Here is a 134,930-nt window from a genome sequence, read left to right on the forward strand (position 1 = left end):
GCTGCAGAGAAGCACAGGGGTGCTCCACAGTCCCTGGCAGGAGGCTGTCACCACAGGGAAGGGCCGCGTCCCTCCTGCCTTCCCACCATCCGCAATCAGGGGGCTTTTTTTTAGCCTTCCTGGGATGGCAGCGCCGCTCCTGATCTCGACTGAAACATCCCCGGGCAGGCGATCGTTCTTTCAGGGACAGATTCCTCCTGAGCCCCGTCACGGCAGCGAGAAAACCCCTCTGCGAAGGGGGGTGACACCCTGGATGCTCAGATCGGAGTACGCAGGGACCATCTAGGGCTGGAGGGGAGGAGGAGCAGGGGAAGAAACTGGCTAAACTCGTCACACTGGTGATATTTGAAAAGGGTGGTTAGCGTGTGGCATGTTAACATTATGTCCAGTCTTTAAGGAATGCATCCAGGATGCATTAGGGGAGCAGTAGTTAGGTGAGTCACGCTGCGGACATGCGGATTTAACCGGGATTTCAAGCCCAAGCGACCCGTAATTGCATATTATAGAGGGATGCTTAAAGTAATCAGCTGGCCCAGCCACGCCAGCCCAGTGGCTACCGGGGGAAGGGAGGAGGGCTGGAGGGGTGTCGTGCAGCCAGCCCCTCCTTGGATTACAAGGCAAAAATATAGGCCACGCAAACACCCTGGGGAACGTGCCGCGTGGTGGCTTCTCCTTTGAAGGCAGGGTGACACTGCTCTTGCTGAAACTGGGGTTTGATAGCGGCCAGATAAGCAGGGTAAATACGCTGCGGTGGCAGGAGAGGGCAACGATCAACCAGCCCGGTGCCGTCGGCTGAGCCCCCAACACCCGGCCCCGCGCAGAGCTACCCCGAAAAGAGCCGTCCTCCTCCATCACCAGAGAGGAGGCTCCCGGCCAGGAAGGTGAGGTGGGAACAGCCCTTCCACGCTCAACTCTGACACCCTGGAAAAACGACGTGAGCGCTTACGAGTGAAAATGCGTGTTCTCGCTTGTTCGGGGAGAGAGATAACACAGTCTGCATCGCCCTGCGCCTCCCCTGGCACCGCTCCAGCCCAGTGCCCGGCTCCAGAACCACCGGCCCACCTACAAGCCATCTCTTAGAAACGCCATCACGTCCCCTTGGCATCGCTGAAGGGACGTGCAGTGGGTTGGGGTATGGGTGGGGGGGTGCGAGGACGCCCCGTCCCTGGCCCATCTCACAGCTCGGTTGTGCAACAGCTCGAGGCTGCAGATAGACATTTTTTAATTCATTTCCTTAAGAAAACATGACTTCACAACAGCTGCCAGTCATTCTCCTTAATAACTTGGGATGCCAGCAGATGATTTCAACCAAAATTTGTCAGAGCCTTCAAGTCTCTACAAGCTGGCAGGGGTGGCTGGGCACGGGATCCACCCAGATGAGGGAGCAGCAAAGCCACTGCAGCTTCCACCCGGCAGCAGCTGGGCGCACGGGCAGCTCTCCCCAGCTACGGCCGATGCCACGGCTCGCTCCTCCAGAGCAGGAGCTGCTGGAAGAGCAGGAGCTGGGAAGAGCAGGCGCCCGGCGAGCCGGCGTCGGCTTTTGCAGAAGCGCGTGGGGCTTTTGGGGGGAGCTGGGCTGCGGTCCTAGGCAGAGCAGGGCGAGAGGCTCTGCACATGCTGATCTCTTCTTGTGATGACTCGGCGGGGAAGGGAACACCTGAGCTTCCCACCTGAGGCTGGACACAAGCAGCCAGAGGTGGGGGAAAGGGGCTGACCCAGGGGGTTCACGGAGCTTCCCACCACACCTCCTTCCTGCTAGCTGGAAGGTCGGCAGCAAACTGCCCCACGCACAGAGAAAAAAAAAGCGCCTTTTAAACGCTCTTCCACCTCCACACCAGCTCTAATACGAGCTGAAATCCCATTTGTAACCCAAAAGCCTGAACCACAACCTCCAGCAGCCGGGGCCAGGAGATAAGACAGGAGGGTTCAGTGATGGAGCGCAAGCCGCACATTTCTCACCGTCGACCTTCACCCCTCCAAGGCTCAGGACCGCGGCGAAGGGGACCGAGTTTGTGCCATCCTCCGGCAGCTCAGCTCCGTCCCAGCCCCGCCGCCACGGCCACGGGAGCAAACTGCCCTCCCGGTACGTACGTATCAATGAAGCATTTGTCTCGTGCTTGGCACCAGGCGTCAGAGCACAAGGGTCCGTGTGCTGGATCGCCTGAACACAGCTATAAATGGAAAGAGGAGCCGCACAGACAGACTGTTCTCTCATTCTGCATGATCTCAAATAGCAGAGCTAACACCCGCGCTGCCCGAGAGGCTACCGAGGAGGAGGGCAGCCGAGTAGAAACACTGGTGTACTACAAGAGAGGCTAATTAGAGAGATCGAGATACAATTTGAATGCCACGCTGGGTCCAGCTACCCGCCCGCATACGGACGGTGCCACCCTCGGCGTTGAGCCGACAGATTCAGGACAGCTGAAAGCAGCAAAGTTGGAGCCAGATGCTTCTTGCATTCTGGAGATTCAAGACAAATTCCTCCCGTTTCAGCGCTTTTTGGAGCCCGGCCAGGTGTCCTTCCAGGAGAAAAGCTGCCCTGGGCAGGTCTGCAGCTGGAAACCCCGGGAAATGAGCTAGCTGATACAGCGCTGGGTGGGTTTGGAGGCACCTCAAGGCATCCACTGCCCACCAGCCCTCCGCGGAGGGGCTGCAGGGCACATCCTGCGCTGCCGTGCTCCCACGCAGAGCGCAGCGTGGGCTTCTCCGCTCCCAGCTTCAGTCACCTGAGCTGGGCACTGCCAGCACAACCCAGACCAGTCTGCTGTGGGCAGAACACGGCTGGTATAACACAGGGATTGGCTAGGGCAGAGCTACGGCCCCCCAGCACGCATCTTCCCTCTGAGCAAAGCTCTAGAGCCGAGGCTGGGCACCCAGCACACACCAACACACCCATCACTAGAGTCCCCATCTCTTCTGCCAGATACTCAGGCACATCCCGACTTGTCCATCACCCTCTGCTCAAAGGGAAAAATAATGACAGGCTACAGGCTGTGAGAAAAATATACGGTGGGGTTTTTTTTTTATTTGACAATTAACAAAAGAGGGATCCAAATCTCAGTGGTAAACATTGATAGCTCCTTTCTGATCACAACTAGTGCTTTCCACCAACATCCTTTTGTATAGTCTGATCCGCTCCAACAATGACAAGCCGACCCAGTCAGGGCTTTTGCTGCTCTGCTCAGGGACACAAATCCCGAGGCAGCTTATTCACCAGAGCATCAACAGCCCTCGGCAGGACCGACCACTGGCACCGAGAAGACAGCTGACAAACTAAGCAGATATTTTCGAGCCACTCCCATAGGCGAGACGCACTCGGGGAAGGCAGGAGCTCGGTGCTGGCTTGTGCCAGCAAGAGGCAAGCACCCCATGAGGCTTCCAACATGTTCAGAGAGAAATCAACTCTGCAAGAGCAGCGTCCTAGTCGAGCAGGCGGCAGGGACACAGTCTTACACGGTGCCAGCCCAGCAAGAACAACCCAGACCTGTTGTCAGAGGGAAGCCTGGCCCCAGACCGTAAAAATTCAGAGATGCAGAGTCAGCAATTTTGTCCCGAAGAGGGACTGGCACGTCATCAGCTCAATTGTTGCAGTGGAACTAGACCTGCCTGTAGCTTGACATGGGAAGTGAAACTTCATCCTAGGCTGGAAGGCAGCCAGAGTCAGAGCAGCCTGCACCCAGCTACAGCCAGCTCCCTGCCACTGCACAGGAACCCAGCCTGAACATCAGCAGACCCACACTTTTTTGGGAGACAAACCCCAAGAGCTTCTCACCCTCCCCTTTCCAAGAGGAACCACTCCGCAGGTGGGTCAGCTACACAAAATAAGCAGGTCTTAATTACACAGGCAACCTTTTGCTGTCCACAACAGTCAGCAGACAAGAATGAAGTTATGGAAAGTCAGCAGCAGTGAGTGTCCCCATGACAAGGGACCTCAGATCACCAACACCAAGCAGGCTGCTGCACTGAGCACCCTCCCCATCACCCTCCCCCCCCCCCCCCCAGCAACTGGAGGAGCCACAGGGAAAAGGGAAGATGCACAACACTGAAGAACAGTGTTATAAATAGAAACCTCCCTCAGCTGTGGCAGTGTCCTGCCAACAGCCACACGCTTCCCAGGCTCTGTGGCTGCTTTGCTTTGAGGGACTGAGCAGCCCAACATACAAGTAGCCCTTGGCCAGGTCCAGAACCAGCAGCCCAGCTCACTCCTCTCGAGGTGACCAGTTGGTTCAGAGCCTGGTGGGAGCAGGGTCAGCCATCTCAACACCACCCTACCCCCCAGATGGATAAGCAAATAAGAAATCCAACAGATTTGAATACACTGTATTTATTTGTAACAGATTCTAAAGAATCTAGTGAGTCTATGTCAAGCCCATCGCATGACAAGTGATACAGGTGTAGGAAAAAAAGACATTTAAAACAAAATCAAGTGCCATTCAAGCTACTGGAATCTTCCACTTGCCCCCTCACAGGAGGCAGCACAGTATCACTGCAAGGTCTAGAAAAATTCAGATTCAACCCATTCACAAGAGTCCCACCACACACACTCCGTAAATCAAAAGTGCAATCTCAACATCAGTTGCCCTGTTGAGCTGTCGGCTGTAGGGAACCTTTTTGACATCTTAAACGGGAAGGAGGGGAATCTCAGTTTAGTGCGTCTACGTGTCTGTGGGTGGAGGGTAAGCAGGCTGTAAAAAGGCATGCTACACATCACCTATGTTCATCTGACATTTAAAATGCAAGAAAAAAAAAATGTATCTTCCCTTGAAGCCACGAAGGTGGCGTCCTTAGGATCTCAAAAGCAGCCCCGAAACCAGTTTTACCTTGCACTGGAAAATCTCAAGCTCCCACCACAGGGTTCAGGCTCTGGGCACCTGGGAGTCACCAGGCTGTGGCAGGGTCTACACGCAAGCCTTGTCCGTGAAGGCAAAGCTGCTCTACATGAAGGCAGTTAGACCTGTAGTAACTACATCATTAGTGACACTTCTTCGGCTCTGACTGGGTAGGAAGCAAAGCTGGACCAATTTCAAACTGGTTAGTTCATGTTAAATGCCAGAGCCCCCAGACTGCTCCCCCCCCAGCCCTTACGCCCACTCCGCATCACCCCTACCCCAAAAAAGGTAGCAATCTGGCTATGCACATTCCAAGGATCTAGTTTTTATTAGTGTTCAGTCTGCCCAGCTATTACAGTTTTGTCACAAAAACAAAACAAAAAAAACAAGTTAGTAAAGATACTCAAGTACGTCAGCCTCGGAGGAAGCACCATGAAGCCACGGCGTTCCCAGAGCAGCATCTCGAGGGAGCGCCCGCCCGCCCCTCCGTCCATGCATAGTTACATCTGAGATGTTTCACGAGAACGGGCACGGCAAGCCGGGCACCTCAGTGAAAAGACTTTGTGCTCTAGACACCCACCAACTCCACAGCCACGTTTGACCGAGAGCGCCAAACCCTCCAGGCACCAGAGGGTTTGTTTACAGCAGACATGCTTTTTCCTGAGGCCAACCGACTTGCACGCGACTCCCCCCGCCGCCCCAAGCTCCATCTCTAGCTAGAGAATGAATTTCAAACGCTATCGGTGGCTCACATGTGGAATCGTGTAGCTGGAAATAGGCTGCTTTTGAAGACAGGACCTGCCCCAAGGGCAGAGGGAAGATCTCCAGCCAGAGAGGCTGGAGTCTGGAAGAGGTCTGTGGATCTCCTAGAAGGACAGGGGCTCCAGCCCCCATTCACAGCAACAGCTGGAGATAACCGACTTGGGGACTAGTTGGGTTTGTGCTTCAAAGGACAAGCCTCATCTTCCCAGATAACCTAGCTGGCCTCTGGCTTTGTGCATTAAAACCACACTGCATGCCAAAAAGAAAAATTAGAAGTAGCATTTCAAATTCCCCTAGAAAATACACAATTAGGTACGGCAGCCTGGGGCAGGCTCCTGGACAGACCTTCTGCCTCATCATTTACGTACACGATTACGTTTTGGCACTGCAGACTCGGGAGCTCGAGTCGATCCATAGGTAGGTCCCTGCTGCCTTTTCTCCTCGAAGCTCTGCACAGCATTTTCCATCATGCACTCCTCCCCCCCCCCCAGTTTCCCCAGTTTCAGGCATTTACACTGAGTCATTCAAAGCCCACCCAGTTGTGCAGCCCCACTTTGACAGCTATTTGCTACAGCTGGTCCTTCGGAGGCAGCAAGCCATGCCAAAAAACCTCAGCAACAGGTAACCTGCCATCCCATCCTTGCTCCAGCCAGGTTACTAGAAATGATCTTACGACCCGACCCTCCCCAACAGAAACATTTCTCCTCTTCGGACATCCCCACTCAAGCTCTTGGGATGTCAGCCCCTGCGAAAAAAATAAGGTTTACAGTACAGTTGTGTTTGTATTGTTACAGGCACTTAAACAGGATTCTTTGGTCCTTCAAAGGAATTAGCCACTCTGGCTTCTGTCTTCAGAAACCACAAGTCTGCACACCCCTAACACCTCCCGCACTAAAAAACACACCCCCAGTTCAGAACCGTCTCAGGGCAGTGCAGCTCTACCTTAGCGTAATTCTACAATCTCCCCTCACACGCCCCCCACCCTCCCCCCTTGCCTCCAGAATTCAGTAAGTGATCGAGTCTTCCCAGAAACGTCCAAGCCATCTCGTTTCCACACCACCGCACTTCCCATCACAGTGTACAGCAGAAAGGCCTCGTTCCAACCACCCCAGGAACGAGACACTCGAGCGAGAGTCCGGGAAGTTTCCTTTCGTTGCAGTTCTAGGAAGGTCTCTTTTTTCATTTTGCCCCCCCACCCTCCCCACTCCCCAAGGCAAGGAAATACCTTGGAGGACAGACCCTGAAGTTCATCCCGGCTCAGTTACAGGGAAGCCACGTTGGGTAGGACTGATTGCAAGGCAGGAAGGGTTGCACGTGGGTGACATAGTAGTTGAAGTTTATCTCACTGACGTAAGGAGCTGGCTGGTAGTAGCAGGTAACGTTTGTGACCGTGGGGATGATGTTCTGCTCAGCCAGGACTCTCACCGCCAGCATGGCAATGAGGTTCAGGGTCTGCCTCCTTTCGTGTCCCATAAGGCAGACTGTGCTCTCATTGACCACCCTGTGGAGGGTCATCAAATAGTCATATCTTTTGCTCTCCATCCCAACAAAGTGGCTCTGAAGGTAGCACTCCAGCTTCCTCTGCTGCTCGCCGATGTCAGAGAAGTCTATGAAAAACCTGGAGCACATGTATCTCTGTAGCGCCTTCATATCCACTTCCGATTTGGGCTTAAACCCCCTCACCAAGAGGTTGCAGTATTTCAGAAGCCCCCCACCTCTGATCTCCTCTGGGTTCCTCGTGGCGATGACCCTGTTCCGGAGATGGTCCATGGCCTCCTCGAAGTCCCCATACATGCTCTCCCCAGTGACCGTGGGGTGGAAGTTCTCAGCCATGGGGGTCTCTGAACACTCCCCAAACAGCAGAAGCGAATCCAGGATGATCTGGAAGGAGTCCACGCTGAACTCGAACTGCCGCCTGAGGGAGTCCACGAATTTGAGCTCCACGTTCTTCCCGCTGTTGTTGGAGAGCGAGATGAGGCTCCAGCGGTCGGTCTCATTGCAGACCTTCACAAGCTTCTGCACGTATGCCTCCTTCAGAGTCATGGGGGTGATCTTGTCTTTGTTGACACCTTCTGGGAGGAAGTCGAGCAGGCAGTCCATCACCACATCTTTAACAAGCTGGAAGACATCTTCGGTCTTCAGATCTACACCGAAGATGAGATCTAGGTCTTTGTACCCCAAGCCACTGTCTTGGTGTAGAACATGACTAGCTGCTGAGCCATTCAACCTTACGTTATGGACCACAATTCCTTTCTTCTCCAGGCGACTACGGACAACCTGAGATATAAAGAGAGTCAGTGAGAAATAAGAAAGCGTTCTTGGAGCAGCCTGGCTACAGCAGCAGGATTCACTCCCTGCGCTTATATGGGCCACTCCAGTGCACGACAGTGAAATAAAAGGCTAATCCATTAGAAATAGGTCACTTTGGAGAGCATCCAGAGCCTTGCCAGCAGCAGGGGGTGGCTCTCCTTTGCTTCTTCCCCTGCATTAGAGGGCTCTTCGGGCACACAAACAGCTGTTCCTGCTTCCAGCACAGCTGTCTGCTCTTCCATTCCTTCACCCCCAAAAACCAAGAGGTTCTCCAAACCCATTCTTCGGGGTGGCCTCTGCCCCCTCCACCCCCCACAGCTGCAGCCAGCCTTTCCAGTCATCGAGCCAAGACCAAAAAGGACTCCAAATACAAGGAGGCAGCACAGTCTGCAGCCGTCCCCGCTGATTTAATCAGGGTGGCTCGCTCCTTTTAGCCATCCCCTTTGCCTGTCAAGATTCATTAAAGGCAAATCAAGATGCCAGAACTGCTCAAAAGCCCCAGCCAGGCGTATGCAAGTTCATGTCCTAACTAGTAAGTGTATCCTAACAATTTCCAGTGTGTCAGAGCTTCGTGCTGAACTTGGCATGCTATCAAGCACAAGAGGCAGCTTTCATCTGACGGGTGTTACTCCAGCGATTTTAATGCTGCCTGCTCAGTCCTGGCACACCCACCGGTACCTCCAAAGCTTTGTTCATTTAGAGCAAAGCTGAATCACTTGTGCTATTACTTAACATGCAGGAGGCTGAAATAACCCCAAGATCATAAAATAAACCATTTGGACACCAGCTTATAATTTGAGTTTAACTGAGCTCAAAGATCCCAGGAAGATTAAGTTCCTATCTTCCACCAGAAGCTCTTCCCATCGCTCACCCTGCTTTCATGTTTCTCTCCAGCAATGACCCGCCATCCCGGGAGTCCCAGCTAGCCAGCCTGCTCGCCCGGTGCTTGCAGCAAGGCTAGAGCTTGAAAGAGCCAAAGCCTGGGATACAAATGGACAAGTTCTATCACGAGAAGCCAGTCAGACCACGCTACTCAGCCCTGGGAGGTTGTCCTAATTTGAGAGTAAACTCAAAACCTTGTCAGAGGGGCTGAAGCCGCTGCTTGGTTGGCATAGCCCCGAGCAGACAGCTGCGGGGGACTCCTCAGCAGCCGTGGAACTGCTCCTCCACGGGTTTTGTTTAGAAGAAACAATACACAAAGGTGACAGACTGCAGCACGCAACCCTCTGCAGGCCACAGAGCGCTTGGTGACCAAGCTGAGACACCACGCCAGCGAGCTCCTGCTGCCCCGAGGTGCCCTTGCAAACAGGAGATAGCTTGGTACAAACAAACAAATGTTTTCTAACTCGTTAAATCTCACAATGCAGCTTCTCTGCTGGTGTTTCCCCTATCACCGCCCGACATGAGCCACTGCTGCTCAGGCTAGAAACACACCCGGGCTCCTTGCCAAGCGAATGGTGACAGTCGCATGTCAGGCAACAGCTAACCAGTGAGTTAGTCCCCATCGGAAGGCCCAAGTCCCCACCAGCACATTCAACCCTGCCACGAAGGCAGCTCTTCTCAGAGGGAGGCCACCTGAAAACTGAATTTACTCCTAAAAAATGCACTGTGTAGTTGCCCTGTATAGAACAACTATCAGGCAGGGGATCCAAGGGGGTGTGCAGTTGCTGCCAACAGATCAGTTACTGGGGTCAGCGCTGCTCACGGAGTTGCGAGTTGCATGCTATTTGGCTTAGAGAGACAAACTATAGGGCACAAAAGCATTAGATCCAGAGCTGGGACCAGCGCTTGGAGGAGATCTCCTTCCAGATTCACTCCCTAGCCCCACGGAACTGCTGCTTCAGCCCTTTCTGGGCACTGCTCAGGACCTGCAGTGCTTCAGACCCAAACACTCCAGGCTTACCAAGCCCCCCAGGTTCCCAGGTCCACCCACACAAGATGGATTCAGAAAAGGGGGAAAAAAATCCCAACTGCTCAAGCCAGCCTCGTCCCACCTCACCCACAAGAGCTCCAACCTGCAGAACACCGGGGACAGCGGGCTCCAGCCTCCACCCGCAGCGTACCTCCCCAGCTGCAGGCAGTGGGTTCAGGCACGCGTTTGTCCCCCAGGGTTGGATATTTCGAGGGTTAGGCAGCTGCTGACCTGCTTCCCCAAACAGCACCTCGCCTGCCGCGTGGTTCTGATAATTGGCTCGGCCGGCCAGGCAGGAGCAAACCCTGACCAGCCACTTCCCAGCTCCCACAACAGCAGCAGCAGGCAGTAAATAAACTGCCTTTTAGGTTACTTGTTGTGGATTAGTCAGCCCTAAACACAGGGTCTGCCAGCGCGGTTGGTCAGAATTACAGCCCTCAGTTACTTCGTGTTCAAAGTTGCTCGTGGCAACATCCCTCCCGGCAGCCCCAACACCAAACCGCCTGAGTTTTGTGGCACTACACAGTAATAACCGGCAGAACATCTGACACCGCGCCGGGCTTTGACCAGCGCCGAGCTCCACTGGCCTTGCCCAAGCCAGCGTCCGACAGGAGCTCTCCTCTGCCACTTGGTTAAAGCTCTCGCAGCCAAGATTTTGCACTCCTGCCTCCAGCAGATGCGGCAGGAACTCGAGGAATTCGACATCAGCTGAGGCTCTCACACAGCAGAGCCTTTCAAATGTCACCTTTCCATCTGCCAGGCTTGAGCCGAAATATTTCTCAAGCAGCTGAGGCTTCAAAATCCTGCTGATGAGTTTATTGTGAAAGCCCGTTTGGGTTTAGCTTGGTGAATAGGCTTTTTAATTAGAAGCTAACATGCCCGATTTTACATTTGATGAGTCATTACTGAGGAATGAAGTTGCCTCCCAAACATGAATATGCAGCAGCTTATTTGAACTACATTGTTAGTTTAATATTAAACGCAGTTATTAGTTTATAGTTAAACTAACAGACACTCTTTAACGAGACCAAGTCTTCGGCAGACTCTGGGGGATAAAGTCAGCGTGACGAGAACCAAAGGACGCAGACATCTGATCTAGCGTTTAAATTAATAACCGCACGAGCCCGACATGGCCCCCAGCACGGAGCCATTTCGTGGGATCCGCTCCTGGGGCACCCAGCCAGCCCCGGAGGAGGAGGAAGGCAGGATGGGATGAAGCAGAGCCGGGCTCAGGCGTGAATTTAAAGAGAAGAACAGCTGAAGAAAGGAAACCCACGAGGGTTTTCTCCAGACTTACACATTCCTGCTACAACCGCGGGCAGGGGAAGGGGGGAGCAGCAGAGGGGCCCACCGCGACCCCCAGACTGGGGAAGCGGGGCCAGCCGAGCGCTCAGCACCCTCGGGACCGGCTCCCACCTCCCCCCCCTGCGGGGGGGCTGCTCTGCCCCGAGCCCGACGGGGCTGGCTCCGTTCCCACCGCCTCAGCGGGCTGATCTTCTCCGTGACCCCCGGGGGAGTGGGGCAGAGTCCAACGGGGCGGCGGAGCGAGACACGTACACGCCCCCCCCGACCCCAAACCACACCCCGCCACCCCAAACCACCCTTAACCACCCTTACCCACCCCCGGGGGCCCCCCCCGGCCCCCCCCCGGGATCTCACCTGGACGATGGTGCGGGGCCGCACCGAGAGCGTGGGGAAGTTCCCGCGGCCGTGGATGGGCACGGCCTCGCCCAGGATCAGGTCCAGCCGCCGCAGCTGCTCCCAGCTCAGGACGCTGAAGCGGCCGCCGCGCTGCTCCGCGCCGCCCGGAGCGGGCCCCGCCGCCGGCACCAGCATCGCCCCCCTCCCCAACCCCCCTCCCCCCACTCCCTTCCTCCCCAGGCGGAGACGCCACCGGAAGAGGAGCTGGAGCCACCCGGAAGCGGCGCGGAAGCCAGCCGGAAGTGCCGGGTCGGGAGGGGGAAGCAGAGGGAAAATGGGGGGTTTTGTTCAAAAAGAAAAAAAAATAAAGAGGAGGGGGGGAAGCCAAACGCAGAAGGTGCTGCCGAGCGGGGGGGGAGGGGGCGGTGGGGCCCGGAGGGGACGCTGAGACGAATCGGCCCGCGCCGCTCCCCACCCGCCACCGGCTACGCCGAGCACTGCGCCCGCCCGCGCCCCGCCGCCGCTTTATATAGCCCCCCCGGCCGCGCCCCCATTGGCCCGGCCCCGCCGCCAATCGCTGACCGGCCTCGCCGACTCTCCCGCGGTCTCATAGGCCGAGGGTAAAGGTTGGGGCTGGGCTTGTCGCCAATCAGGGGAGAGAGTGGGGAAAGAGGCGGGGCGAAGGGAGGAGTGGGGCGGGACGGGCGCGACGCGCTGCGTGCGGGAATCCCGGCGGTGATTGGGCGGGGCGGGGCGCGGGTTAAAGGGACGCCCCATTGACGCCCCGTTGACGCCCCATTGATGCGTCGCTGATGCCCCATTGACGCCCCGTGTCGTGGTGCCCCATTGATGCCCAGCAGGCTGGTACCCCGGTGATACTCAATGATCTGATGCCCCACTGATCCCCATGGCCTGCTACCCCACTGAAACACCACGGCCTGGCACCCGCAGCCCCACGCCCCCCGGCCTGACACCCCAGGGCCCTCTCTCCCAGGCCAACAGCATCCCCAGGGACCCAGCGCACCCGCTGGCTGCAGGGAGCTCTGGCACCTGGGAGACACGGGGTGACACCCCGGGGTGACGGACCCCACCAGCCCGGGAGGCTGACGCCAGAGTTCAGCCCCAGCCCTTACAACCCAGCGCGTGGCCCTGCTGCCGGCCGAGCCACCGCCTCCTCCCCAGGCCAGCAGTATCCCCAGCCGCCAGCCGCCCATTTCCTTTCATCCCAACAATTCCCAGCACTTTAAAGAGCTCATTTCTCCACGGCGTTTAACCCTGCAGACATTTCCAGGAGGCGTCTCCCAGCCGAGCTAGTGCCCGATGCCCCGCGGTCCCAACTCCAGGCTCTGCATCTGCAGCCGCCGCTCCCATTTCTCCCATTCCTGCTTGGAGCTGGGATCCATCCCTACAAGCCACGAGCCCTGTCAGAGAGCGAGCCAGCAGGTTTATTTTTTATACCCTTGTAAGGGTCTTTTGCAAGAGCAACCCTGAAAAGGCCCAAACCCCCAGCCTTGGGCATTTTGTCTCAGGGAAGCCACTGCAGAGCTCTTCCAAGCTGCAAAGTCCACCTCCAAAGCAGGTTGTCCCCTCTGTATCCCAGGGATCCGCTGCTGGAAGCTGGAGCTGGCTGCAGAAAGAGCAACTGAGTGATGGGGGATTTGGGTTTGGGGGGAAATGGGGTGTTTAGGAGCACGCACAGCTGGGTTGGAGGGGAGAGGAGTTAATGGGGTGTCCCCAAGCCCTGGTCTCCTCTGAAATCCTCCCCAGCTTGTGATGCACCAACAGCCTGAGGGCTCCCCATGGGGGGCAGGAGTCCCCTCTGCCGGGGTCCCCACGTGGGGATGCTCCTCATGCCACAGTGTTTTGTTCTCTGGCTCCTGCCAGCATCATTGCGTGGCTCCATCAGACATCTCTGTCGGGATTAAATGCTGCTCCTGGTTGTGCCTTGCAATTGCTCCAAACCAGGGTGCGGGAGGAGGGGAGCCCTGCCAGAAAGTGATTTTCCAAGGAACTTGATAAAATATCAGGCAGCCTCCTCCCATTGCAAAACCCCTTTGATCCTGTCAGTGAAAGAGCCTGATCAGGAAGAGTTTCCCAAGAGGCTGAGAGAGGCCAAATATCTTTAGGGATTAGCTTCTGCCCTGCTCACCCATCCTGGGGGCCCAGCGGGGGGGACTCGGGTGCGGGAGGAAAGCCTGGCTGGGTGCTGAGCACCCCACGGGCAGGGCGCTTTGGGAGACCCCACCAGCCGCGACAGCCCTGGGCGTTGGGGCAGGATGCGGCTGCGGAGCCGATGGGATGAGCAAGGTGCTGCAGATCCTTGGGGGATGAGCCGGTGGCCCGGTGATGAGCCGGGAGATGCACGCCTGCGCTGCCCAGGCCGAGAGGGCCAGGCGTGCTGATGGCTCTGGAGAAAACATCGGCTCGTTAAAAAGAGCTGACGCGCTCCGGCTGGACAGGCTGAGCTGCTCGTTAACATCCATCACCAAACGATTATCCCAAAGAGCCGCCGGCAGCAAACCCAGGGCTGGGAATGGCACCAAGACTGTTTCCTTCTAGCTCAGCAAGTGCCAGCCTGGACTTTATTCGTTTGTTTTGCTGGCAATTATGGAATAATCACTGTCTTGGGGTGAAACACGGGCGGATCCTGCCTCCCGGGTGATGGCATGAGGGTTGTGAAGCCCCTTTGGGATTATGAGGGTGGGCCAGGGGCTGGGCAGGGGGCCAGGGGCTCAGGGATGCCGTGACCCCGCTCGCCCCATGGATCCGGGGTCGGCAGCATCATGGTTCTGCGCAGGGACACCGGCTTCACCCTGACGGGAAATCACCCCAGGAGGAGCTGGGACGTGTCCCTGCGTGTGCGCGGGGAGGAACAGGGCATCCCACGGCCAGGGGGGATGGAGAGGGGCAGGGGCTGCCAGGAGGGTGCCGGGGGGGGGGGCAGAGGTGGAACCCCCATCCGAGCAGAGCCCCCCGGGGCGTTGGGGACCTCATCCAGCCCTGAGCACCCATCGTGGACTTCTCAGTGGGGGCGTTGGGGGGAAAGGGCTGGAGGAGCTGGGCAAGCGGGGTGAGAGGTGAAAGCCCAACCTGGAGGTGAAAAAAGACCTCAGGGACTCCCTGACCCGCGTGGGACCGGCTCCGTCCCACCCGCCATTAAGCAGGGTGTGCGCCAACTCCCTGAGCAAGCAGGTGGGACCAAGCCCTTCTCCTGGAGCCACCAACGTCACCCAGCATCGCCCCGGGGAGCAGCAACGCTCCCCATCAGGGTGGGGGCACTACTCCCGCCCCGCTCCCATGGCAGCCGCCCCTGGCATTGCCACCATGCACATGCCAGCCGTGTCCCAGGCTGTCCCTGTGCCCGTGGCAGCTGTCCCCGTGCACGCAGCGACTGTTCCGTGCATGCCCCGGCCACCTCCACGCAGATGCCAGCCGTCCCCGTGCAGTTGCCTGCTGTCCCCATGCAAGAGTGCCACCGTCTCCATCCATACACCCTGCTGTCCCCGCACACATGTCACCGTCCCCATGCACATGCCTCTCCGTGCCCGCTGTGGGTGTAGGACGTGGAGCCCTTCTCCTCGGCCGTGTCCCAAACTTCCCTCGGCAAACTCCGCTCCCAGACATCTCCCGGTCAGCCCGTCCCAGAGGTGCCACCGCTGCTCGCTGCCCCCGGACCCTCACTGCCAAGGACACCCCTGTCCCCGCGGCTGTGCCACCGGCTGCCTCTGCTCCCTGAGCAGCCGCGGCAAGGCCAAATTTGGTGTTGCAGGCAGCAGGGCTGTGGGGTGAGCACGCACGTTCGCTGCCTGGCACGAGGGGTGTCGTGGCTCTGCTCTCCGCTCAGGGTCCTCATGTGACCGGCCAGGACCCCCAGACCCCTCCATGTTCCCAGCTGCCTCCTGGAATTAGTGAGAAGTGATGACGCCGGGACGCCCTCGCCCCGGAGAGGGCCACCTTGGAGGCCCTGAGATGAAAGGGAGCGCAGGGTGTTATTACCACGGGTGAAACAGAGCTGGGGAATGGCACCCGTCACCTCCCCTGGCTGCTGCAAAATGCTGCCTGGGGAGCACGGGGGCGGACGTGGCTCTGCTGGGGCACGGGGGGGGGACACGGCACTGACGTGCCCCCAGAGTGGGGCAGGGACCAAGCTGTTCCCTTGCAGCTGCTCGGGGTGTCACCAGCCAGGGAGATCCCCGTCCCCCAGTCCCCGCACGGCTACAAACAGTGACATGAGTGACATGCGTGTTCCGGGCTTGGTGGCTTCCTGGTGACACCCCATGCTGTTTTGCTTGGGATGACTTGTGCTTTTAAAGCCGTGGCAAGGGGTGACCCTTCTGAATGCCACCAGTTTGAGCCTGGTAGAGAACGCAGCCGGTCCCTGCGCTTTGGGTTTTTGGGCCGTGGGAGATGCCCGGGTATGGCTGCGGGTGGTGGCAGCTCCGGCACCCCCCGTCCCATCACCCGCCAGCTCCTCGGCATCGCCGTGCCGGCCGCCCTGCTATCGCCGCTCTTGGGAAAGCCGGGGAGCCGGCCGGGAGCCCCGCTTCGGGCAGCTGCTGAGCCTGGAGCCGGTGACGCCAGGGGTGGCTTCATGGCCCTTCCCGAGGGGTCTCTGCCCTCGGTGCTCAGCAGCGGTGGGGGGCTGCGACGCTGTTCGCTCTCCCCTGCCCCTCGCTTTGTGCCTTGCTTCATGCCGGACCATGCAGAGGGAAACTGAGGCACGGGAGAGCCCAGCCGTCGCGGCTGGGGCAGATTCCTGCAGCTACAGAGGCAGCAGCTCTGTAATCCCCGCGGATGGGGTCACGGGAAGGGGAACGAACGCCGCGGCAGGCGCTTGTGCAAGGACAAGGTCGTCCTGCTCAGGGTCCCTCCGTTCTCCCTGTCTCCCTGCCACCACCATGGCCCCGCCACACTCTGGGAGGGAGCTGGGGGGGTTACGGCGCACAGGGGGGCTGCAAACGGGGAAAATGCTTTGCTGCCAGGACCGTGGGGCCGGGGGCTGGCACCGGGGCCCGTCCACCTCCCGGCCTCGGCGCTGCATGTGCTTTGGCAGTTGCTCAGCGGTGACAGCCCATCCCTGGAGGGATCATTAGTCCTCCCTCATTAAAAAAAGTTACTCACCCTTTTAGACAGAACCAAGAATATCCTGGAAATGCCTCGGTTTGGTGAGTTCCCGCGTTAAAGGCATGACCGAAATCAAGCGGGCGGCCGCACGTGACGCTCCCTGGCACGTGGGGTGGGTGAGATGCTCGGGCAGCCCGCGGCTGCTGCTCGCTCCTGCTTTCCCCTCCGTGCCCGGGATGGGCGGCCATCACCCGGCTTCTGGGCTGCGGCCGGAGCCTCTCGGTGCTCCCACCCTTTGGGCTGGGATGGAAAAGCTGCTGCTCTCCTCCAGCGAGGCCGATCCAAGGCCCAGCTTTGCCTGTTCCTGCTTTTGGGGTCCCCCCGGCAGCCCCACTGCGCCGGCGACGAGGCACCCTGAGCCCCACCGCAGGGTGCAAGGATGGCACCCACCGAACCAACACCGCCATGGGCCCCACGGCATCGCCTGCCCCACATCCCCCGCCTGCCTCCTCTTGCCCAGGGACCCCTCGGCAAAGGGGGGGGGGGCCCAGGGGTGCAGTAGCTGCACCAGATCCCAGCCCGGGGCCACGGGGGACCCCAGGCTTCAGGTATTTTAAGCACATGAGCAACGCCAGCCATTCCGCGCTTGCTGGATGGCGAGGGCGTGAGTCACGGCCTCGCTGAATCAGAACTTTAATTTGCAGCGATGAAACACGCTCCCATTGCAACTGCCCCAAAGCGAGGAGCTCCGGCCGCCCTGGGGCACCCCCAAATGGGCCCCCTCCCCTGGGGAAGGAGCCATCACCCCCAAACGCCGCCACAGTGCAGGGACGTGGGAAGGGCAGGTGCTGCCCGCAGCGGGACGCCAACCCTTGCCTCCCCGGGGGCAAGGCGCTGGGCTCGGGGTGGGCAGAGCTGCCCGGGACGCCGGCCGGCACCTCGGGGCTGCCTCCAGGCCTGTCCAGTGCCGCGACGGGCGACCCACGCCCCGGCACCTGCCTTTCGCCTTCTTCCCTCTGCCGAGTGAGAAAAGCAGCCCTTCCCCTCCCAACGCGCCCTCACGCCGGCGCGGCCCCGGGGAGGGGTGCGGGAGCATGGGGTCTGCGGAACCTCTTTGCCAAAGGTGGGAATGGCTTTAGGAGTGACCCCCAGCCGGGGCTCCCCACCTCCCCGAGCCACGGTGGGAAGGCGAGGGACAAACTCTCCATCCTGACAGCGATGGGGACGAGGTGTCTTTTGCGTCTGAAGATGAGGAAGAACTTCTTCCCTCTGAGGGTGACGGAGCCCTGGCCCAGGCTGCCCAGAGGGGCTGTGGAGTCTCCTTCTCTGGAGATATTCCAGCCCCGCCTGGACGCGGTGCTGTGCAGCCTGCTCTGGGTGACCCTGCTTGGGCAGGGGGTTGGACTGGGTGACCCACAGAGGGCCCTTCCAACCCCGACCACTCTGTGATCCTGTGATTCTGTCTCACAGCCGCCTCGTTCGTCTGGGACAGCCAGGACCCTGTGGCAGGGGTAGGAGCCCAAACAGCCGGAAAAACCCCACTAAAAATTAACATTAATTTATTAGAATATTCATGATAAAAACCAAGATTCTCTTTACATGTGTTTTTTTTCCTTTTTATACAAGAGAATTCTCATTGCTTTTTTCCTCCTGGAGACAGAGCAGGGCAGGCAGGCAGGCGCGGGCAGCGACGCAGGCTCTCGCCCCGGCGTGACGAAGCTGCGCGGGCGCCGGTCCCCGGGGTCCCGGTCGGGATGCGGGGCGGGTGGGCGTGCGGGCCGGGTGCCCGCCAAGGCAGCGGGGCAGAGACGACGCGGGGCAAGGCACGGTGCGGGGAGGGGGAAGCAGCCTGGGCTCCCCAGGGAGGGGGTGATGAGCACCCCACAGCACGGGAGAGGCATCACCCACCGCGAAGGGCGGCACCGGGTGACATGTTGGGGACAAGGTGACACGCACGAGAATGATGCAGGACACCCCTGAGCCCGGGGAAGGGTGTAAGTCACCCAAACCCCAAGGCTTGGGGAAAGACGGGTCATTCCAAGCTCAGGACCCCCGACCCCCCCAGCTGTCCTCCTCCTGTCAACCTCCCGGCCCCAGCGTGTCCCCACAACAGGTGAGCCAGCCCCTGGCTCTCCCCCAGCTCCTCTCGATTGCAGGGAGAGAAAAATAATCTCCCCCATGTAGCAAACGCGACCCCCTGCACACCCCGTCCCCGTGCCCGGGGAGCCCGGACCCCGTCTTTGGTTAAGGAGCAGCCGGTGCCGCGCTGCCGGGCAGGCACGGGGCGAGGGGCCGAGGCTGGCAGAGGGTCCCCGCGGGGACGGGTGACAGGCAGCAGTTCCAGGAGGGACGGAGAGGCCCAGGCTTGCAGGGCCACTCGAAGCGAGGGGGGACCCGGCCTCCCCCCTGCATGGCTATAGGGTATTTATTTATCAAGACCTGGCGTGAAATGCAGGGCGGGAGGGGAAGCGGCCGAGGCAGGGAGCAGCAGCACGAGCCCGAGGTCCCTGGGAGGGTGCTGGGCAAGGTGGTGGCTGTGCCAGCCCCGGCGCAGAGCCTGGCTCCCATCTCCCCATCTCTCCGCTCCGGAGCAAGGCGAGGGGGTGGGTAAAACACAGGCTGGGGAGAGCCGAAGCCGTGCCGCAGGGCAGCCTCCGTGGACACCCCCAGGTCCCCGGCCAGAGCCCACCCTGCGCCGGCCACGGCCGCCCTGAGGAGCCGCTCACAGGTCCTGAGTGGGTGGGCAGCCTCCGGGAAAGCCCCGCCGGGGCTGTGAGGCACCCGCAGACCCCAGAGCCAGGCAGCAAATCGTCCGACAGCCCCAGGCCCCGGCGGCCGAGGAGCCCCCTGCACCCCGGGAGCTCCTTCCCCGCTCCTTGGGGCCAGCCCAGGGCTTGCTGGGCTGAGCTGTCCTGGCAATCCCAGTCCATCCAGGACGGGCTCCCCTTTCTGAACCCGGTGTGTAGTGACAGAGGAAACCAAAAAGGAGAGCAATGAAAGAACGAATGAAGAGAGAGAAACCGCGCGGAGGCGGGTGAGGCTTCGTGCGCCAGCCGCTACTGTCCCTTGGGGATGAAGGGCTCGCCCTCCTCCGGCTCCGGCCGAGGCCCCGGGTCGCTCAGGCATCGCAGCATCCGCTGGTTGCTGGGGCTGTCACCGGTCCCCGGGGTGAAGACATCGTCAGTACCTGGGGAGGAAGGCTCCTTCACCCGCATCACCAGCCCCTCCTCATCCTCCTCGGGCGAGGGCGGGAGGCCGCTGCAGCCCTTGGGCTCCTCGTTCATCAGGTCCACGGACTCCGGGGACTGCGGGGAGGCTGGGTCGATGGTGATGATGGGCAGGTTCTCCGAGTCCGCCTTGGGTTCATAGGCCAGCGGGTCTGGGGAGGCAGAGAGGGGTCAGGCAGGGCCCGTCTCGCGCTGTCGTGAACAAACTGGGTGGGGATAACCTGGGGAAGGGAAGGGGGGTCTCAGGGACCCCCAGCTAACGCATGCCAGATGTTTGGGGCTGGGGTGCCCGCGCTCACTCTTTCTCCAGTTTCCAAGTCTGCTGTTTAATTCCTTTTTTCTGATCTCCACATCCCATCTGGGCCGCCCCAGGCAGCCCAGCCCTGCTTCCAGGACCGCGGTGCCTGCAAGGGCCGAAGCTGCCCTCTGCTGATTAACCTCCGGCTCCGTGTGCGCCAGCGCCCCGTCACACCCCGTCACACCCCGTCACACCCTGTCACACCCCGCCACACCGTCCCCAGAGCAGGGCAGGACACACAGGACAGCAGGAACCAAAGATGGCAGAGCAAACGCGTGCTGGAGAAGCCAGGAGGCCGGGGGCAGGTCCTGTGGCTGAGCACTCCCGGTGCAGAGGGCAGGGAGAGGCATGGCCAGAACCGGGGCTGCGTGGACGGAGCGAGCTGAGCTCCGGATGGATCTGGACTGGCCAGGCTGACTTCCCAGCGGGAACCGTGCCGGGAAGCGAGCCGGCTGCTTCTGCTCAGGCACAGCCCACCACGTGCCCGGGGAGCATGTAGCAGAGCGCTGGCTCAAGAACCGCAAACCCCTGGGGCTCTGCCACATCGCACGCAGGGGAGCGGGACGGGGACGACCGGGGCTGGAGAGCCGCAGAGGAGCTGAGGGGGTGCAGGGGAATGCAACCTCCGAGTGCCTCAGCACCCAAGTGCCGGCAATGCCCAGCGAGGTGCCGGCAGCGGTGGTCCCCCCGCGGCTCCGTCCCACCTACCTGAGCCTATGCGAGCCCGGGACATGGTGGGCGAATCGAGCTTGTGAGCCGGCACCGTCAGGTAGTTGTTCATCTGGAATCGGAGCACAGGCACCATCTCCATCGGAGTGGCCGGGATAGACGGGGAAGGGGAGGCAGGGACTTGACCCCCGCCCACGGGGGTGGGCGAGAAGCAGCAGTGGGACGCAGAGGACACACGCACGCATCCTCCAAGCCGTGCTGCAAGGACTCGCTCAGAGCCTGGGGCAATCAGAGGACCCCCAAGGCTTGGGGTCACCCACTGCCATGTGAACCTCAGCCCCTTCCCCATGCAGGACACCGATGTCCTTCCCAGGCTGGAAAGCTCCTCCTGGCCCCCCGTCCCCCCCAGCCTGCGGCAGCCCCCCTGCTCTGCCGTCCCCTTGACACCTTCTGTTCCAGCTGCCGGGCCTTCTGCCTCCGCAGGAGCATCTGGTTCCAGGCTTCCTCGTAGGGGTCGGCCACAAGCGTGTGCCGGTTGTAGGATCGCAACTGGGAAAAGGCCCCAAGAAAAGGAGATGGGTTAAAGAAACCACAAAGAAAGGCAAAGGAAGGGCACGGCACCGTCTCCCTCGGAGATGGATGAAACGGCCACCAGTGGGCAGAGCATGTCCAGCCAAGCTGGTGGCTCGTCCCTTGTGTGCTACTATGGGACGCCTGATCTTGACCCATCTTGGCCCTGCAAGGGTTTAAATGCTGGGCTCAGCCACCGACTAAGCCAGCCTCCCCCCTCAGCACCATCTCAGGAGGAAAAGCCTCCTGGGGAGGGAGAGCCAGACCAGGAATACGAGGGGCAGCAGGGCAGGGACACCGGGGGTAAAGCACCCAGCTGGCCCTGAGGGCTTCTGGTTGGGAGTGGTCCTGGTCACCCCAAGGGAAGCAAAGGGGGTACGCGCGGTGCCGGGGGACACCTTACCCTCTGCCTGGTTTTCTGCAGGTTGTTGCGAAGGATTTTCCGGATCTCCTCCTCCTTGTCCTTGGACAGGGCTGGAAGGATGCGCTCCACGGGGAGGGTCTTGGGATTGATGTTCCTGCGTGGACAGACCAGATGTGGAGTGACGCTGCGATGGTCATGGCAGGACTGAACGGCCACTTGCCCTGTGGCCACTAGCAGGGAGCGCTCAGCCTATGCCAGGAGCCCATCGGAGGCACGGGGCGGCCAGGGCTGGGGAACTCACTGGATGGAGACGGTGGAGACAGCGGAGGGGATCTTGCCTATGCCCCCACTCTCCACCAGCTCGATTGCCTGCTTCATCTCCATCTTGTGATAGAAAGCGATGAGCTGGGGCTCCTTGGACCGCTCCCCCGCAATCAGGCACTTCTTCACGTACTTCTTGTTGAAGCGGTTCAGCCTTCCCGAGGACGTGGGGAAAGGAGGAGCAGTGACACATCAGACATGCCCCTGCCCCAGCACCCACTCCCCGCTCCCCAGCCCTGGCCCAGGCCAGCAGAAGATGGTTCAGTTCCCACCAGAGCAGGTCAGGCCAGGCTTCCCCGACTCCCTGCCGAGCCAGGCAGCCTCTGAAACACCCAGTAGCTGCTTGCCCGCGGAATGGAGGGTCCTGAGCTCCTGCAGGGACCGACCACCGGCAGCTCCCACGCTGCTGCGGGCAGATCGTAGGTGGCGTGGCCAAGCCGCATCTGCACCCAACCCAGGGCTGTAACTCATCGAGGGGAGTGTGTGTGTGGATGCTACAGCCTGGGGAAAAATCCAGCACAGGGCTGGAAAACCTGCCAGGAGGCGATTCAAACCCTTCCCCATCGTCCCAACGAGTCACCTGAGTCACCAAACCTCCGCACTCACTTGTCCTTCCAGTGGTGATGCCCGTAGTGACCACAGATATCCTCAATCCCCGTCAGAAGGTGATCCAAGAACTGGAAGAGAAGGTCCAAGGCGTTGGCAGCTCGCAGGGCTGCTGCCCACCCTCTCCCCACCCCGACACCCACGCTGACACAGGGGTGAGGGCACTCAGGGGGTGCAAAATCAGGGCTGTGGGTCCAGGATGGGCCTCAGGAGGGCAGCACGGTCCTACGCGACCGGGCCGCTGCTCTACCAGGCACAGGGGAGGTCTGGAGTGGAGCGGGCACTGGACGACACAGACGGGGGAGAGCCCTCGCTCCGTCCCCCCTTACCTTGGGCACCGATTTAGGGGCAGCTCCCACTCTGTAAACCCGCCTGGTTACAGCGGTGGAGGTGGCAGAAGCAGAGAGAGACGAGGGCTAAGGTGGCGAAGAGAAGCGCGCGGGCAGAGCCGGCCGGGCGCAGCGGGTTACCTGCGTGTGGATCTCTTCGTTGATGGAGCGCTTTGTCTCTTGCTTCTTCTTCACGGCCAGCAGGTCCACCAAGGGCCGGATGGTCATGCCCTAGGGAACAGGGAGGGTGAGTTAGACCTGGTGGGAGTAGGATGGGTTCAACACAGCTGAACCACAGGGCTCCGCACTGCCGGTGTCGCTTGGCAGCCTCAAGAGCTTCTGGAGAAGGGGGACAGTGATGGGGTCAGGAATGGAGGCTGGGGACATGCTCCTCACTCTCCACACTCACACATGGCTCACCGAACAATCTCCTTTCCCGTGACCACCTGTGTGCCACCAACCTGCACGAAAACTGTGAAGAAGATGACCGTGATGATGGCTGTGAGGAACATGTCCCTCATGCCAAAATGCTTATAGTCCAGGAGGTAACAGAGGGAGAAGGCGATGGCTCCCCGCAGGCCCCCGTAGGCGATGATGAACTGGTCCTTCGGCGTCAGCTTCACAATTCGGAACTTGTTGATGAACCAGGTGAGGACCAGGACGCCTGGGAGTGGGGCAGGGCCTCGTGTGAGCAGATGGTGAAGGATGCCCTCCAACCCCAAAGAGAACCCCCTGGGAGCCCAGCCTGCAGCCCAGCACAGTGTCACCTCCTTGGGGCCATGGGTGCAGGTGGGTGCTGTCCTGCTCGCTCATCCCAACACTCCTCACTAGCTTCAATCCCACGTCTAGCATAAACTTGGCCTCAACCCCATCTTCCCACAGAGCCAACCAACAGCAAGGCTGATGCCCACAATGGAGCAGTGCCACCCAGTCAACTCCAGTCTCCCCAGCACGACAAACTTGGGCCTCATGGCCCTGAGAGCTGCCCATCACCCAGGACCATCCCCACGACACTTCACCTAAAACTCTTGCGATGAGGCAGAAGAGCAGCGTGCTGATGACGAAGGTCCAGTTCCAGTAGTGGTGGCCAGCCACGGTGGAGACACCCAGGAAGATAAAGATGAGGGTCTCACTCACGCTGCTCCACATCTTAAGGAAATACTTGATGGTGGTGTGGGACTTGTGGGAGATGTTGGCTTCCACATAGGGCCGCATGACCACGCCAGAGGCAATGAGCCTAGGGGCAAGGTTGGGGCGCTCAGCAGCCATGGGGACATGGGGACAGCCCCAACCACTGGCCCTGCAGCAATGTTTTGTGCTCTTATACCAAACCCCAGAGCAGGACAGGGCTTCTCAGACAACAGCAATTACTCAAGACCTCCAGAGAAGACAACATGAGGTTTCTCCTTCCTCCTGGTAGGGCAGGAGTGAGCACTGGAGCCAGGCAGCACGAAACCATGTCATCTTGCCCAGAAAAACTGGCAATGGGCTGCCAGCTTCCCAGGACCTGTGGGACAACTTAAGCAAGTTGCTTCCCTCATCTGTCTCCCTGCATATCGCACCCCAAACACAAATCTGGCCCTCACTGGGCATGTACCGGCCATGCTGGGACAGCCAGACAGACGTGGGTACACCAGAGTAAATCCTCCAAATGGTCCTGGGGACAGGAGGACATCTTATCCCACCCGTGCCCAACTCACGCCATGATGCCAGAGAGGTGGAAGAGCTCGGCAGAGAGATACGCCATGTAGCTGTAGAGGAAGACGAAGAGGGGCTCGATTACTCGGATGTGGGAGGTGAAGCGGGACGTGAAGGCAGCAATCACCCCATAAATGACGCCCACGAAGACACCGCCCAGTGACACCACGAAGAAGCTGAGGAAGCCGAGGATGATATCGATAATGGTGATCTGCTCAAAGTTGGCAAACTCCTCAAAGAGGTGGTAGAGGACCTGGGAGGGAGAAGGGAGAGGGGGGTTCAAACTGCCCCGCTGGCAAGAGACAGCCTCACCTTGGAGGAGACCTGCTCGAGGACCTTCCTTGAGAGAGGAGCAGCAAAGGGGGCCAGGCAGGTACCCAGCACAGCACACATGAGATGAGGTGTGCCAGTGCTTGGTGACCATGAGCTGAGTCCTGTGCTTGCCCAAGCCTCAGGCCAAAGAAGCCAGTGATACGAGACACGGACCTGTAGGGACCAGCTCTCCATCCTCTGTGGCTTGCAGGTACATGGTGCCATCGGACATGTGTCTGGGACAGCTCTGCTCTCCAACACGAACCTGACCACTGTCCCAGGAGGGGCTTCGGTCAAGGTCTGAACCAGCTAGAGATTATTCCTGCTTCCCAACGAGTAGGTCAGGACAGATCCAGGCTGGAGGACACCCGACAGCCGCATGGAGAGAAAAGCCAACCTCTGCCCTGCTCAGCCCGGAGAACACCCCAAACCCTTCGTGCAGCTTTGTTGCTAAGAGGGCTCCCTCGCAGGAGGAGCCCACCCCGGGCTGCTTCGCCTTCTCCCACCCCCAGAGACATTTACTGCAGAGATTTTAAGGCAGAAGCTGACGCAGGCGTGTCAGGGTGGGAAACGGGCTTTAGGGCATCCTGCAGGGCTGGCAGCACTTGTGAGCAGTGAGAGGGCGAGGTGCCAGCTCCTGCCTGCCAGGGTCTGGGACGTGGGCAGGGACAGACGTGACAGCAGAAGGCAAACGCATTCCCCAGGGATGCGAGCGGGGACACAGACCCCGCAGGCAGCCCCCTTGGTCCAAAGCGGGGAGAAGTGCCTGAGAAAAGCCCTGTGGCACGACAGCGCATTCCTCATCAGCAGGAACCTCGTCAGCAGTGCGCTGAGCAGCCAGCTCCGAAGTGGACAGCTGGGATATGGGAGAAGAGCCAGGAAAAAGCATTGGGTTAGAAGTAAATGCAGAGGTCAGCTCTGCAGAGGAGGACACCGTGCTGACAGCCAAGCCAGCACCTGGACACAGACGTCCTTTGAGAACGGCATGGCCCCAGAGTGGGTGGCCTGGCCCCTGAACCTCCCAAAGGTCCCTGCAAAGCTGCTGCTCAAAGACTGGGGCTGAGGGGCGAGCTGGGGGGACGCCAGCATGGCCGCAGCCCTCACGGCTCTCCCCTTGCCCTGGCTGGCTGTGTCCTGTCCCCACAGCTCCTTGGTGCTCCAGCAAGGAAGACCACATGAGGAAGGAGACAGGAGGGAGCAGCAGCTACCTGGCAGTGCTGCCTGAGCCAGCGCCAGCCCCTCTGTGCTCCTGCTCGCTTTCCCTGGCAGGACAGGCACGAGCACGGCAGCAGGCAGCAATTCCACCCAGGAGAGCAGATTCCCAGGAGATCAAGGCACTGGGCACAGTCCTGCTCCACACCGAGAGGCGGCAGCTGGCTGAGCACGTGCTCTCGGTCTCCCCAAACCGCCAAGTAAAATGCTTCACCTTAACCCACCTCTGCGGTGTTTTAAGCTGCTATATTTAGCTTTGCACCTGCAAAAGGTTAGGAGCAAGCGGAGGTGCCGCAGCTCAGCTGGCAGGAGGCACCTGGCAGCTTGCAATGGCCCAGTCTACAGTTCTGCCCGCAGGGCTTGATTGATAGCTGCCAATCTCGGTGCCACCACCCAGAGATGCTCCACTAAAGCGAACCCCATCCATTCGGCCAATCCCCCTCATCCACTTACGACCGTGACGGCATCGTTCAGCAGGGACTCCCCGAAGACCAAGATGTGGAGCAGCTCATTGATGTGGATCTCCTCAAAAACAGCCAGCACGGCCACTGGGTCCACGGCTGAGATGATGCTGCCGAAGAGCAGGTTGGCCAGGAGGCTGATGTGGTTCAGGCCGGGGCCGCCGAGCTGGCACACGGCGTACATCAGGCCACCCAAGAAGAAGGCGTTCCAGAGCGTCCCCACCACAGCGAAGATGAGGATGGTGCCCAGGTTCTCGGTGAATTGGCGCAAAGGGAGGAAATAGCCGGCATCCAAGATGATGGGTGGGAGGAGGAAGAGGAAGAAGACATCCGAGTTGAGGATGGGGGGCTTTTCACCCACCCCTTTGATGAGCCCCCCAACCAGAAGGCCCACCACGATGAGCAGGCAGCTCTCGGGAACGATGTTGGAAACCGAAGGGATCACGTGGAAGCCTGGAAAGGAGGAGAAGAGAGCAAGACACACGTTGGCTACTCAACCGGAGGATGCTCTCTGCAGGAGGACACCCCTGCGGGAGCTGGGGACCAGCTCCCAGCCCTCCCTGCACTCTTCAGAATCATCTGCTCTTTGCATGCCTCAGTTTCCCCTCCTAACCCCATTCTTCACCATGCTCCCAAGCTATAATGCGGAAAGCACAGCTTCACCAGGCCCACATACTGGGCACTGCCTGATCTCAGGCCAGAAAATAACAGCAAGTCCCAGTTCCACAGGTGGCAGCTGCCCTCTGGGCACCCCGGGGTCTCTGAGGGGACCCCTGGCCCCCCATGACAGCCGGCTGCGGCACAGGCAGTTCTCACAACACAAGCTGTTGCTGGCTCCAGCTCTTCCCATCGCAGCCACTAATCCAGAGCGCACGTAGGCACTGGCATTTACCTCCCGTCAGACGGCAGCCTGCCCACCCGGGCGCCGTCACACCCAGCGTGCCAGGCGCTGGCAGGAGGCACCAGTGCCCGTCTCGGGGTGTCCCCGGTGCAGGGGACAGGCCGGGGAGCTGGTGCCCAGCGGGTTTGAGGGCGCAGCTGGAGTGGCTCCTCATTCCGCTTCCTGCAGCTTCAGGAGCAAGCTGGGAGGTTTTACACAGCCGGTTGCAGCAATGCCAGCCTTCCCTGCAGGCATGGCTGCTCCCGGGCACGGAGCAGGGCCAGGACACATCCTCACGGTGCAGGAGTACTCCTTGGGGTGCAAGCTAAGAGGGAACTTGTTTTCCCTTTTTAAATCACAGCATGATCCCAAATGCAGGTCTCTGAGCCAGCCCTGACCCGTTGGGATGGCATCCACCGAACACCCCAGAGCCCCGGCAACGTGGGCACCTGCCTGCGAGGTTGGGCAGGCAGCACGACGCCAACCGACGCAGCGCTTCAGCCAACGCACCGATACCCACAGAAGGATTTTGGGTTCCCTGGATCCTCTCCCAGGCTTTATAATTATTATTTTGAAGTGCGGCACATTTGTTCCCTGGCAAGGGAAGCGGTTTAAAATAAGGAACCCTGCCTTGGCATCCCGTGTTCCTCCGTTCCTTCCGGCCGGGCGGCTCTGCCATCTGCACATCATTTCACAACAGATTTAAAAAAAACCTCTCCCTAACGAGCCACCATCCCGCTGACGATCCGGAGCCGCTCTGCACCACGGAGCCAAGCCTGCGGGGATCACATCTGCGCCACGATGCCGGCTCATCCCTTCTCCACCTGCGCAGCCGAGCGGGGAAGGTGCCGCACGAATCCGGCTCCGATGGGAAAAGCAGCCTCTTCCACAATCCCTCCCTAAGGACAGGGAGTGACTCAGCTACTGGCCACGGCCACACATGGGGCCCAGAGGACAGGATTAGACCTCAGATTGCTACCTGAGCTGCAGGTGCTGCCTCCAGTGTGGGTGAGCCCAGCACCGCAGAGGCCAGCGGATTCATCACACCCAAGGCTTCACGCGGATCCGGCTGCGCCGTTTCGGCAGCAACCGGGTGGCTTTGACGGGTCTTGGGTGCCGGAGCAATGGGGGAAGGAATCTGGTTTCACTTTGGCTTTGCCGCAGCAGCACCGATGTCTGAGCAAACCGCCCCACGGCCCGCGGGTTCGGGCACGAGGGGAAGCCGGGAGGAGACGGGAAGCACCCAAGCTTTCTCCCAGCGCTCTCCCAGTGTCCAGCCACCCACGCTTGGGGACCTCCTGGGCTAGGTGAGGTTCCTGATTTACCCCCATGGGATTTTTCTTCTGTCTCTGATCCCCGCCAGAGCCCACACAAGCGCTGAGCACCCCAAGGCAGCCCTGGCAGGGAGCTCCCCAGGGAGGGGAGCCGATAACGCCTTTTCCTAGCACAGTTCATGCACACGCCAGGAAAACCCAGCCCTCCCAGCACACCGGGCAATTGCCTGTCTCGGCATACACCAGTCCTGGTCGGAATAAGGTTTACAGCCACACAAGCAGCGAGAAGCCTGCAGCAAATCAGTTTTTACTTGCTAAGTACGTTCAATCATGAATAAAACACAAACACTGACAATTAAGCATCTCTCACTTCTTCCCCACAGGCCCCAGGATCCCATTAAACTGGAACATTCGCGTGCTGATGCGAATTCAATGTTTTAGAGCTTTTCTGTGGGGCCCTAAAAATACGCTCACATGGGCTGCATGTTAATTATGCCTTTGATTTCACTGAATCTCAGCCATCTTTCGCTCCCCGCTTTCTCTGCTCAGTATTTTTAGAGCACTTGAAAGCTCACTGGTACCCATCTGTTGCTGGGATCCTGCTGGGATCCTGCACTGAGTGCCGGGCCGGCGTCCCGCTTTGGGGCGGGGGTGACTAACGGGAAGAAACGCTCTCACGGCAGGGGCGATGCCAGGCAGGGGTGAACCAACCCGATCCCAGCTCTGCGCCTGAATTCGACGGTTGGACTTGATCTCAGAGGTCGTTCCCAACCTACGATTCTGTGATTCCCTCAGAAGGAGGCTGCAGCGGGATGCTGGGGAGCGAGGATGCCGGGGGACGAGGATGCTCAGCCACGGGCACCTCCAGGGGCAGCAGGAAGGGGAAGAAGTCTTGATAATAGCCTTAATAATAATAATAATAAGCCTTAATAACCCCCAGGCTCCTGTTCCTGGCTGCTTTGGTAAAAGGCTATTTGCACAGCTGGTAGCTGTGCCACTCGCCTGCCCAGGTACCTACTGCTGCCACCCACCTGTCCCCAAACGTGGTGGCCCTGCTGCAAACTGGGATTCACCTGCCCGCTGTAAACACCTCCTCTGCCACCAGTGCAAACCCAGGACGAGCCGGGAGGCAGGGGGGGCACAGCAAGACCCCCAGTGCTCCTCCCTTTTCCTCTGCTAAGTAGCAAGTGCGTTTTGCCGCAGCAGAAGGGCAGGAGCCGGCATCCGAGAGGTCCCCCCGGCCAGGAGGGCTCTGCGTGCCTCGCGCCAGCTGCATGGGAAGCGCTTCCCTAAGGAGCGAGGAGCAGGAACGGCGAGGCAGCGTACGAGACTCCCGGCACGCTGCTGCCGGGACACCCTGAGTAAACAAGTGATGCAGGAGGGGAGGGGATGAGGAGGCAGCCTGGTCTCTGGTCTCCAGCACATCCGCATCCGGAGGATGAGCAGGGATGCACGGGAGTGGGCAGGCGAGCACACAGAGCTTCTTCCATTGAGAAGCACCCGCTGGGTTTCGGCTGGTTTTCCTGGAGGAAAGGAGGGAGGGAAGTCCCCCGAGACCCCATTTCCCTGCGAGCAACCCGCGACCCCCAGATCACCAGCATGGGGCATGCACAGTTACCCAAGCTTCTTCCTTTGGAAAACAAACTCCATGGGAGCAGCTCCCCTGTCAACAGCATCAAACACCACCGAAACTACGAAAAGCAAGAACAGTTGAGTAAACATCAACCCCGAGAGCTTGAGCAAACAAGGAAAAGGAAACCCAGAAGTTAATAGTTCCCATTAAAAGGGTTCCTTGCTCACATCACACACTCCGGCTTGCATGTGCCCAGCAAGGTGAACATGGGGATTGCTCTCTGCTGGTGGTCAGATCTTCCTCGGGTTAGGGCAGAAAGCAGCTGGGGACTGCCTTTCCAGCTTTAACCGCAGCCTAAGCACTTGAAGGACAAGAGGAAACCACCACCCTTCATTTAGAGAGATTTTGGGCAAGGAAACCTGTCGCAAGGCGACGCTCATGCTGCAAAAGTTTGCTCTGCAGCTTCTGAACACCATGTTGTCTTCATTTTGGTGTCAGCAGATTTGCATGGGGCAGTTTCCACCCAAGCGCAGGCAGTCGAGGGCAACATCAGGAATTTTCCTCCACTAACTTCGGCAGTGGCAAGAACCACCGGTGTCTGTTGGACTGTGCAGCAAGGCAGATTATTTTTCCCCTAGGTGCATAAAGAAGGCTTGTATTTGGAGGCTGTGGAAGCTGAACGAATACACCTGAACACAGCCCCAGCATGGAAAGCCGCCTTCGGTCTCCAGACTTTGCAAGGGCCGGTCCTCGCCCCAGCAAATGCGAGGGCTCCCATTTCAGCTGCTAAAAGGTTCATCCCTGTCCTACCAAGGGGGACCCGGGCTGCTTTTCCCAAGGCCCTGGCTGCTGGCAGACGCGGTGCCATGTAAATATTTACTCCCAGCCAAACAGCTTGGGAAAGACTCTGACCTACGTCTGGTTTTGAACTTCCTTGGTTGTATCTGGGTTATCGCAGCCCCGGTGCATGGGCTGGATGCTGTGCATGGCGTTGTATAAGCTCCACCCAGCAGCCCCTGCTCCTCGGCTGCCTAATGACTCAAAACCCACCATATCTGATCTGTCTCCATCCTCAGCCTGCGCAGGAAGAGCCTGGGTGCTGGGCACCCAAGCCAGACCCAGCATCCCCATCCCAGGGGGATCGCTGCTGTCAAAGTGAGCCAGGTCCCAGACGAGCATTTGCCTGAGGCGATGCTTCTCACACTGCGGCTAAAATACAGACTATGTCCATGCCCTGAGCTGCTCACAGCAACTTGGAAACCCTCACTCAAAGCCAGAAGGGGTTGATTTGCAGCTCTCAAATCAAAAGCAGCTCTCGAGGTGGCTCCAGTGCTGGGAACCTCTTGCAAAAGGGAGCTAGGAGCCTTTGCCTTTGCTCAGTTCAGTCTCAGCCCCCAGCAGAAAGCCCCAAGGACCACAGACACCATGTCCTACAGCATCTGCAAGGTCCCCTCTGTCCCCATCTGACAGCATTTCCCTGTCCCACCCATGCAGGACTTACCTCTCCCTTCCCATCACCCCAGCCACTGCCATACAGCTCCATATGGCATGGGACCCAAGGTCAGGTTTAGTCAGAGCTCTGGCAGCGCTCCCCTAATTTTAAAGACCTCTCTCAAAGCAGCGCAGAAAGAACATTTTAATAACATTTTAATCCAACACTTCAAAAGAACACTTCTGATGAAAGAAAGGAGGCACAGCCTTCATGCACTTCTCTGCTCTGTATGTCTGCATCTCCCACCCTGGCTCCCACTGTGGGGACATTGCTGGAGTCGGAACTACGAGAGCAATCCCCATGGTTCTAAAAAATACTGATGTTCAGAGGTGATAAATGAAAAATAAAATAAAATTTTAAAAATATTTACAGACAGATAGATACACGTATATAACGTCGATGCCAGGGGCAGCCCGCACCACGAGACAGCACGCCAGCCCTGGGGACCAGCACTATTGGGTCCCCCCAGCTCCCAGAGCCAACGTACGCTCGTCCCCATGAGCCAGTGCCTGCAGCTGGGATTGCCATCAGCCACCACATCCTCCTAGAGCTGGAGGTCGAATTTGGCTGGGATTAACATCCCCTCCTTTCACAGAGAAAAAAAAAAATGAAGGAGGAAGGAAGAAAAGCCACTTGGTTGGTGTTTGAGTTGGAGCTGGGTAAACAGGGGGAGGGAGGAGGGACGGGAGCACTCGGCACGGCTGGAAGGGCTCGGCACGTTCACGGTTAAGTGAGATGATCCTGCAGCTTCACCCCAGCTTCCCAAGCGCCCACGCACGGGGAGCGTTGCAGGAAAGCCAGGCTGCTTCCACGAAGATGCCTGTTAGCTAAGAGGAGGCACAAGCAATGAGAACGGTTACAAAAACACTCCATCCTCCCAGGCTTCAGAAGTTTATTGGAGCGGCTGCAGGCTCCAGCAGGCAGGCAGCAGCCCCGAGAGAGAAATTACACAATTATTAACCAGGGCTGAGGCAGCTCTTCCACCCCCGGATGATTTTTTCTGAAAGGAGGTAGATGAGGGGTTAGTCCGGGCAAGGGGGTGGTGAAGCCCCTCGGGCGATGCTTGCTGCAGCCCCGGGGGACCCATGGGCGCTTGTCTGGGCTGCAGGATGGGACCGAGCGGCCGCGTGGCTTGGGTGCGGAGCGTGCTGCGGCACTGGAAAAGCCCTGGGAAAAGGCACGGGGGCCGGGAAGGAGGCGGTGAGGGGGAGCAGGCATGCTCAGACGGGCTGCCCTTCTGAAGGACACTGCAGAGAGCACGGGCTGGAGGAGACACACGCGGCTCAGCAGCACCAAGGCCCCTCTAAGGCCACTTTAACCCCTTAGGACAGCAGGCTGGCAGGGTCCGGTGGACCACACCGAGACGCAGCAGCCCTGCATCGTCACCAAACCCATCACCCCAGCGGCAAGGGACGCAGGAAGGAGTGGACACCTTCCCACGCTCTCCTGGGACACTGGGACCACGTAGAGCCCTGACACATGGATACTTTGCTGGATGAGCTACAAAGTCACTGATGTGTCACCATCCACGGGGACTAGTCATCTGCAAAGCCGTTACCCAGCACCGTCCCCTTCTTTTTTCTCCACTTAGAGGAAACAGCAGGGCATGGAGCAGGGCTAGGGCCGGGCTCCAGGGTCTGCAAAGCACCGAGAGCACCCTGACCTGGTGGTCACGCTCTGTATTTTGGGGTGGTAGGGGGTTGAGGATGTGGGGCTAAGCCCTCGGCAGGGTTAAAGCCCTGCGAGGATGGCAATGCAGGAACAGAACGTTTTGCAACTGGCTCCCAGGGGAAAACCCATCTCAGGCTCCCAGCTTTTGGCCACAGCTTCTCTCCATTTATCCCCTTTCCTCCCAAAAAAGGCACTGAATTTCTCTCTTTCCCCTCCCGACCATCGGCCACTGCTGCAGTTGTCCAAAGATCAGCCAAGCTTCGCCGATCGCTGGTGGCCTCCAGCACAAGCCTCGTGGGATGTCTCGTAGCTGCCGGGAGCGCGTCTCAGCTCCGCTGTGCAGCCTCGCTTGTAAAATGGAGCTGGATCCATCAACCTGCCTGCAAAGACAGGGAACGAGGAGCCTGAGGAAGGGCACGGAGAGAGAGCTGCATGCGCCTGGCACCAGCGCGGGGACCAGACGTAATGGGGAAGTCTCGAGGGAAGGGGATGAAAATTGAACCTGCTGGAAAGGAATTAAAAAGCTGGTGATTTACACCTAAAAATAGATCGAAGCCACGGCTCGTGTCACCCTGCAAGGGGAGGTGGTAAAACCATGGTACTTAAATTACAGCCATTGCGTCTTGCAAGCTCCAGCGTCACCACCTCCCCTGAACCTCCAGCCCCGGACGGCACACACGGGGCCCTGCCACAGATCGGTGGGGAGCAACCCGCCCCTCGGCTTCGCCAAATCCTGTTCTGCTTCACCACGGAGCAGGGTTTTAATGCAGGGTCCAGGTCTCCCGAGGGCTCTCCTGCAGCTCTCTTTGGGCTGGTTTCAGGGATTTGGGTTGGTTGGGGCAACCTTTAAAAAAGCATCCAATGGCCTCAACGTCCGGAATGGAAAAGCTTGTATTTTCCACCCCAAAATGAAATTGTGTGGCTAGAAGTTGACTTTTTTCTTTTAAAGATACAGGTACAGAAAGAGCTCCTAAGCAAAACAATTTCCTCCAGATCAACCCAAATGTTTCAATCAAGTCTCATTATTTTCTTGTCACTAATTACAAAGAAAAGCCAAGAAAAAGGAAGATAATTAATTTATGCTGCTTTTTGTGACTCACTGAGCTAATGCAGATACCACACAGGGACCACACAGCCGGCACCCACCCAGACCTCGCCGCGGGCTTGGTGTGCAATGCAGGCACAGGGAGAGGAGAGAAAAGCGAGACACCCAGCCCTGATTTCGGGGATCACCTTTCTGCACCCCAGCCACCCGCTGTGACCAGCCCGATGCTCAGCACTCGGGTTAAAATCCATGAGCATCCAGCACTGCCTTGCAGCCTCCAGACACTTTCAGTCTGCACGAAGTGGGGATCCAGTACAACCGTTTTGCCTGCTTTAAGCAGGGCGCATCTGCACGGGATGCAGGCGGGGAGGGAGATGAAGCCCCGTGCTGCACCGCAGAGCTCTGCCGGCTCAGACCTGCTGCGGCTACACCGAGGCCATCGTCGCTCGCCCCTCTGCGCCCAGGCTGGGTCCCCGTAGGGTCCATCCAGCCCAACACAAGGTGCCTAGCAGAGCCCAGCTGTGATGGTGACCAGCTCCCAGCTCTCAGCTCTGAGCTGGATTGGACACAACTCCCCTACAAGTCGCGTCGTCGCAGTCAATAGCCATTAAGACCCGTTGCTAGTTGCCAAAGGTACGGCTTTTATTTTCTCTCGAAGTGACGTTACTGTCCCCCTTGCCTACAGACCTTGCTCAGACAGCTGGGTCCCACCTCGCAGCCACTGAATTGCCCCTTGTTTTCCCTCTCTCCCCCCGATACTGCAAACAAACCGTGGGCAAATAGAAATTTTCCTGCGATAGGAGACCAAGAGCCACCTGGTACAGCCTCCAGCTCACTCAATCTCATGTATTGAGCCCTAACGCCTACAGCGAGGCAAGCGTGCATGAGAAGGTGACCTGCCCAGACCCTGCCTGCTTTGTAGAAGATAAGAACAGCGTTGATAGCATCGGGCCAGCCCACGAAGGCGTCAAAATCTGAAAGCTACAGAACAGAAAACAGACACTGTCAGGTACCAGTGTGCAACAGCCTCGCTGCAGCTTAGCCAGTCAGCCACAGCGACCGATAACCTGCACTGGCCTGGCCCTTGCAGATCTCGCAAGGACTCGTGCAAACCGGCTTGGTCAAGCCCTTAAAGTACAGCCACGTTAGCAGAAGTGGTCGGTCCCGCTAGCGCGGCATCACAGCATCAGGGAGGAGCCCTACATCCCAGGCAAAGGGCAGACGGCTTCTCTGCATCTCCATTCCCAGGAGGGGCTGGCGGGGGGGGTTGCAGCAGGGCTGCGATGTCTGACAGTTCCCCAGTTGCACCATCCTCCTGCAGCAGCAGTTTGCGGCCAGTTCCCCCTGGTGGGCCCCAAACAAATCCTCCGATGGGAGGGGAGACCAGTCCAGCCACCCTGAACCCCCGAGGCAGCTTGAGAGAGCAGACACGCACTTGCCCTTCCCACATCTTGCTGTCCCCTGGGGACCTTCGGGGACCAAAGCCGACGCCCCAGAATAAGATGAACAGAGAACAAGCTACAGCCAGAGCCTTCCTCCTCAGGAGGATGCTGAGAGCTCCCCATGACCCATGCACACGGGGGATGGATGCCAGGGGCATCAGCAGGAGCGATGCCGGTCTGGCACTCTGCAAGGTCAAGGGGCCAAGGAGAAGACAGTTCAGAGCTGGTCTGGGACACGATGCTGTGCTGTTTCACGCCTGGAGCCCTTCAGAAGCAGTTATTTAGAACCAATTCATGCATTTTGCTGCTAGGATGAGCAACGGCCATGGGGACCAGTGATAATGGGCATGGGTCTCGTGTGCTGTTGAACCAGCTGTCAGGGCAGGGCCCGGAGGGGAGGGTGAGCGGGCGGGTACCGCTCCTCCTCGCTGGCACCGGCCGCTGGCATCGCATGGCTGGGAGCGCAGAGGGCGAGGGGCTGAGCTGTGCTGCCCGCAAGCCCCCGCGCAGGCAGCAGTAGCCACGGCAGGGCAACGAGTTCCGGGAAGGGGAAAGCCTCTTCTGGTAACGCAGCGCCTGCAGCGCTGTCATGTAGGAATGTGCCTCTAACCCCCACCACCGTGCCAGGGCCTTGCCTTCCCCTGGGAGCGCCTGCTCAGCCCCACCCCGGGGCTGCTCGCTCTGCCGAGGGCCGTACCAGCCGTGGCAGGCATCGCCTGGCTCCAAAGGGGTGCAGGGGTGCCAAGCTTCATACCCTGTTAACGCGTCCCCCTCCCAGGCACGGGCAACGTCAGCAGAGAAATACCGAAGGATGACGACGGCACTGCCAGAAAACCACAAGGTTGTTCCTTTAGTGTAGGGCTGGATTCAGAGATGCAGAAAGGTCCCAAAAAGATGAGCAGCCTGGGGAACACACCCAAAGGCATCACTACATCCTGCAGCAGCTAGAGCCACCAGCCGCATGCAGATGAGCCCAGCTCCCTACCTGCCCTGACAACCCCACCAGCAGCAGAACGCTCCCCTTGGCAAGGGAAAACTCATTTTCTCTGCCCAGAGCCCTGCTGGAAGGTCGCAGGGGAGGAGGACGCTGCTGCACTGCAGCCAACTGAAATGCGGGTGCCGCGGGACCTCGATGGCAGCGCAGCAGTGCTGCAAAGCCGGAGGAGGATGCAACGATCCCAGGCACGCAGGAGAGCTGTGAATCATCTGCAGGCACCCTGGATATCAGCCTGCCAGGATGGGCGGACCCCCCTTGCAGAAAGCCGCTGTATACACTTATAAACAAGCTGTTTACGCAGACCAAGAAAACATCAACGATCACAAGGAGAGATCTCTTCCTTGGGGCCCAGTCCAGGTCCAGCACGAACTCATCCCTCCAGCACAAATCTGGGGATGAGGGGATGCTCCTTGCTTTGCAGTTTGCTCACTCAGCTGTTCCCCCATCCGAAGGGGCTGTGTCCCTCTCTCTTCCCAAGCACCCGGCATGCGACAGCTCAGGGAAGCCCGCCCAGACCTTTGCACGGTCCAACACCCGGCGTTCCCTGCAGCTCTGCAAACCAGACAGCAGACGTTTCTGCCACTGAGCCTGCAACTTCACAAACGATGCCGGCAGCAATTCCTCCCAATTAAACCTTGCTTCCCTGACTCAGAAGGTCTGGTCAGCCAGGCGAGCCAACGACAGCCCGAGTTCTGCATAATCCTCCCCCTTCCAACTCTAAAAGATACACTAATTAATTAAGATCAACCCAAACTAAACAGTTGGCTCCGCTTTGATGCGTGGAGCAGCTTGCAGCAAACTCTAATTGCGGCGCTGGTGTCCATCAGTGGGACAGGGACTCATCCTGCTCCCCGCCTGCACTGCTCCGACTTGCGCTTTCACTTGCCTTAGGCTGAGGTTTAGGAACCAGCCTGCCAGCAACCCCCCCAGAGCTGGCCCTGACCTGGGGCACCCACTGCAAGAGCCACGTTTGGGGGAGACTCGTGTCAAGGAAAACCTCTCTGACACAGGCGGAGAAGTGCCAGGCTGCAGCTGCCCTCGCAGGCAGGGCAGGGCAGGGCAGGAGGATCGCTGCCTCCCTGACTCGCCCGCCTTTGATTCAGCCGGCGACTCACAGGCAAGCCCTAAAAAGCCCATGTTTTTCCCCCCACAAACTTGACACCAGGACGCCTGCACGGCCCCACGCGTAACAGAGAGCAGTGGCACAGCAGGCAGCCCGCAGGCAGGCTCCTGGCAGCTCGCAGGGAGCACCCGCGCTGGCAGATGGCCCCGAGGGCTCGCGTCGCGGGAGGTGATCATCACAACAGCTCTTTTGGGACCAGCGTCCCTCTCCGACCAGGCTGGGATGGGCCACAGCCTGCTGCTCGCCCAACGGCACCTTGGCTGGGTTGAGAGAGCGCTTTGGAACTCACTGGGGAGGACGGGGAGGACAGCGTCAGCCTCCCGGGAGGAGAAGGTGCCCAGGCACTGCTGTCAGACACCGTGACAGCAATCCACGGACAGAGGCGTTGAGTAGAAACACTTTTTTTGAGAGCAGGGAGAAGCGATGTAGCAAAGGCACCTACCCTCGTTTTATCTCTGAAGCACTCACAAGAAATTAACAGATCAATTGGGAGTCTTTTATAGAGCTGGTATTAATTTCCTCCCAGCTGTAAAAAGGAAATGAGAGACAAAAGATATTAAATGGACTTGCCCAAGTCCCCAAGCGGATGGTGTGAGAGCTGGCGTGAGAACCCAGCAGCTCCCAATTTCCAGTCCTATGTTTAGATAATGCTTCTCCTTCAAATCAGAAGAAAAGCCAAGGACACTCTGCAAGAAACGCAGTCATTAAGACAAACCTAATTGCTATTAGAGACTGAGAAACCCCTGGTGCTCTGGACTGTCACTCAACAGCTACAGCATTTCAAACAGGGGGCAAAGCATGGAGCCAACTGGAGATGCTGCTGGAGCAAGCAGCGATGGCTTGGGAAGCTTCAAGGCTTGGTTCCACTGCATCTTGAAGAAACCTCTTCCAGATCCAGCTGTGCACAGCTGTGAGCAGAGCAGCTCCCCACCTCTCTCCAGCTCCAGAGCTGCCCCACGACAAGGTGCTGCAAAACCCAACGTTCTCCTCTGGAGGAGCTTCGAGAAACCGGTTGAGGGTTTGGCGCTACGTGCCAAGCTGGCTATTCAAATCGCCGGTGACTTCAGGGCACCCCGGCAACCCCACTGCCCGCTGACTCGGTGACTGCATTCCTCTAACGGCACTTTACAAAGCCACTCCCAAACCACAGCCTGAGATTAGCAAACCTGTTTAAAGCCTTCAGGCATGCTCCACACACGGTTTATCTGAGGCGGGACCGTACAACTCTTTACCAGCTTGTGGCATTAACCCAGCAGGAGCCGGGCATGCAGGTACGGAGGCGCACAGGGACAAACTGCCACGCAAACTTCTGCTGCTGTTGCTCCAAGGCTCATTTTGACTCTTCTCCACCATCTCTGGATGGGTTCATCACGCAGCCAAGCCAGCAAGGCTGAGCTCTCCTTGGCATAGATTGTTTACCCTGGAAAACTGAGTTTTCTATAGGGCAACAGCATCCTCCTTCGGGTTTATATCCTTCAAAAGCATCAGAACAGCAACAGCAGCTGGACTTGAGCATTTTGAGGAGGCCTAATAAAAGCAAGTCCAGAAAAACTGCTCACGCTCCAGGGAAAGGGGCCAGGAGCTAAACATACCCGCTCACCAGCCACGCTCTTCCCAGATTGCTTCAGCTCTCACAGGACATGCTGGATGCCACAAATAGCAGGGCTAGGAGGGGTCAGCGCAGCACGGCTGCCTCAAGCTGGGGGATTTCTCCAATAAAACCCTCTGAGTTACTTTACGCATGGTGCAAAGCTAAACGTCACACTGTTCAATGCAGATATTGAGTTATTCTGGAGCAGAATGTACTCAAGGTGATTTGAAGAGACAGTACCTGGTTACACAAAATAAGGCTACAGTCGCTCTCCCTGTTCCTTGCCCTCAACCAGACGGCACAGCATTTAATACACGGTTCGTGCTGGCCCTCGAAGCCTCAGGAAGAGTTAAAGCTGAGCCAGCCCGAGGTGACCACAGACAAACTCCCCAGGCAGAGCAATGCCAACTGCCCTTCCCAGGAAGGGCAGATTTCCTACCGGGAACACGGGCAGGAAAGACAAACAAAAGCTTTTCAGGAAATAACCTGTTGGTCTTCACTCCAGCGGGAGGGAGGAGGTAATTGCAATTATCCCTGATTACTACCGGGCTTTGCAAACCCAGACAAAGCAACACCACTCGTAGCACACGCCAGCAGCAAGGCAAGAGCCAACGCGAGCACCCAGTTGCCTCTGCCTCTTGCTCCGCTTTCGGCAGGAGTTGCTGGCACGCGGAGATCCCCCCGGCTAACCTCAGCGCTAGCCAGACCTGGGGGCTGGAGAGCCGTCCCCGTCGGACGCCATTTCAGCCTCCCAGCATCCCCCCGAAGCTGGGCTGCAGGCGATGCTATTTCACACCCAGCCAAGCTGACTGAAATGCTCCTGGGAGCAGATGCTCGCTCCTCTACACAGCGCTTCACAGCCGGGAGAGCAGCCTGTACGTGGCAAAACGCACGCCCCAGGGAGGTTGAGGCTGCTCTCCAAGGGAAACTGAGGCACTAGCAGGGCTGGGTACACCAGCTCTTCTCTTTCAAGGCCTGTGCATGCTCAAGTCTGCGCCTGTGGCATTTATGCTGTTCAAATCTCCAGCACCGGGGTGGGAAGCTGCCATCTCTCCAAATACATCATTAAGATTTAGCATGTTGTGACTCCAAAATGCAGAGCAATTCCAGGCACTGAAAAAAAACCTGCTGCAAAAGGGAGGCTGCTTCTGCCAACGTGCGTCTTGCAGACTTGATAAATAGAGGGGAATTATTTCCCTACCAACACCCTCTATTAAGCGGAATTTAAGAGCTGTCCCTCCAGGCTGATTGTATTGCGACTTTCTGGAGACAAAGGCCGTGGATGCTACACTGTTTATGAGTTCTGGGCAATCCAAGGAAACGCGTTTGTTCTCTTCCGATTACAAGAAGTACTTTGCACTCTCCAACTTTCCGCTCAGCGATCTCAAAACATCAGCCCAACTTCAAACGAGCCTTTGGTCACTCCTGTCCCTATCAAACCCGTGACGCAGGTGGGTCCAGCTCTCCTGCAAAGAAACCCCAAGCCATGGGGTGACATACCACCAAAGGTCACACGCCAGCAAAGGTGACACACCACCAAATTTGTTCTCACTACCCGACTCCAAGAAATGATCAATGTTTGATCTTGCCTTTTCTGATAACCACGCAGCAGCGTGTGTGTGCATGCCCATCTGTGGAGCTTTTAATTTCACTTCTTCTTTCCCAGCACGTTCTTCTGCCCGAGGAAAGAGCAAAAGAACGAAACATGACAAGACAGCCATCCCTCAATTAACACACAACTGGAAGATGCTGGAAAATTAGAGAGATAAGCAAGATATGAAACGCCATGTAGAATAGATTGCAACTGTACAGCTTGCTTAAGGCAGCGTATTGGCCGGCACCATGAAGCCAGAGGACCAAGCACTGATACTCAGTCCAAGTCAAACCATCGCCACAACTTCCCCGCTCCTCTGCTGTTCTCTTCCAAGCCAGCCAGCCCAGGTTTCAAAACACCGAGGCTGTTATCAGCCCCACATCATCAGCTCTGAGCCCTGACGGGTGAGAAGAAACCGCTGACAACCCAGGCAGCTCAGCAAAGCCAGCGCAGGGGAGAGGTGGAACCCAGCTCCATCTCCGCTCGGCAAGGCCGGGTTTTCACAGAGTATTCCAGATGGATTTCAGCTTTTATTTGAACAAATTAAGCCTTGGGGAACCAAAAGAGAAAAAAAAAAAAAAGAAATCAAATGTTTACAAGGCAGCTGCAGTAATTTATTCTCATTATTGTTTACTTCTAAAGTTTCCTCTCTTGGTACCCACAGCTCCTGCCATGCTCTAGTAAAGGACCGGCTCCTGCCCGACCCAGTCCCTACAGCCCCCATCACCTCCGCAGTCTACAGCCAAAACCCAGGACTTGCAGGAGGGAAAAGGGAAAGGACATGTTAACGAAATACTCTTTTGCAAGCCTAACGAGCCTCTGGTTTATACAAGTGCTGCTGAGATGTCTGTCCCTTTTCTGGCGCCAGTCCTGCGGTGCCCCAGGTTTAGAAGCTCGTAACCCACAGAACGAACCCTCTCCCCTTCCCTCCACCACCACCCGGTTTCCCCTTCTCACACGTGGAATTCTCAAACCCCAAAGGACTCTATTTAGCCACGCTAATTGCAGGCAAAAGACTGGTTCTCCAGCCCACCAATTCCCAAGGGAACTCCAGCACCTTTGGGTGACGTGGATGAGCCGCGGCTGGGTGCCTGGGCTATTTGGGATGGGGGACATGAACCAAACAGGCCAAATATCAGCACGTTCTGCTCCTATCCCACAAACCACCCCAGCTCTGTTGGAGGGCTTGGGGGAGGGACAACTTCACAGCATGTCCCTGGAAGCTGGGCCAGCACCCAGCTGGGCTGTGGCCATTGCAGGACCCAGCTAGCCAACACCCACATCCCAAATTCCACCTGCAGACCGTGCGGGATGCCAGCCCTTCCCTGACCCCCGGCGCGAGGTGTCCAAGCCGTTGTTAATAAACGGGATGAAACAACAGCTTCGGTTCCTGAGCAGCCTCAAGGTCCAGAAAGCAGAGCACCGAACCGGGCACCGCTGCGGGTGACAGGGTCTCTGCGGGGGGCAAAGTCATGGCTGCAAACCCAGCGTAATTCTGCCTTAATGGACATGAGGGATCACCGGGGAGGGACGGGCTGTGATTACAGACAGGTTCAGCTTTTCTTTCTCCATCACCATCCTGTATTTCTCAGCGGGAACCTTTCACTGTTCCAGCTCCAATTAATCTAATGGTTTTCTCAGATCCATGCAGGGAACAGTTTGGATTTTTTTTGCTCATTCACCAGCAACAGGCAGAGCAGGCAGGGAAAAAAAATGCTGTGGCTGTTCTTTCTGAGACTGCAAAGCAGAGAGAAAGTGAAACCACAGCCTGTGTTTGGATCATTCCCCAACAAGGAAGCGGGAATGCAACAAGTCTGCATTTGAAGAGGCTGCTTAAATTTATTATCATGACAATTTACACTTCTGTGGCACCAGCTGCATCAGTATTTCCAAATCCTTCCCTGACAGTTATTCATCAAGCCTCATTTTCCCTGCAGAACAGCCATCAGCTCACCGACACAAACAGGGAAGCACTTGGGGTGATCTCAGACCACATGCCACCTCGGTACCTGCAGCCCGCACAGGAAACAAGCCAGGGCTGCCACTTGTGAACGGGCAGGTTTTAAGACAAACATTTCCCTCCGGCTCAGCATGGGAATCCACATCAACCAGTCCCACGGATCCAAGATGAAACAGCCCACAAAACCTCCGGCAGCCCTTCCTACCAGCCAAGCTTTGCCGATGGCCATCCCCAGCGAAGCCTGCCCAGCACAGCCCTGTCTGGCTCCCACGAGAAGCCAGCCCTGCGGCGACAGAAGGGGAACAGAGATAACCTCCGCCACGCTCATCTCGTACATCAGACACACGTATTTCCAACATGATGACAAAGGCTGGGGTGACGCATGTCTTCAAACATTCCTTTGCTGTCCCCTTTCCAAGTCACGCAGGTGGCACCGGCAGTGGTGTCTTCACGCTGGTGGCTTTGCTCTGGGGTGTTTCTGCTGTGTCTGGTCTCAAGATCCTGTTCCTGCATCCTGTGCCACCAACACAACAGGTTTCCTACCCTGCTTATCACCCCTTGCCCAAACAAATCCTCGAGTTCTTCGACTCACAGGTCTCTGTCAGACCTCTGGGGCGGCCCCTCCAAAAGCCCCAGGTTCAGGGGAGGGATGTGGGCTGCTAAAAGCATTTGAAAAGCACCCAAGTGTTTTAGCACCCAAATCTCGCTGCCAGCCTGTAAAAATGTTTCTCTGGCAATTCTGAAACCATCTCTGCTCCTTCGTGTGCAGGAGCCACCCCGCCGTGCCCAGAGCCTCCATGAGGCTCCACAACCCCATGTGCATCTGTCATGTTTTGCTTGTCTTTTCCTAGCTCCTATCACCAGCCCACAGGCACCGGGAACTTCCTTAATCTTGTTCCTCCCAAGACACCAGCAGCGATGGGGATGGCCGGCACCGGCCAAACGCAACCGCTGCCGCAGGAGCAGCACTGAACACGGAGCCTGATGCCGGGATGCCCCGTGCTGGGTAAACCGGACTGAAACGTGTCACCAAACAATCCCCAAAGCAGCAGCGTGTCCCCACACAACACACGGCTTCGGGCTGCCTCTCTGCTCGCTTGGCACAGACCCTCTCCCCCCGGCTCGCTTTACACCAGCCCAACAACCACACGGTGATAATTTTTCTGCAAGTACGGGGTTGGCGCTGGCTGTCGTCAGACGGGAGGGAGGGAGGGGGAACACCCCAGACAACAGCCCCGACCCAGACACACGAAAAAGCTGAGAGCTGAGAAGGGAGAAGGAGAGACAGAGCAATGACTCAGTGATTGCTACCAGGCTCCAACCCAGCCGGAGCAGCCAGCTAGCGTCTAGCGCGCATCAGTGAGCAAAAGCAGGGTACGAGAGCTCAGCCGTGAAATCATGCCTTGCAGGGACCCTCTGCAGCAGTCCCTGGCGTGGACATGTAGGAAATCAAGTCCCCACTATGCACTGGAGCTGCGAGGTGGAATGGCCAGGATGCTCCAAGGAGGCTGGGAAGCTCTCAGATGCTGAAGAGCCATTTGGTGCCAACAGACGGCCCCACAGACAGACAACAGGACATGCCTCAATCGAAGGCGGCTCCTAATATAGCATGGAAACATGACTACTGTTCTTGTCTGCTTTAGAAGATAGGGCCTGAGATGTGCTTTGGAGACACAGGTAACCACAATGCTTCTCCAAAGTGGGCAAGAGCTGGTGGTTTGCAACGAAGCTCTGACCACCGGGCCGAAGCCCATGTCCGCACAGCCAGCGAAGGGACTACTAACCACAATCTGTTATTTACATTTCTGACTCACTCCGTCCTTCTCCCGTGACACTGAAAAATATTTACAGTCGAACCTGAATTCCCCGGAACATCTCCTGCAGCTACGTGAGCTGAAAGGCCAGTCCTCAGAGTCAGGAAACAAGGTTCTTGTGCTGAGAGACCCCCTAAGCCCTTCCCTAGCCCTCCCTGGGCACAGCGTGAAGGAAACCCTTACAATACCCTTGCAAAACCTTGGAGACAGACACTGAGGGCTTCTGATTCAGATGTTTGACAAAGGTCTGACCTTCTGCAGCAATGCAACAGGTTGAGAAAAAGTCTGGCTGGAACCCTCAGCAGTGAAGACTTCTCCCCTTTTACCGGCAAAGTCAAGCCATCACCAAATGTGGTCTGCACGTAGCTGTCGGGGCTTATGAAAGGCAGGGTTGTAGCTATCCCTCACCCCCCCTCCTCCTACACAGTCTTAAAATACCGCATGAGTATTAAGTAAAGCAGCCAGCACCAGCCTTCCCCTTCTCTACTGGGATTAGGCAAACCAGAGACAGCCCACGCCTGCAGGACACGCTGGGGTGACAAGTTCCTCTGTCCCAGAAAGCCACCCCCTTACAGGTGACGAATCCTCCAGGAACCAACCTCCTTTGAGGCATTTTACAAAAACTGCTTCACGAGGGGAAGGGCTCAGCTCACACCTTGGATTCCCCAAACCAACTCACAGTTAGAGCTGCTGGAGCGAGGACAAATCACGTGGAAGGGACAACCCTGGGACTCATTTAAGCCTGAATAGCTGTGTGAAGCATCAAAAGCAATGAGGGGAAACTGAGCAACAGGACAAGGGTCAGGTTGCACCTCCTGGCCCAGGGCAGAGCCCTGTAAGCACTTCTGAGCTCCTCCACGTGGTCACCCTGCACTACGCCGGCGGATGACAGCCAGAAACCATTCATTGGGTTGAAGACTTTCAGTTTTGCAGCACCACGTGGCTCAGCCACCAGCCCTAACCCAGCAAAGGGGCATCCAGAGCTGGAGGAGAAGCTGGGGAAGGGAAGTCAGGAGGTGCCACGCTGTCATGCGCAGCCCACGCTGCACAAATTCCCCCTTTTGGAGAAAAGACGTTTGTTCCCCGCACCTCAGCGTTTCGCAGTTGCCCTGATGCATCAATAAACGCACACAAACAGGAGACGAGGGAGAGATGAAGCGCTGCAAATTCCTGCTCTGCTCATCGTCCCCCTTCCCCTCTACGTGGAAAATGGATGCTCCAAACCCTGCCTGGTTTAGGGAGCCTGGAGACGCGTGTGCCTCATCCTGCCCTCAGAGACTGTACTGCACAGGAGTGCAGCGGCGCCCGGTTGTGTAAGAGCTGTCCCTGGATGAAAAAAAGCCGATTTTACTGCTCCTGCACAACCTCCTTTGATCCAGGGCGGGATTGACAGGGCTGATATTTAGACACAGCGAGACATTTTTGCAGGTCGTGAGCGGAGGGAGCCTGAATATTGAGCTGTACCAGCAACTTGGGAACGACGTACCAAGACAGCAACATGAACAAGCAATGCTGTCGCCTTCAAAACCTGGGAGAGGAGGCCAAGGAAAAGGATGCCCCAGGACCGCTCTGCTGTTGCAGCCCGTTAGAGGTATAGGTAACCTAAGGTATGGATTTTGGCATCATCAGCATCCCTGGAGCTCTGCAGAGCACCTGCCTTCTCCACAGGACCCTTGCCAAACTCACAAGGCAGCTCCTCCCAGAATACACCCCTTAAACAAGCAGCCTTGCATAATACTTTTAACACGTAAGAACCAACGGGGCTCAGCCCACCGCCAGAAATAACTTTTCCTGCGGCACAAACGAGCCCTAACTTCAGGGAAAGGCAGCGGAAACAGCTTCACGCAGGGACCCAGCGCCGCGCCGATGACGGAGGGTGCCCGTGCGAGGGGGGTGGCCGGCAGGCAGCAATGTCCCCGTGTCCCCCACCATGTATGTCCCCAGGGAGCCGCTTTCTGCTGCCCATTCCAGCGCTTTCCAGCGGCGGTTTCTCAGAGCACACCTCGAGCAGGGACGCAGGCCAGCGCCGTTAGCCCCTCCTTTCTCCACCAGCTTCCGCACAGATACTTCTGATTTCATCACTCTTTGCTCTCCGAAGCAGGAGGACTGAAAACGCAGTGCAATAGCCCCGAATAGCTAGCAGAGGTCGCTTAACATGCGCAGGGGTGAGCCCTGGGAAAGGAGATTTCGCGGCTGCATCGCCTACGGCAAGGCACCTTCTAGCTAAAAGTGCCTTAAACCATTTTTGGGCACAGCCGGGAAGGGATAAACCCCACGGATCCTGCCTGGTTCCGCTCTGCCCCGACTGCTTGTCTCCCAGACAGGCAGGAAGCCTCCAGGTCTGCAGTGTTTGCACTCCCGCGCCTACATGTAAATAAAACACCCAGGAGGGACTGCGAAAATGGGGCTTCACCTGCCTACGCACGCTCACAGCAGGCTGGGAAGGGGACGAGGTATTTTTAGGAAAAGCTGGGCAGGGAGGAGCTGAGCTCCTGGGGGTCTCTCGGACCCCTCCAGGCCAGGCCAGGGCCCAGTTTCCAGCGGACACCAGTTCGAAAAAGCTCCCAAAGCAAGATTTCAATCAGCAAGCTGGCAGCGTTATTAAATCGCTGATGGTAACTGAGGAGCAAAATGAAGGCAACGCAGAGCTCCCTTCCCTCCCGTCACCCGCTCCAAGGCAGAACAGGCAAACATTTCACCTGCCCTCTCGGCTTTCGCACTACCGACGGGACCGGGGCCAGCTCGACCTCTGCACTGCCAGAGGCTGGGGCCGGCGCGCCGGTGCCAGTGAGCGCGGAGCAGTTACATCACCTCACACGCTTTGGGGTAATTTGGGCGGTATCGATCCAGCCGCAGAAGTTTGGAAAACACTTTGTCAACAACCCCCGCCCCGGCAGACTGATGCTTTCCCAGAGCGGGTCATCAGAGCGGGTGACTTTTCCCAGCCCTGCAGCCCGTGATGCTCGTTACCATTAACGCAGGAATACTCCGGACGCTTTGCAGCAGAGGCAGCTGCCCACCCCGGTCTGCTGCGGAGGGGGAGGAAGGGGAGGCTGAAGCACTGGGAGATTTTTAAGTGACTTCTCCAAGGTTACAAAAGGCATCTGTGGTTGAGCAAGGAGGCAAAGAAACAAACCGGACGCTTCCTCCCTGCTGCTACCTGAGTGCCAAAGGGAGGACGGCAAACCTGGTCCAAACAGGGGAGGGGCGGGGGCGGGGAGCATCTTCAGCCCCTCGCCCGGACAGCGAGACGAGCAAGCCGGTGCCGAGCACCGGGGCTGCTGGGGTGCTGCTGCCCTGCCTGCCAGGCCCACCGCAGAGACCCAAGGTTGTGGGGAGAGCGGTGCCCACCCCTGCCCCGGGCTGCCTGGGGGAGCTGCACAGGACGCACGGGGGATTTTGCCCTGGGATGCTTGGGGGGGTCCCACCCTGGGATGCTCCGGGGGGTCCCTCCTTGGGATGCTTGGGGGGGTCCCACCCTGGGATGCAATGATTGTTTGGGGGGTCCCTCCTCAGGATGTTTGGGGGGATCCCTACTTGGGATGCTTGGCGGGTGTTCCATCCTAGGATGCTCCAGGCGGTCCCTCCTTGGGATGTTCAGGGGGGTCCCACCCTGGGATGTGATGCTCGGGGGGGTCTCTCCTTGGGATGCTCCAGGCAGTCCCTCCTTGGGATGCTCAGGGCGGTGCCACCCTGGGATGCGATGCTTGGGGGGGGTCCCTCCTCAGGATGCTCGGGGGGATCCCTACTTGGGATGCTCAGGGGGGTCCCACCCTGGGATGTGATGCTTGGGGGGGTCCCTCCTTGGGATGCTCCAGGCGGTCCCTCCTTGGGATGCTTGGGGGGTCCCTACTTGGGATGCTGCGGCTGCCTGCCCCACGAAGCCGAGGGTCCCTCCCCGGGGTGCTGGAGGGGTCCCTCCCTGCTGCCCTTCCCCCGGCACCCCGCCGCGACCCCGCCGCCCTACCCAGCTTCATGAGACAGGCCAGCAGGATCCAGAGGGAGATCTCGAAGGGGACACGGACGTGCGTGTAGTCGATGCCCAGGACGGGGAAGGCTTTGCGGGGCTTGGCGTGCCCCTCTCCCGAGCCGTTGGCCGGCTGCTTGTTCACCGGCTGGATCTCCTGGGAGGAGGCGGGCGGCGCGGGGGTGAAGCCCCCGGTGTTCCCCGCGGGCGGCGGGGCCGGCTGCCGGTCGGCCTGCAAGCCCCGGCCGGGCAGCAGCGGGCCCAGCAGCAGCAGCAGCAGCAGGGCCCAGGGCAGGGCGGCCATGGCGGCGGGGAGCTGGGGTGCGGGAGGGGGGTCTCGGGCGGGCGGCGGGGCCCGCCGGGGCCGCTGGGCTGGAGCCGCCCCGCTGACAGCCGGAGCGCAGCTGGGGCGGCCGCGGCGCCGGGGCCCAGCCCAGCCAGCGGCGCGCGGCGGGGGCGGAGACGCGGGCGGGGCCAGGGGCGGGGCTGCGGCGGGGGGCGGGGCCCTGCGGAACGGGGAGGGGAGAGGGGGTGCGGGAGAAAGGGGGTGAGGAGGGGGGAGCACGGGGGCGGGGGTTGCGGGTGGAAGGTGGGGTGCGGGGCAAGGGGTGCACGGAGGGGGGTTGCAGGGGTCGGGGGTGCGGTGCAAAGGGGGGAGCGGGGGGTGCTGTGGAAGATGGGGGGCTCTGCAAAGCTGGGTGCTGCTGCGGAGCTTGGGGGGAGCAGAAGGGGGGGCGCGGGAGCTCATGCAAGAGGGGTGCAAGGAGAGGGGTGTGTGGAAGGTGGGGGTTGCTTGTTTGGGGGTGCAGTGCGGAGTGGGGAGCACGGGGGCAGGGGGTGCTGTGGAAGATGGGGGGCTCTGCAAAGCTGGGTGCTGCTGCGGAGCTTGGGGGGAGCAGAAGAGAGGGGAGCACGGCAGCTCACGCAAGAGGGGTGCAAGGAGAGGGGTGTGTGGAGGGGGGGGTTGTATGGGTTGGGGGTGCGGTGCAGAGTGGGGAGCACGGGGGTGGATGGTGCTCGTGGAAGATGGGGTGCAGGGCAAAGCAAGGTGCAGCTGCAAAGTGGGGGGGAGCACAAAACAGGGAGCACGGGAGCTGGAGGTGCTCATGCAAGAGGGGTGCAAGGAGAGGGGTGCGTGGAGGGGGGGTGCATGGAGGAGGAGGATGCGATGCAAAGAGGGGTGCAAAGAGGGGAGAAAGGAACAAGGCAAGGCGGGTGCTGCTGCAAAGGGGGCGCCTGGAGGTGAGGGGGTGCAGCACAAAGTGGGGTGCAGCACAAAGGGGGGGAGCAGAGAAGTGGAAGGGTGCTAAGGCAAGGGGGGGATCCAACTGAAAAGGGGGTGCACAGAGGAGCAGCAAGCAATGGGCGAGGATGCAAGACTCGGAGGTGCAGGGCAAGGCAGGGTGCAAGGAGACAAGGGGGTGCAATGCAAAGAGGACATCCGTGGAGGCAAGGGGTGCTAATGCAAGGTGGATGCAAAGAGGGACGGGGTGGGGAACGCAAGGAGGGGTGCAGGGAGGGGAAGGGGGTGCCAGGAGTCAAAGGGGCCCTAATGGAAGGGCATGGGGGTGCAAAGGAAAGGGAGGGAAACGGGATCTGTGGACTGGCCTGGGGGGTGCCTGCAGCTGGAGGGGTGCAGTGGGGTGACACAGCAGAGTGGGGGTGCCCTGAGGGGAGGCAGCCGGGGCTTGTGGGGATGGCAGAGCACCCCGGGCCCATCGGGGAGAGCGGAGCACCCCCTGCCTCCTCCGTGTCTGCTGCTTGGAGAGGGACAGCCACGGGGAGCTCTGGGGCGGTGGGCTTTCGGTGGGAGTTGCAGAGCGATGCCTTCTGGAGGGACAGGCCTGGTGGGCTGCTATTCTGGACCAACACAGTGCTGTAACCCCATCTGTGCTCGTTGGTACCGCGCTGCCCTTCACCCCGGTCACCAGCGTCGTCTGAGTCACCAGGAAATCTGATAAGGCTGTAATAAAACCACTGGAGTAGCGGGGGAGTTGCTCGGCACCGTGCGTCTGGGCTCAGCCACCCTGATTTCTTGGCTCTGCTACCGACTTCCTGGCCATCACGTGTGTGTGACTGGAAAGATCAAAACCAGCGGGAGTTTTGAACTGATTCATCAGCTGAACTTTAGGGGCAAATAAGCCTTTTGGTAAAGATGCAGCCCCTGATCCTCGGAGGCACTCGGTGTGGGGAAGGCACAGGCCCTCGACATGATGCACGGCTGCTAAAACTTGAGCTTTGATGGTGATGTTCTTGTTGGCATCAGCTACGTTCTTGTTTGAAGATGGCATCAGCAGTTGGATGCGCTCGGTGAAGGCTGCAGGGAACACAGCCCAGCAGACAGGAGGGGAGCACGGCAGCCTTGCTGCAGCTACTTGGTGGAAATCATCACCAACGAACGTGACCTGTCATTTAAAGTGAGTCACCAGCCCGAGCAGGAACCAGCTAGGTGTGTCAATTCCTCTCTTCCGCTTGGTTATGTGCTGGATAAGCAAATTAATCCGTTTCAGCAATTAAGCAAGAAATCCTGAGCGTTTTGAAAGGGCTTAGTCATGTCTGGGTGAGAAGCCTGATCCAAGACGACAGCAGTTCGTACGCGCTTTGGTTGAAGCAGGACCGTGCGCTGGCAGCACGCAGACAACTAGGGACTTGCTCAGGAGAAAACACTGGGGCTGGTTTTCTCTCAGGAACAGTTCGGAGAAGCTAAAACTGGTACAATGTTCCCGTGAAATAACTGGGTCAGATTTTTCCACCTCCTCACGCCTGGATCAGCCGGCAGCCGTGGTGGGTAGGTGTGAACCGGCTGATACCTGCCCGGCGTACGTTTGCCAGGGGGGGACGCAGCATCAAATTAACTTCTTGCTACTTCGGGGGCGTACGTTCCCAGCCTGCTTGGCTGAACGACACCGGCTGGACAAGGGCCTTTGAACCTATCGAACTCCGCGAAGGATTTCGGTTGGTGCAAATTCTTGACAAAGTGGAAGGATATTCCTGCTTCCTCCGGGTCGGGAGACCAAGACCTGGAGACATCCAATTAAATCTGTGATCCCGAGTTAGTCCATCAGCACTGCAGCGCTCTGACAGTGGCAAATCTCCCCATCAGGGCCCTGGGCTTGAGCTGCCTTGGGGCTGTTTTCAGTTATTGGTGCCTCCTGTGTTAGGGGAGTAGTCCAGTCACCTCCAGCTTTTCATGGTCCAGCCGAGATGCTCGCTGTGATTCTTGGAACTCGAACCGGGAGGGAGCGTAATTAGGATTAAGCTTCTTAGTCTGCAAAGGGAGAGCAATACAACTGCATGAACGGGCAGATGGAGCTTTAAAAATGTCCCATCAAGCAAACTACGTAAGTTATAACACACCAGAGCTTATCCTCTTGTATCTTGGAGAGCAAAATCCGACACTGTGTATGTACCTAAGTTCATAATTGTCTTCCTTGGCCTCTGGAAATACTTCGCACCTCCCGCCTTTGAGCAGTCGTGCAGCTGGGCACCTTCTCTGACCCAGGCACCGGCGTTCCCCCTGCTCTTCCATGCAAGTGCGCGGAGCTTCACAACCCAGCACACGCTAACACAGTACCCAGAAAATGCCCGGAGTCGTGTTCACATGTAAATCATGCAGAATTCAGCCTCGTATTGAGAGAATCCTCTGCAAAGCTTTGCTATTCTGTAGTAGCTTTGATCAGAGGGTCTAAATATTTTCCAGCACATGTTAATCAGCACAAGGTAAACATCATTTACATTGCACAGGGAGGGAAACCAGGCAGGCACCGAAAGGGAAGTGTTTTCTGAAGTCGTGCAAGGAATCGGCAGCAGATTTGCTCAAAGAACCCAGGAGCGCAGGCCTTGCCGTACGTACTGGCCGCAGCCCACGCTGGCGACAAGCACGTTTCTATACGTTTGGAGTCCATTTCTGTATTAGACCCAGCTCTTTTTTTCTCCTCTGTGCATTTGTTTGATAAAGATGAACTTGGCGGTGCTACCTCCCTTTCTGTTTACACTTTGCCCTTGTTCCTCCACCCCCACTTGCAACTCACAGTTACTTGAGCAAAGTGGGTGCAGATCAGGCTTTCTCAGTTGAATTATTTTCTTTTTCTCTGGTCTGCCCCAATAAACAGCACAGTGAAGTGGAAAGTAAAGGATGCACGACTCTCAATTTTATTTCAACAGCTGTAGCCTAATCATTTCAACCTGCAAACAAATGCTTGTCCAGCTCCAGCACTCGCTGGCCAGGGGTCTGCAGGACAAACCACGCTGCTTCTCTCTCAGAGAGTAAAATCTGTGTCTATGAACCTCTGTACACATGCACTGTGACTACCTAACTACGGCACGGGGTGTAAAACCTAACTTTTTTGTGCATGTCATGGGGCTTTTGCACTGAATTTTCTTTTTTTTTCTGTGTGTAGCATAGATTGAGGGCAGCATAGGGGATAGGTATTTAGTGAAAGCGTTAACAAATGCCTTCTGTACGACTTCAGTTGTTTTCCCTCAAACATTGTAAGACGGGGAAGTCCAACTCTCAGGCAGTTTTATTCCTTGCTCCCTGTACCCTTCCCTGGACTGAAAACCCCGCAGCCCTGTTTCGCGAGGATACTCCCCAAGGTGGTGCTTATCCCGCAGGAGGTCAGGCGCTGGGAGGAGAACGCCTTGTTTACATTCCCCAACATTCTCCGGTTCCCTTTGAGACTGCAGCAGGGAAACTTCAGCTCTGATGTGCAGAACCAGTGAGTACCCCCGGTCCTCCTTGGCTTCAGCCACTGTTATGTCTGTCACCAGCGCGGAAAAAAATCGAGCTCCTGTGCCCCAATTTCCTTTCTGTCAGCAAGTAAAACTTACATGTCAAGGGCATCTGAAGCCTGCCTGATTTTCCGAGTAGAGTTTGGATCCCCATAAGGACGGCATCTGAGAAAAGAAGATAAAGCCCTGTTGTAAGGATGATAGTGACGGACCCTAATGATTATTTGTTTAATTAAAAGAGTCTGGACAGATACAGAGGCAACAATTAACACCTATCTTCCATAAAGAATGTCAACAATAGCTGAAGAAGTTAACGGGCTGTGAGATGAAGACAGATCATTACAGCTAACGGCTGGTCTGGCGTTGGTAAGGCTGGAGGTGTGTGGCGGAGTCCTCATGCTTCCTATAACAGCGGATTTTAGGGGCTTTTTGCTCCTTCAGTTAACACAGAAAAGGCAAGTAGCAATTTTCTTCTGTTGTGCAGCTGGGATTATCTAGAAACGATGGAATTAAGTTCTAAATGAAAATTTAAACTATTCATTACACTTTTATTAATAGGCCTCAGAATGTTTAATTGTTGAAATAAATCACAGGGAGATGAATTCATAACTTTTATTTCACACACACGCACCCCCGTGGGGAGGGTGCATGAAGATAATTATGACTTAGCAGAGATGGCAGCCATGCCTTAGCCCCAAGGTCTGGCCAGCGGCGGGAAGGACGAGGCGAAGGCAAGGCTTTTGCAAACAGTGCCACCCCCTGGCTCTTTCCACGGAGTTATTTTTTTCCCAAAAAAAAAGATAAAACTTAACTTTGCGGTGCCCGGGCTGCGCGCTTCACTTGGACGAATGGCAGGTGGCAAGGCCAAGGCTCGGCGGGGAAGGGGGGGGTTCCCTGCGGGGGCAGCGGCCTGGCGCCTGCCCCTGCGGCGGGGCGAGCCGGGCGGGACGGCTCCCGGCCGCAGCGGGTCACGGAACGAGGGCCGGGAAGCCCAAGCTTCTCCCCCCATCGAGGCCGTGTTTGAGGGCCGGCACAGGCCGGGCGCCCGCCGGGGCGTGAGGCAGCTGAGGCCCAGGCCCCGCTGCGGCCTGCGCTCTGAGGGGATACAGGCCCAGCGAGGCCTGGCTTTAAGCAGCCCCCGGGTGTGGGGAAGGAGGAAGAGGAGCCGCGGGAGGGGCAGAAGGAGGCGGGCGGGCGGGCTCTGAAGCCTCAGCGCCGCGGGCGGTACCCCCCAAACCGGCGGCCATATCTCCCCCGCCGACTACAACTCCCAGTAGCCCCTTCGCGGCGTCGCACTCCCGCCCCCTGAAGAGCTCTCCTCTCTCCGTTGGCTCGGGGAGCTGTCAATCACGGGGTGACGGCGGCCGGGAGGGCCGGCCGAGGCGGTATTCTCGGAAGCGACTTACGCCGTTCGCGTGGAGTCGCGGTAGTTGCGGGTGTCGGGGGGGTGGTGGCGTAGTTGGCGTGGCGCATGCGCAGAGCTGCGCGGGCAGAGCGGCGGCGGGGGGTGCTGCTGAGCCCCGGACAGCTGGAGGGGGTAAACAGGGGAGGGGGCGCGGGGCCGCGGCCGGGGCCTGGGCCGGGCCGCGCCTGAGGGCCCTCCCCGCGCCCCGGGGACGGTGCCCGGCGCCTGCGGGGCCCTTCTGGGCTCCCCTCTCCGCTCGGTCCCGCTTCCCCCTCCCCCCCGCATGGATGGAGCGTCGCAACTTCCAGCGCCCGCACCCGGGAGGCCTGACAGGTAACGGTCCCGCGGGCCGGCCGGGCCCCGCCGGCGCTCCTCCCTGCAGCCCGTGCCCCCGTCCCTGTCAGCTCCCCCCCCCCCCCCCCCGCCCTTACCTCCCTGTCCGGACGGTTCTTCTCCCCGCACCCCGCTCTTTCCCGTCGGTTACCCCCACCCCAGGCCCGGTCAGGTGCCCCCCCGCCATCTCCCTGCCAGGCACCCCCCCTTCGCCTTTGCCAGAAGCCTGACGCCACCCCGCTTAAGAAGGCCTCCTGTATCCTCACCCCCCCTTTCCCCGTCCCTTCTGCCTGCCCTCGCCCTCTAAGCAAGCCCCTCTTCCCCCCAGCCCCTCGACACCTGCCCTCTACCAGGTTCAGCACCTGCTTTTGGACTTCTCGTTTCCCCCTCCCACAGCTGGCACTGCCCTGTCCTCACTTTCCTCTCTTCTTTCCTGAGGGCTGACTCTGCCCCTCTCCCTCCCTTGCTCACCTTTCCCTCGCTAAAGCCTTGGTGTGAAACTTGGTGGGTGTCCTGCAGCCCCTTTCCCTGGGAGGGGATCAGCCTTTCCTCCTCTGCCAGCTAAACGCCCTCCTGGAGCTGCTGGGCGTCAGGCTGGTGCTTCTGCTGGGTGGAGGTGCTGGCTTGCACCTTCGCTTGCTCCCTGTGGATGGAGGGAGGATGCCGGCTTAGGGGGCTGCTGCCTGAGCTATAACCACCGTGTGGGCCGGCGTCTCTGGGCAGATCGAAATTTCCCTGACGCTCTCGTGCTGGGTCCATCAGGTCTCAGGTCCTACTTCTGCTCCTGTCCACCTCTCTTGTGGACAGCAGCTCCTTCCTCTGTCGCTGGCTGGCTCCGTGTTCCCAGCCATCTGTCCAGGGGAGCGACTGCTGCTCCTGGCAACTCCTTCAGCTGTAGCAAAACCTTTTTCTGATGAGGTGTCTGCTGCTAACCGGGTCATTTCATCTTGTTTCTCTAGGCTTCATAAAGAAATTACCTATTTGTATCTATATATTTTAATTTGATCTGTGACCTCTTGGAAAGTCAAGGTAAAGAGGACAGGGGAAATAAGTTGTGAGGCTGAAGCAACCCGCTGAGTTGGGTCCTGGGTGGTATTTGGATGGGTGAAGTAATTTATAGATGCTTAAGGGAAGGGTCATAGGAATCTTCTTCTGGGATGAGTCGCGCATCCGCAAGGCTTGTAGCGTGCAGAGTGCTGTTTTTTTCAATGACCTTGAGTTTGGAGACTGAGAAACTTGGGCACATCCAAACAGTTAGGAATCGCATTGCTTATTTAAGATCGCTAATTTAAAATGAGTCCTGCTGCTTTGGGGAGTTTCTTAGTGTTGATGGAGCTTTTCTGAAGGGCAGCGGTCCCTGGGTTTGAATTTCGAAGCCACATCTGCAGGGCACTTCTCTGTGTCAGTGCGTTGCTGTGTGTGGGGGTGAGGTAGGGGGGTGTGTGCAGGTGATTCTGTGAGGGGAGAATACATTCAAGCAAAGGAACAACCCCCCAAATCCTAGCTGTGTTGGGACCGTTCAGTATTAAAGCAACTGAATTGTTTGCATTATCAGTGGTGAGGCTTTGTTTCCAGGCTTAGAGCGAGTGTTTCAGGAAAATCAGAAGAGCCGGCTGGGGAAAGCCAGAGAATTTTGTTACTCCCCTTCCTCCCCCTCCCCCGAAGCACCCTTTCACAGCGTACATTTCCAGGAGCTTAAGGGGCTCCTAAGTTACTGTCAGTGTAAATGCAGCCTAGCAGCTTTTGAGCCCACAGCCTGCAGAAATCCGTGGCTTGTTAATTTTTGACTGCGGATTTAAAGGCCAAGTGTTGCGAAAGTTCTTGTTCTGCCTTTGGAGCTTTGCACTGCAGGAGCAGAAGAGTCCACCAGTGAACTGCAGCTGACTGCAGGTGGGATGGTCCTCTTTGCGCTTCGGGGTGTAGCTTGAGAAGAGACTGTTACTGTGGATGAGGTGACAGCTTTAACTGGATCCCAGGTTTTTAGTCCTGTTTGGGGTGTTCCAGGCAGGTTTGGAAGAGCGAGGGATGAGGGACAGTTGTCCTTGCTTGGAATTGAATGCAGAGATTCTCTTGAAGGGTGATGGAGAAACATGCTCCAGTGCAATCTAATAAGTGACCAAAAAAGGTCATGATGGTCTCTTACGTGTGGCCAAAGCGAAGCTGCTTGTGGGATCATCGCTGGTAGCAGTCGTGCAGATTTATCCTAAGGTGTTCCTTGTCACTGGGACTTAACCAACTCATGATGAAATGAGATTATGCAGGTTTAGTTAAAAGCTAGAAAACTGCCTGAATGGTTTAGGAAAGAATGTGTCTAAAAGTGAACAGAATTTGCACAGTGGTTTTGCAGAAAGAGGAACATCCTATACTGATGTGCCTGCCTTTAGTGGTAACAAACGGACAGACTCTTCGAAGGGGTTTCGTGACTGGAAGCCTTTACCTGTCTGAGAAACCAGAGGTGCGGTTGATTCTTCTCTGATTATTTATGTATTTTTTTTTTCCCCAGGAGACCTACAGAGCTTAGAGGATTTTATGCTTTATGCCAGGGTCAGTTTCTAACGTAATTGGAGACTGTTGGTCTACAGGTACACCGGTGTGGTCAATATAATCTTCAGTGTTAAGGGCACTTAATGCCTGTTTCGTAGTAGCAGCTCTGCACGTATGAACTCGAGACCTAGGTAACTGTCGTATTCATGGTGAACGTGAGTCTGGGGTTGCAACCAGTTGTGGCTAATGGACAACGTCTGACCTGGGATGAGAATTTGGGACTTTGTAATTCTTTGTCTGTGATTCCACGATAACTTAAGGTTGCTAAAGCCTTTACAGCTGTGGAATACCTGTTGAGCAACAAAAAATAGCATCGTGAAAGCAAGAAAGGCTCTTAAGAATCTTCTTGGCCAAGCATATACACATATTCTGGGAGGCCTTTAAGCATTTTACAACATTCAGTCGCCAAACCAAGCCCTGTCTAGGCAAGAGAAGACACCTTAGGCCCCTGCATTCCCGTTCGACTGTTTGCTTTTTTTTCCAGGCATGTCTTTTTTTTTTTTTTTTTTTTTAATAGTCAAATGCTAAAAAGCATGCATCAGCATCTCGGATGTACTCGGCACTGAACACTTTGCTAGCATAGCCCTGGCTGCTGGTATTAGTATGTTTAAAGTCAGTTTTGTATCAGATGTTTTAAACTCTGCCTTATTCTGCTTTGCCAACCAAAGGGCCAATTTCATGGATGATTTTCCTGACCTGTATCTTTTAAGAAAGTTAAGAAATGTTGATCTCTTGTTGAGACCTGCTCTCTTGAGAACACCTCTGAGTTACCGCAGCTGACGATGACCTGTCCGGAGAGCTGGGAAGCTCCACAGCGCGTCTGTGATGCTAACACCACTCGCAGAGATAGCAAGCTCCTGTGTGTGGCTGCGCTCCCCCAGCCAGGGTGTGTTTTGGAGTCCCAGGAGGTGTAAAATGCTGTGGCAGAGGAGACTGTTGGAGAGCAAGAGAATTTGAGTCTCTCTTAAGGAGTGGTAGGTTTTGAGGGATTTGGGTGTTCGTTCCCTCTGAGCATCCTGTTCATACAGTCACAGAGTGGTTTTGTAGTGTATTGGTGGTTTTGCAATAACTTATTTAGCAGTAAATGGGCTTCTTGGTGTGGGCTATTTCTGTCTGTAGAGCATGGGGGATCTGTATATTTCCATAAACATGCATTTCTCAATGTGTGTCCTTCAGGTTATTTGGTGCCCTTTCTTGCTAGGTGGGAGCTGAATAAAAAGGAGCTGTTTAGCAGTTAGCCATGACTAGAAGTAGGAAACCTGACAAAAATACTTCCTGGGTTCTTAAGAGAGCAGTGAGACATTTGTCGGCTGGGAGGTGACTGCCTGCTTGGCTCTGGCATGGTATTAGTCCTCTTCAGGGTCTTAGGATCAAAAGAAAACGAAGCTGCTCTTAGAGGAAGACAGGCAGTCCCTGCCTGGCAGGGACGAAGACGACTTAGCTGGATGCTACTTGGAGAGGGGGGACTGTGGACAGTCTGGGAGCGTTGTAGGGAAGCACTAAGAGGAGTGGAAAGCTGCAGGCAAGACTGAGGCGCTGAGATCTGCTAGAATGTTGCCCCTCGTGCCTCTTGTCGGTGCACTTTGGGTTAACGGATCATTCACTTCCCTGGAAAAAGTTGTTTAACCGTCATCAGTCACTGGTCACAGGCTCCTGCAGAGAAGTGCTGTGTGAGGTCGGGTGGCTGGTGTGTTTAATAGGGCTACACAGAGGAGGAGGAGGAGGAGGAGGAGAAGGGGAGCCTTGGGATATCGTCTGAGAGGTAGGAAGATCCAGTGCCCCAGTACAGGCTCCCAATGCACCAGTACAGGCTGGGGCTGACCTGCTGGAGAGCAGCTCTGCGGAGGGGGACTGGGAGTGCTGGGGGATGGCAGGGTGACCATGAGCCAGCAGTGTGCCCTGGGTGCCAAGAAGGCCAATGGTCTCCTGGGGTGCATTCAGAGAAGTGTGGGTAGCAGGGCGAGGGAGGTTCTCCTCGCCCTCTGCTCTGCCCTGGTGAGGCCCTATCTGCAGTACTGGGTCCAGTTCTGGGCTCCCCAGTTCAAGAAAGATGAGGAGCTACTGGAGAGAGTCCAGCGGAGGGCTGCGAGGATGATGAGGGGACTGGAGCATCTCTGCTACGAGGAGAGGCTGAGGGAGCTGGGCTTGTTCAGCCTGGAGAAGAGAAGGCTGAGAGGGGACCTTAGAAATGCCTCTAAAGATCTGCAGGGTGGGGGTCAGGAGGACGGGGCCAGACTCTTTCCAGTGGTGCCCAGCGACAGGACAAGGGGCAACGGGCACAACCTGAAGCAGAGGAAGCTCCAGCTGAACCCGAGGAAGAACTTCTTCCCTCTGAGGGTGACGGAGCCCTGGCCCAGGCTGCCCAGAGGGGCTGTGGAGTCTCCTTCTCTGGAGATATTCCAGCCCCGCCTGGACACGGTGCTGTGCAGCCTGCTCTGGGTGACCCTGCTTGGGCAGGGGGTGGGACTGGATGATCCTCAGAGGTCCCTTCCAACCACCACTGCTCTGTGATTCCTTGATCCTGGGTTTTGTACAGTACGTACAAGTCCCTCGCCCGAGGGCTGAGCTGCTGAGGCATCGCAGAACGGTGCAGGGTCTCTCTACCCTGCTGCAGCAATGGATGGAGAAACCGCTTGCGTATCCTGGAGGGTTTGTTTAAGGAGGCCAGTCTGTGGGGATCAGCCCAGGAGAAGGGCGGGTGGAGGCTTGTCAGCTGGAAAGGGCGTCTGGAGAAACTGGAGGAGGGAGATCGCAGATACCATTCATCCCTGCACGTTTAGTCTATCCGAACTTGAAGCTGCTTTTTGAGTCAGCAGTCCTCTTCTCTCTTGCAGAACTTCACAGAAAGTGTGTCTGGAGACCACGTCCTCGTGGATGTCTCCAGCAGTGTAGCTTATTTAGCCCACCTGGCACATTTTTTCAGGGCTGGCCTTGGACACGAGTAGTGACGGGTCTGTCGTGGTTTCCCGTGTTTACCTCTGAGCTGCAGGGTCAGCAGGATCCACCGGCCCTTGTGTCGCCGCGCTTAGCTGCAGGTGCCTGCTTCCTCTCCTTCCCGCGCCTGTGAGCTGTTGGTGAGGGCAGTTGTTGTTGTCACCTTATAGATGCTGTCTCCATAAACAGGCAAAACAGTACCTGCGCTAAGCTCGTGGAAAGCCAGAGGATAGATATCGCAACCTGATAGTTTAATCATGCTATTACAAGAATTAGTGTGAGATACTGATGATCGAACGCACAGTGCTGCCTCTTGCTGTTAAGCCTGGGAGTGAAGCAGCTATTACTTAACAAGAGGTTAAAGAAGCTTAAAGCATGAGGTGTCTTCTTGGCCATGCATGCTAGCTTTCCTGGTGCTGCTTCTGGAGTAAAGGGAACGTGGATTAAATACACACATGATGAGCAAATACATACGTACTAGCTCAGTTTCAGGCTGGTGGATTCTAGGGGAGCCCCAATTTCTGCACTAAAACAGATGATGGGGTCCAGAAAACCTCAGCTGGCTGCTCCAGCATCTGGGGGGATGAGTTGAGCTGCTTCTGTCGTGGTGAGCTGGAGCCGTGTGGCAGAGGCCGCTGGCTTAGTGGACCCATCTGCTGCAGAAGTCAGCACTGGGCGGTTTGGCCTGCTGTGTGTACATCTGGGCTTTGAATCGGTCCTGGGGAAGGTCTGGTCTCGTTAGCCCTCGCTGGGCATGGCCTGGGAGCTGCCTGGCCGTGCAAAGTCCTCCCACCATCCTGACTTGCCTTGCGTTCAAGGCCTGCGCTCTCGCCGTGGGAATTTTACCGACTTTGTTCTCATCATACGTGTAACGTAGGACTGGGATACAACCGTGAGGGCTGCTTGTCTGCTGCTGCCTGCAGCAGGGATGGTCGTCTTCAGAGACCTATGCAGACCTGTGCCTTTTCTCTGTGTGTGGTATTGGAGGGATCCTACAGCTACCCTAAAAATCCTGCTTAGGAGCCCGCTGCATGAAAATCCAATCTCCAGTTTGTTTGTGTGGCTCTTCTTGCTGTCTGTAGGTCTCGTGGTGTTTCTGCGTTCACTGCGGAGCTGCACAGAGGAGCCAGCTGTGTTAGGAAAGCGATCCGAACTTTCACTTTGGACAAACTCTGCTTTCTGTGAGGAAAGAAGAATTCTTGGTGCTTCCTACCCACGGGGAAATGCCAGTGTACGCATGCTTATGGCTTTTTGAAAGCAGCTTGAACCTGAAGCCCAGGGCTTTGGGGATCCCAGGGTCAGGAGCAGTGGAAGCTGCTGTCTGGCTGCATGGCCCTGAAGTCGCTGACGGTGGAAGCCCTTGCTTTGCAGCAACCTGACAGATGATCCGGCAGAGCATCAGGCAGGGTTTGTCAAAACTTCGGCCTGAGCTCAGCAGAGTTGTTTGTTGCTGCGTTTCTATGAAATGTTCTTGTTTCAGTGAATCAGCGTTTCCTCATTCAAGAGAGGACTCATTTGAAAATTTTGGCTTGTTCTGCTTGTGAATGCTTTTAAAGAGAATTTGAAACTGTTGGGTTACGTGGGACAGAATGGATGTTTGAAGAGAGCTGTAGAAATGTCAAAATGGGACAGCACGGGGCCTGTGGTGTGTAAATGAGATGAATTACGTCATTTCGCAGAGACTGACTGGACCTTTGCTAGGCAGCCTGTCCAGAGCAGGGTTGTGACAATCCCTCTGCAATGTCAATGTTTTCTAGCAGGTGTGGCTGATTATATGGGGTTTAAATTATTTAAGTTGGTGCGTTAAATGTGGAACTCAATAAGAGTGTGGAAAATCCTAATTTCTCCTGGAAATACAGCTTTAAACGATCTCCCTTTTTCTACTGCTGATGTAATCAGGTGTTCAGATGGTAGTAACACCTGATGGTTGGCAGTTGTGATTTCTAAGGAACAGTTACGCTCTTTTGGTTATCTCATTTTGGCTGATAATCAAATGTAGTAAATCAGAGAGAAGAGGTGGCCAAAAATATCAATGCCGTGTTTGTTCACAATATAAGAAGTCTCGCTGGTTGTAGAGTTTTGGACAGGAGCAGGCATGTAATGGTGGGAGGCGAGCTGTGAAACAGGATTATACCCTGGACTTGCAGGATCTTTGCTGGCATAGAAACGTGGCCTTTTTAGACTGATGTAGTCCAGGAGTTCTTTTCACAGTGAATTTCTCCGCAAACTGGGGATGGCCTCTTAAGTCAGGTGTTCTTCAGTCTTACATTGTTCCTTGTCGTCCTTGAGTTTCTTCAAGAAGCCTTTATACAAAACTTTTCAGTTCTTAGCCACTGCTATTTTTATGAAAAAATGACTGAATATTGTATATGGCCTAATATGTTTGTATGCCTTCCTTTGTTCCCTCCCTGTTCTGTCCTTCAGGTAATTAAATGCCCTTAGTGTGGATCTTTGCTCTGTTGGCATGCTTGGATGCACAGCAGCTCTTCCAATAGCTTCTTTTCGTCTGCCCCATTGCAAGAAGATGGCAAAAGCAAACATTACCACAGACATCATCCACAGACAGATCAAGGTATGTGTTAGCCAAGCGTTTGCTTGTGTTGTGTGGCAAGCAGACGGAGAATCAGTGTTCACACTGGATTGGGAAATGCTCATGGTGTTGCCCTTACTTCTGAAAAGATCTCTGCTACTTACATATTGATAAGCCGTATAAGAAGCGTAAGAGAACAAACACTTAGGGCCTATCACTATGCTTAATGAGGAGCTGGGATAAAGTATGGCTTACAGGAATACAGTTGTTCTCCCTAGCAGGAGTGCACCATGCTAGTTGGACATCACCAGGTCTGTTCCTTTTGAGTACGACATTGAAGAGAGAAATCTGTCTGCCTGTGCTTGGGCACCATAAAGGACCCTTAGCTAGCTTCCCTCGTGAGTTTTCTATCTGCTTCTTTATGTGTTCTCTTTGTGTGATCTTGGCATCAAAGATATTTTCTGACTGTAGTAAAGCTAATGATCTCTGTCTCGGTCTCTTTCTGTCTCTTTTTCTTTAAAGAGTGGTGTGTTTGCTTCCTTTGTGCAGGGAAAAACTTCTGCGGTGGTCGGATCAGTCATCTGATGGCTGCATTTGTGAAATATCTCTTAACGTGAAAGGACTAGCTACAGCAGACACAATAGGCAATTATTCCTTGGACTCAGAGGCCTTAAATCATTTGCAGCTTTGCTGGTAATCAGCATTCATGAAAGTGGTCTGTTAGTGGCCAGAATTAGGAACTGGAAGCTTGCAAACCCCACTTCGCTTTGCAGTTTGGTACCAAACTTTATATTATAAGCTTGTAATTTAATCCATGTGCAAAGATTTATTTTGCTGCTCTAACAAGGAAGGGATGGATCTGTGGTTAGAGCGTTAGCCTGGGACTTTCTCACACTGTCTGCTCTGTTAGACTTTCATGTGTGACCTTGGGAAGGTTGCTAAGTCGTTGACAGTTCCTTGTAGGAAAAGCAATATCCTACTGCACAGACCTCACAAAGCCGCTGAGATTGCAATAGCAAGGCAATTATAACTGCAGCACCTTGCACTGGGCCCAGCAGCGTTTTGGGAATGCTACCCCTGGAAATATGTCACGGGGTTTGAAATTTGTAATGAAAGTTGCAACAAAAAGCCTGCTTTGTTTTGTTTTTCCTCCAGTCCCCTGGTATCTGTCTCCATGTTGTTTTCAAATAGCTTTTGTTGTGTGGAGTTCTTTACCTGACATTGGTCTGCAGAGCTGTGATGTCATACGCTAGTTCCTTGTGTCTGCTCTGTGACTGCTGACATGTCCCTAGTAGCCTAAGTGTCATTTTTGACATTAGCGATCTCATCTATAAATGGTGATAATGAAGGCATAAGTTGTCTTTGCCTAACTGTAGCAGGGCATGGGAAGGGATGGAGGCTGGATCAGGTCCTAGGAAGGAACCTCCGTGGACATTAGATGTTCCACCCAAAATATGACTTGGATTCCTTTTTCTTCACGCCTGCTTCTGCAGTTGGCCTTCTTTCATCGAAGCCATCTGCTAATGCATCTGTGAACCCCGTGAGATCACACGGGAAACAACTGTCCTGCTTTTCTTCACCTTCATTTGTACTGACGCAGTTCTGTGGAGCTGTTCCCTTCCCCGTAGACCAGGCTGTGCTGTGGTACTGCAGCTACACGCTCCTACTCCATTTCTGATGAAATAAGCTAGCTAAAGGATGCTGTCCAGTCATCTGCTCCAGTACTTTGCCCCTTGGTGGTGGTGCTTCAGGACAGATGCTGTGTAATGGCAGGCTTCTGGGCAGCTGTGGTCTGGTACTGCGGTGCTCAGGAGTGAGTTGCTGCTGAAATCCTTGCTGGGGGATAGCAACAGGCATTCCCAAGCTCTCTTTTATCTTCTGTTTCTGGCCAAAAGCAGGCAACGTGTTCTGTCTTGATGTGGGCCTCTCAAACCTTGTCTTGGCTACCCAGCTGGAGCCTGACAATTAGATAAACATAATTTTAAAGCAATTCGGGGGCAAGGATTGCAAACTGTTTACCTGGAGGTGATGCAAATGATGTCTCCCTACTACAGGAGAGGTACCCGATGCTATGGACAGCCCAATACTTGGCAAGGTCTCTGCTTGATTTTTAAAGATCTTGAATCTTCTAAAGGGAAAAGGGAGTGTGTTGTTTGCTGTAGTCAGTGTGGCGCTTGTTTGCTTCATGCAGGAGAGGGGTGCGCTGGGCTTCGAACGCCACTATCACGTCACTGATCCATTCATTCGACGCCTGGGCCTAGAAGCAGAATTGCAGGTAAGTGGGCAGTGTTTAAAGAGCAAACTGAGCTGCTGCTTGTACTGCGGAAAGGACAGCATGTGGGGGCGTGTGGCGTTCTCCCTTTTGTATGGGATAGTTATTGATTACTTAGTCCCCTAAACTGTGTTAGAGCCAGGAATAGCTGGGTGAGATCTTGTGTGAGGTTTCTGCGTTGCCTGGTGCACCTACAAGAGAGCCTTTTCACGGGTGTGTCGGCGAACCCGAACCGTGGCGCCTGAAGAAGGCAACTGTCAGCTGTTCAAGACGCTCAGCTCTAATGCTGAAGAGTGTAATGTATTGCCTAAAGAATAGGTGGTTGTATTGCAGTCTGACACAGCTTAAAAAGGTCGTAAGATTGTCTTGGTTTGGGGGAGGAAAGGATTCTTTTGTCCCCCTTTTCAGTCACGTCTCCTATATCAAATACTGCTCAATGCTCTCTGTCTTCCCTGATACAGTTGCTGGTTAATTTGGGTGAAGATGTACGATATAGTCACCCAGCAGCAAGGTGCTTCTAAAAGAGTTATCAAAAGTGCATTTTCTCTGCGTTGCCAGAGAACCTGTACATGTAATTTGTCAGCCTAGCCAAGGGCTTTTGAAGGAAAGTCACCTTTCCGTGTGTACAGCAGGATTTTGTCTGTAGCCTCTGAGACCAAACTGCCATTTTATTCAGTGCTACTTTTTTACTATTATTATTATTTGATTCATTTTGCCTTTTCTACCCCAAGTGCTATAGTATGTCTGTCTTCTCTGAAGGTGCTTATCTGCCATGTGGGTGGTTTTTTGCAGGGTTGGAATAAAAAAAACTTGCTTGTATTGGAACAAGTTGTTATGTGTGGGGAGCTCGCTGTGTCCTTGTCTTAGAACAGCTCTGTTTGGTAAGTCTGAAGTTTGTGTAATACTGTCTTCCCTTTTTTTTTTTTCCTCAGGGTCACTCTGGGTGTGTCAACTGTCTAGAATGGAATGAAAAAGGAGAGTAAGTATGTGGCTTGATTCAGGGGATCAGCAAGCTGATAACCCCAGGTTCACCCAAGGGTAGGATGTAGGTCAGCTTGTCGCAAACAGCTGCTTCCCATTCCCAGTAAAATGGAGCTCAAGCCCAAATTTTTGAACTGTAGTAGAGCTCCGCCTTCAAAAAGAAGCTTTATTTTGTTAAAGATGTCTGGATATTATTAGAAATGCCACTTTAGTGAGTTCAGAAGGGAAATGGTCAGACTAAGAAGTGGAGATTGAAGGCTGCTTCTCTCCTCTTAAGTGGTATTATGGATTATAATGGATCTTCAGGATTTGCCCAGCTGGGAGTGACATGTCCCCACCCCCTTCACCATGCTGTTAAAAGCTTCTGCTGAGGGACAAATGTATAAGGGAGGGAAGCAAAGTGTTTACCCCCTTTGCAATTTTAGAGGGAAACTAAATGTAAGAGCATTTCTGTTAACCAAGTAGAATAAAGGGTATATGCATGAGAAATTACTGGATGGAAGGAAGACCATATATTTCTTGACATGCCTCTTACAAGATCCGAAGTCTGCTGTCTGATACTTTGCAGAATTATTTACCAGTGAAAATTTCATGTACTTGAAAGAGATCTAGCTACAAGGAAATAAGTTTAAAACAGCTGATGGTTGCAGACGTCAAATTCTTTTGCTTCAGATGAAGATAGAAGTACAAGGCAAACAGTGCCTAGCAATGCCACTGCCACACCCTACACTTAAAGTCTGTGAAGCACTAAATGAGCCCTGGCTTGAGACTGCTTGGGCACATCCAAAGTCCAGGAAGGAATGCCTTGGCTTGGGTTCGAGGATGATGTGGAGCAGTTAATACAGCCAGGCCAATAAGGAAAATGGAGGCCCTGCATGTTGTTGTGCACCAAACGCTCCTATTGTTTTCCTCTATGCCATCCGAATCTGTGGTGAGCTGGTTCAATGAGCTAAACCAATGAAAAACACTCGCTTTATTTGCTATGGACTAGATATCTGGCTGGTTTAGCTCCTTGAAATGGCTGAATGGATTGGCTCATGGGTAGCAACAAGAACACATAGCTGACAAAAGAGAGAGGAAGTGGCCTTCTCAGAGCTGAATTAACTTCTTGGCTGTCTGTGGTCAAACTGCTCTAAGAAATTGGTCACAGCTTAGAACAGAAGAATACATGATGCATACTTCTCTTCTGTTTCTTTTAGCTTGTTGGCCTCTGGCTCTGATGACCAGCATACCATTGTCTGGGATCCTCTGCACCACAAGAAACTCCTTTCTATGCACACAGGACATACTGCAAACATCTTTTCTGTCAAGGTATATGGTTCGAAGGGATGAATGGCTAACAAAATCAGCAACCTAAGCAGCAAGAGAGTAGCTCCTTGCTGGGAACCATTTTCCTGCAAGCCATTTCCCCTCTCCAAATAATTTAATATTTCCAATGTTAGGAAAAAATTGCATTAAATCCAATACCTGCAATTCTTAGTTTATGCAGCTCCCAGGCTCATCTCATTCTCTCTGTAAATTCAAGGGAAATGCTTGTAGCAAATTGGGATGTGTGACGAAGAGACTATTTTGTGTGCTACTGTAGCTGGTGACTCTTGAGTGTGCTGGCATATGTGTAACATAGGTAATAACACAGATCATCCTGTGTTCCGAAAGCAGGCTGCTCTGTGACCTGCTAGGACAGCTCAGTGATGTGTACGTGAACAGCCCCAGCACTCCTCAAGTGTGAATGTCAAATCTGTCTCCCGCAGTTCTTGCCGCATTCAGGGGATCGGATCCTCATCACGGGAGCTGCAGATTCCAAGGTGCATGTGCATGACTTGACTGTCAAGGAGACCATCCACATGTTTGGAGATCACACCAACAGAGTGAAGCGGATTGCCACGGCTGCCATGTGGCCTAACACCTTCTGGAGTGCAGCAGAGGATGGGCTAATCAGGTACAGATTTCTAGTTTTTCTGCCCCCAAATTAATTGGATTAGGATCCATTGCAGTATGTACTATGCACAGATCTGAAGAGAGACTGTCTTTGTACGAAAGAGTTTAGGCTAATTTCCCCCTTTCCTGAAACTGGAAGGATTCCTCTTGAAATGTAGACTCCTTTGATAAACACTTTCCTCAGCTCCTCTGTTTTCCTCCACTGAAAAGGGGGGCCAAGACAGGAGCAGCCGTGTCAAATGGAAGGGAGATACAACACTGAGCAACGTTTCCCTCCACAGTCATTGGGATTCTTAAATGAGTAATGTTACTCTGAGAGTCTGTTCCACTTCTCGTACAAGCTACTCTTTGTGGGTTCATGACTTGGAGTTTAATTTGGAACTTGAATGAACCCATGCACATTATAGAGCTGGTTTTAATGGTTATCCTGATATTGAGGCCTAGTGTATATTGAACTGAGATGCTTCCAGTAATCTGGCACAAATGGACTGTTAATGTCATTAGTGTCATCTCTGCATGCACAAGTCAAGTAATTAAGCATAGATCACTACTGAGAAGTAGAAATGTGCTGCTTTGAGTGGTCTTCAGTTTGGTCACTTTGGTCACCGTGGAAAGCTAACCTCTCTCTCACTGCTGCTTCTGTCGCTCGGTGACACGGACTGCCTGGCTCTCTCTTCCCCTCGCAGACAGTACGACCTGCGAGAGAACAGCAAACGTTCAGAAGTGCTGATAGACCTGACAGAGTACTGCGGGCAGCTGGTGGAGGCCAAATGCCTGACGGTCAACCCTCAGGATAACAACTACTTAGCAGTAGGGGCAAGCGGCCCCTTTGTGCGGCTCTACGACATACGCATGATCCACAACCACAGGTAACGCTAACTGGCTTTTCTGGGCAGATGAGAGTGCTACAGAAATCTGTTCAAGGCTCTGGTGGGAAGGGGATCTTGCAATGATCTGGCACTCGCCTGTCTCACTGAAGTTTTACCCAGTCTTTTCTGTCTTTCTGTGTGAGTACGTTGGGGTGGTGTGAAGCAGGCTTGTGTCCGCACAGCTGTATGGGCATGAGGCCTTGCCCTTGTGTGTGAACAAGAAGTGTCAGTGTAGTTCAGGCTTGCAGCAGATGAACACTGTGATTATAAGTCTACTTTTCTTTCTGGCTAGAAAAAGCATGAAGCAGAGTCCTTCAGCTGGAGTACACACATTCTGCGACCGACAGAAACCCCTCCCGGACGGTGCAGCACAGTACTACGTGGCAGGTACTGGGACCTGTGCTGGGGGTGGCTGATGGGACTTTAAGTCAATGCCTGAAGACGTGGAGTTCTACCCTTCACACACGAAACCACTGCTTGGAAGAGTTCTTCTCTGATACAGGGGTGTTCCATGGAATTGCAGTTTATTTCACTTCTGTGCTGTGGATTCTTGCTTATGTTACCTGCCTGCTTTCTCTGATTTGGCAGTGGTGTGAGTGGTGAGCTGGCCTTACTTCTTGTTTAGCATAAATGTCTTTTTGTCACTTTTATTGAAAAGTCAAGGATTGGATAACCTGGCTTTCTCCTGGAACTGGTCCCAGCAAGGCTGCTGTTCAGAATCTTTTTGACACAGAAGTGGCTTGTCCTCATCCTGCGGATAAAGAATCAGTGATGCAGTATCTGGGCAATCGAGATGACATTCTTTTCCAGTGCTCATTATTTACTATCTCTTTTCCCCCAAATGTTTGACTTTTTTTAAAGTATCTCAGACCGGCATGTTTAGCAGAGCAGTTTTGACAGTCTTGCTTTTGATGAGTCCCACTAGAGGATTTCTTAAGTCCCCTGAATTGGTCATGCAACACATCTGCTGTCTGAAGCAAAATAACCTGTGTGTGAGCTGAATATTTAGGAGCCGTGGTTTGGTTGTGCTAAGGTCTTTATTAAGGAAACCTGATTAGAAGGTTGAAAATGGAGGTATTTGTTTGCAGATGACCGCAAATCACAGAAGCCAAATCCATAGTGAATACCTAAAACTGAGATTTGTGGGGTTGTACAAATTTCATTGTTAGCAACCTAGTGATAATTCGGTCTTCTCTTCATACAGAGGTGACCTTATGGAATTGATACCTAGAACTTGTGAAAAGGCAGCTGTGAATATCTGCGTGTGTTGGTGGCTGATGGAAGGATTCAATAAACAGCAGTAGGAAATTGAAAATCACTTAGGTGCACCCGCTTCATGACACGCTCTTAACAACCTCTTGTAAAAGCGAGCAGCTGGGGTAGGACAAAGACAATGGTTACTAGCTGCGCTAATACAGATGGACCTCTTCTCTCCGCAGGGCACCTTCCAGTGAAGCTTCCAGACTACAACAACCGGCTGAGAGTTCTGGTGGCCACGTACGTCACCTTCAGTCCTGATGGCACTGAGCTCTTGGTCAACATGGGAGGGGAGCAGGTAAGAAGACAGCTAAAGTTTGGGAGGAAAGTTTGCATTCAGTTGTATTTGTTGGGTCACCATACGTTGTGTGTTCTTAAAAACGGGTATAGTAACTTCTCTGTGGGTAATATGATTGATTTTAAACTGCTTTCCGATTCCTTCAGAGTAAATGCTTGGTATTAGGGATTGATTTGTTATGCTGCCACTGATCAAACTTGAACTACATTCTGTTCTTCTGTTCCAATTCACATTTCAGTCTCTGGAAGAGGAAAAGAAATCCAGTTCTGGAATTGACCTTTACTGACTTAGAAAAGATTTCATAACTTGTTTTTTAAACATCAAACTGCTTCTGTAGTAGAATCTAGTGACTAAGGAACTTAGAGAAGCAAAGGCCTTCACCTGGAATATTGATTGCTTTAGTTTGAAGTGCTGGGTGATATTCATGGATCTTTTGTAAAGCCTATCAGTGAAATGAGAAAATCCTTCTGACAGCATTAATTGGCATGGATTAAGCAGGAACTTGGCTTGTGGGCAGGTTACTCTGTGGTTGTCCTCTACAGATCTCTTTTTCACACGTGTGCTCATTCCCTTTAAGAGAAGGTGCTGAGTTAGATGAGTTGTAGGTCTGATCTGGGCTGTCCATTCCTGTGCCAGTACAGTCTTAAACTGGGGCTTTGCAGGGCTGCTTTCAAAGTTTATCAGGAGATGCTGGTTTCATCTTAGAGATTTTAGCCTTAGTTTAGTGTACCACCTCCTTTCTGTCAATAGATGTTTGATGTCTTCATGATCACTGTGTTAGTTAAATAGTTAAAATACCTTGTTGGAGTTGAAGCTTTTTGGGCAGGTTAGTTTGTGGTCAGGTCATCTTCTAAGTTCTGTAGGGCTGGAGACGGCTTTTCTTACCTCTTGTGGAAGACATGGCTCTTGTTTCTCAGCTTTATTCATTCTGAACCCAGTGCTGGAGTGGAACATGACACTGGTACTGCTGTCATCCTGTGTGTACCCATCTATAAACAAGATTCCCAGTTAGAAAATTGGAAATCACAAAACACAAATGTGGAACCATATGCCCGTCTAGCCCTGTTTTATTTCCGTGACTTGAGCATCTAAGTTTAAGTGACTTTTGTCTCATTCTTTCTTCATTCCTTAGGTCTATTTGTTTGATCTAACATACAAACAGCGACCATACACTTTTCTCCTCCCAAAGAAGTGCCATACTTCAGGGGGTAAGTATGATGCTGTCAGGAAAGTGAGTGGCAGGCAGAGTGAAATCCCGCACTGTACAATTCTCTCTCAGAGTGCAGCCCAAATCTGGGCTGGAACTAGGAAAATAAAGTAGGGCATGGCTGTTGCTGGGCTGTGTCTGCAGTGCAGCTCACACCCTGAGTTCTAAAGCCCTTCTACAGAGTGACAAAATGTGTGCCTTGAGGGGAGAAGTGAGCTGTTGAGAGGTGTATGCCTGTGAGCTAAGGCGAGTGCTTAAAGCTGTGCAAAAAGGATAAAGTAGACTTTGTAGAGTGGGTGAGGTCTTGGTGTCCTGCCTTCAACTAAGGGGGAAAACTGTGGGCAGGTGTGAAAATGGTATATTGTTTTTATTTTTTTTAACCTTATTAGTGTGTAGCATACACCTGTTATCCCTTATGCACTCATGAGGAAGGAGGCAGAACAATCTCTTCCCTAGTCTAAGAATCTGGCCTGGCACTAATATCCCTGCTGGTGGTGAGGTAGTTAAATCAAAAAGTCATTTATTTGAAGAGCAAGTGTATCCAAAAGCCATTTTATTCCTGGCCCTGTTTCTTACAGGGCCTGTTTGTACGCAGATGCTGCAGGCAGTGTGCGGGGAATGGCTACAGCGCTGCTCCCCAGGCAGAGGCTGACTCTTATCAGGGAGTGTTCCCTTCTCAGCCCCTTCCCTGTTCCCGGAGCACTCTGGCAGAGTTTGGTCTGTGTACTCAGCGTGCCTCAGGCCTTAATCTAACACTCACATCCTGGTAGCAAATATATGCCCTGCCTGTCTTTCTCTCCTGTCTTGAATGCATGTGGGTGATCTGTGCTGTGAGGTCACGCTTTAAATGGCAGGACAGCGCTTGAACAGGCTCGCGGTGGTGCGGTTGCAGCGAACGCTCCACCCTGTTGGGCACAGAAAGTTCAGGCAAAGGCTGTGAAGAGGCGGTATCGGTGCAAAGGCTGAACTTCATGTGTGTGCATGTCTCTGCACGCTGAAATCTCCGAGCAGTTCCGCAGACTGGTTGCGCAGTGTCCGTCGTTTCCCAGCCTGTGAAGTGTCCGCAGCAGCACTTCCAGCTGCAACATAAATGCAGTTCGTAAAAATTTAAGTTGAATGTTTTCTGTAGAAATGGCAGATGATGTGGCCGCATGACCTTCAGAGGATTCCTTCCTTGAGCAGTAGGGTGAGAAAAGAACAAAAGGAAGAAAGCATCTGGAATTCCTTTACTGGATTCCTCCAGTGGTTCTGCTCATCCTCCTTGTCCTATTAAATGTTCAACAACTTAGCTCTATGATTCTTTATCTGAGTGAACCTAAAATACAAAGTTACTAATGTTACTAAATACTTCCGCAGTTTTAAGTGTCAGGCTTCTTGTGATCTGTCAGATGCTCCGATTATAGCCTAGACTCAGTCTGAAGACAGTTCAGTTCGAGCCGCCCTCTCTTTGTGAGCGTATGGTTAGTTCTGTGTGTATCTGGTTTTCTGTTCTAGCGTTGTATTGCGAAGGCTACTGCAGAGATCTTGCAGTAAGAAGGCAAATCAAATCCAGGTGGCTGGAGGAGGTGGGCCGTGTGGAATCATGGAACGTTTATTTCTGCTCTGAGTGGGCCTGTGGTGTTGGCTTGGCTCTGCTGTAAGATAAAACCCTGAAGCTTCAGATATTAGTTTGTATAATCTACATTGATACTTAGCGTGGCTGTGTGTATTTTTTTTTTTTTCCTAACCTTCAGAAGTGCAGAATGGAAAAACTTCTACCAATGGAGTGTCGAATGGCATCCATCTCCACAGCAATGGCTTCCGCTTGTCCGAAGGAAGAGCGCATGTGAGGTAAGGGGACAGCTCCACCTACGTGAAATCCCTACAGCTTTGTTCTTGTTGCCTTCCTGTTGCCAAGGTTAGGTGCTGCTAAACAAGGTGTGAAGTGCAAATCTACTTTGTGTGTTGACTTGATTGCTAAGTGATCTCTGTCCTAGGAGCTATATTTGCTTCTGGTGTGTGGTCTATGAACAAGAGTCAGATCAGGCAAGAGCATCCTGCAAGAAATGTTGTCTGTGAGAATTTTTCCCTTGTTATGGTGAATTGCTGCGCACAAATCTGAGAAATTACTTTGCAGACCTGGAAGCAGCGTGTTCTTAGTTGTCCTGAGCGGTTGTTACTACCTGGCCTGCAGGAACTGTGTCTTGGTAAATGGGAGAGGATGTCAGGTCAGAAGAGCCTTGCTTCCCTTTGCCATTTTTTTGGTCACCTGCCCTGCTGCAAACTGAACTGAAGCAGCCGAAATTGCTTTACAACAGTGACACTGGAGTCATTACTCCTGCAGTCTGCAAGTGAGCTAGGAATGGGTGGAGAGCCCTCTCCTGTTGTTCCTTCTGCTTTCTTTCTTTAAAAGCAAAATACAGTTTGGGCAAAGCAGAAGCAGACTTGAAGCATGTCTTGCTGACTGGTTTTGCTCCAGCTGATGAGACGTGGTTAAAAGTGAAGACACAGTGGCTTAATACCATATATGGGTAGTCTAGGTTCCACCAAAATCTCTTTATTGAATGTTTTCAGCTTGTTTCCTCTAGATGGCCCCTCCACCACGGCAGCAGAGATGCGCCTGGAATTTTGGGTTGCTGAGCATGGGCCCTGTGAACTCGGATGCTTGGTTTCCTTCTGACTTTGCATTCTGTTGTACATTGCTAAAAGAGGGTTGGAAATGTTGTTTGCACAGTCAAAGAAAAGATGTATGGGGCAAGTCTGAGGGATTAGATGCTGAAAATACCCATTGTTCAATTTTGAGTGGATGTCTGTATATAAAGAAAAATATAGAAGCAACCAAATGATGGTCAAAAAGAAACCTTCCTCCTAAATACAGGTATTTAGGTACAGGGTCTCTTCTGCCTTTTTCTGAAACTTTTGGTATTAGCTAATGCTTGCTGGGACTTGCTAAGCTAGAACAAAACACTGCAGACATTTAACTGGAGTTATCAGAGCATTAGCATGTGAGACTTACCTGTTCTCCTTTCCCTGCAGTCCCCAGGTGGAGTTACCTCCATATCTGGAGAGAATCAAGCAGCAAGCCAACGAGGCCTTTGCTTGCCAGCTGTGGACTCAGGCCATCCAGCTCTACAGCAAAGCAGTCCAGAAAGCCCCCAACAACGCCATGCTGTACGGAAACAGAGCTGCTGCCTACATGAAGCGCAAGTGGTAAGGAAGCAGGGAACATCAGAGTTTAGTGTCACAGGCAGTGCTGGTGCCTGACTTCTGAGTACCACAGATACCACGTTGTTCACTGTGAAGCACCTGGGTTCCCTGTGTGTTGAGCAGGTTTGGGGTTGTTGGATCAAGCCGTAAGTGAGTCATCTCTGGTACAGAACAAGGGGATTGCACAGCAGCATGTTTTGGAGAAATTATGGCCACAGATACCACACAGGCACGCACAGCTGGTAGTAGCTCATCATTTTGCCTGCTGGCATGCTGAGTAATGTTCTGTTCCTTTCCTGTTTAAAAAGAAACCAAAAATCCATTTCTGAGTAACATCATTACGAGTGTCTCCAAAGGTGTTTGCTTTGGGTAGTTCTCATCTGCATTAGGGTAGGGCTCTAAATCTGCTGTCTACAGATGAGGTAATGGTTGCCTTGCTTTATAACTTTGTATCTCATGATGTAAGATTGTTGTAGGACTGCCTGGAGTTGCTTTGGTTGCTGCTTTATCCAATTAACTAGTACTGCAGACAGACGGGACCTGGTGGTTCCGACATTACCCCAGCTAACCCACGCTCCCCTTGAGTGGAAACAAACCTCTCTGAGGGATCTGGTGGCAACTGGTGCCTCAGAGTCCAGGGGAGGTTCTGTCTTGATTATTACAAAATATGCTGCTAGCCTCTGCAGTAGGTAACGTCTTCTCTGACCAATAGCCAGAGCTGCATCGGCAAGATACAGCTGAGTTATTTTAGTATCTGTCCCCTTGAGCAGAGTAAGACTGAGTAGCATGACTTGCCGTTAACATATTTAAAATAGCTGTGGTCCTTCATCTACATTTGCTTTGTGAGGATATCCTTGTCCTCTCCCTGCTGAAATCCCCAGTATGAATTCTCCCGTATTCTTGCCAAGATAAAGAGCAGCCAGCAGTTGTTGTGACTCTTGGTAACTGGCCTACTGGCTGTTTTGCAATAACAGAGATTCAGGAGCTGCCTCAAAAAGACCTCAGCGTTCAGAGGGGGAGAAGAACAATAGGTTGGGATTAAGGAATGGAAGACAGAAGCGGAGTGCTGATCTCATGAATGACATTTTTCTTATAGGAATCGTTTTTCCCAAAGGATGTTGGCAGATCTGAACCTTTCTGTGTGTCAGCTAGTGCTTTGCAGCAGTTTTTGGTAGCAGAAAGATGTGAAAATGTCTGCACAATGGGTTTCTGTGACATGCAATGATTAGAATTTGAATAATAGTGAGCTGATATCTTCTCTGGTCCAGAAAAGACAGGGCACTTTTCTGCTAGGAACGGCTGCTGGTGTATGGCAGAAGGTGGCTGGGATGTCACTGGGAAGGAGGGTGAAGGAGTGGGACAGTGACCCACGCACCATGTGTCTCTAAGGTGTCCTTCATCTTTGGAGCAGGAACAGCTAAAGGCCATGCTGCGGAACGCTGCAGGTCTTGCTTTGGCCTTGTTCTCTGAATAACAGAGAGATCTAGAAAAAAGGAAGGTCTGTAATTTCCTGACCTCCCCTTGTTCATCTCCCTTAAGATGCCGCTCGTACTCTGCAGCGCTTCTAAGGCTGTCCTTTTAAAATTTTCCCAGAAGAGCCAACTGCATCAGTCTCCAGACTGCTTTTAGCAGTCTGTCTTGACAGCACTTAGCTGATTTCCAGTTTGAGCGTTTTTGCACAACCTGAGTCAAACCTGTAACGGTGGGAGAAGTTGGTGCCTGCTTTACATCTCAGCGTGTACATTTTCACACCAGTCTCTTGGGCTGTCTGACACTGGTAGTTGAGGCTGAAGGATTTCTGAGGGTGGCAAAGCAGCTAATAGTCCAGTCAGCTCTGACAATGCGAGACACCCATCTGTCCTCATAACAGGTAACTTGCATTCCCTCTTTCTTTGAATCCAAGTGGCCTGATGCTGTGCATCCAGCCTCCTGGATTCACACAGATACAGTGCTGCAAAGACATCCATAAAGAGCCATGTTTCTTCTGCTCTGCTTCGGATATCATGGGCTCCACCTTCCGTACTGTGCTAGCAAGCTGTAATACGTGGGCAATATCTGCCTAGACAGGAGGGAGCAATGGGGTGAATGGTTTGCAGAACATGCTTGTGGCACTGAATAAGCGCGGCTTAGCGTGTAGCCCAAAGACGTGGAGCTCCCTTTAATGAGTAGAGACACAGGAGCACCTCTTCCTTGACAAAGGCTCCACGGGATCTAAAATTGTCGCCCTGTGGAAGGTACAGCGCAATTCTTCCCCTTCCCCTTGGGACTGTTTCGGACTTTAGTAGGTGCAGTGCACATAGGTTACGGGTGTGAAACATTATTATTACTATTAGCCATCATGTGGAGACTTGGCACTGTCCTAACACAAACTGGTGCCTCTGAACAGTTCTGGCTCGATGCTGGTATAGCCAGCGTGTCAGCCCTGGCGGACTTCTCGGCCTCTGTCAGTCTGAACTGAATACCAGCATGCAGGGCTCTTCAAGCCTCCCCTGCTTCTCGACTGTGAGCAGGGGCACTCTTATTCGCACAGCCATGGAGCTTAGGGAAATCAAATGTAATCTCCAGTAAAATAGGATATAAATATCCATTGTGGTCTGCTGTTTCTAAAACTGCAAGTTTTTTCCTATAAAGGTGAGAAAAGACTGCTGCTTTAGACATGTCTGTCAGGGCTATGAAGTGTGGTGGTTCTGTAGCTGCTTCTGGAGGGCTATGAGGGGCTGTGACTGTGGGCAGGGGGTTCTGTAGCTGTGTCTGGAGTGCTACAAGGGGCTGTGACTGTGGGCAGGGGGTTCTGTAGCTCCTTCTGGAGGGCTGCGAGTGGCTGTGACTGCGGGCAGGGGGTTCTGTAGCTGCTTCTGGAGGGCTACGAGTGGCTGTGACTGCAGACAGGGGGTTCTGTAGTTGCTTCTGGAGGGCCATGAGGGGCTGTGACTGTGGGCAGGGGGTTCTGTAGCTCCTTCTGGAGGGCTACGAGGGGCTGTGACTGCGGGCAGGGGGTTCTGTAGCTGCTTCTGGAGGGCCATGAGGAGCTGTGACTGTGGGCAGGGGGTTCTGTAGCTCCTTCTGGAGGGCTACGAGGGGCTGTGACTGCGGGCAGGGGGTTCTGTAGCTCCTTCTGGAGGGCCATGAGGGGCTGTGACTGTGGGCAGGGGGTTCTGTAGCTGCTTCTGGAGGGCTGCGAGTGGCTGTGACTGTGGGCAGGGGGTTCTGTAGCTGCTTCTGGAGGGCTGCGAGTGGCTGTGACTGCGGGCAGGGGGTTCTGTAGCTGCTTCTAGAGGGCTACGAGTGGCTGTGACTGTGGGCAGGGGGTTCTGTAGCTGTGTCTGGAGTGCTACGAGGGGCTGTGACTGTGGGCAGGGGGTTCTGTAGCTGCTTGTGAAGGGCTACGAGTGGCTGTGACTGTGGGCAGGGGGTTCTGTAGCTCCTTCTGGAGGGCTGCGAGGGGCTGTGACTGTGGGCAGGGGGTTCTGTAGCTGCTTCTGGAGGGCCATGAGGGGCTGTGACTGCGGGCAGGCAAACATGCTGCCACGCTGTGCGTCCACAGAGGGGCAAGCGTGAGCTGCCGTGCTCCGAGGAGGCCCCGCTCGCCTTGCAGGAGAGGCCTTGTGTCTGCTTGGCCAGAGGGCTGGTGCATCCTCCATCTTCAAAGGACTTCCCTAAATGTGTTCTATCAGTGAGCTCTGCTCTGTCAGATTTAAAATGGCAGGTCAAGGCTTGCCGGGCTTCCCTGCGCGGTCACGTTACAGGGCTGCCTGTGCACGTGTGGAGGTGCATTCAAGAAGCTGGGCTTGGTCAGATGGTGCCTCTGGGAAACAGCTAATGCTATTAGTATGTGAGCTTGTGGGGTGTCTGCTCACGGAGAGAGAGCTGGAAACAACCAGCTTTGGAGTGAAACGAGGGCAAGGAAATGGCAGCGGAAAATGTGTGCGGTTCCTGTTTGGGCTGTCTAACCCACCCCTGCCTTTTCTTCAGGGATGGGGACCATTATGATGCTTTGAGAGACTGCTTGAAGGCCATATCCTTGAATCCATGCCACCTGAAGGCCCATTTCCGTCTTGCCCGCTGTCTCTTTGAACTCAAGTACGTGGCAGAAGCACTGGAGTGTCTGGATGACTTTAAAGGGAAGTTCCCAGAACAAGCACATAGCAGTGCCTGCGATGCGCTAGACAGAGACATCAATGCAGCCCTCTTCTCCAAGAGTGATAACGGTGAGTGCCAGTTGTTCAGCGTGGCTCTTCAAGGTTATACTAAAATCTAATGATAAGACAAAGAATTTTCTCCTTAAACCGTCCCTCTGAAGTAAAGCTCCAACTTCTGAGAGATTGGTTGTTACTGTGCACAAAAACTGGCCTGAGCCTGTTGTTTCCTTGCGCCTGGTCCTGGCTTGCTCTTGAGTGAGAGTATGAGAAAAGGAGTCTGATGTGCCCAGGAGATCATCTGGAAGGAAGCTTGTCCTTCGAAGCCCTGCTCGCTGCTGGAATTGTCCTTTACTCTTGTCTAAAGCTGTTGGGGTCTCCTAGAGTGCTTTCTGTTTGCTGAGAACATGTTCCTCCCCAAATTGTAATGCAGGAAATCTGTTGTCTTTCCAGCTGAAGACAAGAAAGGGGGTGGCCCTATCCGGCTGCGAGCCACGGGCCGCAAGGATTCCATCTCAGAGGATGAGATGGTGCTGAGGGAGCGCAGCTATGACTACAAATTCCGATATTGTGGCCACTGTAACACTACTACAGACATCAAAGAGGCCAATTTCTTTGGCAGGTATGTTGGCAGAGCGTAATAGGGATGCAGGACAGGAGCGTGAGCAGCAGCAGAACGCGCTCTCCCATCGGATAAAGCCTCATGCGTAGCCCCGTGCGACTGTTCATAAAATGACGCTGACACTGGTTTGCGGGGTTGAAAAAGATGACAGAAACCCTCCTACTTGTGTGGCTGCGTGAATAGCTGGTTCAGTAGCAGATCCACAGAGGACCTGGTTGGGCTAGAGTTTCAGAAAAGCCATTTGGGATTGAGAACATGAACCCTGGGGATGGAGGGAACCACCACAGAAAGCTTTGTCTGGATCCATAAGCGTGAGGGGTGGCAGCCTGCTGATTATAAAAGCCAACTGAGATTCTGGTGTCTGCTAGAGACTAGCTTTGGCTCTGCGCTGTGATCTCCAGTCTCTGCTCCTCTCACCCTAGCAATGCACAGTACATAGTCAGTGGGTCAGATGACGGCTCCTTCTTCATCTGGGAGAAAGAAACCACCAACCTTGTTAGAGTGCTGCAGGGAGACGAGTCGATTGTGAATTGTCTCCAGCCTCATCCCAGTTACTGCTTCCTGGCCACCAGCGGCATTGACCCAGTTGTACGACTGTGGAACCCTAGGCCAGAGGTAAGAGCCGCAGGGAGAGGCTCTCTTGTCATGAGATGTAACACACATGGGTCTTTCCTGCTGGGATCTCTCGAGAGCTGCAGCAGCAGTAACAGCCTTTGGTCCCAGCACTGCCTTGCTGAGTGCTCTCCCTTCTTGTCTTGCAGAGTGAAACCCTTAATGGCCGCGTGGTAGTGGACATGGAAGGTGCTTCCCAAGCTAACCAGAGACGAATGAATGCAGACCCGCTGGAGGTGATGTTGCTGAACATGGGGTACCGGATTACAGGACTGACCAGCGGTGGGGCTGGAGGCTCAGATGATGAAGACAGCTCAGAGGGGCAAGTCCAGTGCCGGCCCAGCTAAAACAGAACTGCCTCTCCTTCCTCTAACTGTTTGGCTGAAAGGGAACCTAGTTTCCTTGGTCCTGAACTTTCTCTGATGAATGACTGCACTGTTTCGCACTATGCACAGAGTAGGACAAGCTGGCAGGGGCGGGAGCGGCTGTCTCTTTAAACCATCGCCACCACCTCCTCCTCCTCCCGTCGCGCTACTGAGCAGCATGGCAGTGCAGTCCGGGGTTTGCCTTTAGTGGAGTTTAGTCCCAACAGGGGTCTTTGAGTTGTCTGTGAGCAGTGTAAGCTGGTGAATTTGTTTCCAGAGCTGCTGTATGATCTGGTACAGGGGGGTGTTGCCTGCATTTGTGCATTTGGAGAGGGGATGTTAAATTCCTGAATAAAATACAAACCTAGGGCAGGGGTTATGGAATGAATTTACTGCAGTGATCTTGGTTTTGAAAGCTTGACTCTGCTTTTGTGCTGCCAGCCTGTCTAGAGGCCCCTGGTTTAGGGTTGTTGGCTGTGAAACACTTGTTTTGTCCCATAACATCTTTCCTCTGGCTTCCATCTCTAAGATGTTGTCACCAGATGCGGCTGTGTTGTGTTAAGGACTGGATGTTGCCTGTCTTGTCCCTGGGCATCTGTCTTGGTTGACGAATCTGTGAAGGCACTGAGTGGGTGCAGCTCAGCAGGGCAGGATGTGCTTGCCCAGCCCTGATACTTTCTTCTGTGGTCTGTGAACCCGTGGAGAAAGGTGACAGCGATGGGAGCAGGTTTGATCAGAGGCCTCGGACTTGCGTAGCTAAAGCTGCTGAGGAAAGGGGCTGGTAACAGCTCTCTCACAGACCTTCTCTCTCTGTTGGCCAACATGTGCGTGGCTGTATTCACCTTCTCTTCTCCACCTCACCTGTGCTGGAGCTGAGAACGTTGCCACCAACGTTGTACATGTTGCAACTCAAGTTTCGAGTTTTTAGCCAGCAGCGTTTTTGTGCAGTCGGCTGCTCTGTCTCGGCCCAGGGCGGGCCTGCTCCGCCTCGTCGTTGGTGTAACATCTGATGGATTAGTGGTCCTCTCAGGAACCCTCCTTCCTCTTTGCCCTTCTCCACACACTGGCTCTGGCTGCAAAGCTGGGAGCACGCCTAGAAATGCAGCTCTGTACTTCCATTCCTCCCCCTCTCATGTAACGTGCAGCCCCATTTTCCCCTCTTGCAGTTGCCAAACACTAAATATCAAGTAGATCTTACACAGCTGTGCTACAACTGAATCCGAAGAGGTTGTTTTTTCTAGGACTATCAACTAAGACCAAAGAGCCCCTGGAGATCTTAACTGCTCTGTGCTGTCTCGTATCTCTTACTGCTGAAGGTCTGAACATGCTAGCCTTGGTCCCAGGGGTGTGAGATGTGTGTCTGGGAGCGTGTGCGCATGTGTGTGTGCTGCATTAGGGCTGTTCATCCATGTGGTGCAATCCCTGGTCTTCCTGTTCCTGCTGTGGAAAGATGAGAGGCCTCCCTTTCCTTCTCTGGCTGCCAGGCGTTGATGAGAGAGGCTGCGCAGTGCTGGCTGATCAAGGTAACTGGCTTTCCTCTCCCTTCCAGAACAGTCTTTACGAGATGAGTGAGCCTTGTGCAGGAGGGAGAGAGGTCACAGAGGCTCGGAGCTGGCAGCGTCTCTCCAAGGACACTGTTCCCTGCGTAGAGAGATCCCCCACGCCCCCCTTGTCATGGCAGTGGAGCTAACTGGGACCTGATCTCTGCCCCTCGGACACAGACGTCCACCTACTCTTTGACGTGTGGGTGAAACTGAGCCTTGGCGGACCCCGCTGTTGTGGGAGCGTGCCCCCCGCCGCCCAGAAGCGCCTGGCTTACCTTGAGCCGTGCCGACAGACTCGCCCTCCGTCTCCTGCTGAGGCAGAGCTCTCCCGGGACGGGTGGGCGCTCGGCTGCTGAGGGCCTGTTCGCTTGTTTGCACGCGGTGCCGGCGCGGTGGGTGGGGCTGCTTGCTCGGTTTGCCTGTTTGGTTGCGTGCAAGCTGCCCCACGCAGGGTGTGCTGTGGCACTCGATGCTCTTCAAAACCCAGAGGCAACAGAAAATTCTTCTCACTCGGGTGGCTTTTTGACATGGTCTGGCCTTTTCTTTTTTTGCTTAAGGCTTTCCTACTAGACGCATCCTCTTTTTCTCCCCCCTTCTCCTCCCACTCAAACTTTTTTTTTTTTCCAGCTTTCAGTAGACAGTGTCTGCAGACTTTGATTTTTAAACTGAGAGACTGAGATGGAAAGCTCTGAAGAGAACAGACCTCTCCCTCCCCATTCACCTTTTGCTGTGGCAGCTATTTTTTGTTGTTTTTACCCTTGTGAGACAGTGGAGCTCCCTTACCTGCCAGTTGCAGTGTGAAAGCTACAAGATTCCCTGCCTCTGCAGTGGATTACTTTTTTTAATGGCGGCTTGGGTTAAAAAACGATAAATAATAATGGGAGAGAAGGGGAGAGGAAAATCTTTTTGCCTCTAGCCCCTTTTCCCCTTGTTGTGGGCAGATTACCTGCTTTGTCGCTTGTTAACAAGGAATTTGTATTTATTGGTAAAGGAAAAAAAAACATGCTGGGGAAGTAGGGAGAAAATGTTGCTTTATTGACCTCTGCTGTTTACTTCAACCCCTCTTTGGGAAAGCTTCTTCCTGCTCTTTCTGGTTAACTCTTTCTAGCCTGGGATACGCAGGGATGCCTCCTTTATTTTTGTATTCTAGCAATGGGCTCTCCGTTAGGAGACTCTAGGATTCTCTTAGTGTTGCAATGACCATTGCTTCTCGCTTTTTCAAGTACTAAAGATGATCATCTCGTAAACTTTGCCCCTGCAGTTGTAGAGGTAACACACAAGCCTTACTGCCCTCATTAGAAGGAGCAGAAAACTTGTTTCTCTGGTCCCTGGAAGAGAAAGGGTTAAGCAATTAAACAATTCTTTGTTCTAGTTCTTTCTTGGTGTCATTTTGTTTGGGGGGATCGTTCTGGCTTTGTTCTTCTCCCCTGTGGATGTGGACAGGGGTGGGCGGAGGGTGGCCTGGTTGGGCTGGATGTTGTCTGTTCACCAGTGCTGCTTTGTGGAGAGTAGCATCCCCAGTGAACTGGAGTGGGAAGGGGCCTGGGGAGCCCGAACCGTGGCTCGTCAGCCGTGGTGGCTGCTGAGTTGGTGCTGGTGTTAGTTTATCCCGGTGTGGGACCTCAGAGCTGTCGGTGCAGCGAGGGCCGGGGCTGTGTTTGGGGGCAGCGTCTGCCTCCGGCTTGCTTTAGAGCTAAAGCTGCAGATGCTGGGGTGAGGATGAGAACGGCTGCTTGGGGCTCGCCGGGGAAGAGAGAAGCCATGCACGTGTCTTACGGACAGATGAATGGTGCTGTAATGGAGTTAGTTTCTCTGAATCATGTTTTGTCAGGGTGTGGGGTAAAATTGGTAAAATCTTCCTCGAGTCCCTGCTGAATCCAAGAGTTAGAGGTGAGCGGGGCAGGGGGCAAAAATCTGGGTAAGGGAAATTCACTCATCCTTTTCCTTTTAGTTATTTAAGCCCCTTGCCCTGAGAAGACGAGCCCTGGTGGCTTAGCCTGTGGGGCAGACCCAAGGTCACCTGCCTGCGTCATCGTGTTACTGACTGATCTTCAGAGACGTTTCCGCTGTCAGAAACAACGCACTTATTGCCTTAAAGTGTCTCGCACTCAGCGTGGTGTGTTGGGACATCAGCATTTAGACCCAGAGATGATCCCTTGCTCAAGGATCTCACAAACTCACTTTCTCCTCTGGGCCTCTGCTGCAAAACCTCCCAGATACTTCCCTGCCCTCCAAGCTGCAGAATGCCAGGCCTTAAGTAAGAGTTAGGAACCCAGTCTGCTATTTTCAGAATCCATTTGAACTCTTAAAAATTCCTGTTGGACACCTTTCAGCCGAAGGCCTTCTGAGGCCTCTTCATTTCAAATCCTCCCTGATAGAAATTATTGCTTTAAAAGACTGCTCTAACAAAGCAGTGTGCATCCACAGCTGGAATTGGCAATCAGCTAATTAGGTCAGATCTTGGACTGAATGGTTGGACAAAGACGAAGCGTGGAAGGGGAAGCGGAGTGGTTGAATTGTGGGTGGAAAAGGCTGGAAGGACCCAGAAAATGAGTTTTATTTGTAATTTGGTAAAGGAATTGGACTGAGGAAGGAGAGGAGCGATATGCTCTAGGATGTGAGGAGAAGAACAGTCGCAGCCCAACTGATGAGTCTGCTGTTGATGTAACTGTTCGCAGTGCCAGGAAACAAGTCTGCAAAGGGCTCAAGATGGCTCCTGTCTCCCAGCAAAATGGGAGCAGGATGTCAGGAAGCTGCCTGCTGTTGCAGCGAGGAATTCAGTCCTCTGCGTGTTATGCTCCTTGTAGCTTGTTTAGGCCTTGCTGCTGCAGGAGGTGGGACTGATCTGGACCCCCTCTGGGGCTGGCAAGGAGAGACGGTGGGCCTGTTTGTGGATTTCATAGCTGAGAAATCATCGTGACCGGCATGCACTTGGCTCTTTGAGCTCCTCCACCTTGTGCCCCTTGTCCCTGAGAAACTGGTGGCGTTCCCTTTAAAGAGAAAAGTTGCCCTGTGGATTGACTCTGTCAATTGGAGAGGGGGAGAAAGAGACAGAAATGCGGCTTTCGAGTGACAGGGAAGCAGAAAAGACCTGAAGGTTAGAGCTGAGGGGCGAGATGTCTTAGGGGCATTGCTTTTGGGGTGGGTGGCTGAGCCTGCGTATGTTCTTGCGCTTGTGAGTAGCACCATCATCAGTACAGATGCGAGTGACGTTTCTGGTTCACGCTGAGCGATTAGAGGCTGTCAGATTGCAGCAGGCACAGACCACAGGAAAGGAACAACAAAAACGCAAAGCAACCCACCCCAGCATCACCTCCAGGGCGGGGGAAGGACGCCTCGGTGTCCTCCATCAGCCGGTGCCTCGGTGACATTTTAAATAGACTCCTGCACGCGGTGTTGCCTGCTGCTGCCTCGGTTGTCAATGTCAGAAGGGGGAGGGGATCTCTTCCTTGAGTGGTTTGGTTCTGGCAGTCGCTGTAATGTTTGAGCTGTCACAACAGGGAAGGTTCCCAAGGAAGCCACTTACTGAACAAGAGCTGGCTGGGTGCCTGCTCCTTTCAGGGTCAGAGATGAGCGGGGGTAGAAAGGGGAGGTAACCAAACCCCTTCCAGGCCGAGCTCCAGCTACAGCCATGGTGGCGTGCGCTTGGACAAACCCAAACCGGTGCGTGGCCTGGGCTGCTCCCTCGGACGGGCTCTGCTCTCGGCGGGGCTCGCGTCTCCGGGGCGTGTGATGCGCTGGCACCTGCAGTGAGCAGGCAACGGCTGTTGGCCTGAGGATGTTTTGGGCCCACGGGAGGTAGAGCTGCTTCCTTGCTGACAGGAGAGAGGGGCCGTCGGTGGCGAGGCGCTGGCAGAAGTGGGAGTGAAACCTTTTGTTTCTCGTCAAATGAGAGATTGCAAAAACAATGATGGCAGTACTCCTGCTCTGTACATCGATCTGGTGTTGTAGTCAGGCAAGATAGCTGCAATAAAAAGCCCAGCCGTTAATTTTATGCATGGAGAACTTTTTACCTGCTCTCCCCTCCCTGATTCCCCCCCCCGCAGTTTCTTTTCCAACTGCAGCTATTTTTCCCTGCTGACTTCAGGTGTTTTGTATTCCGCTTAGATCAATAGCAGTAGAACAGCAGCAGCTTTCCAGTTGTCACTAGGAAGACCCTGCTGTCAGCTACAGCTCACCTGTTTTCTGCCAGTGCGGTACTGGGGACAGAGAGCCCTTCTGCTTGCCTGACAAACACAAAAGAAAGCTGTGCAGTACAGGAGTGCTGTATTGATTTTTCTTTTTTCTTTTTTTTTTTTTTTTTTAAAATCCAGCCTGGGGAAAACAGTGTGTTTTCCTGTGCTCCAGCAGCTGGGTTTGCCTTCCTGCATTTGGCTAAATAGGGAATAAACTGGGCTGTCTGCAATGCCCCCTGCCCAGGCGGGAGGGGAGGCTGTGGGGCGGCGCTGCGGGGAGACGCGTCCTGCTGAGGCTGTCGGCATTGTCCGTGCTGCGTGGCTTTGCCAAGGGAGCTGGTCCCTCGTGCGACGCTGCTTAACAGCCTCCGAGACACACGCAGGGAGAGCAAATCCATTGCCTAATCCGGCGAGCGCGCCAGGACCACATGAGCTGATGTGAACATTGGCCCCTATTCATAGATGTTAACAATCTCTGATATTCGTGTTAGCCTGGAGCGAATCAATGCAAGCATTTTTCTTCATTGAACAAAAAGTGTTCGGTGAAACACATACAACCTTTGTGTGCATCTTCCATCCGAAGTGCCAAAATAGAAGTGTCTGTTAGAAACCAGAGCACCAGGCATGGCTTTGCCCTCGAGGGTGTCTGCATTTCCTCGGCTTTCTCTCCTTTGGAACTGGACTATTTTGTGAATTCCCTCACCATCAGATTCCGAGGAGCGTGATCTTGGGCTCTTGATCAGCTCTGATGCAGTGACAGGTCATGCTGAGACGATGGCCGTGCTGCAGCTCGACGTGAGCCGCTCTGCGTGAGTGCCTCGGCCGATGGCTCTGCTTCCATCCAGACGCCTCCGAAGCAGCCTTCCCTCTTGGAGGGGCTCTTCTAAAACATGGTCTAGACTAGGAAATAAGGGTGGGATGGTAGATGGTCTCTTGAGGCGAGAAAATGTAGTCTTCATGCATTACTAAGCTAGTTGAGTTGAAGCCTGACTACTCCTACGACAAGGTAGCGTGTATCGAGGGCGGGTAGGCCACCTCTGTGCTAGACTGTTGGCCAATGCTTTCTGCTGCCACACCGGCACCTCCGGCGTGCCGCTGCTGTGGGCGCAGGTTACCGAGCTCCAGGGCTTTCACACTGGAAGCTTCACTAGGGGAAAATTCAGTGAGCATGTTCTGTCCCCAGAAGAGAATACATTGATAAATGGGGAAGGTTGGACTCAGCTTAATTATTGAGCACAGTCGGGTAATGGAAAGCAGAACGCATAAAGTAGAGATAAATCTTTGATGAAGGAGAGAAATTTTGGTAAAAATTTGGGCTGTTATGTGGAAGCTCTGAGTTTGTGATTACCGTTGGGAACGTGGCTCTTGCTGTTAACAGGGTTTGCTAATAACTAAAGCCAGCACCTTCTGTGAGCGGAGGGCTTGGCTCTGCATTGCCTCCACTCCGTGTGCTGCAGCAAAAATCCCTTGGCATCGTGCTGTGTGACACCACAAACTGCGCTGGGGAGCTCCGGTCACTGCTGGCCTTGAAGGGAAATGCAGCTCAAGGTCTCTGTGCATGGAGGAAACAAGCGGCTTCCAAGGAAAGCACGGAAGGATGCGAAGAGGCGAGTGGGGTCTGGACGCTCGGCAGCTTTCCTGCACCTGCCAGGCAGAGCATCCCCGTCCCGGCTCTGCTGGGCTGGGGCAAGCGCCGTCCTCCCGGTTCTTCCCACTCCCTTCAGTGAGTTGTCACTCTGTATTTGGCCGAGTGTGTTGTGGTGGGTGGAAAAATCTGGAATAAACATATTTCTTCTTCAGCTTCCTCGTGTAGTTTGAATTAAACTTCCTAATAAAGCAATTGTTATTTTTCTAATCTCATTCTCCATTTGTAAATGCTGTTCCTCCCCTCGCAGTACCTGGACCACCTCCTCCTCCTCCTCTCTCAGGGGCGGCCGGGTGTGACGCTGGCTCCTGCCTTTGGGCTGCCTCTCCCAGCTCCCGAGCTGCGGAAGGGCGGCCAGGGAGAGCTCGGCTGCCGCGGTTCCTGTGGTGGAGCCGCACAAGGTAGGTGCGAGGGGCGCGGTACCTGCCTGGAGGCGCAGAGCCATAGCCGAAAGCCCCCGCTGCGACACAAACCCGGGGCCTTTCCCAGCCCCCCAAAGCCCTGGGGGAAAGCGCGGAGCTCGGCGGGCCGGGGCCGGGTTGAAGCAGCAGCCGCGGGGCTGCGGGCCCCTGCCCAGTGGGCGAGCCCCGGGGCCCTCCGCGGGGAGGCAGCGGGCGCTGGGCCCGCAGCCAGGCCCTGGGCCAGCCCGCCCGCTCCCGCTTCCTGGTTACCGGCCGTGCCCGGAAGCGAGCGCGGTCTCCAGGAAGTGACGCAAGCACGCACGGCCGGGGGGGCCGGACCCCGGTGATGGCGGAAGCGGAGGCCAAGATGAAGCAGTTCAATGGCGGCGGGGCCGGGCCGGACGCCGAGCGCGGCCGCTTCCCCTACTGCGTGGTGTGGACGCCCATCCCCGTCCTGACGTGAGTGTGGGCCCCGGGGGCGGGCGGCCCGGCCGAGGCCCGGCTCCGCGCCTCGCTACCGGGCCTCGGGCCCGGCCCGATCCGCCCGCCGCCTCTCCCGGGGCCGGCTGCCCGGCCTGCTCCGGGGTCCCTGCGAGCTCGGCCTGCTCCGGGGCTGGCGGGGACCCCGGCCCGCTCACGGGTAACCGGCTGCGGGCCCGCTTCGGGCGGGCGAGCTGGGGTAACCGGCTGCCGGGCCCGCCCCGGGGTGCCCGGCCCGGCTCGGGGTGCCCGGCTGCCCCGGGGCCCGGGGGGCGGGTTCCGTCCGCGGGGTACGGCTCTCGTCTGCGGGGGAAGCTCTGCGGTGCGCGGGCTTGTCCCTGCAGGAGCGGGACCGGAGGGCATGCGGGGCGGCGTGGGAAGGCTTCGGTGGGTTTGGAGCAGCGGTTTGGCTGCGGGGACCTTGGACCGCCCTGCGCCTGGAGGAGAGCCGCCGCGCTCCGCTTTGAAGGAGCTGCGAGTCCCCGGTTGCCTTCCCAGGCTCGTCAGCCAAGCGTAAGCAGGCCCCGAGGAGAACTTCTGAGCCCTCCTCTAGTCGTGGGAAAACGAAAAGCTGTAAAATGTGGCTTTGGGGGTAGTCTGGGAACACAAAGGCTGATTTTTATGCCTTCCTCTTCCCCTCCGGTGCAAATCAGGTGATAATGTTTACTGAGCCGGAGCTGGAAGCCAGGTAGAAGACGTGGCGTGGCCGTGCTGGGGTTGGGAATGGCACCGTGACTCTCCTCAGCCAGCAGAAGCTGCAGCTTCCCCGTTGCTGTCTCGCCTAGAGCTGCCAACCAGCTTTGCTTTTTACCTCTTTTCTTGTCTGATTGCTTAAAACTTCCACTTTAGTCTTTTCCTGGAGGATTTTCAAAAGCTTTTAACCTTCTTATCTCCCGCTGGGTCCGATGAAGAGAGCTGCCCTGCTGCCAGAGTCACTGGGCATCTATTTCTGTGGCTTCATTCCCCGATGAACAGTGGCACCTTCCTGCTGCTTTTGGTTTGCAGCAGAAATTTCGGTGGTGTTATTTGGCACAATCTCCTGTCAGGTTGTGTAATAGCTCCATTTTCTCCATCTGACGTTTTCCTGTCATTCTCGGATTTGGAGGCTTGAAAGCCTGTCGGTGCCGAGAGGAGAGCTTCAAAAAGGAAGAGGTGTCTGCACCTTTGAAGGCGGCAGCGCCGTGCCGGCGTTGTATCCGCCCGTACCTTCTGGCTGATAACACTTTGCGCAGCTAGCGGAACCGGCTGGCTGCATCGCATCGCGCCAGAGGGGAACGCGCGGAGGGGGAGCGATGCAGGCACGGGGCGTCGAACTTTGCAGCGTCCTTTCTCTGCATCGCGGGGTCACGTTATCACCAGGAGCTGTATGCTATTTATAACCTCAGCCACGCTTATCAGCGTGCGTGGCTCGTTTCTCCTCATAACGTCCAGCTGCCTCGGTCCCTTTTTGTTCTGGTAGTTTTAGGATCGCTCTGATTGAGCCACGGCTCGCGGATCTGTTGCTGTTTAGCGTTGCTGTGATCTCTTCTGAAATATCGGTTGCTGTGCGTGGTCCCCTGGGGAGAGAGGAGAGAGGTCAGCAAACCTGGGAATGCCAGAGGACGTGGGAGAGAGCTGTGGCTTGGCCTGAAGTGTTTACAGAATCACAGAGTGTTCGGGGTTGGCAGGGCCCTCTGTGGGTCACCCAGCCCAACCCCCTGCCCAAGCAGGGTCACCCAGAGCAGGCTGCACAGCACCGCGGCCAGGGGGGGCTGGAATATCTCCAGAGAAGGAGACTCCACAGCCCCTCTGGGCAGCCTGGGCCAGGGCTCCGTCACCCTCAGAGGGAAGAAGTTCTTCCTCGGGTTCAGCTGGAGCTTCCTCTGCTCCAGTTTGTGCCCGTTGCCCCTTGTCCTGTCGCTGGGCACCACTGGAAAGAGTCTGGCCCCGTCCTCCTGACCCCCACCCTGCAGATATTTAGAGGCATTTCTAAGGTCCCCTCTCAGCCTTCTCTTCTCCAGGCTGAACAAGCCCAGCTCCCTCAGCCTCTCCTCGTAGCAGAGATGCTCCAGTCCCCTCATCATCCTCGCAGCCCTCCACTGGACTCTCTCCCGTCGCTCCTCATCTTTCTTGAACTGGGGAGCCCAGAACTGGACCCAGTACTGCAGATAGGGCCTCACCAGGGCAGAGCAGAGGGGCAGGAGAACCTCCCTCGCCCTGCTACCCACACTCCTCTGAATGCACCCCAGGAGACCATTGGCCTTCTTGGCATCCAGGGCACGCTGCTGAGTTTACTGCTGAGTGGGGATGGTGGAAGGGGGGTCGGGTTATAGATCTGTTGCTCCCTGGGCTGTAAATATCCAGCGGGGAGGAGAAGGTCTTGGAAGCAATGGGATCGTTGAGGGGAAGGGAATGCTCTTCCCGGAGCCCCATTTTCTGTCTGGGGTGCTTAAATCTAGTTTGCCATGAAGAGCTGCAGTGTGGATAGGAAAACGGGCAGGATGAGCTTATTTTCGGTTGTTGAAGTGGAAAGTCCAATTTTATCTCAAGACAGCTTCTCCTGGATCTAACCTTTTCACTCAGAAACAGAAACGGGTTTGTCCTAGGAGACTGGGGCTCGCCCTTCCCTGGCCAGCGACCTGTGTAGCGCAGGCCTGCGGAGTCTTGCGCTGTGCGTGCGTAGCTGCCACCGCTCACAGTAAAATCCCGGCGCCTGACTGCCCCACAGACGAGCTGCTTGTCAGCACAGCTTTGGGGATTCCAAAGTGTTCTCTCTTTTGGGTGTTTTTTGCCTGTTTTTCTTTTGCTTGCACCTATTCCACCTCTTTACCGGTCTTTGGCTGCCTTTGGCTCGCCCGCTTTCGTCACCTGTAACACGTGGACTGTGCCTGTCTGTCCCACGCCCTGCAGCTGGTCGCACGGCCGCGCCGGCAGCACGCTGCGCGCTCGGTGCAGTTGGGGGGCAAGTGTCTCAGCCTGACGGTTCCCTTGTTGCCTCGGTAGATGGCTGTTCCCCATCATCGGCCACATGGGTATCTGCACGTCGACTGGAGTCATCCGGGACTTCGCGGGGCCTTACTTTGTCTCGGTAAGTAGATGACGGATCCGGGTGCTTAAGCAGAATCTGCGCTTGGTCTGCTTCTCGCCTGCACTGTGACTTTGGAGCCATCCCCTGTCTTTTGCAGCTCAAAGTTCTGCGAAATGATGGCTTTACATGTTTCGGAAGATCGTGGGGCTTTGCTGTTACTCTGTGGGCTGCTGTCCAGTGGAGATCGTTTGGGGGATATGATAAATAGTAGCTAGTTTGGTGAGCAGAAGGGAAGAAATTTTGCAGTCTAGGCTCTTAATTGGGAACTTTGGACGTAAATTCTCATAATTCCAAGTAACAGAAGCTGCTTTCCAACCTCCTCAGCAGGCCTGTTACTGTCATGCTGCTTAGCATCAGGTACGTGCCAGCCTTCTAAACTGCTTTATAGTCTGGTGGAGTTTGAAAGTAAGGGAGTTTGAAGTTGGGATATTTAGTACTCCTATCAGATGGGGGCATTTACAACTGTGAGTTAACGAGATATTAATACTTAAAAAAAATAAAAGGGAGGGGGAATGTGGTACTGATAGCGTGTAGCTAGATGGTGTCACCGTGTGTGGAGTATAAATATACTCATGCCCAGAAGAGGAGTATGAAAACAAATGAAATCTAAATTCAGACACACAAATATGGTTGGTGTCTTGAGACTGCGGAGGCAACGTGACAGTTTTATGGCTAAGCAATGGCGGGCTGAGGCCTCCCAGCAAGAGGCACGTCGTGAATATCGCGCGGGGTTGTCCTCTTGAGACGTTTTTCCTTTTTTGTAGGAAGACAACATGGCATTTGGGAAGCCAGTGAAGTAAGTGCTCATGTTAGTTTTTATTAAACTGACCAACTGACCTGCAGATGTCCTTTAATTCCTGGAGACGGACGTTTTATAATATTGCTTTTCTTGTTGTTGAGATGCCCTAATTCAAGTGGATGGCTACTGTGTCTCTGCTTTTCAAGAAACCACGTTAAATTAAATCTTTTTAGAAGTGTGACAGCAGTGTAATGGTAACTAGAGCTCTATGGAGCCTTTATTAAAAAAGGAGAAGAAAAGGTTAGAACATTTTAAGATAATGTTACCAACAAGTGCTCCAAGTAAGTACTGCCTGTGCTGTACTAATGAACTGTCATCGCTCACATCCTGTTAATGATTTTCTGGGGGGAGGAGGAGAGGTGCCCGGGTTTTGTGCGTCTGTCAGATCAGGTTTGCGTTTTGAATGGCCGGAAGGTTTCGCAGCACGGGACCTGAAAGCAGTTCAGAGTTTTGTCTGTGCCCCCGGGCTCTGCAGTTTCTCTCTCTGGGGTGCTGTCGGGCGGAGGGTGCTGAGCAGTAGTTTCTGCTGCGCTCTGCAGCATACGCTTGTCTAGAAGAGCTCGGCTCCATGGACTCCGGAGGTAGTGGATTTCTCCTAAGTCCTTTAAGCAGCTTCCAGCTGGGAAGAAGTTGCAAAGGTGCAGCAGTTACACAAAAGGATCTGTTCTCACCCTCCTAGGTACTGGAAGCTGGATCCCAGCAAAGTGTACTCCACCGGTCCCAATGCTTGGGACACAGCCGTACACGATGCCTCGGAGGAGTACAAGCACCGAATGGTACGGCTCCAGTGTGGAGGAGTGTCCCGCCGGCGCTTGCTGCGGGAGCGGGACCTGTGGGTCTGCCCCAGCGCAGGGTGCAGAACTGGGGAGCCTCAGGCACGGGGTTCCTAACGCCGTGCGCCTTTTTCTGTTCCAGCACAACCTTTGCTGTGACAACTGCCATTCGCACGTGGCTCTGGCCTTAAACTTGATGAGATACGATAACAGCACCTCCTGGAACATGGTGAAACTCTGCTTCTTCTCACTCCTCTATGGGAAGTACGTAAGGTGAGCTGAGGAGCAGTCCAGATTCAGCACGCAAAGAGGCTTTGTTTCTTGCGTCCTTTCTAGCCCTCTAAAGCTTCAGCCTGTCCTGTGGAAACAGGAGAAACATCTCTCCCCCACCACGCATGGGTGTATGTTGCTGGTAGGTGGTACTGTCACTGCCTGCTGCCTGTTGGCAGGAAAAGAACCGCGGGTGCTTGCTGGGTCGCGCTGGATGCTGCTCCCGGAGTGCTGTATCTGGCAGCTAATGTAGGGTGCCTGGAATATGGGAAATGCTAGCTAGAGCGAGTCTCACTGAGTTGTCTTCTGGCTGGGTTAGGTCGGAGCAGAAGGTGGCAGAATGGCTGGGCTCCAAGGATTACTGGTTTCTCTTCCCTCTCTTGAATCTTGTTTACCTGAAAACTGGTCAGATTTCCAACTGGCGGGGAGCTTCCAGCTTGAGTGGAGGGGGAAACCCCGAGCTTTTCTTACTCGAAAGGGCACTTAATCTCCATTTCAGCTCCTTGTGCCTGAAGAGGAGACTCTGCGATGACTGCCTTGCATAAAGCTTTTGAGTTGCTCCACTTCTGTTGGGTCTTCCCCATTCTGGAAGAGCTTCTCTACCAGCTTTTAGGCAAGTGTAGTCCCTGCTGCCTTGATTAAATATCACCAGCAGTCTGAATAATGAGGCCTGCAGTAATGGGGTTTCAGTTTTTGTGGTCTCCTGTCACTGCTCCTGTCTGTGCAGGTGTGAAACGTGCTAGCCTTCGACGTGAATTTAAGCTGGAAGGGGAGTCCAGCCATATTGTTCATGATAGTTATTTGTGGACCTGATTTAGTCCCGATTTTTAACACGGTCTGAACCCCCAGGATGTGATGTGTGGCAGTTCCGGCAGTGTAGAAGAAAGTCGGAAAGCTGTCTGCCTCCCTCTGACTTCTGTAGTCATTCTCACATCCTTCTCTCCCCTTTGTCTTTCTCTGCTGAGTTCTTCCATTGAAATACTTCCCTTTCTTCTGTTTTGCAGCATAGGGGGATTTGTGAAGACCTGGCTTCCCTTTGTCCTCTTCTTGGGGGTGATCGTGACCATTGTTCTGACGCTTCACTTGCGGTGATGGCAGCTGTGAACTCCCCGTTCCATGGGCGCACGAAGGAAGAAACTGTGACTGATCCAGCGAGACGGAGGCACGGGACTCTGGGAGGCATTTTCTGGGGAAGGTGGCAGCTCCACTCCATTGTAACAGCTCATCTTTGTTTCCTGGAACTGGCTTCTTTTCCTTCTCTTTTTGTTCTGTCGACGGTGTCTCCTGGTGTCGGGGGTCCTGAAGCCTCCTGCTCGCTCCCTGAATCCGCTCCCGTTCTGCGCTTTGGTAGGTAGGAACGCGACTGGGAGAGGCGTGGGCACCTTTGCTTTCAGCGCGAAGTAAAGCCGCAAGGCAAAGCCTGCCTCCCGGTTCAGGAGCACAGGCAGTTGCACCTTGTAAGGTTCTCTCTGATCACCTGGTTTCTTCCTCTGCCAGACTTCATCAGATGCTTCCTCAGATTTCCTGAGTCTCCAAGAAGGAGTTGTTGTTTCCCTGTCGCACGACTCTCCTGTAGTGCATGTTCCAAAGCGGAGGTTCTGGGGTTCCTCCTGAGGAACCCCCACAGCACTCGCTGACGGTCTCCCCAGTAGTGACAGCAAGGTGTTGATGGTGGGACGCTCCTCTGAGGTGACGTGCAGAGGAACGCTCTGTGGCAGGGCAAATTCACCTGGTCCTGCTGGTGAGCCCGGAAGGGCAGGAAAGTCGATTGACCGGCTTGGGTATGGCTGGTGGCAGTCTGCACGCTTTCAGCTCTACCTGTCGCAGAGTTGGGAGTCTACTGCTAAGTCCCTTTTAGCTTGTGCAAGAGAAAATACAGCTTCCCTGCTTCTCTGAGTGTCTAAAATTGTCGTTACACTGCTCACGAGCCGCTTACTTTCCTTTGCTCCCTAGTACTTCGTGTGTTGCAGCATACCTGAGCCTGCAGAGGTGGCAGCAGCAGCAGGTACATGTTGCTGGGACAGAAGGCTTACTCAAGGGTTTTGAAAGCATCCATGAGAGCGGCACCTAAAACCTGAGCTTAACCCTCAGAGTTGAACAGAAGAGGTGGAGGGACTGGGAGATACCCGCGTTCTGGCTGGGCTTTGCAGCAGCGAACTGGAGCGCTGGCTTTCTTGCGGCTGGTTCCGGGGTGGTGAACCAGAAGGTCTGTTTAGTGCCTCGGCTGCTTTGAAGAGCAACCTGGGGTAAAAGCGCTCTGCAGGACTGGCTGCGATGGGAGCAATGCCTGGCAGCGTTGGGGGGCGGGTGGCCCCTCTGAGCCCTGGCTCGGGCAGGGCGAGTGGTAGGGGCGTGGGTTGTTCTGGAGTGCAAGGCAAGAAGGGAGTTTGGCCGTGACCCAGGGTGAGAGGCCCAGGGCTGCGTTTGCCGAGGCTTTGGGCTGCACATGCTGCTTTCAGTGAGGCTCTGAGCCAGGTGGCTTTGGACAAAGAAGTGTGGCTGAAGGGCTGTGTGCAGCTGAGCAGATCCCCTCTGACTGCGGGGGGAGGAGAATAGCTTTTCCACTCATGCCTTGAAAGGCCAGCCCTTTACTCCACCACCTGATGATTTTCAACCTTGAGGAGTGCTTGTGCGCAGCAAGAAAGCTCTTCTCGACTGCCTGCCGCCTCTGTGGCTTCCTCTCACTGGGCAGCCCCTTCCCTGCCCCCCTGCTGCCTCCCAGACCTGTCCCCACGTGCCTTTCCATCTGCTTCCACCTCTCCAGCTCCTCCAGCCGTAGGGGGGGCTTGGGGACTCCTCCTGGGCTGCTCGATTTCTGCTGTTCCTCGGTCACTTTGAAGTAGCCCCTTAAACCTCTCCCTCCTCCCTAGCATCCAGTTGTCTCTCCGTCATCTGCGCTGGCCTTTCCGGGGCGGGCGGAGGAGGTGTGCAGACCTCGGCACCCTTCCCCGCCTGCCTGGAACTGCAGCAGTCGCCGGTGTCTGCTCTGTACAGGCATTTCACGCCTGCGTGGGGAGCGGGCTGGAGGGTGCTGGGCCTGCGGCTGCTTAGAAAGCCAAGATCTTGATCAAAGAGAACCGAAAGATGAAAGGATGGTGTCTTGCCAAGCTACCCTGTGTCGCTGCCATCTCCACCCAGCGAGCCTGCTGGCGAACGTGCCCCAGGACAAGCCAGCTGAACAGGATAGATTCGTCCTTTGCCTCTGTTTTTGATTTTAATTTAAGTATGATTTCTCAGAGTGGCCTGCCAAGGATGCGCTTGGAGTCCCTGGCCCCGGGGCTGAAGCCAACCTGTCTTACGCAGTAGCAATAATCTAGAGACTCTTAGGCCTGTCTCGCACATTGACCCAGTGTTTTATCGACAAACTATACAAGCGTTGCCAAAGCTGAGACTTCGAGTTGTTGGGGGGGCTGGGAGCGGGGCTGCTGGCCACAGCCCCCGCTCCTGGGACTTCTGAAAACACGTCGAGTGCCATTCCCCGCCGTGGCAGTCCTTGTCGTTTGCTCCCAACGCCTTTTACCAGCTCTGGGTTTCGAATGGAGACTCACCGGGAGCAGGGAACGCGCCTCGCCGTCGGCTGCAGTGCCGGCTGCCGCGGAAGCAGTCCTGAGTCCGGGCTGCGCAGCCGACCCGCTGCCGCCGACGGGCTCCGGGCTTCCGAAGGAAACGTGGCCGACGGGAGAGCCGGGGCTGAGGTACCGCAGAGCCGGCCCACACATCCGTGCTGGGTGTGCGGAGCTGTGCTCACGCGGCGAAGGGCGGTGGGACGCCGGGGTTTGCTGCTCTGCGCTGCGGGAGGGTGGAGGAGCCCCGGCGGCTCCGTGGGCAGCGGGAGGTGGCGGAAGGGTGAGGAATGACCTCTCCTTGCAGCTTCCTTCATCATCGCAGTCCCCGCTTCAACGAGCCACGCGAAAGGCTCGCCCTGTCCCTCGCCTTCCAGGCGCCAGGTTCCTGCTCCGCTCCTTTCCCCTCTGCATGTGCTTGTGCTGCAGAGCTCCGCGGCCGCGCCGTCGCTCTCTGGCGAGGGCGAGCCCTCCGTACCCTCACCCTTTGTTCTCTTCATCTCTGTGGGGCGCTGGATTACTTTGTAAATATTTAAACTCTGCTTCTGCGGTTTCATAATCCTGACGGTAGGGGAAATAAACTTATTTCTGTGGATGTCTCCAAGTGCTGCATCTCTTATTGTCGAGACTCTTCCCTCCCGTCAGCCGGGGCTGGGGTTTCCTCCGGCCGCTCTCCTGCCCCAAGGCAGCGCGTCTGGCTGCCCGCAGGAGCCCGACCCCGAAGCTCCAAGGCGGAACTCGCAGCCCTGTTTTCAGAGCTGCTGTTGGGAAGGGGTGGTTTGGGGGGCAGGTGAAACCCAATCGCTGCAGTGTGGGAAGCGTTTGCGGGGTTAACGCCGGGTCTCGAAGCCGGGGACCTGCCGAGGGTCTTTGTTTCTCTTGGGAGGAGAAGAGGCTCTGGGCAGGGGGGAGCCGAGCGCTCTGGGGAGGAGGAGGAGGATTTTCTAGAGGATAAGCTCCCTCTTGCAGGTTGATCCCTGGAGCGGGAATAGCTTCCCTTCCCCTGCAGTCCCTGACCTCTCTGTTTTCTTGGTGGCCGGGGGCTCTGGCCTCCCGGCTCCTTTCTCCCACCAGCGCAGAGCCCCCGTCTTCCATTTCCCTTCAGGCTGTGGGGAAGGGGCCGCGTGTGCCGGGGCTGCGGAGGAGCGGGGCGCAGAGTGGGATGCGAAGAGCCGCCTGCATTTTTTCCCCCTCTCCCAGCAGGGTACCGCTGCCTGAACTGGGAGCGAGGGAAGCTGGGCCTCCGAGTGCTGTAACGCTTGCTAATGCAGCAGCCGCTTTTCCGTCACGTCTGATACCCAGAGGCCAGAGCTGCGCGGTGGGGGAAGGAGATCAGCCTCAAAATTGGGTTGTGTGCGGGGCTCGGGGATTTAACGGTGCAGCCATCTTACGAAACACCACCTGGAGCCTCTCCTGCTCAGCCCCTGCCTCCAAACCGTGCCGCTCCTGCCGCCGCGCTAACCCCAGCCCCTGCTTCGGCTCCAGGGCTGCGGAATAAATTCAGGGAGGGATGGAGGGGTTTATCCTGCCCGTGCTGGTCACTGGAGCAGGAGGTGGGGATGCAGACCCCCCCCCCAGGACCACGGTCTGGCCACCCGCATGACTCTGTGCTGCTGTCACCGTCCCGCCGCGTCCCCGCTCGCCTCCCAAGCGCGGCGGGGTTTTTCCTAACCCGCTCCCGCTGCCCGGGGAGCTGCGGGGAATCCGGCTGGAGGCACGGGGAGCTGAGCTGCCCGGTTTGGGGCACGGTGTTTGGGGATGAGATGGAAGCCGCCAGTCTGGATGTGCCAAGGCAGTGGCACTCGGGCGGCCGCGGTGCCCGCAGCTCCGTGGCGGGAGGCTGCACCGCGCAAACCCTGCTCTTCTGATTTTTCTCTCCCGCTTCTCGGCGGGGTCAGCCCAGCCCCGGGAGGGACGAGGCTGCTGGAAGCCAGGGAGGCTGCCCAGCGCAGTGGCAGGATCTGTCCCAGCCAGATGGCCTGAACCCCATCATCGGGGGGGACCTGGCTGCCTCCCGCCCCTCTGCCCTCGCCCGGGATGGCCGAGCGTGACCCAGCCGCCCCGGCAACCCCGGCACGAGGGGAGTGGGGCTGGGGGTCCCCGATGGGGACGGGGACGTGGATGCCCCATCGCCGGCCGTGCCACCGCCTGTGAAGCTGGCTGGAGGGGAGGGGACCCCCGTTTCTCATCCCCTTGGTGGAGGGGGGGGGCAATAGCAATCTCAGATCGCAAATCGCGCTCGGGCGTTTGCACAGTGGGAGCTTTTGAAAATGCCAGCGGCGGTGGCCGGGCTGCCTGCGGCCCTGGTGCCTCTGAGGCTGCTGCGCCCTCCTCATCCTCGGCCACCCCATCATCCCTGCTGTTTCCAAGTCAGGGGAGGGGAAGGGGCTACAAGACCCAACATGGGGGCTCCTGCATCCTCCCGGGCAGGCCTGGCGCTTCGCTCCCAGTTAGAGACGAAGGTGGAAACACTGTGAGGTCTCTGCTCTATTGCAAGGATTGAAAATTAAAAATGAAAAGGGGGGGCTGCAAGCAAGCAGCCCCCCATCCCGTGGGAGCAGGGGTCCATCCCCGTGGGAGCTGGGGTCCATCCCCATGGGTGCTGGGGTCCCTCCCGAGCAGCACATCCAAGGCGCTGGGAGGGCAGAGGGTACGGGGACCCGAGTCCCTGAGGGGGGGATGGGGTCTGGTGGCCCCATCGCTTGGGGAGGGGGACGTGGCGGTGTAAAAGCGCTGGCAGACAGGGAATGGGGGGGTTTGGGGCTGGGGGAAGCTGCTGGGGGTCCGTGTCTGTGGGGGTGGCTTTGGGGTGTGAACCCCACCCTGGGTTGCAGAGCTGTTTGTGTCCCGAGCTGGTGCCTGGGGGGGGATTTGGCAGCCCCTGCGTCCGCCACCTGTGTGGGCTTCATCTATAGACCCAGGGGAGGGACCCCCACCCCTCCCAGCCTTCTCCCCCCCCACGCTCCCCGCAGCACTTCCAGGCTGGGGGGACGTGGGCTGGGGCCGCTCCAGAGCCCCCGTCCCCCTGGAGATGCCCCTGGCAGCTGGTGGCCATGGAGCTCAGCTCCTGCAGGAGCCAGGAAAGCCGCTGTTCCCCTCGATGCCCCCCAGCCCTGCAGCCCACCCTGGGTGCCCTCGGCCGGTGGTCTCGTGGGTGCTGCCCACCCAGCCAGGGTGCTGACACAGTGCTGCCCCACTCCCCCACCTTGCAAACCCACCGGCGGGCGCTGCCGATGCTCCGCACATCCCCCTGCCTCAGTTTCCCCGGGGAGAGCCCAGCTTGCCTGAAGAACGAGTCCCTGGGTGGGGGGGGAGCAGGGCTGGGGAGCAGGATGGGACTCGCTCCTCATCCCCGCTCCCTCCCCGCTGCCCGAACGCCCAGTGCAGAAATGAGGCAGAACCAGTTCTGTGCACCCACGGGGATGCTGCCAGCACCCAGAAAGGGGCTTTGGTGCCTCGGCTGCTTCCTCAGGAGGTGGCTGCGTCGTCCCCGTCGGGTTGTCTGACGCCGGCGGGAGCGGGGCTGCGGGCCACCATGGCTGCCTGCCCTGCTCCAGGGTCTCTGCACGGAAAAACCATCCCCGAGGGCTGACCCAGCACCTTGCTGGCTGGTGCCGGTGGCCAGGGTGCTCCTGGGTGTCACTGGGCTGAGGGGGGCACGGAGGGAGGCTCGGCTCCGTGGGCACTGCCTCGCGGCGCGGCTGAGACCCAGCAAACTCACTGCACCCCTGTGGGTCTCCAGGGATGGGGTAGGGACCCACTGCTCCCCCACACCTTTGGCTACGGGGTTTGGGTCGGTCGGTGCCTTCAGCCTGCGCCGAGGTGGGGCACTGCTCCCCCGAGAGAGCCCGTCACCAGGCTGTCGGGTACCATCTGTCCATCCATCCATCTCCAGAGATCCAGGAGCCGGGAACAGATCCTGCCAGAGATCCAGGAGCCGGGGACAGATTCTACCGTCCATCCATCCATCCATCCATCCATCCATCCATCCATCCATCCATCCATCCATCCATCCATCTCCAGAGATCCAGGAGCTGGGGACGGGTCCTGTCCCGTCCCTTTCTGTCCCAGCCTCAGCCAACAAACCTGTCTTGCTCTGGACACTGCGGATACGAAGGGTCCAGGATGCACTGAAAGCCCTCGGTGCCCACCCGGGGTGACCCAGACCAGAGCCACCAACCCCCGAGCAGCCCCATGGGGACACGACGGTCCCCGAGCCATCGTCCCCCCTGCCAAGACACGGCCGCGCTCGCTGCTTTTCCAGAGCGTCCATGGCAGGGACCTCATCCGTGTGGGGCCTCTCCCCAGCGGAGCTGAGCAGCGAGCACCCTGCGAGGGGAGGAAGGGGAGGGCGGCCGACAGACAGACAGACACAGCCGTTGCTAAAGTCTCATTTCCTTAGAAACCACGCTAAAAATAATCCCCTTTTCTTGCGGTCCTGTGCTCGAGGTGCGCTGCCAGGCTGTTGCCGCTGCACCCCACCGCGATTCCTCCCCCGGCAGCGCTGCCATCTCGCTGCGAAGCCGGCTGGGCGATGGCTGGAGCCTGGTGGGCAGCCTGACCCCCCCCCAGCCAGGCGTCCTCCCCCTGCGATCGAGGGAAACTGAGGCACAGCCCCTCGCTGTGCTGGGGATGGATGCTTCTGCCCTGGGTGCTGGGGTTTGCCACTGCCAGGCGTTGCTGGCCTGATCCTGTGTGGGGCTGAGCACCCGGGTTTTTCCTGGGAGCCCTGGCCCTTCGGAGCAAGATGGGATTGTGCTGGGCAGGATGGGAGCTGTGGGGCTGGGGGTACCCATGGGAGGGGGCTGGGGGTACCCATGGGATGGGGCTGGGAGCTGGGGTTGCCCCATGGGATGGGGGATGTGGGGCTGGGGGTACCCATGGGAGGGGGTATGTGGGGCTGGTGGTACCCATGGGATGGGGCAGGGGGCTGGGGCTGCCCCATGGGCTGGGATCCATGGGGCTGGGGACACCCTGTGGGATGGGGACCCTGCAAAGCCCCAGGGACCCCGCACTGCCCCACGCCAGGCTTTTGGGGGGCGGGGGGCTGCAGGGAGGGTCGATTTGCTGCCCTCTCCCTGCCATGCCCAGCAGAGACCAGTCTGCCCAGTCCACCCAGTGCATCCCGAGAGCTCTCCCAGAGCTGCTCTGGCTAAGGCCCCCCGGGGCCACATCCTGCCCCCAGCGCTCCCCAGAACCCCCTGGGTGGGGATAGGGGGGGTTCCCTTGGGGGGGGTGTTCCCCCCCCATCCCCGTGCCCACACCCTTGGCATCAAGCCTCATCCGAACTTGGGGCCCCCCCGTATCCCGGGGTGCTTCCCCTCCACTCCACCACCTCCCAGGCTGCCTGACGCCACCCAGTTCACCCCAGTTCAGCCCAGTTCAGTCCCGTCCGGCGGGTGCTGCTGGCTCCAGTCCCTGCTTTCGTGCCGCCGGGGCGAGGAGGTGCTTGCTCGCCTGCGGTTGACTCAGCTCCAGGCCGCCAGCACCCAGCCGCGGGTGGGGACCGGGGCACCCACCCACACGAGGGTCCCCGTGGAGTGCGGGGGGGGGGGGTGGGCACAGCCACCGTGACCCCCACACGCAGCCCTGGGCAGGTAAGGGCGGCCGTGGGGGCTGAGCCCAGCGCTTGCCCCATGGTGGGGCTGCACCGGCACCCTCGGGTGGGGGGATATGGGGGGGGGTCTGGGTCCTCTCGCTCTGCTTGGGGGGGCTGCAGCCCCCCCCCACACCCAGTCTACTCCCCACCAGGGAGGGATGGGGGCTCCGGGACCCGAATTCCAGGGGTGGGGCTGGCGGGGGGGTCTGAGGCCACGGTGATGGGCTGCAGGGCCCCTGGGGCTGGAGAGGGCTGTATGAGTTTTGGGGGAGGGACTCTGGGGGGTGCAGCCCTGGGCTCTGATGAGGGCAACTGGGATCTCCCAGTCCCCAGGGGGGTGCGGAGGGGGTCTCGGGGGGGGTGGGCTGACCCTGGGTGCATTGGGGGGGGTGGGGGGGGTGGTTTTGCGCCGTCCATTGCCCCCCTGCATCGCGGCGGGCTGCTTGCTAAGGAAAAAGGGGCGCTTGCACCCCCCCGCCCCCCAGTCCTGACTTACTGGAGAGGTTTAACTGGTTTGACTGGTCTCCCGGTGCAGGGTGGGGGGCCGGGTGCCCAGCACCCCTCTCACCCACGCGGGACGTGGGGGCTTTTTACAGCCCACCGGGGCTGGGGAACGGCGGCAGCGCCGGGACCAGACCCGGGTGGCTTTTTTGGGTGCCGGCTGTGTTCCGGGGTGGGGGGGACACCCCCGTGCACCGCCAGTAAACAGGATACGAGCGGGCTGTGGCGGGGAGGCAGCGGCAGCATCGTCCCAACCCCTGGTACGTGTCCCCCCCTGAGCCCCCCACCCAGCCCTGGGGCAGCCTGGCTGGGTGCAGGGTGCTGGGGGGTGTCACAGCCTCCCCCCCATGCCCACAGTGGGGTGCTGGGGGGGGCAAGTGGTGTGGGGGTTCACGGTGCATGATGTAGGGGGTCATCAGTGCTGGCTTGGGGGGGATCCATGGGGGGGGTTGGCACCCAGCCCACCCACCGGCACCAGTGTGCTCAGATCCTGCGCTGGGTGCTGGACTGGGGGATATCTGAGACACTACCCCCACCCCCCCACCCCCGGGCTGGGACAGTGTCGGTTGTGGGGCTGGGGACAGGGCTGAGACAGGGCCACCCATGGGGCAGGCACGGGGAGACCCGTGGGGCTGGGATGAGGGCACCCGTGGGGCTGGGGACAGGACCCTCCGTGGGACAGGGGACAGGACCCCCCACCGTGGGGCAGAGGCACCTTCAGGGCTGGGGACAGGCCCACTGGTGTCCAAGCCCCACGGCGGAGGTGGGACCCCCACAGCCGTGCCTGTGCTCACGTCTCGGGGGGGGAACAGGGGGCTGGGGTGGTGTGGGGGGGGCAGCACTGATCCTGCCCCGTTGCTGCTGCAATTTCCTGCCCGCAGCACCCCGCGCCGGGCAGCGCTTTCCCAACGCCGGGGCCAGGAAGGGCAGAGATGAGGCAACGCCAGGCAGTTGGGCAAAAGCCCCCGCCGTGCTGCCCCGGGAGCTGTGATGAGCTGAGTACGGTCTCAGCCCGGTTCGGTCTCAGCCCGTCGCGGGGGTGCCTGAGCCCACTTTCGCCGCTGGCCTCAGGGCCGTGGCACCCAGGAAACCCGTGGGAAAGCAGAGCCGGCCCCGTGCAAACACCCTGCGCAAACACGGGGTGCGGGCAGGGTGCTGGCGGCGGGCAGGGCTGGCCCTGGCACGGGGCCGGCAGCGGGAGGAGCGGCGAGGCTTCCCCGAGCCTGACGCGCCGTTGCCCGGGCTCCTTCCCCCAGCACCCTCGGCATCACCCCACCCCTCTGTTTGTCCTCGTTGGGGGTCCCAGGGGGGGTGTTTTGGGGTGCGCTGCAGGGAGGTGTGTGCATGGTGGGCTTCCACCCCCTCTCTTTGCAGAGGGTCAGGATGATTCCCACCCCAAAGCGGCCCCGAGGTCCCGCTCCAGATGCTGGCGTCGCTGGTGCATGCCCGGCACGCTGAGCCCCCCCGGCTGCAGCCCCCCGCTTCTCGGCCCCCGCCCCGGGGTGCCCCCGCCGTACCCGCCATGGCGCTGGGGGCCGAGGCGCTGCTGGACCTGAGCTTCCTGACCGAGGAGGAGCGGCACGCCATCGCCGAGGTGCTGCGGCGCGACTGGCAGCTGCGCCGGCGCGAGGAGGGGCGCGTCAGGTGAGGTGGGGGGGTCCCCTGCTCAGGGTCACCCTTGGGGACAGCGTGAACCCCCCCCCCCCCAAGAGCAGCCAGCCTGCGGTCCATCACCCGTGGGGACAGAGCAGCCAGGCTGGGGGTCCCCTTTCCCCTGGGGTGGGAGCACCCATTGAGCCTGGCCAAGGTGAAGTCCCGCCGTGGGTGACACTGACATTGGGGGGGGTCCCAGACCCCCTGGAGAAGGTGATTGGTGTCCCCAGGGCCAGCCGTGGTGGCTCCATCAATCGCTTGGGAAGGGTGATGGGGATGGTGGCACAGGGGTCGATGGCAGCGCAGGGGTCGATGGCAGCGCGGGGGGGGGAGTCGATGGCAGCACCAGGGTAGGGGGGGGACCCAACGCCACCCTCCCGCCGCCAGCAAGCTCCGCAAGTCGGTGTCGGACCCGGCGCGGCTGAGGACCCTCACCGGGGACTGGTTCTGCGACGCCCGCGCCCAGCGTCACCGGCACCACCTCGGCTCCGACCTGGTCCGTGCCTCCATCCGCCGCAGGAGACGGCCCCGGGGTACGCGAGGGATGGGGACAGGGACCGGCGGGGACACCGGGGGCCGGGGCTCAGCCTGCTGAGGTCCCCGATGTCCCCAGGAGCATGGGACCTGGAGTGTGGCCCCAACCTGGGCGAGCTGGAGGCCATCAGCGAGCCGTTGGCAGAGGAGAAGGAGGATGAGGATGGTGTGGCGACCCCGGAGGAGAGGTGAGGCTGGGGCAGGGGGGGTCTCTCGCCCCACCGGTGCCCCACAGGTGGTGGCATCTCTTACCCGTACCATGCCAGGGGTGGCACAGCCCTGGGATGCCCGGGGAGGGGGCTGGAGTGGGACAGTGGGAGCAGAGCCTGTGGTGGAAGGGGATGATGGCACAGCCAGAGCTGCACCGCCCCGGTGTCTGTCCACCGTCCTGGCGTCTGTTTGTCCGTCCACCACCCGGGGGGGTTTCTGTGGCCCTGCTGGACCCCGGCTCTGTAAATAGGGATGCAGGGATGCAGGGTGGGGGGAGAAAGCGTTCATTAGTCTGATACCTCGTCGAGAGGCTGAGGAGAGGCTGAGGGACCTGGGCTTGTTCAGCCTGGAGAAGAGAAGGCTGAGAGGGGACCTTAGAAATGCCTACAAATATCTGCAGGGTGGGGGGTCAGGATGGGGCCAGACTCTTTCCAGTGGTGCCCAGTGACTGGACAAGGGGCAACAGGCACAAACTGAAGCCGAGGAAGCTCCAGCTGAACCCGAGGAAGAACTTCTTCCCTCTGAGGGTGATGGAGCCCTGGCCCAGGCTGCCCAGAGGGGCTGTGGAGTCTCCTTCTCTGGAGATATTCCAGCCCTGGCTGGACGCGGTGCTGTGCAGCCTGCTCTGGGTGACCCTGCTTGGGCAGGGGACTGGGCTGGGTGACCCACAGAGGGCCCTGCCAACCCCGACCGTCCTGGGATTCTGTGACAGAAACTCATGACGGTCTCTTCTCGCAGCCCCCCGACGGAGCTGGTGCCGGCAGCGGTGGCAGAGCCCCAGGTCAGTGCCCGGAGCGGGGACGAGCCGGTGTGGCAGAGCCTGCGGCCGGTACCCGACGCCGCGGTGATGGGCTCGGTCGGAGGGGGAGCGCCCTGCAGCCTGGGTCACCCCAACGGCCGTGGCCCCCAAGCCGCAGCGTCGCCCCAGGAGGGTGCTGCCGTCGGGGCCAGCCTTGCGCCTGGGCTGAACCCCGTGGCGTGGGCAGCGATGGGGGCTGTCCCGCGGGACGTCCCCCCCACCCTGTCCCCAAGGACCCAGTGGGCCTGGGCCGAGGGGAGCAGGCGGGGGGGAGGAGGGTGCCCGCTCTCACCCCTACGTGCCACCTCGCAGCCCAGCCCCGCGGCCCCGGCTCCGGAGGGGACCCTGGTGTCACAGCCCCTGCGGCAGGGTGACGTCCCGGCCAGGGAGCAGGAGAGCCCAGCCCAGCCAGGTAACCGTGATGGGGGGGGGGACGGTGCCGTCGAGATTTGGGGGGTTGGAGCACCACTCACCAGCCTCCTACCACCTCCCAGCTCCCCATCATGGCCCCCCCATCCCTTGCTTTCCTGCTCACTCCCCTTGCCAAAAAAAAGGGGACCCCCCCCATCCATCCCTGCTGCATCGGGACCCCCTGCCCACACCCTTGCAGGTGACACGGTGGGGGGGAACCCCTTCGGCACATCCAGCTCCGAGGAAGATGAGGAGGAGCCCGACCCCGCACCCAACAGCCCCGATACTGGGCAGGTGGGATGGGGGACTGGGGGGACTGGAGGGACCTTTGAGGGGGGCCTATATAGAGCTGCTTGGGGCTGGAGGGGGCTGTATGGGCTTGGGGGGGCTGTGGAGGGGTGTGGGGGGCTGTAAGGGGTTGGAGGGGGCTATATAGAGCTGCTTGGGGCTGGAGGGGTTTGGGGGGGCTGTAGAGGTGTGTGGGGGTCTGTAAGGGGGGGGCTGGAGGGGCCTATGTAGAGCTGCATGAGGCTGGAGGGGTCTGTATGGGGTTGAGGGGGCTGTAGAGGGATGTGGGGGGCTGTATGGGGCTGTATGGGGTTGGGCGGGTTGGAGGGGGCTATGTAGAGCTGCTTGGGGCTGTATGGTGTTGGGGGGGCTGTATGGGGTTGGGGGGCTGGAGGGGGCTACGTAGAGCTGCATGGGGCTGGGGGAGTCTGTATGGGGTTGGGGGGGCTGTAGAGGGTTGGAGGGGGCTATGTAGAGCTGCATGGCGCTGGGGGGGGGGGCTGTCTGGGGTGTGCAAAGCCAGCACAGCACAGGCTGTGCCCAAGCACCCGGCACTTGCCGGGAGCTGGGTGCCCTCAGGAGCCCGCACTGGGGGTGGGGGTCCGGGGTGGGGTGCTGACTCCTCTTTTCTTTGCTTTTCCAGCGACCAGAGACCCCCAAGACGGGTCAGGTGTCCCCAGGCCGGGTGTCCCCGCAGAACGGCCACGTGCCCCCGAGCAGCCGGCTGACCACCAGCTCCTCCGTGTCCAGCCTCAGCTCCTCCACGGTACGGGGCCGGGGGCTCTGGGGGTTGGGGTGGGGGGGGTCACCTCCCCAGCCCCCCCTGACCCTGTCCCGCCGCCCCGCAGCTGAGCGGCAGCCTGATGAGCCTGTACAGCGAGGGCGAGCTGGGCAGCGTGGCCGTGCGGGGCTGCGTCCAGTTCTCCCTCCGCTACGACCCGGCCAAGAAGGAGCTGCAGGTCCACGTGCTGCGGTGCCGCGAGCTGGCCGAGGCCAAGAAGCAGCGGTCGGACCCGTGAGTGCCCCGGCCCCGCGCGGCGATGCCCGTGGTGGTACCCGTGGCACCCACCTCGTTTCTTGGCTCCAGGTACATCAAGACGTACCTGCTGCCGGATAAGTCCAACCGCAGCAAGCGCAAGACCACGGTGCGGAAAAGGAGCTTGGATCCCATCTTCAACGAGACCCTCAAGGTTTCTAACCCTGCTTTGGGGTGGATTTCGGGGGGTTTTCTTGGTTCAAGGGGGGAGGACAGATAACCTCACCCTGGCTGTGTCCCCTCCCCACCAGTACAAGCTGGAGAAGAGGGACTTGCAGGGCCGGACCCTGAACCTCTCGGTGTGGCACCACGACAGCCTGGGCAGGAACCTCTTCCTGGGGGAGGTGGAGATCGCGCTGGGCGCCTGGGACTGGGACAACACGCGCCCCGAGTGGTTCAGCCTCCAGCCCCGGGTGAGTCCCCAGCCCCCCAGCCCACCCCATCCCCATCCCCAGCCCCCCGTAACCCCCCCCATCCTCCCCAGACGCCCATCTCCTCGGATGGCCTCGCCAGCCGGGGCAACCTCAACTTGGCATTGAAGTTCATCCCTGCCGGCTCGGAAGGTGAGAGGTGCCCATGGGCACCCAGGGCGGGGGGTCTGGCGCAGCAGGGTGCCCCTGACCCCTCTCTCCCGCAGGCGGGGGGCTGCCACCCACGGGCGAGCTCCACATCTGGGTGAAGGATGCTCAGAGCCTCATCCCCCTGCATGGTGGCACCGTGGACGCCTTTGTGCAGTGGTAAGAGGGGGGAGGTGGCAACCTGGGGGGCACCCAGAGGGGCTGGGGGGAGGGGTGTGTGTGCGTGACCCCCTCACCCCACTGTCACCCCCAGCTACGTGCTGCCGGACGACAGCAAGGCGAGCCGGCAGAAGACGCGGGTGGTGAAGCGGAGCCTCAGCCCCCTCTTTAACCACACCATGGTGTACGACGGCTTCCAGGCCAAGGACCTGGCCGAGGCGTGCGCCGAATTCACCCTCTGGCACCACGAAGCCTTCTCCAAGCGCCTGCTGGGTGGGATCCGGCTCAGCCTGGGCACAGGTGAGGCGGGGACGGACCTGGGCACCCCAGGGCGGCGGCGTGGGCTGGGGTGACGGCGGTGGTCTCTCCGCAGGGAGCAGCTACGGGCTGCCGGTGGGCTGGATGGACTCGACGGCGGAGGAGCGGGGCGTGTGGGGACGTCTGCTCCGGCAGCCAGGGCAGTGGGTGGAAGCGCTGCTGCCCCTGAGAACCAACCTCGTCCCTCGGGCATAGCCCCTGGCCCCCACCCCCCTGGGACCACCCAGTGCCAGCGGGACTGCGGGACACGGGGGAGGGACGGAGCTGAGCCTGGAGCATCGCTGCATGGGGCTGGGGTCTGTGCCCCCCCAGCCCTTCCAGCAGCAATGAAGTGGCACCGGAGGGCACAGTTGGTGGCTTTTTATTGCTCTGGGTACCCCGACTTCTCCCTCCGGCGTGGGGCTGGAGCCGCTGCGTCTGCCTGTTCCCGGCATGGGGCTGTCCCCCCCGTCACCATCCAGCCGGCCCCCACTGTGGCAGCCCCGGGGTGCCGGTGGCTGGGTCCCCCGGGGCCACATCCCGGTGCCGGGGTCGGGCTCACTCCCCTTCTGGCTGGGTGAGGGTCCGGCGGTGCTCCAGGATGGCTGCCCAGAGGCGGCACGCCGGCCCGCGCCTGCCGGGACACGGGGGTCAAGCCGTGTCCCCCCCTCCTCCCCAGCGCTGTCACCCAGCTGTCCCCACACCGGCCAGGCCAGGGGGGGCAACACGGGCTGGGGGTACCTGATGCCCACGTAGAAGAGGTCGTTACGGGTGGCACCGTCCAGCAGGTCCCGCAGGGTGAAGTCATGGGAGACGAGCTGTGGGAGGTGGGGGGGGGGGGGGAGAGGGTTGGGGGGCAATTCTGGGGGGGGCTGCCCCACTCACGCCAGCGGGGTCCAGCCCCCAACCCCCACGTATCTCCGTGTGCCAGGGGACTCACCGTGGCCGTGGTGGCTGGGTCCGTGCCGTGCCGCCGCAGCCACTCGAGGAGGAGGGGGTCAGCCCATCCCTGGGGGGGCTCGGGGCTCGGGGACGAGTGACCCTGCCCCGGGGTGAAGCTGGGAACTGTGGTGTCACCGTCCCCAGAGCGAAGCACCCGCTGCATCAGCCACTGCCACTCCTGCTCCTTCTCAGCCAGCTCCTGGAGCAGCCTGGGGAGAGCAGAGCTCGGGCTGGCATCTGAGGGGGCACAGACTGGCATCTGGGGGGGCACAGACTGGCATCTGGCAGGGCACAGACTGGCATCCGGGGAGATGGAGGCACAAGGAGCAGCGAAGCCCCACCTGCCCGTCTCCGTGCGGAGGTGGCAGAGCTGTGCAACCAGCGCTGAAGGTGCCCGTGGGGAGGGCAGGGGGTCTGCCAGGGTGCTGGGGCCGGTGCTGAGCCCCGGATTGGTGCCGAGCCCCGAACTGGTGCTGTCCCGCTGGTGGTGGCTCCTGGGGGTGGACAGTCTCGGCAGCGCGGGGTCGTCCTCATCACTCGTGTCCTTGGTGCCATCCCTGGCCAGGCAGCTGGTCTGCAGTCCCAGGTCTGTGGGGGCAGAGGGGGTGGTGGGCACAGAGAGGTGCCCGATGGCCTCGGCCCCCAGCGCACCGGGGACAAAATGGGGAGCTGGGCCCTATCCCTTTCCCAGCACCCCAAAGGTTCCCCCAGCCCGCACCAGGCCAGACACCCTCTTCCTGCACCCACCCGGCCGTGGTGGTGGGACACAGCCCCGCATCCCGGCCGTCTCCCAGTGCCACCCACCTCTCACCAGCACAGTGAGAGCCGCCTGCACCGCCCGGCTCACGGCATCATCCAGTGCAAACATCCAGTGGGGTTTGATGTGATGCTGGCGCAGCACCCGTCTCACCTGGAAGGGACAGAGCCGTGCCAGGGCACTGCTGTGCCATGGCATCACCTGCACCAGGGCATCGCTCTGCCAGGATATCACCTGCACCAGGGCATCACCTGCACCTGGGCATCGCTGTGCCAGGGCATCGCTGTGCCAAGGCATCACCTGTATGTGCCCGGGCATCACCTGTATGTACCATGGCATCACTGTGCCAGGGCACTGCTGTGCCATGGCATCACCTGCACCAGGGCATCGCTCTGCCAGGATATCACCTGCACCAGGGTACCGCTGTGCCATGGCATTGGCTGCACCAGGGCATCCCTGTGCCAGGGCATCACGTGAACCAGGGCATCACTGTTCCAGTGCATCGCCTGTGCCAGGGCATCGCCCACCCAGCACCCTACCACTCCACCCCGGGCACTCACCGCTGCCTGGAAGCCGAAGAGGGGAGCCTGGAGGTGGGGGAGGCTCAGCCCCTCTGCCCGCAGCCGGGTCTGCAGTGCCAGGAGGTCTTGGCGCAGCTGGTGCTGGCTGGGGCACTGGATGTAGCCCCGCAGGCAGCTCAGCAGCTGGGCGAGATGCTCCGAGCCCAACCTGGCGCCCGCCGTGCTCTGGGTGGGCCAAGGAAACGCTCAGGGGCTGCCGCCATGCCCAGCTGCTGTGCAGACCCCCCCTCCCCGCCCCGGCACCCAGCACCCACCTGGCTCTCCTGCAAGGCAGCGACGATGCCCGCTGCCTCGGCGGTGAGGACGCGGCGCAGCGTGGCCCGGCGCTTGCTGTCCTTCCGCAGGAGGAACCCGTCCCCGCTCTCCTCGGTGGAGGACGAGCGCAGGCTGCGGTCGGAGCCAGCCGAGCCCAGGGCAGCGCTGGTGGGAAGCGGGCAAGGCTGGCACTGCCCGTCCCCGGCGTGTGACCCCGGGGTGGGCACAGCCATCGCGCTTGGCAGAGGGCATGGGGACCTCCTGCAAGCCCAAGGCTGGCACTGCCCGTCCCCGGAGTGTGACCCCGGGGTGGGCACAGCCATCGCACTTGGCAGAGGGCATGGAGGACCCCCTGCAAGCCCAAGGCTGGCACTGCCCGTCCCTGGAGTGTGACCCCGGGGTGGGCACAGCCATCGCGCTTGGCAGAGGGCATGGGGACCTCCTGCAAGCCCAAGGCTGGCACTGCCCGTCCCTGGAGTGTGACCCCGGGGTGGGCACAGCCATCGCGCTTGGCAGAGGGCATGGAGGACCCCCTGCAAGCCCAAGGCTGGCACTGCCCGTCCCCAGAGTGTGACCCCGGGGTGGGCACAGCCATCGCACTTGGCAGAGGGCATGGAGGACCCCCTGCAAGCCCAAGGCTGGCACTGCCTGTCCCCAGAGTGTGACCCCGGGGTGGGCACAGCCATCGCACTTGGCAGAGGGCATGGAGGACCCCCTGCAAGCCCAAGGCTGGCACTGCCCGTCCCCAGAGTGTGACCCCGGGGTGGGCACAGCCATCGCACTTGGCAGAGGGCATGGAGGACCCCCTGCAAGCCCAAGGCTGGCACTGCCTGTCCCCAGAGTGTGACCCCGGGGTGGGCACAGCCATTGCGCTTGGCGGAGGGCATGGGAGACCCCCTGCAAGCCCAAGGTTGGCACTGCCCATCCCCAGAGTGTGACCCCGGAGTGGGCACAGCCATCGCACTTGGCGGAGGGCATGGGAGACCCCCTGCAAGCCCCCCGAGCTGTAATGCTGTGGGATGTGATGCCCCGGCATGATGAGAGGGCATCGCAGGGTGCCATGCTGGAACATGGCAGGGGGAGTGGGTGCCATGGGAGGCAGAAAGCCAAACCCACCCCTCCCGGGGTCCCTCCATCCCCCCATGCCCGGGATGCCCTACCCCGAGTAGCTGCGGCTGGAGGCTGCCTCGCTGGGGTGGCACGGGAGCGGGGGGCTGCCTGCTGTGCCCCTCACCGGGGCGTCGTGCCTGGCTGAGGAGCATCCCCTGCTCCCGTCGCTGCCCTCCACATCCCCACCCCGCTGCCCGCAGCGCCCGCCTGCCAGGGAGATGATGGAGATGGAGATGGTTATTCAGAAGCTCATGCCAGCATCCCCCCCTGCCAATCCTGCCCCCCCCAAACTCACCCCCCGCCGGGGGCAGGGCCCGGCTCCGAGCCCTCCTGGCGTCGGCGAGGAAGGGGTCCTGCAGCAGCGCGGCGGCCGTCGCCCGCTCGGCCGGGTCGGCCTGGAAGCAGCGCAGGATGAACGTCTTGGCTTTATCCGACATGGACTCGGGCACCTCCGGGTGCATCTTGAACATGCCCACCTGGAGGGGAGGCACCCGCGGGGGCTGCAGAGGGACCAGCCACCCCGAAGAGGGGCAATTTCAGGGCTGGGGAACGCCCCCCCAGTCCCCTGCCCAACCCCATGGGTACCTTGAACATGGCAGCCTGGGGGCTGCCCAGCTCGTAGAAGGGGGGCTTGCCCGTGGCCATCTCGATGATGGTGCAGCCCAAGGACCAGATATCTGCTGGCTTCCCGTAGCCCCATGGCCCCTGGTCGATGATTTCGGGGGCCATGTACTGCAGGGTGCCTGGAGAGAGGATGAAGAGGGGTGAGAGGAGCCCAGAGCCATCACCCAACCCTGCCCTGGGGTGGGTTCTCCTTCTCCAGGTGCTGGGCACAAGGACGCAGAGCCCAGCATCGCCTGGTCCTCAGCGTCCCCCCGTCCCCAGCCGCGGGCTGCCCTCACCCGTGAAGGTCTCGGCGCTGGGGCTGATGCCCGCCAGCCGCTTGGAGGTACCGAAGTCGGAGATCTTCAGCACCCCGCTGTACGTGTTGATGAGGACGTTGTCTCCCTGGCGCGGGAAGGGCACCCCAAGATAAAACCAAGCCACAAAAGCTCCTGGAGCTCGAGCAGGGCATCGCTCCAGGGGCTTTGGGCACGGGGGGGCAGCTCCCTGGTGCCCCTCGAGATGAGGGGGTCAGGCCTCGTGCCCCCAGCATGGGTGCTGCCTTCCGCCCCCCTCACCTTGATGTCGCGGTGCACGATGTGGTTATCGTGGAGGTAGCCGAGCCCGTCCAGGATCTGGCGGGTGTAGAAGACGATGGTGGGTTCGTTGTCCTTCAGAGGTCCCCACTTGGAGCGCAGCAGGGACGAGAGGCTCCCTGGAAAGGGGGAGCACCCCTGTTTAGGCCACACGTATGTCCCCCTTTGGCCCCCAAAACCTCTCGCCAGCACTGCCCACCTCCCGGCACCTCCTCCATGAAGATCTTGATGAAGCCGTCCTGGCTGATGGAGCCCAGGTACTGCACGATGTTCCTGTGCCGCAGGCGCTTGTGCAAGGCGATCTCCTCGTGCAAGGGCTGCGAGTACCTGCGTGGTGGGACACCGGGGTGGGGGGCTGCCCAGGGTCCCCTGGGACCCTCCAGGACCCCCCGGCACGGCACCTACCAGCTGTCCCGCTCCGGGATCTCCTTGATAGCGATGCGCACTTGGTTGCTGAGGCAGCGCCCGGCGTAGACGACCCCGTACGTCCCCCTGCCCAGGACCACCCGCTCGCCCGCCTCCGAGTACTCGTAGCTGTACTGCGGGCAGAGACGTGGGGTGGCAGCCTCTGCCACCGGCTGCCCCATGTCACCCTGTGTCACCCCGTGTCACCCTGTGTCCCCACCTCACCTCCAGGATGGGCTGCCTGGGGCTGGGCACCTCCTCGCCACCCACCGCCTGCTCGGCCAGGAGGGTCTGGATCCGGTCGCAGAACCTGTCGGTGGGAGGATGATGGTCCTGAGCCCCAGTGAGGATGCTGGGCACCCACCGACCCCCCCGGCACAGAGGGGTTGGTGCTCCCCCTCCCAGTCTGTCCCCCACCAAGGGGTGGTCTGTGCCACCCTGCTTTGTGGGACCCAGCTGCAGGGGTTGGGTCCCTAGGACACCCTCACAAAATTAAGGTAGGGGAGAAGCAGCACGCTCCCACCCCTCCCCACTCACCAGGGCAGTGACTGGGGGTCCCCCATATCCCCACCAGCAATGTGGGGGTCCCCGTGCCCCCCCACCCTGCCGCTCACCACCGGCAGTGCTGCTGGGAGGGGAAATAGAGCTGGAAATCCTCCTCCGCGTGCACCACGTAGAGGAAGCAGCCGCGTTCGTCGCACTTGCAGATGCTGGAGGGAGAGGACCCCCTGCCCCTGTCAGTGCCGGGGCTGGTGCTGCCCACGGGGCGGGCAGAGGGGCTGCGGGCACACGGGGGGCATCCTCAGCCCGGCTGGCGAGGGGACCGGGGACACGCTCACCTGACGCCCCGGATGGCCGTGGCCGCGAAGGTCCAGCTCGATGCTGCTTTCTGCAGAAGAAGGGGCAGGCGAGGAGGGGGTTGTTGGGGACCCCCCAGCTCCCCCAGCCCCATCCCTACCTCCTCCGTGGGGCAGATGAGGGTGAGCGTCAGGGTGGGCTCCTCCGTGCCACCGCACAGTGTCAGCTGGGCTGGCCGCAGGACCTTGCTGAGCTCCAGGATCAGGACCTGTGGCAGTGGGGGGCTGCAGGGTGAGCCCCCCACCCATCTGGCCCCCAGCCCACACCCCTGCACACCCACCCTACCTCCCACCCACTGGGCTTGGCACCAGTGGGCTGCTCGGCACCTCCCCAAATCCCCAGTGACCCGGACCACCGGCTCGTCCCCAGGGACCTTCGGGGGTCCGGGCAGGAGGGGCTGGCTCCGCGGGCCCCCTCACCGGGCAGTGCGACGCGGTGGTGAAGGGCTGGCACGCCTCGAGGAGGAAGCCTAGCCAAAAATCAGCCAGCGCCTGCCGGGCGGAGGGGACCTGCGGGCTCCTCTGGAAGTGTTTGTAGAGCAGGAAGGTCTCCATGACCGACACCAGGTACCTGCGAGGGGAGAGGAGAGAGAGAGATGTCCCCAGCACCCCTAAAACCCCCTAAACCCCCTCCTGGGGCACAGCCACTGGGGACTGGAGACCCAGTCTGTCCCGGGTGGGCACATGCCATGCCGTGCCATACCAGCCCGGCGCGTTGAGCTTGTAGAGCTTCTCAGAGGCTTGGATGACTTTGCTGAGGTCGTTGGCCAAGATGCCGGCTCCGAGGCAAAACCCGACGTCCCAGTAGTAGTGCAGCTCGCCCAGGCTGCCCTTGCGACCCTGCAGGCAGCTCAGCTTCACCCCTGGATGGGGGAGCACGATCCCATCACCCCTCCGCCGGCAACCCCGCGCCCAGGCACGGCCGCTCCGGGGGTGCCCCGATGCCAGCGGACCCCAGCGCCCGGTCCCCATCCCCGATGGGTCCCTGTCCCCGACCCGCGGGGTGGGCACCCACCGATTTGCCGTAGCTGTGCGGAGGTTTCGAACTGGTGGCCGGCAGCCATGAGGAGGACGGCGGCGTTGATGCCGGCGTGGAGGCTCGGCTCCACCTCGAAGGCTTTGCTGTACCTGGGCAGAGATACCGGGTGTTGGGCACGGCCGCTGCCACCCCCTCCCCGATAGCCAAACCGCGGCTGCCTCTGGGTCCTGGAGCTGCCCCCTGACAGGGCAGCGCTCCCAAACCAGAAAAAAATCCCAAAAAATGAAAACCCAGTAGGAATTAAGGAATTATCATCACCCACCCCAGCGTTGCTGCTGGGGGGGGGGTTGAATGTGGGGCTGCGCTGCCCAGAAACCCCCCGCAAGCCCCCCAGATGGGGGCACGGGCAGGCAGGCGGCCCCCAGCCGCGTCCCCAGCCTCACCAGTAGAAAGCCCTGTCCCTCGTCTCGGTGTCGGAGAAGCCGGAGCCGATGAACATGTCCTTGTAGATGCGGCCGCACAAGCAGAGGAGGTCGGGCGCAGCCCCCTCCCCGCGCCCCACCGCGGGCAGCAGCACCGACAGGGCCTTCTCCCGGTCCCCGGCGCGGTTTCGCCTGCGCACACGCAACCGGTGCTCAGCAAACGGCACCGCCAGCACGGCCCCTTGGTCCCCGACCCCCCGGCTCCGGGCCATCAGGATGCCCGGGGTGGTGGTGGGGGGTTCTGCGTCCCCCACCGTCACCGCGCACCGGCTGAGGGCGAAGGCGTAGTGGAAGCGGACGTTGTGCTGCTCGGCCACGGCGCAGGTCGGCAGCGCCTGGAGGGTCTCCACCAGCGAGATGATGGCATCGTAATCCTGCGGGGATGGCAGCGGGGCTGAGCCGGTGGCCCCCGGGCTGCCTGTCCCTGGTTCCATGGGGCGATGCGCTCCCCGCACCGGCCAAACCCTGGGGGTTGTGAGATCAGGGCACCTCCAGCTGTGAGGATGATGAGGGGACGGGAGCATCTCTGCTACGAGGAGAGGCTGAGGGAGCTGGGCTTGTTCAGCCTGGAGAAGAGAAGGCTGAGAGGGGACCTTAGAAATGCCTCTAAATATCTGCAGGGTGGGTGTCAGGAGGACGGGGCCAGACTCTTTCCAGTGGTGCCCAGTGACAGGACAAGGGGCAACGGGCACAAACTGAAGCAGAGGAAGCTCCAGCTGAACCCAAGGAAGAACTTCTTCCCTCTGAGGGTGACGGAGCCCTGGCCCAGGCTGCCCAGGGAGGTTATGGAGTCTCCTTCTCTGGAGATATTCCAGCCCCGGCTGGACGCGGTGCTGTGCAGCCTGCTCTGGGTGACCCCGCTTGGGCAGGGGGTTGGACTGGGTGACCCACAGAGGTCCCTTCCAACCCCTGCCAGGCTGATGAGGGGTCTGGAGAACAAGAGGTTTAGAATGGATATTGGGAAAAATTTCTCTACTGAAAGAGTTGTGAAGCATTGGGACAGGCTGCCCAGGGAAGCGATGGAGTCCCCATTCCTGGAGGGGTTCAAAAAAACGTGTGGATGTGGCACTTCGGGACATGGTTTACCAGGCGTGGGGGTGTAGGGGTGACGGTTGGACTTGATGATCTTAGAGGTCCTTTCCAACCTATGATTCTATGATTCTTCTCTGAGCAAGGGAAGGCTGTGGAGCCCCCCCGCCCCGCCGAGGTCTGGGACCTCCCCAGGACCCCCCCCGCAGCCCTCACCTGCACGTCGCGGTAGGACAGGAGGAGGTTGACCACGATGTCCAGGCTGAGCAGCTCCACGCTGTCCAGGCGCTGCTGGATGCGGGCCAGCTCCCGGCTCAGCTGCTCGCCCCGGTACAGCTCCCGTGCCCTCCGGATATCCTGCCGGATCGTCTCCCGAAAATACCCGCTGGGGATGGGGGGGGCAGAGGCGTGGGGCTTTTTGGGGTGGTGGCAATGCTCGGCCAAGCCCTGGCAGCCCACGCGGGCGTGGGGGGTTGCCCGCAGCCGAGGGGTGGGCAGCAGTACCAGGAGTCGGTGGGGATCCCCTCCAGCAGCTGGACGAGCCGGGTCGCCAGCGGGGTGAAGGCAGCCTCCGCCTCGAAGCTGGGCTGGAAAAGCTCCGTCAGGCACTTCCCGGCCCCGGTGTCCCAGCAGACGACCTTGTTCTGGGGGGTGACTGCGTAGGGGATGAAGGTGTAGCTGCCGCAGAGGTCCTGAGGGAGGGGAGAAGGGGTGAGCGGCCGCACCAAGCGTCCCTGTGCTTGCATCACGGACCCAGCCTCCTCTCCCCACGCTGCCTGGGCCATACAGGCCACGCTAACACAGCCACCTCCCATAACTCATCAGCAGGGAAAGACAAACCACCTTTATCTCCTACTGCCATCATTACGCTCCAGAGTGAACACTCCTGGTTCCTTTCAAAACCAGGCAGCCCTCTCCATGCTGCTATTCCTGGTGCTTGCTCTGAGTGAGTGAGGACCCCACCCCCCCAACTCAGATCAATGCCCACCCTCCGAGGCTGGGGAGAGGCAGCTCTTGGGGGAGTGAGGGGCTCACATCCCCCCGGCACCACGGCAGTGAGCACGGCGACAAGAGACGTACCGAGTTCTTCTGGCAGATGTCCTCCTGGGGAGAGAGAGGGAAGGAGGAGGGATTTAATGAGCGTCTCCGGCAAAAGAAATCAGCTGATTCCAGGCTCAGGGATCGCAGTTGCCTGGAAAACAGCCAGGGACGGCGAGGGACGCCGGGGCCGAGCCGCGAGGGCGGCCGGTAACCCCATGGTCCGAGCGTTGCGTATGGACCCCCCCACCCCGGGCAAATGCAGCCGGGAGCACCCCCAAACCCGGCACAGGGAAGGGGTCTCCGAATGGGTGCTCCCCAACGTTGGGGTGACATTTAGGGACGATTTGGCCGTGCTCCCATCCCCGTTTTTCCCCGAGCGGTGAGAGTCCCTCCCGCCGGCCCCTTCTGCGCAGAAGCTTTCGCTTCCAAGGAATTGGCTTTTCCCAGGGAAAAGCGCCCGCTCCCGTATTCCCAGCCGGATGGGGCCAGGGCCCAGCACCCCGCACCCAGCTCCAGGCTCACCGGGGTCCCCAGCCACCCCCTCCTCACCCCACCCAGGCGCAGGGAAACCTCTGCCAGAGCAGGATGCGACCGTGGGAACTCGGCCGGGCTTGGGACGGAGCTCTCCCGCCCGCCGGCACGGATGCTCCAGGCGCTCGGGGCTGTTCCCACCCCGCAGAAGCAGCCCCCGGGGTGTCCCCATCCCCGTCCCCACTGACCTGCAGGGTCTGGAGGGGGGTGAGGTCGGCCTGGCAGCACAGCAGGACGTTGTGGGACATGTTGAAGCTCTCGCGGACGCCCAGGTGGTAGAAGAGGGAGGGCTGGCAGGCGGAGTCGCTCAGCTCCACCACGGCCACGTCTGCGGGCGGGATGGCGGCGACGCTCGCGGGACCGACGCCAGACCCCGACGTCAAGGGGTAGGGGAACCAACCACCCCCGTGAGTTTTGGGGGGTCCGCATCCCCTAAGAGACGGGATGGCCCCTGCCGTGAGGCCACTATGAGGGTCCCCCGCCCGCCACGGGGCTGAACCCCGAGCAAACCCTTCCCGAAATCCCACCCGCGTGCTCAGCGCCGGGGAGGAAGACGTCCCGGCAAACGTCCAACCGCGCTAGAAAGCGGACGGGAGGAAGGCAGCGAAGCCAACCCCGAACCACCCGAGCTCCGCCGGGAGCTGCTCAGGGGCTGGGGGAATTCTCGACCCCCGCTATTCCCGGAGAGCCGGGATAACGCGGCAGAGCCGGAAGGCGCTGGGAAGCGCGTGACGGAGCGGTCCGACGTCCTCACCTGCGTCGTAGAAGCGGTGCAGGGTGCCGGTGTCGCCCAGCGCCAGCGTGTCCAAGGGCAGGGCGTGCAGGCGCGCGCGCAGCTGGCCGCAGGCGTCGCGCAGGCTGCGCAGCGCGGGGCAGGCGCCCGGCTCCCGGCCCAGCACGCAGACGACGCTCAGCGCCCGTCGCCTGCTCGGCCGGCCCCGCGGCCCGCACACCGACCGGCCCGTCGTGCCCGCCATCGCCAACGGGTCCTGCCAGCAGCTCCCGGCAACTGGGGGGGGCCCCGGCACCTCCATGGCCGGGGCAGGCAGACCCAGCCGGGGGGGGCTCACACCGAGCACCGGGAGAGCCTGTACCCTGCACCGGGCTGCTCTGGTCCTTACCGGGAGAGCCTGTACCCTGCACTGAGCTCCCTTGGTCCTTACTGGGAGAGCCTGTACCTTGAACTGAGCTCCCTTAGTCCTTACTGGGAGGGCCTGTACCCTGCACTCAGCTGGGCTGGTCCCTACTGGGAGAGCCTGTACTGTGCACTGGGCTGCTCTGGTCCTTACTGGGAAAGCCCGTACCGTGCACGGGGCTGCTCCGGTCCTTACTGGGAGCGCCCGCACCCCGCACCGGGCTGCCCTAACACCCCCCCCGCAGAGCCTGTACCGGGCTGTCCCGCCCCGGGCAGCCCCGTTCCCCCCCGCAGAGCCCGCACCCCGCCCCGGGCAGCCCCCCCCCCCCCCCCCCGCAGAGCTCCCTACCGGGAGGGTCCGCCCCGCTCTCCGGGCTCCTTCCCGCACCGGGGCTGCCCCGCACCGGGCACCGGGCGCCGCTTCCGCCTGTCCCGCCCGCGAGTCAAGGCCGGTCCCGCCCCCCCCCCCCCCCCCCCGCCCCGGGACGGGACGGCTCCTGCCCCGCGACGGGCACCGGCTGCAAAGGGCGAGTTGCGAAACGGGAACCGGGGGGAAGGGGAAGTGGGGGTGGGGGAGGGCTGGGGGGGGCCCCGGGCCGGTTCCCCCTCCCTGCACGTGTTGCAGACGAGGTAACGGCCCCCCAGAGTCGCCTGGGTGGCGGGAGCGGCGGCAAAGCCGGGGTGGTCTGGGGGGCAAAGGGCCGGGCAGCCCCCCAGCCCGTATCCCCATCGCATCCCCCTGGCCGGGGCGAGGGGCCAAGGAGGGTCCCCAGGGGATGGAGACGGGGTGGAAGCGGCTGCTGGGCCTGGCCGGGGAGGCGGGAGCCGTGCCAGCCGTGGCTCGGAAGAGCGGCGTTCCCTGCCGGGAAAGCCTGGGTCGGTGGCGGGATGCAGGGGCTGGGCTGGCACAGCACCCCGGGCTGTGCAGGCGGGGGAGGCAGCGTGCGGGCAGAGAACCAGCACGCAAGGTGACAAGCCAGTTCCCTCTGAGGGTGACGGAGCCCTGGCCCAGGCTGCCCAGGGAGGCTGTGGAGTCTCCTTCTCTGGAGATATTCCAGCCCCGCCTGGACGCGGTGCTGTGCAGCCTGCGCTGGGTGACCCTGCTTGGGCAGGGGGCTGGGCTGGGTGACCCACAGAGGGCCCTGCCAGCCCCGAACAGTCTGTGATTCTGTGAAGCCACTGTACAGGCAGAGAAGCCACTGTGCAGTTAGACAACCACCACGCAAGGTGACAAGCCACTACACAGGCAGAGAAGTCACCACACAGGCAGAGCAGCTGCTGTACAGGTAGAGAAGCCACTGTAGAGGCAGACAACCACCACGCAAAGCGACAAGCCACCCTACAGGCAGAGAAGCCACTTTACAGGCGGACAACCACCACACAAGGTGACAAGCCACTATACAGGCAGACAAGTCACCGTGCAGTCAGAGAAGCCACCGTACAGGCAGAGAAGCCACTGTACAGGCAGAGCAGCTGCTGTACAGGCAGAGAAACCACCATGCAAGGTGACAAGCCACCATACAGGCAGAGCAGCTGCTGTACAGGCAGAGAAGCCACTGTACAGGCAGACAACCACCACACAAGGTGACAAACCACCATACAGGCAGACAAGCCACCGCACAGGCAGAGAAGTCACCATACAGGCAGAGCAGCTGCTGTACAGGCAGAGAAGCCACTGCAGAGTTAGTCAACCACCACGCAAGGTGACAAGCCACCGCACAGGCAGAGAAGCCACCGCACAGGCGGAGCAGCAGTCCCAGCGTCGTTCCCACGGCCGGGCCGGCCAGCCCGGGGCGGAGGGAGGAGCGGGGCTGCGGAGCGGGACACGGAGCCCTGCCTGCCCGGGCCTGCTGCCGCTCGGCCCCGCCGCCGCTTCGGGGCAGGCAGAGCCGGGGGTGCCGGGGCTGCGGCACCCACCCTGCCCGGGCCTGCTGCCGCCGCGGGGAGGAACGCGTCCCCCCTCCCCATCGCCACCCGTGGGGTGCCCAGCCTTAGCGGGGCCGGATGCGGCCGCAGAGGACCCGCCCCCCAGCCCTGAACCCCATCTCGGCTCGTCCGCAGCTGGGGAGCCCAGCCCAGCGCTCCCCCCAGTTCCTCCAGCCTCAGCCCCCCCCCCGCTGCAGCCCCCCGGGGCCAGGCAAAGGGATGTGCCCCACGGATGGGGACACCATGGGGTGACACCCCCGGGACGGAAGGGGACCTATGTCCTGTCGCTCCACCCTCCAGCATAGCATCACCCCTCTCCACACTGGTTTCCCTGCCCTGGTCACTGGGAGGACTGGGCTCACTGGGAACCACCCACCAGCACCAACCTGTGGGCAGGACACAGCCACGTCCCAGCTGCAGGTGTGGGGTTTGCAACCAAAATCTCCTGCAGCAGCACCCACCGCCCGGGCTCCGGGGTGACGGGTGAGCACAACACGGACACCAGAAATAAGAGGAAAATCCTTTATTGGGTCTCTGCCCCCCCCACGCCGGCCCAGACCCTGTGCAGCGTGGGGCTGGGGGCTTGGCTGCGGCCACGTGTCCCCTGACGCCCCGGAGTGCCCTGGGACCCCCAGACTCCTGGCAAGCATGGCGGGGGGAGCCCAAGGCTGGGATTCAGGGCAGGATGGGACCCCCACGTAGGTGCGACCGCGGCCACACTGGGTGCAAACCCCTCCCCCCAGCATCCCCAGACGTGCTGGGGACAGGGGTCGGGGTCGGGGGACGTGTCCCACCCTGGTCCCCCCCCAGGGGCAGAGAGGGCAGCCCGGGGCAGAGCCACCTTTGCATAGTTGTGATGTGGCCGGGGGGGGGGACACGGTCCGGCAGCGGGCAGGGACGCTGGCAGCACTGGCCTCTTCTCTGCCTTCCCTGGGGGGGGACGAGGGCAGCATCTCCCCAGCCTCAGATCCTGGTGCGGCGGACAGAGAAGAGCGTGTAGCAGAAAGGACCCCGGGCGGCTTCGCCCTGAGGGGGTCCAGCCCCCCCGCAACCCCAGGGAGCAGGGGACGGGGAGGGGGGGGTGCCCCAGTGCCCACCCCGCCCCGCCCATGCCGGTGGCAATGCCATGGGGAAGGGTCGGCCCCGCACCTGGGAACTGGGTGGGAGCTACCGCGGGGGAGGGATGGGGGGCACAGGCTTTCTGCAGCCGTTCCCCCCCCCTGGACCCCCCCCCAGCTACACGACCCCCCCCCCTCCCCGGACACGACACAGACACCACCTCGCAGAGTTTAATGGGGGCAGCCCGAGCTACAAGTCTCACCCCACGGCACACAGCACACACCCCCCTCCCCAAAACAGCACACAGAAGGGGGGGGGGGCTGGGGACCCCCCCCCAGCAACACAGAGGCACAGCAAAAGCACACAGCAAGGCCCTGGCTCTGCTCCAGCAGGGATGGAGGGGCTGGGGGGGCCGGGGTGGGCAGCAGCTGGGGGGGGGTCGGAGCGGGGGTGCTCCAGCCAAAATGCTGAAGGGAAAAGCACCTGAGAGCCCACCGGGGAAAGTGGGGGCCCCAAAGCCCCCCCTCACTGAGCCCCAAGGCTGTGGGGAGGCAATGGGGCAGGGGGTGCAGTGGGGGGAGCAGGGGGTGCCCAGGGTGGGGAAGCGGGCTGCCGGGCACTCTCTAACTGGGACCAAACTGGGCCCTGCAGCTCTCACCCTGCCCAGGGTGCTTAGGGGAGGGGGGGGCTGCCCCCTGCCACCGCCGGCTCGGGGGGGGCCGGGGACACCTCGCCCGGGTGGCAGAAGGGGCACGGACGCACCAAGGGGTCTTGCATCAGCTGCATCCCGCCAGCAGCTCCGTGCATGAACGGGGGGCGAGGGGGGACACCCCCTTCCCTGCCACCACTAAGGATTCCCAGGAAAACAGCAAACCAGCCGGGGGGACCCCCCCGATGCAAACCAGGAGAGAGGGACCACACCACCCCCACCCAAGCAGGGCCGAGGGCAGGGTGAAGGTCTGGGGGTGCAGAGGGGCAGCCCCCTCCCCATCGCCGCCGGCACCTACTGGTTGTCCTCTCTGGCAGCGTGCAAGGAAAGAGAGAAGGGGCACGGCCCCCCCCACGTTAGACACGGCGAGCCCCACGGCACCAGGCGAGAGGGGAGGAGAGCAATGGTCCCCCCCCCTTGGCTCAGCTCAGGGGGATGGATCTGGGGGTCCCACAGTCCCCAGAGCCAGGACCCGGCCAGGCAGCGACAGACAGAGGCGGTGGCAGGACAGCCGGACACTGGCGAGGGGCCAGGCGGGGGGGACGAGCCCCTCCATTCCCCCAAATCCTCCCCCCGCCGGGCGATGACGGACCGGCACAGCCAGCCATGGGAGACAACACTCAGCGGCGAGACAGGACACGGCCAGACGGGCCACGGACCCCCCCGCGCCGGGGCTGACCCCCAGTTTCGGCTTCAAGGGTGGGCTTGGCCCAGGCACGAGCCGGCACGGGTGCCCCCCCCTCCATCCCGGCCGGGGGCGCGGGAGCCTTACAGCGTTTGGTAGGTGCTGTCCTTCGACTTGATGAACTTGATGATGAAGAAGACCACGGCTTGGACGCTGAGCACCAGCACGATGCCGCCGATGAAGCTGGCTGTGTCAAAGCCGGGCGGGTGGGACTCGGGGCTGCCCGTCAACGGGGCGCTGGTGGTGGTGGTCCCTAATGGCAGGCGGAAAACGGGTTGGGGGGGGGTTATGGGTGCTGTCGGCATCCCTGGGGTACTGATGCCCCCACCAAGGAGAGGGGATTGGGGTCCGCAGCCTCTGCACGGGGCGGGGATGTCCCCATCAACACGCGGATGCAGGGATGGGCTCGGCCCCTTCCCACGCCAGAGCAGCCAGCACCGCACGGGAGAGGAGCCGGCGGTGAAAGGATCCCGGTGGGATCAATAATTCAGAGGGCTCCGGGCTCCAGTTACCCGCCGTAATTAGCCCAGTGCTCTCCAGTTCCCCCTTCCTGGAAAAGGCTCCTTCTCCGCTCCCAGCCCCTGCTCCCACCCGGCCATTCGGCACTTCCCGGCAGGGATGGCAGCAGGGCTGGTTCTGGGGGGGCCGCAGGGTGTTATGACCCCCCCAGCCCCATCCTGGCATCGCTGCAGCCCCTGGCAGCGTTGCTCGGGGCAGAGAGGGGGGACAGGGACCGAGCTGTGACCCCGGGGATGGCACCGGCCCCTCCTGGGCCACAGCCGAGGTTGAAGCTCCACAGGGGCAACCCCAAGGGTGGCTCTGCTCACCCCTCCCCAGGGATGCGAAACACGGAGGGAAGCAGCTTGTCCCATCCCTCTGGCCACTGTCCCCTGGGGCACCCGGACCCCCATCCCACCACCTCCCGCCCCCCCCAGACCCGCTCACCTGGGGACTGCGTCGCCGGCTCCTTGCTATGGGGCTCTGGAGGCTCTTCGGTGGGGGACGTCAGCGCTGCCGGAGGCGCAGACAGAGAGAAAGGGGGGGCAAAGGGTCGTCAAGGGACATCGCTGTGCACCCCCCACCCCGTGTCCCTGTTCCAGGAGTGGGATTTCATCCCCACAGCCCCAGCACCCACGGCAGCACCTCCGTCCCGAAGGCTGCTGGGTCCGGGGGGGCTGCTGGGGGACCCTGTGTCGTGGGGGGAGCGGGGTTACCTCGACACAGGGTGCTGGTGTTGTAGAGCGCACAGGTCTCCCGCGCCGCCGTCCCGCTCCGCACGCAGCTCCCCGTCCCTGCGGGAAGGGGGAGCAGGGTTTTCCCAAGGGACCCCCCCCCCCAGCAAACCAGCCCATGGGGGCACCCAGCGCAGCTGATGGCGTCTGGGCTTCCTCCCAGCTCCATCGCTCGGTGCTGCTCCACCCGCTCCTCCACGGAGGGCGAGCCAGGGGGTGCCCAGCGCTACCCCAAGCTTGGCATGGCCAGGAGTGGCACGTGCCCAAACCCCGTGCTGCTGCCCACCGGGCTGGCACGGATCCCCTGCCTCCCCCCCCACGGGATGGGTCGGGACAGATGGACCTTGACCACGGAAAGCAGCTGAGACCAGCACCCAAGGGTGTTGAGCCATCCCGGCACGGCCCCAGCCCAGTGGCGGGGACTGGGGAAGGCTGGTGGCAGGCGGGGCAAGCTTCGCCTGTGGGACCCCCTCGCTGTCCCCCCTCACCTGGCTCCTCGGGGGTCCCGCAGCCCACCCAGACGCAGGCGCTGGCGTTGTGCGAGGCCGTGCCGGCCGTGCATGTCTCGCAGGACCTCAGCTCGCCGCACTCTCCTGCCAAAGACGAGGGAAAGGGGTGAGGACAGGGGCCAGCACCCGTCCCCCCGTCAGCCAGGGTCGGGGCTGGACCCTCTGCTCCACGGAGGAGGATTTCTCGTGATGGATTTCTCGTGATGCAGCGGGAGGGATGAAGGCACCTCTCGCTGCACCAAACCCACCAACAGCCCCGTCCCGGCAGGCTGCGGGTGTGTTTGCAGCATCACCAGCTCTCCGGAGAGGGGATACCCTGCACCCCCCAGCTCCCAGCACCCACAGCCACCCAGGGTTCACCCCACGGCGGGTCGCAGCGCAGGGCAAGCCCACGCCAGCCCGGGATCTTTCGGTGGAGGTTCAAGAGACGAGGCAGCAGCACCAGCCCGGCCGCTCCCGGCAGCCCGGTGGGGGTTATTTAAGCAGCATCACCCCCCTGCCCCCCCCCCCGAGACCATCCTGCAGGACCCCCTGCTCCCCATCGCCCCAGCAATGGCAGTGAGTCACTCGGGCGTTCACAGAGCTGCTCTGCCACGAGATCTTCCCCCCCCCCACCCCCCCCCGCTCATCATTAATTTACAGCGATGACTGTCAGCGAGGGAGCCTGCAACGGGGAGCAGCCTGCACCTCGCTGCGCCCCACGCCTGCGTTTGCACCATCCCGGGAAAGAGCCGGGAGCCATTCCCCACCCTGGACGGGTTTCCGGGCTCTCAGGGGACAAACGAAACCCCCCGGGGCTCGCAAGAGGGGGTTGGGGGCTGGCACCCCCCCTGGCCCGGCTCCCCAGGGGTCTCGGCCACGCAGGGATCGACTCGGCCTCACGCTTGGCTGCGCCCCATCGCTGCCGGCAGTGCTTTGCTTCCACCCCACCACCCCCATTTGGGGTCCACAGCTCCACCCCCCCCCCCCCCAGCTTTTAGGGTCCTCCTGGCCACGCCTGCCTGAATCCAGAGCCCCTTTACTTCTCCCAGTGCCCCCCCAAAGCAAAAGGGGCGACCGGTGGCGTCAGGCAGGGAATGGGATGCTGCGGACCCGTTGCCATGGCTACGGCGTGGTGGGCACGCCGCCGGGGCCCCCCCTCCATCATTTAGAGACCTGCTGGGAACCAATGGGAAAGTGGGACTCTGTTCACAAGGGTTTCAGGCAGGTTGATAATTTCGGTTATTTTTATCGCGGCAGGCACAGGAACAGACGTTGGAGCCCAACGTTGTCAACTCCCGCTCCTGCCGTCAGGTGTGGGGAGGGGGAGGGAAATAAAGGGGGGCTGCGGGGCCGGCTGAGGGCAGCCCCCTCGCAGTGGGTGCTCTGGGAACACGCGGGGGTCCCGGTGGGACAAGCCAGGGTGGAAAGGTCTCCTGTGAGCGGCGGGGGGACGGGAGAAGGGGGGCAGAAGCGAGCCTGGGGTTTGCAGAATCGATGCCCGGAGTTGCAGGGAGCCCAGGCGGGAGGGTGACGGCTCCGCTCCCGGCTCCCCCCCCCCAGGAACCCCCCCGGACCACGAGATCCCCCCGCTCTTCGGGGAGGAGGCCGGACCCTGCGCCCCGCTTCTCCCACAACGGTCCAGGGCACCCCTCCCGGCCCTGGGGGTCCCAGCCCTGGGGGTCCCAGCCCCGAGGGGAGGAGCAGGAGGAGGGGGCCCTCTCCCCCCAAACCGGGGCCAGCCGGAGGATTTGGGGGTCTCCCGGCCCCACCGCGGGCGAGGGGGTCCCGCGGGGGCCGGGGCCGAGGGGAACCCGCGAAAACACAAGGACCCCCCCCTCCCCAAAATAAAGTTCTGCTGCCCCAAAGCTGCCAACTCCCCCCGTGTGTGTGTCCCCCCCCCGGACCCCCCCGCGCCCCCCGGCCGTACCTGCGCGGGCGGGAGCGGGGCCCTGCGCGCACAGGAGCGCGCAGAGGAGCGCGCAGCGCAGCGGGGCCATGGCCCGGCCCGGTCCCAGCGGGAGGTGCCGGCGCGGAGCTCCCGGGAGCGCGGAGCGGGGCCGCGGGCACGCGCGCGCCCGGGGGAGGCGGCCCCGGCGGGGGGGAGGAGGGGGGGGGCGGCCCCGCCTCGTCCCGCCCCCCCCGGGGGGGCCCGGCGCGTGGGGGGGCCCCGCGCAGGGGGTGAGTGTGTGGCCCCCCCCCCTCCCGCGCCGCCCGCGCAGGTACGGGCGTGGGAAAGGCGGGGGTGGGCCCGGGGGGGGGTGGGGCTGGGGGAGCGGGGTGCTGCACCCACGGCACCCACTGCACACACTGCAACCACTGCACACAGTGCAAGCACTGCAACCACTGCACATGCTGCGCCCACTGCAACCACTGCGCCCACTGCTCCCACTGGTCCCACTGCACGTGGTGCTGCGCTGCACCCACTGCAACCACTGCAACCACTGTGTCCACTGCACGCACTGCTACCAACTGCTCCCACTGCATGCGCTGTGCCCACTGCACTCACTGCATGCACTGCATCCACTGCTCCTCCCACTGCACCCACTGCTCCCACTGCACCCACTGCTCCCACTCAGGACTGTACGCTATAACCCCCAGAGCCAAACCAGTTTCTCCTGTCGCTCCCTCCAGTGAGCGTTGCTGGCACATCCGTGCGAGGGGTTTTTGCCGTCATTTGCCTTGGTTTTGACTCCGGTAAAACGACGTTCTGTGTTTGGTCTGCACTGTCCTCAATCTCCATTTACTGAGCAGAGCAAAGAGAATCCTCTTACCGCTCTCTGTGAAGAAATGCCTACCTCTGAGCTTTTCATGGGAAAAAGAGCTGGCCCAGGCTGCCCAGAGGGGCTGTGGAGTCTCCTTCTCTGGAGATATTCCAGCCCCGCCTGGCCGCGGTGCTGTGCAGCCTGCTCTGGGTGACCCTGCTTGGGCAGGGGCTTGGGTGGGTGACCCACAGAGGGCCCTGCCAACTCCTGCCAGTCTGTGATTCTGGGATACACGCACAGCTCCCACAGCTCCCACTGCTCCCATTGCTCCCACTGCTCCCGCCCTACTCACGGCGTCACTGCGCACGGTGCCCGCACTGCACCCCCGCACGCTGCCCCGGCCCCAGCCCCGGCCGCTGGCCCCGCGCCCCTCCCGGGGTGGTGGCGGGTCCCTCCCCCGGCTCCGCCGCCTTCAGCACCGCGAACAGCTCCCGCCGGGCCGGGCCGGGCCGGGCCGAGCCGAGCGGGCGGCGGGAACCGAGCCCGGAGGCACCGGGGGGTCCCGGCCCCCCCCGCACCCCCCGCCGGGACACGTTACCGGGGAAGGCCCGAAACGCAGCGGGCTTCGAGGAAGCGGGGCGGGGCGGCGTCCCGGCAGGGTCCCGGGGGTGCGCACGCCTCCTCCTCCTCCTCCTCCTCCTCCTCCTCCTCCTCCTCCTCGCTGCCGGGGGTGGGCTCCCCGCCAGCCGCCCTTCCCGCAGCCCCCCCGGGCCTTCCCGCTTCTCCCACCGATGAATTATTCAGCCCCGCGTGGGAAAGCGGGGCCGCGGGGACCCGCTGGGGAAGGGGGGGGGGTCCGTGCACCCCCGCCTGTGCGGGGGAGGACCCAGCTTCGCCCCCCCCACCACCCCGGGCCGCCGCCTCCACCCCCCCAGACCCTCTGCGATGGGGGGGGGGGCGGGAGCAGGCACCCCCTCCCCTGCAGCACGGCCCTGCGGGGGATGGGGGTGTCCCCGGGGGGTGAGCGGGCGGGGGAGGGGGTGGGGGGGGGGTGTCTGTTTTTTTATGAATGGGCTGCTCCATCCCCAGCGCGATTACTATGCGGCGCGCGCGCGCCCGCGCTGCCTCGCGGGGCGCTGATTGGCTCCGGCGCACCATTGACGTCACAGCGGGGCGAACGGGGCTTTGGGGGGGGGGGGCGGCGGTGAGTCACCCCCCCCATCCCCTCCGCACCCCCCCCGCGGGGCTCGGTCCCTATAACTCGGCAGCGCCCATGGCAGCGGGGCCCCAGCCCGGGCCGAGGGTCCCGGCAGGTGAGTGCCGGGCACGGGGAGGGGGGACGCGGGCTCCGGGGGGCTCCGGGGGGGGGAAGCCCTCTGGGAAGGAGGGCGAGGGGCAGCCGTGCCCCCCCCCACCCCCTGTGCTGCCTGCCTGGGTGGCCCCAGGAGGGGCAGACCCCCAGGGCAAGGGGAGGGGGGGGATCCCCTCGGTTGGGGGGCGCACGGCGGCGACGGGAGGGGGCCGGGGTGCCGATCAGGGGGGGAGCGGGGCCACCCCCTTCACCTGATGCTTGGGATCCCTTCAGTTTGGCCCCAAATCCCTTTGGGGGGGGGGAGCCAGGGCTGGTCCTGCTCCCCTGTATTTATCCACGAAACCCCTGCGATGCACAACCCTCCCCCCTAGCAGCTACCGCAGGCAGGAGGGGGCTGAGCGGGGTTCCCCCCCCCCCCCTTTATTCATATATTTATTTTTCTTTGCTTGCAAAAGAATTAAAACCAAACCGCCTCGTCCAGAAAAATCCCCTCGGAGCAAACAGCGAGCACCCCCTCACCACACACAGCTCTGCCCCCCCCCCCTCCCGGAGACAACTTTTGGGGGGGGGCAGGGCCGCCCCTGGCTGGGTGGCACCAGGAGGGCTCCGGTGGGTCCCCACCGCGGGCAGCGGGTGCTGAGGGGGCCGCTCTCACTTTCGGCAGGCCAGCCCCCGCCGGCGTGATGGCGGCAGGGCCCCCCAGCGCCAGCGAAGGCCGGCAAGGCTGGGTCGTGGCCAGGAACGGCACCGGCGGCTCCTTGGACCTGGAGTCCGTGGTCCAGCCCCTCGCCTTGAACCCGTGGGACGTCGCGCTCTGCGTCTCCGGGACCGTGATCTCCTGCGAGAACGCCGTCGTGGTGGTGGTCATCTTCTACACGCCAGCTTTCCGGGCTCCTATGTTCCTCCTCATCGGCAGCTTGGCCACGGCCGACCTCCTGGCCGGCTTGGGGTTGATCCTGCATTTTGCCTTCGTCTACTTCATCCCGTCGGAGGCGGTCAGCCTGCTGACGATGGGGCTCCTGGTCACCTCCTTCACCGCCAGCGTCAGCAGCTTGCTGACCATCACCATCGACCGCTACCTGTCCCTCTACAACGCCCTGACCTACTACTCGGAGAGGACGGTCACCAGGACTTACATCATGTTGATCCTCACCTGGGGAGCGGCCATCTGCTATGGGCTCCTGCCCATCATGGGCTGGAACTGCCTGAAGGAGCCTTCCACCTGCAGCGTCGTCAAGCCGCTGACGAAGAACCACCTCGTCATCCTCTCCGTCTCCTTCTTCATGGTCTTTGCGGTGATGCTCCAGCTCTATGTGCAGATCTGTAAGATCGTCTGCCGGCACGCCCACCAGATCGCCGTCCAGAGACATTTCCTGGCCAGTTCCCACTACGTCACCACCCGAAAAGGCGTCGCCACCTTGGCCGTCATCCTGGGCACCTTCGCTTCGTGCTGGCTGCCCTTCGCCGTTTACTGTCTCCTGGGGGATTACAGCTACCCGGCCCTCTACACCTACGCCACCCTGCTCCCCGCCACCTACAACTCCATGATCAACCCCGTCATTTACGCCTTCAGGAACCAGGAGATCCAGAAAGTGCTGTGGGCCGTCTGCTGCGGGTGCTTCTCCTCCACCCTGCCCTTCCGCTCCCGCTCCCCCAGTGACGTCTGACGCGGCCCCCCCTCCCCAGCCTCTCACCGATGGCAGTTGGGGAGTTCTTTCCCCCCCCCTTGTCATTCCCAGAGACGCATCGCAGGAGCTGTCAGAATCACGCAGCTCTTCCCGGCCCCGTCCTTTGGGGCACAGCCCCTTCTCTTCCTCTATTTTTTCCACTTTTTGAATTTACAGGAGAGAAAAACATATTTTTTATCCATGATATAATCTATATTTATGTGTGCGCACGCAAGGGGGGTGTGGGGGGGGAGATCCTCATATTTTCTTTAAAACTATTTATGATGCTTTATTTTTTTAAGGGGGGGCGATACCGGCAAAGTTCGCCCCCCTCTTGCTTTTTTTAAAGCCTCGTTGTTTACCTCAGAGAGTTAAAACATATTTTGTACGTTTGGGGAAGGGGGGGGGAAAGACTCACTTGACGCAGGAGGAGGGACCCAAACCCAACCCCTTCTCCCATTCATCTCATCCCTTCTCCATCCATTTATTTATTATTTTTAAATTAGTATTTAATGTGATTTTCCTGCCGGCCCAGCCCTGGGGCTTGCTGCCCTCTAGTGCTCGCTGCCTTCGGGCAGAGGGGGCTGCCAGAGCCTCCGCACCCCAAAACCCAGCGCTTTCGGGGTCCTCTGGGTGCTGCCCCCCTCCCGCTGCACCCAGGGCTCCCCCCCCACCAAAGCCTTTCTTTGCACTGGGGCTGGATTTGCACATTTGGGGGGGGGAGGGCTGTGAAGGGGCCCCGTGGGATGGGGACCCCTCGGTGGGGTGCTGCTGCTTCTTGTTTACAACTGGGGGGGGGGGAAATAAAAGTAATTTGTGATACGAGGTGCGGCTGTTTGATGCTGGGGAGGGGACGGGACGGCATCTCCCGGGGCAGGGGCAGCAGGTTGAGGTCCCCGACTCCAGGCAGGGCCTTCTCCCCGCTCCGTTCCCCCCCCCCCCAGCTAAAAAACCCCCAGCGACAGCACTGCTCCCACTCATCACGTCCCACCCATCACATCCCATTAGCGGGAGCAGCACCGAGGGTCCTGGCCATCCTCATCCTCGCAGCAGTCCAGCGCCCAGCACGCAGCGGGGCCACATCCAGCCCTGTGCTGTTATTGCCGCCCTGCTCAGAGCTTGGGGGGGTCTGCCTGCCCCCCGGCCCCTCTCCTGGCATGGGGGGCACCGGCTCTGCCCAGGACCCCTGCGCCGAGGAGCAGCAGCGAGAGCCACGGCTCAAAGAGGAGCTGGGACGCCCATCACCGCTCCCCACTGTCTGCACGTCGCAGGGAAGGCAGGGTTAATGACAGCAAAGCTAATTAGGGCAGCTCGTCCCCTCCGGTAGCAGGGCTCTGCGCCCCAAGAGCCCCCCCCCCGCCCCGTGCCCCTGCCCACCCCGGTCGGGGAGCAGCAGGTTTCTCACGGGCATTTGAGCATCCGCAGATGCGCCGGGATGTGGCAGAGCCCAGGGCTGAGGAGCTGCCGGAGCCCGGCTGGGTGCTGTGCGCCAGCCCCCGAGGCTCAGTGTCACCTTGGGCGCGGGGACCTGGTGGCAGCCCGGAGGGTGGGTGCTGTTTATCACCAAGGAAATAAAGATCTGCTTTGGCTTCTCGGCCGAGCAAGGGGTGATGGCACCAAGCGTGGAGGGCAGATGGGGCTGGGAGAGGCTGGAGGACCTGCAGACCACCATCTGCTGCCATCCAGGGGCTGGGCTCAGCGCTGGCAATGGGGCTGGGGAATTTGGGGGTTCCCTTGGCCCCGCCGAGGGGGAAAGGAGCAAAGCTCAGGGGCTGGAGACACCCGCTGTGCCCTGGGGTTGAGCTGAGGGCCCCCCACCCCTCAGCCAGGGGGT

The 134,930-nt window shown here is 58.7% G+C and overlaps 8 protein-coding genes across 11 annotated transcripts; 4 read left to right on the plus strand and 4 right to left on the minus strand.

Annotated features, from left to right (window-relative positions):
- Positions 1-4,308: 4,308 nt before the first annotated feature.
- On the minus strand, positions 4,309-11,678 carry TENT5B (terminal nucleotidyltransferase 5B). Its single transcript, XM_075438034.1, has 2 exons — positions 11,473-11,678; positions 4,309-7,868 (listed from the first exon to the last, which is right to left on the minus strand). Exons 1-2 carry the CDS (start codon positions 11,647-11,649, stop codon positions 6,849-6,851), a joined length of 1,197 nt encoding a protein of 398 aa, XP_075294149.1. The 5' UTR covers positions 11,650-11,678; the 3' UTR covers positions 4,309-6,848.
- Positions 11,679-18,060: 6,382 nt separating this feature from the next.
- SLC9A1 (solute carrier family 9 member A1) lies at positions 18,061-49,347 on the minus strand. The gene is made up of 12 exons (XM_075438018.1): positions 49,009-49,347; positions 26,578-27,038; positions 24,603-24,853; positions 23,922-24,139; positions 23,364-23,566; positions 23,044-23,133; positions 22,574-22,644; positions 21,948-22,121; positions 21,686-21,800; positions 21,160-21,261; positions 20,752-20,824; positions 18,061-19,897 (listed from the first exon to the last, which is right to left on the minus strand). Exons 1-12 carry the CDS (start codon positions 49,310-49,312, stop codon positions 19,575-19,577), a joined length of 2,385 nt encoding a protein of 794 aa, XP_075294133.1. The 5' UTR covers positions 49,313-49,347; the 3' UTR covers positions 18,061-19,574.
- A 5,954-nt stretch (positions 49,348-55,301) lies between these two features.
- Positions 55,302-84,143, plus strand: WDTC1 (WD and tetratricopeptide repeats 1). Of its 2 annotated transcripts, XM_075437752.1 has the most exons (17): positions 55,302-55,477; positions 63,380-63,527; positions 65,677-65,760; positions 66,690-66,736; positions 67,938-68,049; positions 68,490-68,677; positions 69,363-69,545; positions 69,838-69,932; positions 70,985-71,100; positions 72,233-72,308; positions 74,041-74,137; positions 75,323-75,496; positions 79,466-79,701; positions 80,083-80,251; positions 80,674-80,866; positions 81,013-81,185; positions 82,778-84,143. In XM_075437752.1, the coding sequence occupies exons 2-17, from the start codon at positions 63,420-63,422 to the stop codon at positions 82,794-82,796; spliced, it is 2,070 nt and encodes a 689-aa protein (XP_075293867.1). In that variant the 5' UTR covers positions 55,302-55,477; positions 63,380-63,419; the 3' UTR covers positions 82,797-84,143. The 2 variants fall into 2 exon arrangements, with proteins under 2 accessions (XP_075293867.1, XP_075293866.1); XM_075437751.1 differs by having other exon boundaries at positions 81,013-84,143.
- A 5,166-nt stretch (positions 84,144-89,309) lies between these two features.
- On the plus strand, positions 89,310-98,549 carry TMEM222 (transmembrane protein 222). The gene is made up of 6 exons (XM_075438081.1): positions 89,310-89,452; positions 92,456-92,540; positions 93,305-93,336; positions 94,019-94,115; positions 94,255-94,385; positions 95,387-98,549. The coding sequence occupies exons 1-6, from the start codon at positions 89,340-89,342 to the stop codon at positions 95,472-95,474; spliced, it is 546 nt and encodes a 181-aa protein (XP_075294196.1). The 5' UTR covers positions 89,310-89,339; the 3' UTR covers positions 95,475-98,549.
- A 4,910-nt stretch (positions 98,550-103,459) lies between these two features.
- SYTL1 (synaptotagmin like 1) lies at positions 103,460-110,374 on the plus strand. Of its 2 annotated transcripts, none has more exons than XM_075437938.1 (15): positions 103,460-103,542; positions 105,420-105,689; positions 106,086-106,231; positions 106,312-106,420; positions 107,181-107,223; positions 107,554-107,653; positions 107,852-107,946; positions 108,584-108,706; positions 108,789-108,955; positions 109,028-109,130; positions 109,228-109,389; positions 109,461-109,539; positions 109,614-109,713; positions 109,808-110,013; positions 110,087-110,374. In XM_075437938.1, exons 2-15 carry the CDS (start codon positions 105,469-105,471, stop codon positions 110,224-110,226), a joined length of 1,794 nt encoding a protein of 597 aa, XP_075294053.1. In that variant the 5' UTR covers positions 103,460-103,542; positions 105,420-105,468; the 3' UTR covers positions 110,227-110,374. The 2 variants fall into 2 exon arrangements, with proteins under 2 accessions (XP_075294053.1, XP_075294052.1); XM_075437937.1 differs by lacking the exon at positions 103,460-103,542 and adding an exon at positions 104,240-104,305.
- Positions 110,369-121,564, minus strand: MAP3K6 (mitogen-activated protein kinase kinase kinase 6). Of its 2 annotated transcripts, none has more exons than XM_075437936.1 (28): positions 120,933-121,564; positions 120,367-120,506; positions 119,687-119,710; positions 119,111-119,298; positions 118,823-118,991; positions 117,845-117,951; positions 117,539-117,709; positions 117,132-117,244; positions 116,820-116,979; positions 116,537-116,687; positions 116,218-116,325; positions 116,099-116,148; positions 115,874-115,969; positions 115,485-115,569; positions 115,260-115,388; positions 115,064-115,181; positions 114,837-114,973; positions 114,558-114,663; positions 114,241-114,398; positions 113,951-114,131; positions 113,706-113,862; positions 112,545-112,710; positions 112,270-112,455; positions 111,757-111,862; positions 111,294-111,540; positions 110,951-111,161; positions 110,752-110,828; positions 110,369-110,644 (listed from the first exon to the last, which is right to left on the minus strand). In XM_075437936.1, the coding sequence occupies exons 1-28, from the start codon at positions 121,210-121,212 to the stop codon at positions 110,569-110,571; spliced, it is 3,897 nt and encodes a 1,298-aa protein (XP_075294051.1). In that variant the 5' UTR covers positions 121,213-121,564; the 3' UTR covers positions 110,369-110,568. The 2 variants fall into 2 exon arrangements, with proteins under 2 accessions (XP_075294051.1, XP_075294049.1); XM_075437934.1 differs by having other exon boundaries at positions 115,054-115,181; positions 115,260-115,393; positions 120,933-121,563.
- Positions 121,565-124,215: 2,651 nt separating this feature from the next.
- CD164L2 (CD164 molecule like 2) lies at positions 124,216-129,471 on the minus strand. Its single transcript, XM_075438107.1, has 6 exons — positions 129,343-129,471; positions 127,413-127,517; positions 126,907-126,984; positions 126,638-126,703; positions 125,780-125,945; positions 124,216-125,317 (listed from the first exon to the last, which is right to left on the minus strand). The coding sequence occupies exons 1-6, from the start codon at positions 129,410-129,412 to the stop codon at positions 125,302-125,304; spliced, it is 501 nt and encodes a 166-aa protein (XP_075294222.1). The 5' UTR covers positions 129,413-129,471; the 3' UTR covers positions 124,216-125,301.
- A 1,884-nt stretch (positions 129,472-131,355) lies between these two features.
- On the plus strand, positions 131,356-133,889 carry GPR3 (G protein-coupled receptor 3). Its single transcript, XM_075438106.1, has 2 exons — positions 131,356-131,430; positions 132,094-133,889. The coding sequence occupies exon 2, from the start codon at positions 132,113-132,115 to the stop codon at positions 133,094-133,096; it is 984 nt and encodes a 327-aa protein (XP_075294221.1). The 5' UTR covers positions 131,356-131,430; positions 132,094-132,112; the 3' UTR covers positions 133,097-133,889.
- The last annotated feature ends 1,041 nt before the right edge of the window (positions 133,890-134,930 follow it).

This window comes from Opisthocomus hoazin, chromosome 17 (genome assembly GCF_030867145.1).
Source record: "Opisthocomus hoazin isolate bOpiHoa1 chromosome 17, bOpiHoa1.hap1, whole genome shotgun sequence".
Taxonomy (NCBI): domain Eukaryota; kingdom Metazoa; phylum Chordata; class Aves; order Opisthocomiformes; family Opisthocomidae; genus Opisthocomus; species Opisthocomus hoazin.

Excerpts from the sequence above, each read along its gene's own strand:
- TENT5B (XM_075438034.1), bottom strand. The coding sequence starts at position 11,649 with ATGCTGGTGCCGGCGGCGGGGCCCGCTCCGGGCGGCGCGGAGCAGCGC. Across the intron at positions 7,869-11,472 it reads GGCCCCGCACCATCGTCCAG|GTTGTCCGTAGTCGCCTGGA; the intron begins GTGAGATCCCGG and ends TTTATATCTCAG.
- SLC9A1 (XM_075438018.1), bottom strand. The coding sequence starts at position 49,312 with ATGGCCGCCCTGCCCTGGGCCCTGCTGCTGCTGCTGCTGCTGGGCCCG. Across the intron at positions 27,039-49,008 it reads GGCCTGTCTCATGAAGCTGG|GCTTCCACGTGATCCCTTCG; the intron begins GTAGGGCGGCGG and ends CCTCCTTTCCAG. Across the intron at positions 21,262-21,685 it reads TGCAGAAAACCAGGCAGAGG|TTGCGATCCTACAACCGGCA; the intron begins GTAAGGTGTCCC and ends GCCTTTTCCCAG.
- WDTC1 (XM_075437751.1), top strand. The coding sequence starts at position 63,420 with ATGCTTGGATGCACAGCAGCTCTTCCAATAGCTTCTTTTCGTCTGCCC. Across the intron at positions 75,497-79,465 it reads GCCTACATGAAGCGCAAGTG|GGATGGGGACCATTATGATG; the intron begins GTAAGGAAGCAG and ends CCTTTTCTTCAG. Across the intron at positions 80,252-80,673 it reads GAGGCCAATTTCTTTGGCAG|CAATGCACAGTACATAGTCA; the intron begins GTATGTTGGCAG and ends CTCTCACCCTAG.
- TMEM222 (XM_075438081.1), top strand. The coding sequence starts at position 89,340 with ATGGCGGAAGCGGAGGCCAAGATGAAGCAGTTCAATGGCGGCGGGGCC. Across the intron at positions 89,453-92,455 it reads ACGCCCATCCCCGTCCTGAC|ATGGCTGTTCCCCATCATCG; the intron begins GTGAGTGTGGGC and ends TTGCCTCGGTAG. Across the intron at positions 93,337-94,018 it reads GCATTTGGGAAGCCAGTGAA|GTACTGGAAGCTGGATCCCA; the intron begins GTAAGTGCTCAT and ends TCACCCTCCTAG.
- SYTL1 (XM_075437938.1), top strand. The coding sequence starts at position 105,469 with ATGCTGGCGTCGCTGGTGCATGCCCGGCACGCTGAGCCCCCCCGGCTG. Across the intron at positions 106,421-107,180 it reads GTGGCGACCCCGGAGGAGAG|CCCCCCGACGGAGCTGGTGC; the intron begins GTGAGGCTGGGG and ends CTCTTCTCGCAG. Across the intron at positions 109,131-109,227 it reads TCTTCAACGAGACCCTCAAG|TACAAGCTGGAGAAGAGGGA; the intron begins GTTTCTAACCCT and ends CCTCCCCACCAG.
- MAP3K6 (XM_075437934.1), bottom strand. The coding sequence starts at position 121,212 with ATGGAGGTGCCGGGGCCCCCCCCAGTTGCCGGGAGCTGCTGGCAGGAC. Across the intron at positions 116,149-116,217 it reads TCATCTGCCCCACGGAGGAG|AAAGCAGCATCGAGCTGGAC; the intron begins GTAGGGATGGGG and ends CTTCTTCTGCAG. Across the intron at positions 114,132-114,240 it reads CCCAGGCTGCCATGTTCAAG|GTGGGCATGTTCAAGATGCA; the intron begins GTACCCATGGGG and ends CCTCCCCTCCAG.
- CD164L2 (XM_075438107.1), bottom strand. The coding sequence starts at position 129,412 with ATGGCCCCGCTGCGCTGCGCGCTCCTCTGCGCGCTCCTGTGCGCGCAG. Across the intron at positions 126,985-127,412 it reads CGGGACCCCCGAGGAGCCAG|GGACGGGGAGCTGCGTGCGG; the intron begins GTGAGGGGGGAC and ends CCCTTCCCGCAG. Across the intron at positions 125,946-126,637 it reads GCCGGCGACGCAGTCCCCAG|GGACCACCACCACCAGCGCC; the intron begins GTGAGCGGGTCT and ends GCCTGCCATTAG.
- GPR3 (XM_075438106.1), top strand. The coding sequence starts at position 132,113 with ATGGCGGCAGGGCCCCCCAGCGCCAGCGAAGGCCGGCAAGGCTGGGTC.